The following is a 144,179-nucleotide window of genomic DNA, read 5'->3' as shown; positions in this document are numbered from 1 at the left end:
AGTAACACCCCCGGGATACCTAACAGCCGCCCGAATACTGAAGAAGCAGCTATTACCCTGCTCCTTTACAAGGAGGGGCTATGAAAATAACTAAACTGTGGCAAATGAATGCCTGTTTAATCGGCACTTCTATCCCTCTTTATGTGTGGTGGTTATGTGTTATTATTTATTAGGGTATTTAAGTATTCCACGCTGTATAATAGACACAGACACGCACACATACATAACCTTATACCTTCTTTACCTTACATGGTGTAATATCAAGTGGAGCTTATTGCTATTCAACTTAATTTGCAATAGTTTCCAGAATAATTTATTATGGGAGAAAGCGATCATAATCCCGGCACATATAAATGTAATTCACATGACAGATACTTATACCGAACCACTTGTCTTCCTGCTTCATTGAGCTATAAAAATGACTGCAGATAAAGTGCTGCATAATAGCGCTGCCTGTCTGTTATCAGTGATAAAGTCAAGGATTATGAGTGAATAGCGGACATCATAACCTACACAACTGACTGCCACATTCATGGATGGAACAGTGAAGGATCATTGCTTTAGGTTTCAGCATCTCCGGAATGATTCCCGTAGAACAACCGTTGTCTCCTATAATTTCCAGGGTTTTCTTTTATCTTTGCATTCATTATGTAAGTGAATACATTCTTTAAATGGACTAAGGGTTTTATTAAACAGCCTGACCCTGTCCAACATGAGCACTATGTTACTAGATTAATAATGAACTTCTTCAGGGGAGAATTAAATGTAGCTTGGGCCCCAGGCTATGCCCCCTCCCCCCATAGAGTGATGAGAAGATAGCCCTCTGTGCAGACCCCTATAGAAGATGGTCCCTGTGTAGTCCCATATATACCTGTGCAGACAACTATAGAAGATGGTTCCCTGTGATACTGCCCCCCTAGTCCTAATATAATAGAGGGCTCCCTGTGAGTAGTCCCTTATAGTTAATAGGCCCCTGTGCAGCCCCCTATAGTAGATGGCCTCTTGTGTAGTCCCATATAAACCTTTTCAGCCCCCTTAAAAAAAATGGTCTCCTGTGCTGTAGCCCCCTATAATAGATGGCCCCCTAGTCCTAATATAATAGAGGGGTCCCTGTGAGTAATCACCCTATAGAAGATGCCCCCCCAATGTACACCCATATAAACCTGTGCAGGCCCTTGTGCTGCTGCCCCCTACAGTGGATAGCACCCTAGCTCTAATATAATAGAGGGCTCCCTGTGAGTGGTTCCCTTATAGTAAATGGCCCCCTTGGAGTAGTTTGCCTATAGTAGATGTCCCCCCCCCCGTGACTAGTCCCCCTACAGTCGATGGCCCCCTGTGAGTGGTTCCTCTATAGTAAATGGCCCCCCTGAGAGTAGTCTCCTATAGTAAATAGCCCTATGATGACTAGATAAAAATAAAGTAAATAAAAAATAACCCAAATAACTTCTCTCCCTCTCCTCCTGTGGGCCCTTGAGTGATGTGCCACTTCACAGTGTATGATGATATGGGCGGTTTGGGCCCCCCAAGGAGCCTCAGGTGGCCCCTTAAACCACCAACATTGTATTCCCCCTGAGCTTCTTACATGGGCGGTTATTAGGCGGGTATGATCACACAAACAACCGATGGATCATTCGTGCAATGATTTGTTTCTATCATTCAAATGAGGATTTTTTGACCCATGCAAATTCAATAATGGAATTGTTGGAGATAACGACAACGTTGACGGATTGTAAGGTGAATAATTTAAAATTAAAACAATGGTGGAACACGTGGAATAAAGTTAAACGGATAGTGCACATACAGACTACTCAAATTTACTCCACTGTGGGGCAATGATAAGTTTGGGGAAGGGAAACACTTGGACTGTACCCCATGGGTGCGTAAGGGCTTGAAACTAGTTACACACTTATTCCAAGAGGGACAGCTTATTCCACTGGATCAACTACGAAGGGATTATGAATTAGGTAGAAACTTAGATTTTTTCTATTATCAGCTTAGCCAAGCTGTGAGGCACACTAGTAATAACAAAATATTTAAGGTACAAAGTTATGAAATTATGGATATGTTGGATAAGAGAAAGGTGTGGGGGGGGGTGGAATAAGAAAAAGGTGGAGGGTTGGGGAGGGAAAATTTTTATTTTGTTGTATAGTGATTTGTTGAGAAATGAAAGCTAAAATCACATTGTTGGAAATTGATGTATTTTCAATGAGTCCTTACTTGTTTGGAAAAAAAGATAAAAATAAAGATGTAAAAAAAAAAAGTAAATAAATGTACATCGCAACAGGTACAGCAAAGTAGGAAGTATTTTGGCAAAATACGTGACAGTGAGATTTCACATGGCAAGAGGCATTGTGGTAGCCAGGATAACGCTGATAGCTCGCGTGTAAGGTAGAAATGTAGCAGCACAGAAAGGCACAGTTCACTCTTTAGCTTAGCAATGTAGGGGAAGAACTAGAAAGAGGTATGGAGATCTAGTTCTTCAAAGCGCACGTGTGTACTCATGGACGTGACTTTGTTATTACAAGGTTATATAATATTGTGAAAAAGTATTACTTAGGCTAAGCAGCGTTTAAAGACCTGTTTGAGGGCTGGGGGTAGTGTAAAAATAACTCTATACTCACCTCCCCTGGTCTTCTGCAGCCGCAGCGTCAGTGCTTCCAGTCTTCTACTGGGCTCTGTGTTGTTCCAACTCCAGAGGACCTGCCTGCTCCACCAATCATTAGATTCAGCAGTCCTGCTTCAGCTAGTTATTGGCTAAGCAGGCAGGCCCTGTGGGAACAGGACAATACAGAACCCTGAAAAAGAAGAAACCAGAGGGAGACTTTGGAGCGACAGCTGGGGGCTAGGGGAGAAAGGAGGTGGTAAGTATAGTATGTTTATAAGTTTTACTATTTTATTACCGGTCTTGAATAATTCCACCCCCCCTCCTGAACAACCCCTTTAAGCGTAGAACTTATGGATACTGTTACATATAAAACATTTGAGCAGTACCATTGTCTGTGCTAGTAAAGCATACCATTAATTTTAGCCCATCTAGTATTAATATGGATATAATGCATTGCTTCCTTTATTTTTTTTATGATTATTATCTTTATACTTTAATAGATAATGTTTTATCATGTTATTATTGAGGAAGGGAAAAAAGGAATCTCATATTGTGTAATGCAAACTGCCAGGGAAACATAAAAAAAAATTGTGGTGACACCCAAGTCCTCAGCATAAGGGAGGTCAAAAGGTCTTTTTGCCACACAGAAAGACAACTGCACTATATGGATTTTGCCCCCCATGGTATTAAAGTTCCTATACAGGAGCATAACTATAATGAGTACACCAGTAGTAGGATCACTGGGGCCCTGTTGCCTGAGGGAGGGGGGGGGGGGGGGGGGTATGGCAATGGTTTAGTCTAGCCCAGCACTCTCTAGGAGGAAGTTAGTGGGACTGAATTGGCACACAGAAGCCATTTTAATATGAAACCATTATAAAAACAGTCACATATTTAGGCTAAGTTAACACAACATTTTGTTGTGTTAACAGATTTGCAACAACGGCCATGGTTAATTGAAAATTTATGTTGCACTGCAGTCAATGAAATCCCATCCGGGGTGTATACACATAGTATACACTCTGGCCGAGATCCCAAGCGGTCGCAGGAAAAGCTGACATGTCAGTTTTGTGCGGCCGCTTTTCATCGAACAACGGCCGTGCAGAACTGTCAGTTTACACATGACAGTTATGGTGAGTTGGGATGCGGGTGCACACGGATGCGCCTGCATCCCAATTCAGCACAAATGTTCATCCAGCTGGTACTGCAGTAACGGCCGGGATGCTCTTTACTGACACCAGCCAGTGTTTTACAGTGTGTGAATCCGGCTTAAGGCTACATTCACACTACGTAAGTTTCCGGCCATAGCGCGTTCCGCGAATAAGCGGCCGGAAACTTACGTAGTTTGCGTACAATGGAAAGTATACGATCTACGGGCGCACAGTTCACACTACGTACGAACTTACGCCAGGATCGTATGCGGCGCCGTAAAAAATGAACCAGACCATTGTTTCCGGACGGAAATGCCGTAACTTACGCCCGTAGCGTAACATGCGGTCCCGTACGTAGTGGTGATTTCTTCATTTTGCCAGCTTTTTGTTCCGATCCAAAAGGTTCTGTGGGGTGTCCGGGGCTAGGGGAAAATTTCCAAGTAAAAGACCGCTGTTAGATCGCTACGAAGAGCGCTCGGGAAGCGTAAGTACGCTACGGGCGTAAGTTCGCGGTCCGTACGTATCCAGCCGCAACTTGCATAAAGTCCCGGCCGGAGTTTCATACGTATATGTCCGGCCGCGAAAAAATATGCGGCCGGACATATACGTAGTGTGAACCTAGCCTAAACATGTACATATTAAACCAAACCTAATCCATTACATAAATAACCCCTTTAGAACCATGACAGCAAAACCAGGCTGATTCGCCATGGCTCAGAGGCACCTTAAATAGACACCTGTGTTCCAGATTATTCCAGCTGCTGAGTGATGGAGGTCATGCCCCCCACACCCAAAAACCTGGTTACTTTTTAAAACCGCCATGCAAACCATGCTCAACTTGTTAAGGAAGCCCAGAACCTACCATTGGTTACCTCCGTCCATTGTCTGTACCAGTATACCAGTCCAACTGTGAGCAAACTAAAACAAGCACTGCGACAAAAGTTTGCCAATTATTCAAGAATATTAAAAATCTAATTTAATTTACATAGTAATTAATTTAGTATATATAGTAGTACAGTGGTACCTTGGTTTAAGAGTAACTAGGATTAAAAGCATTTTGCAAGAAGAGCTCACAGTTTTTCAAAATTGTAACTTGGTTTAAGAGCATTGCTTTGGTTTAAGAGCTCCCTGTACTGGGTGGGAGGCGGAGTAGTGTCGGATCATGGTCTGCATAGTGGGGTCTACAGCACTGCACTCTGACCCAGTAAGTCTCCCTCACCTTCCAAATCATAGCAGATCCACTTCAGGCTGGGGCTTACATCAGGGGACAGGACTCTCTTCATAGCTGTAACCCCTTTTTCTCTGGACAGTGCTGCATGTATGTGCCCACATATGTCCTGCTCATTGCTTCAATCAGGCATTCACACTGCTTTATAGAGACGTTTCTGTCGCTGTCCTCCTGCACAGCTGTGATTGCCACTTCCTGATTGGTCCATGCTAAACATACCTCTTCCCTATTGCATGACCACACAGACCTCTGACTGCAGCCCTGCTTCTCTATTCTAGCCTGTTGTACTACGCTACTACATTATAGGAATCTGAAGTTCCATCCTGTATCTACAAACTGCTGCTGTTCTTCCAGGTTTATGCACTTTCTATACATTATACTCCACATGCTGATTGCTATACTGTACAGTCACTTATAATATGACATATTCAGTTTCTCATTGTTTGTTTCATCTGTTCTACAGAATAAAAAAAAAAATCAATATTTTTTTTAGGTGTGGAACCAATTGTCTGCGAAATTTTGCTTTGGTTTAAGAGTGGATTTGGATTACAAATGAATAAATTATGCTCATAATCGAAGGCATCACTGTATTTAGTATATACAGCATAAAGTTCTATGAAATGATAAGCTCAATATCATCTTGATATCAACAAGGAAAAGAAAATGCATTTCAGGAACCCCGGCAGTTGTTAGGGAACTGAAATAATGGACTGGATTATGTATTATAGCTGCAACTGACAGAGGCCGCACTGCTCGAGTCCATTCAGTTTACATCACCCCCAGCCACCTTCCCATTTACTTTCTGCAACTATAATTGCAAAACAACATTAACCGTGTAAACCCAAGGAGTGATATACAGTCAATAGAATAGACAAAGGTTGCACCATACGGATTTAGGCTGCGTTCACACTACGTATATTTCAGTCAGTATATTTCAGTCAGTATTGCAACCAAAACCAGGAGTGGATTAAAAACACAGAAAGGATCTGTTAACACAATGTTGAAATTGAGTGGATGGCCGCCATATAACAGTAAATAACTGCCATTATTTCAATATAACAGCCGTTGTTCTAAAATAACAGCAAATATTTGCCATTATATGGCAGCCATCCACTCAATTTCAACATTGTGTGACCAGATCCTTTCTGTGTTTTTAATCCACTCCTGGTTTTGGTTGCAATACTGACTGAAATATACTGACTGAAATATACATATACTGACTGAAATATACGTAGTGTGAACGCAGCCTTACAGTACAAGCTTTTTCGTACTGGCACTCAACGTACTGGGACCAAACTGCTGCCATGTCCCTTCCCCCATCAATAACATAAATGATCACCTAACAGTTTTTATAGTGGGATTTGGGGAGTTATGGCTGTCTGTACATGAATGCACACGACCTCAAGATGTAATGTAAAATCTGTACTGATGTTATTACCCTCTACAGAAATTAAAGGAAACTACCCATGACCCAAGCAACTGTTGGGCTGTCCCATGTAAAATACTATTTGTGTTTAAATAGTATGTATGGAAATACAGTTTCTGTTGTGAGATATCTTACATTGATGCAAGTGATAGCGCCCCCTGCTGTTCCCTGTTCTGCTGATTTCTGCTTGCCTTCTCTATACAGATCATTGGTCAGATCACACATGGTTTTGCCATTACTGTCCTGATTTTAAAGGAACTGTCCCCTAGCTGTCCCAGGAAGTCCCGCCCCCATAAGCACTCCTAATGAGTGCATACAGTTAAATATAGTAGTACACTGACAGAGGGAGGAACCATTGGCTCCCTCCTCTGACAGTACCTCTTGTGGCTGTGGCTTCTGGCTCCCAGCGCATAAGTTACATGCAAAGCAGGGAGATGAGTGGCTGGAGGAGCGCTGCAGGCATGTGAGTATGGCTTTATATTATTTTATTACACATAGATGGGATGCCTACATGGTCAGGTGGTGGTGGCAAAAAGGTTTAACTAACAGGGGAGTTGCTCAACATGATGGGAGGGGGACTTACAGGGGGATGTCTACAGTTGAGTTTCAACTACATTACATAGGCTGTGCCAAGAGCTTTACCTTCAGGGATGCCCACTGGGGAGGAGGGCTAACTACCGGGGGATTACCCTAAGGGGATGCCTAGAAGGGTAAAACTACATACCGGGGGAATACCTACAGAGGCATGACTACCCACCATGGAGGCTGCCTACAGGGGAAGAAAGGGGTCTATAATATGCTGGGGACCTCATACTGGGGTCTGTAATATTCGGGGGACCTCATACTGGGGTGTGTGATTTTTTTTTTTAAACAGGACAAATAAGGTACCATCATTTAGTGACATGCTTTACAGCAAGCCCCATAGACAAAGAAACAATGATAATTTCCTGTTGTCACCTTTCTCTGTAATGCAGATCACTTTCTGGCAACAGACAGAACACAAAGGGGGAGATTTATCAAAGGGTGTAAAATTTAGACTGGTGCAAACTGGCCACAGCAACCAATCACAGCTCAGATTTAGGCAGTGCTGAAAGGAAAGCTAAGCTGTGATTGGTTGCTGTGGGCAGTTTGCACCAGTCTAAATTTTACACCCTTTGATAAATCTCCCCCAAAGTCTTAGCTTAGTTTTAAGCCTAGTGGCAAAAATTAAAACTGCAAAATTTCAGTTTTTTTTTTTCTTATAACAGGATAGACAAAAAAAATGTGAACAGATCCTACTTAGAAACTGTATACAATAAACACATGAAACATCACTCCATATGGTGGCTCTAAACCACTGAGATCCTAGTAGGTTTCTAGGTGCATAAAGGTCCAGAGATCTGCACTAAAGGCCCTATTACACAAAGCGATAATCGTTTGTATTGGTTACAGACGATAATTTCTTGTGTAATAGAAGACGACAATTAGCCGTCATGCCCGATGTCGGCTGATCGTTCTCTTTTAACATGTTGAAAGCTCAACAATGAGGATAGCAGAGATCTGCTGCCGCCGCTTCGTGTAATAGGAGCAGCGGCAGTAGACCGCCGCTATCTTCTACGGGCTACCCAGACGATCTAGCAATCACCCGCAAGGCCCCACCATAGGTCTCCGTCGCCTCCCACTCGCTCACTGCTAAGACATGTAATAGCACCGGCTGCTATTACAAGTAGGAAGTGAGCGCTCATTTGCTCCTCTGAATCGCCCTGAGTAATAGGGGCTTTACAAATTAGAACACAAAGATAAAGTATATTGATAAAGAATGATAGCAAACACATACTGTAGTCACATTAATTAACATGAATACGAGAAACAGGTGTGGTAGACAATCAGCAGGATAAACAGTAAATACAAAGAATTCTAAAAATATTAATAAACAAATGATATGGAGCCCTGTGTTATATCCATTAAACATTCAAATATTCAAAGAAACAGTTGGAGAATGTGTGTGTGTGACTATCTGTGTGTGTGTGTGTGTGTGTGTGTGTGTGTATTTGTTTGTGTGCACACAAATGCATCTATGTGTAAGCAAAACAATAAATCAAACGGGCCTATAAATAATTGCAATTTTAACTGCTGTGATCCCAGCGCCGTATATCTGATACCAGATTCCATGACTAATGTTGATATTATGGGGCCCCCTACTGGTAGCATTTACAATAACATCATCTAAATGAGAAGCTGGCTGTTGCCTGGATGGATTTCTTTGCCTTACAGAATAGACAGAAGTGTGTTCCTCTGTAATACACACCATTCTAGGTCACAGGGTTAGGCACAATATGACATCTAAAGCTTTGAACATCTGTCGGATACATTATGCATTCAGAGAGATAGAGGAATGTCACCTGGAGAGCGATGTATACTTATATATGTGCAGTACAACTTATCTCTGCCGTGATTTATGATTATTGCCAAGATTCTTAAGTGGCCAATAGTATGACATGGATGGGTAAGAAATGCATTCATGGTAAACAGCTATTCATGCATGTATCATCTCCGTCTTTGATTTTAAGGACTTTTTGCAACATGTGCAACGTGTGCAATGTTTTAGCATATATATATATATATATATATATATATATATATATATATATATGTTTTAGCATATATATATATATATATATATATATATATATATATATATAATGGTTGTGGGAGATTTATCAAACATGGTGTAAAGTGAAACTGGCTCAGTTGCCCCTAGCAACCAATCAGATTCCACTTTTTATTCCTCACAGACTTTTTGGAAAATGACAGGTGGAATCTGATTGGTTGCTAGGGGCAACTGAGCCAGCTTCACTTTACACCATGTTTAAAATCAATGGCATGTTGCTTGTGTACATGTATTTTGCTCCAAAATAAACATTAAAAAAGCCTTGTGATCCGGCCTTGTGATGTTATTTGTTGAGGGCATATGCTGGTTAATGACATCACCTGCTAGGGATATATGTGACCTCTGGTCAATTATGATGTCACTTCCCTTGGGCTGTAGAAATAATAAGTACAGTTATTTGCTAAATAATAAAACACTGGGTAACACTGCTTCTGAAAAGGACCTGGGGGTATTGGTGGAAAGTAAACTCAACTTTAGTGATCAGTGCCAGGCAGCAGCTGCCAAGGCTAATAAAATAATGGGAGGCATCAAAAGAGGCCGAGATGCTAAAGATGAAAACATAGTTTTGCCTCTTTATAAATCACTGGTCATACCACACATGGAACATACTGTGTACCAGCACCGTTATATAAAAAGGACACAGCTGAACTGGAGCGGGTGCAGAGGAGGGCAACAAGGTCATTAAGGGAATGGGTGAGTTACAGGACCAGGACAGGTTATCAAGCTTAGGGGCGATCTGATCACAATGTACAAATATATGATTGGACAGTACAGAGATCTACGTAGTGGTCTTTTTACTCCTAGGTCTGTAACCATGACAAGGGGGCATCCTCTACGTCTAGAGGAAAGAAGGTTTCACCACCAGCACAGATGCGGATTCTTTACTGTAAGAGCAGTGAGACTGTGGAACTCTCTGCCACATACATGATGTTGTCATGGCTGATTCATTAAAGAAGTTCAAGGGAGGCCTGGATGCTTTTCTTAAAATATATAACATTACAAGTTATGGGCATTAGATAACATAAGATAGGACACTGATCCAGGGATTATTCTGATTGCCATATTGAAGTCAGGAAGGAGTTTTCCCCCTGTGACGGGGCAATTGGTATCTGCCTCATAAGGGTTTTTGCCTTCCTCTGGATCAATACAGTAGGTTATAGGCTGGATTTGATAGACTCTTGTCCTTTTTCAACCTTATAAACTACAGTATGTAACTATATGAAACTATGTAACATGCTGGGGGCATGTACTAATGAGTGATATCACCTTCCGGAACATATGCTGATGATGTACAAAGTAGTTTGGTAATAGCACCACAGTATTAACCTTCTAGGGGTCTTTATTCACTAATGCAATGTTTTAGCTAAACAATTATACCTTTGTTAAAGGGGTAGTTCACAAAAGAAAATTCTGTCAAATTTATTGGTGCAAGAAAGAGTCAGAGATTTTTTTAAAAAAAATCTAAAGTCTTCCAGCACTTATCTGCTGCCACCACTTTCCATGTCAGGAACTGCCCAGAACAGCAGCAAATCCTCACAGAAAACTTCTCTTACTCTCCAGACTGAAAAGAATACTAAGTACTGGAAGACTTCAGACAAATCTCTGGCACTTTCTGGCACCAGTTGATTTGATTTTTTTTTTTTTTTTTGTGATCCACCCCTTTTAAAGGAGAAGTCCGGCCAAAACTATTTTTTAATATGTTATTACTTATGGAAAGTTAGACAACTTTCTAATGTACATTAATTATGGGAAATGCACATATAGGGCTATTTCCCTTAATTTAGTAGATCAGGGAGACTTCAGATTCTCTGAAATACCGTGACGTCACGAACCAGGGGTGTAATTCCAATGGAGTGTCCAGCAGGGGCGCACTATATATAGAAGTCAATGAGTACTAGCTAGACACTTCATTGGAATTACAATGGATGTGTGTGTAAATGGAATATACAGTGTTTTTGATTGAATACATTTATGGAATACTTTGGGGAGCAAGCCTGCCGAACCGCCGCCGCCCACCCGCCGAACTGCCACTGCCGCTGAGATCGCCGCCACCGCCGCTAATGCTGATGCCGTGCAGGGATAGCCGCTCATCACTGTGCAGCAGCTAACATTCCCCTCTGCTCCCCCCTCCTGCTTCTTCCTGGATCTGGCCAAACTGTACACTATGTGATGGCTGACTCCCCACCCGGCCACCGCTCTCCGATCGGAGAGCGGGGGTCGGGCCATCACCTGCTCATGCTATGAGCAGGTGATGAGAGTAGTAGTTGAGTGTAGTCCAGAGCGGCGGGTCGGTGGGCGGCGGCGGTTTGGAGGGCTTACTGTGAAGTACTGATTGATTACATTTATGGAATACTTTGGGGAGCAAGGAAACTTGCTCCCCAAAGTATTCCATAAATGTATTCATTAAAAAACACTGTATATTCCATTTACAAACTCATCCATTGTAATTCCAATGGAGTGTCCAGCAGGGGCGCACTATATATAGAAGTCAATGGTACTCATTGACTTCTAAATATAGTGCGCCCCTGCTGGACATTCCATTGTAATGACACCTCGTTCGTGGCGTCACTTTTTTTGAGAGAATCTGAAGTCTCCCTGATCTACTAAATTAAGGAAAATAGCCCTATATGTGCATTTCCCATAATTAATGTACATTATAAATTTGTCTAACTTTCCATAAGTAATAACATATTAAAAAATAGTTTTGGCCGGAGTTGTCCTTTAAGCATCAGCATCCCCCCTGCTCTCTAGACTGGGAAGATTACCACTTCCTGCAGGACATAAAGCAGCTGCTGAGTACTGGAAGACTTGAGACAAATCTCTGGCACCAGTTGATTTGATTTTTTTTTTTTTGTGATCCACCCCTTTAAGCATCATCTCCCCCCCCCCCCGCCATGTCACCTGCTCTATTTACCTGTCCCAATCACTTCCCTTGCTTTTCCAGGTAACCTAGCCACAGGTGTCAGCATACTATAGGGAATTTCAGCTTCCCCCATATTATCCCTTTAACTGAAAGCAGTTCTCCGAAGTCACGCCAACATTTGTTAACATGACTCCCGGTATGATGATGTCGGCATATGGATTAATTCACGTATACTTATGTAGCCCTAGAAAACCCTTCCCTTATAGCCGACCTTGAAAGTCTTTCCATTTAGAGACCCCTATGGGTGATGATAATTCTGATACTCATCCATAATGCAATAACAGGACTATAGGGCCGGTCATTTTAACCCCTGCTTAACCCTAACGTCTCCATACTACAGTCCTGTGATAATTTTTTTTTTTTTTATACTATAGCAATGGGAATGAATAAGCGCCCTGTGTTTTCTGTGCAGGCAGAGGATTAATTTGGGCTGATTATTACTAATATGTATTCCGCCAGACACCTCTGTTCCTGAGCGCCCAAAGTGGGGTCTGTTTAAAGTCAGAATCAGTATGTGCAGCGAGTGCGGAGCGCAGGCTTCCCTGCAGTGTGCAATGTCATTGTAGCCAAAGTGATGGATCTTTACTAGGAAATATTTCTCTGCAGTGTTTTACTCTGTTCTAGCAAGCCATGCATACTGGGACTTGTAGTCCCCTTGAAGTACCACTTCCTATCCAGTCCATTATATGATTTGTCTAAGTAATAATCCGAGTCATCAATGCATTTAACCATTATATGATGAAAGCTCCTGACTGCATTAGTTTTCGCTGACAGGTTCATACACCATAGGAAAATTGCAATTCTCTTGACATTTACTGGGGCTGTTTATGCGCCATAAAGCAGCAGTATGCAGCTAGAATACATTCACATCAATGGTAATAGAAAAACACACCATTGTCTGATCCAGTCTGCAAGATAAAGAGCAGCGGATCTGTCTAGTCTGTCCGTCCGGGTTACTTCTGCTCATTGCTTTATAATTGCATAGAAAGTATTTACCCCGAGTGTATGGAAATTGCTTTACAGTGTATCATTTTCTAATATTTAATGTTGGCCCATTATTCCGAGCATGTGCGCTCTCCGCTGTCAGACAGGGCTGTGATTATGCAGGTGCGCTCGCCTTATACATTAAATGAATATATTAGTGTGGCGGCTATTCATGAGACCTCCGCTGCCAAAGCCATGATGACCCTTCACAACTTAAAAAGCAGCTCGGCACCTCAGGTATTTAGTATGGAGCGCCTGAGTGGTCGTAATTGAATGTAAGGTCATTTGGTCCTGAATAGTGAGGAACCTCGGCTGTGATTGGAGCCATTAGCATTGCATTCTATTCAGGTGGATCCGGGATGTCATGGTACGTGTTGATTGTGTAGAAAATTTCTTTGATTTGGCATTTTTATTAAAAAAAAATAATAATAATAAATTACTGGCTTAGGTTAACCTCCATGACTGCCTGATAGTCAGGCACATATGTCTGAATGTAAGAACATGATGGAAGAGTTCAGATCCATGTGCACTATGCTGAAGATTTACTAGTGAAAAGGTTATTAGCTGCATTGTGGTTCTTACACACGTAATCTCCTATTGTTGAAGCACTTTGCAGTCTGTCTCCCATTTACATTGCTTCTAGATAATTCAAGTACTGTACTCTGTATTCTGCTGCCACCTAGTGGTCATGGTGAAGTCCCTCAATCTGTCAACTCACTTGTAGTGTTTCTTCTGCTGCCACCTAGTGGTCATGGTTAGAGCGCTGATCATCTCACTCACCATTGACTGTAATCAATATAGTGTATATTCCGCTGCCAAAAAAACGTTCTTTCTTTATCGTATGAAATTCACGTAAATAACAAAACATTCAAAAAAGATAAATGAAAAGTCACCACAGTGTTGAGGACATATAGACGTTGGTCTTCACACCAAGGCGGCAGTGCTCTTCGTGTCTAAGTCCTCGGAGGCTCTCACCCTCCGGGACGTGACACGTACGCTACGTTTCGTGGGAAGTGCCCCTTTGTCAAGCACTTGACAAAGGGGCATCTCCACCGAAACGTAGCGTTTGTGTCAAGGGGCGGGAGAGGGGGAGGTGTGCATGCTGAAACCAGATGATTTAAAAGAAAAAGATGTTTGCCGGAGTACCTCTTTAATGGTGTGTTCACACCTACAGGATCTGCAGCTGATTTTCTGCAGCAGATTTCATTTAAATAACTGAACACAGCATCAAATCTGCTGCAGATCCTGTAGGTGTGAACGCACCCTAAATGTGGTGCTCAGTGTTGACAGAGTGACGAGCCATTGGCTTATCGCTCTGTCAATCACTTTTGTAACCACAGGCAGCATTATCCTAACACTTACACACAAAAGCCTGCACATCTCTTCCTCTGTAGCATGCACAATGATTCCATCATTCTCCTGCAGAGCGAGGAGGAAGAGGAGAAGCCAGAGGACTGCGAGGGAAACAGGAGCCAGAAAGGTGGGTTTGGGGGAGGGGTTCAGCTACCTACGGGGGCAATGTATAAGGGCTCATGCACACTGAGCAAAGGAGGTGGATTTTCAAGCGGATTCCGCGTGGAATTCCACTCGGAAATTTGCCCGCTTAATTTGAGCAAAGCACTTTTGCATTGTTTTTAATTGGCTTTGCGCTGTGCTTTTCACACAGCGGAATTTCCGTCTGTAAATTTCCGTCACTGATCCGCTTTCCGCCCAAAGAAGTGACATGTTACTTCTTTGGGTGGATTCCGCTAGAGGAATCCTATAGAAGTCAATGGGGCTTGAATTCTGCTTTAACCCCTTAAAGACAGAGCCAATTTCGATTTTTGCGTTTTCGTTTTTTCCTCCTTGTGCTTAAAAGGCCATTGCACTTGCATTTTTCCACCTAGAAACCCGCATGAGCCCTTATTTTTTGTGTCACTAATTGTACTTTGCAATGACAGGCTGAATTTTTGCATAAAGTACACTGCAAAACCAGAAAAAAATTGTGGTAAAATTTAAAAAAAAAAAAAAAACGCATTTTGTTTATTTGGGGGGAATGTGTTTTTACGCCATTCGCCCTGGGGTACAACTGGCTTGTTATGCATGTTCCTCAAGTCATTACGATTACAACGATATATAACATGTATAACTTATATTGTATCGGATGGCCTGTAAAAAATTCAAACCATTGTCAACAAATATATGTCATTTAAAATTGCTCCATTCCCAGGCTTATAGCGCTTTTATCCTTTGGTCTATGGGGCTGTGTCAGGTGTCATTTTTTGCGCCATGATGTGTTCTTTCTATCGGTACCTTGATTGCACATATACGACTTTTTAAACGCTTTTTATTACAATTTTTCTGGATTTGATGCGACCAAAAATGTGTAATTTTGCACTTTGGGATTTTTTTGCGCTGACACCGTTTACCGTGCGAGATCAGGAATGTGATTAATTAATAGTTCGGACGATTACGCACGCGGCGATAGCAAACATGTTTATTTATTTATTTATTTACTTTTTATAATAACCTGGGAAAAGGGGGGTGATTCAGACTTTTATTAGGGGAGGGGGCTTTTTACTATTACCAACACTTTTTTTTTTATACACATATACTAGAAGCCCCGCTGGGGGACTTCTAGTATAAGTGCTCTGATCTTTCATAGAGATCTCTGCAGCATAGATATGCTGCAGAGATCCATGAGATAGGCACTCGTTTGCTTTCGGCTGCTGCAGCCAGAAGTAAACGAGTGCCGAGCCGGGGACAGCGCCATCTTGGAGCGGTCCCCGGCCGGCTTCAGTTATGGAGATCGCTCCTCTGGGATAACATCCCGGAGGAGCGATCTCCCCACTAGACACCAGGGATGACGCTGCGTCTGGTAATCGGATGCAGCTGTCAATTTTGACAGCTGCATCTGATTACTGTATCTGATCGCCGTGCCCGCTAATACCTGCGGTTCCGGGCTACAAGCGGCACCCGGGACCGCCGCGGTTCAGAGCGGGGTCGCCGCGCGGCTGGCTAACATGTTAGTTCATTGAGCGGAGAGCGGCGGCGGCAGACAAGCGCACGTCCTCTCATTCACTCAAAGCAGCACACTGAGTGCGGCAGGATTCCACGGCGGAGAGCTCTGCTGCGGAATTACGACGTGTTTACGCCGTGTGAACTGGCCCTAAGGGAGAACTAATAGCAGGTAGGCCTAGAAGAAACATACAGGGGCAAATACTTAGAAGGGAGAAACTAAATACAAGGAGATCTACTTATAGGGCAAACTTACCTTTAGGAAGACCTACCTAGGGGAGCCTGCTTAACAGGGTAAACTACATACTGAAGGATTGGACCTACTGAGGAAACTACATATAGGGAAGACCTTCCTATCTAATGAGGGGGGAGCCTTGATCTTTATCAAGGGGGGTGCTAGGAGTAATGCTGCGTTTACACGGAGCGATAATTCGCCCAATGGAATGATTAACGATTTAGAAGTAACAATGTGTTTTTTATAACGATCAGCGTTTAGACGGAACCATATATCGTTTTAAGATTGCTTAAGCTTATCTCACACATAGGGTGAATCTATGAAAGACTGTTTAGACTAAGCCATCTGTGAATTTTCAGTGAACGACCAACGACGATTTGAGAACTTGAAAGATCACGATGAACGATTTATCGCTTGTCGCTTGATCGTTCGCTGTTTACACGAGACGATAATCTCTGAAATGTGATCGTTATCACGAAAATTGGAACGATAATTGTTCCGTGTAAACGCAACTTTGGACTTGATCTGATCTGATATTGATGCCCTATCTCCAGAATACTAAAAGTGCTACTTCCTACCGATCCCTTTAGCCACATTAATTTACATATAATCCCAACACCTCTCATCTACAACCATGTCAGTATCCACTGTAGTTTTGCTGTTCTATTCATGAGCAATGGTATAAGCCAGGGGTACGAAACCTTCGGCCCTCCAGCTGTTGCACAACTACAACTCCCATCATGCCTGGACAGCCCAAGCTAAAGCTTTGGAATTGTAGTTTCGCAACAGCTGGAGAGCCAAGGTTCCCTACCCCTGATATAAGCCCAATATGCATGGATGCCGTATACCCTACAACATCTCTGCGCTATGAACCTATGGGAACCTATATGCGGTGCCTATATTGCGGATGGTCCACACTCTCACGAGTGCACAATAGGTTTAACAGTCATTAAAAGCAGAGATCTAGGCTGTGACTATCCATCAGCGGCTTCAGGCTTATACTGTAGATTTCTGCAGTTACACAAATCTGATGCAATCTAGTCCCTGCTCGCCAAGTCTGGATTAGCGCTGTAAATCCAACGTCTTTTCTTCTTTATCATAAAATGAGATTTCCTATTAAGATGTAGCACGTGTCAAGTTGTCTCTTCACACATCAGGATTCTGTCATATTCAGTGTTCTTGATAACAGGCTTCATAACATTCTGAGTATTATTTATGTTTCATATATTTAAAGTGGTTGGAAAGTCTTCCCTGTAGTGATGTCTGTAACCACAAGGAGCTTGTACAGCAGCGGCAGCTTCATCTCACACGAGGTCACTGCTCAAGACACCGACACCTAGTGGTCAAAAGATTTATAAGTTTTCTGCTGCTGAAATAAATGTTTATACTGGATAAGAATGATTAAGTTTTTACTTATTTCTCTCTTTTGAGTTTTTTTGAGGAAAACACAAGTATCACATCCAAAATAGAAAATGATTGGTAAATTGTGGTTTATTGGAGATGCCTCCTCATCTGCAGTATGCTCGTTGGTTCTGGGCACCAATTCATAGAAAAGACGTCTTTGAACTAGAAAAGGTGCAAAGGTTCCATTAAAATTAATAGGAGGCATGGGGCATCTTAGTCCTGAGAAAATATGTATGATTAAAGGGATATTAGGCTTAAATATAACTTTTCATATGTTGCTACCCAAGGTGAGACTAACAATTCACTACATTCTTGTTATTATCTTTTCAGTCTCCTTCCCCCAGTTCTGAGCTGCTTCTTTCTGCTGAAGACACAAAAAACTGTGGGTGAGCTTTTCTCTGTCTACCTATCCTCTCCCCTTCTTTCTGAGATGGGTGATGTAAACAAGTCCCTGGTAGGCTTTATCTGAAACTTTGTAATGTCAGGAGGCATAATCACTGTGAGTTTATGAGCAACTTGACCTCAGATTATCCCTTCAGCATTAAAAAAAAGCTACAATGTTGAAGATGAAGCCTGCCAGAGACTAGTTTACGTCAACCAAGAGGCGGAAGAAGGGGAAAATGGAGAGAAAAGCTTACACAGTTTTTACTAGTTTTTCATGTCTTCAGTAGAAACCAGCAGCTCAGAACTGGAGGAAGGAGACTGAATAGACAATGACAAGTATGCAATGAATTGTTTGTCTCACCATGGGCAGCAAAGAGATGTTCCAGGTAAAACCCCTTTAAAAGACAAGGGGGCACTCTCTCCGCCTGGGGAAAAAAAACTTCAGTCTCCAGAGATGACAAGTTTTCTTTCCCATGAGAACACTGAAAGGGTGGAGCAGTCTCCTCAGGAACAAAAAACAATCCGTCACAATTAAATAACATTAGTGTGTAGAAATTTAAAATTTATCTGTCATCCATCCCCCTCAATCCACTTCTTCTAACCTTCTATGGCTAAACTTAATATGTCCCCGTCATTATAACTTTAAAAATCTAAACCAAAAGTAGATGCTACAGTATATAAAGCAAGTTTAAAATTTACATTCATTATTGTTTGTTTTTTGTTATCATGGAGAACACGGCACTTCCTGTTTTCTGACATTTTTTCCCCAAATAGTCAGAAAACAGGAAGTCCTCTGTATCCCAGGCCATCTGAGCGGTAACATAGAGAAGGCAGTCATGTGATTGATGGACACATTGAGCCAAAGCTCTCTGTTCTGGCTGGAATTCTTGTGTTTAGTTTGTTTTTTTCAACCAGCACAAGTCAGAAAATCTGCCTTCATAAGACTGGACCTGGATTTCTGGTAAGTACAGCTTTGTTTTACAGCATGATAACAACAAAAAAAAATATCTTCATCATATCTAGGGATGAGCGAACCGAACTCGTTACCAACTTTGCAAAAGTTCGGTACCTAACCGAACTTTGAGAAATCTGGAAAAAACAACAACGGTGACGCAAAATTGTACTTTTTTCACAGAATAGACCAGGATACAAAGGATTATTACTCCTATAATCCCTTGTATCCTAGTTTTCTGTGAATATCAAGATGTGTGACGTCACCCCTGTTAGGGTGAGACCTTAAATTAGTCTCCTCAGATATACCTGGGTGCTGCCTAATCAAAATTGTAATGTGACAGCTGTCTGTGAGTATCAACCAAGACACGTGAAAGCAACTTTAAGTTTCAAGCTTATCGAATTTATTAAGGGAAAATCAGTTCATAGCTTTAAAATCAGGTTAAAAAAATAGAAGAACCCCATTTAGCTGCAACAATAAAAAGTAAAAAAAAAAAAAAAAAAGTAAAAAAAAAAGTTCCATCACTTTCCCAGAAACTAAAAAAAAGTCCATAAAAAAGTCCCATCACTCTCCCAGAAACAAAAAAAGTCAATAAAAATTCCCATCACAGTCCGAGAAAAAAAAAAGTTCCATCGGCTCTCCCATCCACTGCACAGTTGTGTAGAAAAATGTTGGCGACTCATTGGGATTCTTGGTGTCCAAGACCGTGCACCCCAGTGCTGATGTCTGGTCCTTTAATTATGGTAAGGGCTGTGCATGTCTGTTACTGCCCAGTGGGTCAACATTCCCCCAGAAGACCACCATAAAGTTAGCCCATTCTTTCCACTGTCACCTCCCCGGTGCTTTAGGGGGCCAGTTCTGCACACGTTCTGCCTCCATCCAGCTTGCAACCATCCACCGCTTTGACTACAGTCCAACCTGCCCCGGAGTCTTACCAACGATGTCAGGCCCGGCGCTCTCAGGCTGTCCTCCATCTTGTAAGGCTGGGTGAACGGAGCCACAATGGGCAGGAGCTCCTCCGGGCCATCAGGTAGGAAATATATGAATGGCTGAGCCAAGGTCAACTAACGGTGGGAAGTGTTGTAGCCCACAAAGGGAGGAACCTTTTCTCTGCAGTGCAGCAGGGAGGGCTGAGTCATACACCCTGTATGGCACATGTGATAAACCTCATAGTGCACAGGTTTCTTCGAACATGTCCTGCCAATTGTTGATCCCTTTTGAAGACACGATTCTGTGAGCAGGCATCAAGGACATCGTCCCACTCATCCGTGTTCTGGAAAGTGCGGTAACCAACATCAACAGTGAGGAATCCCAGGCCACCACTTCAAGGCTGACCATCCTCCTGCTCCATGACTAGTCTGTTCTCAATAATACTGCCTCCTCCTCCTCAAATAGTCTCTTTTCAATCATACTGGGCTGTTTGCAATCCAGTGCTACTGCTTCCTCCTTCCCCTCCTCCACACTGGGTCCAATACAGTGCTATTACTGCTGCTGGTTCCACTGTCAAATGTCTGTTTTCCACCCTACTGGGTCCAAGAAACTTTGTGTCCTATGTGCCGTGTAATCACTTACACCTTTGCTGTCACTGAATGAAAAACACTCAGTGTCCTTGTTTGCTGTCACTGAATGGAAACACACAGTAACCTTGTTTGCTGTCACTGAATGGAAACACCCAGTGTCCTTGTTTGCTGTCACTGAATGGAAACACACAGTAACCTTGTTTGCTATCACTGAATGGCAATACACAGTAACCTTGCTTGCTGTCACCAATTTTGGGATGGTTCATATGCTACCTCTATTTCACTATTCACTCATCACTAGTGCAGTATTATTGCTGGCAATTTTTTTTTCACTATTTTTGCACTTAGATTTTTTAAACTTTTTTCATTGTAATAGCAACTGCAACTAAAAGAAACGATACCCTATCAGACACCCACTATTGTAGCTGCAATTATACAGCTGTTAGAGCAAGGTTCGTTTTTTGGTTCGGTTCGGACGAAGCCAAACTTCACGAAAGTTCGCCGGATCGAACCGAACCAAACTTTTCAAAAGTTCGCTCATCCTTAATGATATCACATTTACTGTTGATTGAGATTTGGAAAGTTATAACGACAGTGACACTTTAATAGACATGTACATTTTTCAACTGTACTATGGAATAATGCATTGGAGCCTATTTTCCCATCATAGAGACTAGAAGTCTGACTACTGTCGGTGGGGCAGTGCTGGTCTCACACTGTTCAGAGGGGGGCCGCAATGTTAAACAATCACTGCACAAGCACTGGCAGGGGTCATCAAGGTTAGGCAGAATTTGAATAGAATATTTTAGCTGTACATTGGGGAGTACAGGAGCAAGTCTGGGGTGGCTTAGGGCACAAGCCCTCCATTAGAGCTAGGGCAAAAACCTGAATCATTTTGTGGTACTCGATCGGTCATGTACTAAGGTGTTACTGGTGACGTCACTTCTGTGGTGGTTGGTTGGTTTTGTAGTACAACTCAGCCAGTGATGTTAGTGTTGTGACGCCAGTGCTAGTCCAGCACACAGGTGTGATGTTGTAACCTGCTTTTTTGTTGACCCGTATCGAGCCGCTCCCTGTCTGTGCTGCCCGGCCGCTTCCTGGTTTAAAGTCCACTCAGCCAGTCAGTAGCAGAGGCGGGATCCCACCCTTGCTACTGACTGGCTGAGTGGACTTGAAACGTCGCGTCTCAAGCCTGCGTCAGTGACAAGGAAGAGGCTGGGCAGCACGGACCGGGAGTGGTGCAATACGGGATTTGCCGCTGGAATCCCTAGACAAAAAGCCCCCAAACCCGGAGTACCCCTTTAATTTGGTTTAAGCTGTGGAGATACTTGGACATGTAGAATATAGTAGAGCTAGTTGTAGCGGTGCTTGTAGATCTTAGAGTAGAGTGGAGCAGGATAGAGTAGAGGAGTTTTTCAAGGGAGTCCCAACCCAAAGAAGTATTGTGCTCTGCTGGAACTTTAGGAGAATACTTGAGAGTGAAAGTGATACTTGTACCCGTGTTTAGACTATAGTTTGACCACCTTCTGCCGTACAGTGTCGAGCTTCCCATCATAATAGGGTGATACAAGCCCCAGCCTTGGTTACCTGGGATAAACTAAGTGTCCGAGGGTGTCCCGGTGTCACCTGCACTGTGAGATAGAATACGTAGACCTTCTGGTATCTTTGTTCTATCCAGGATAGTTCTTCTTGCGTTGTAGGACACTGCCCTGCACTTTGTAGAATGGTTCTCGCCGTAGGATGGGTTTATCTCCGAACTTCTCCCTCTTGCATTTTCTAGCATCATAGATATAATAGGAATACTGGAGAAACTGAGTGTCTCTAGTTGCTTCATACACATATGTCTTAACCAATTCACTAACTAAACCCCACTGAACTTGTCCCGAACAAGGGTCCGGGCACAGTCAGGCCCTTGCTTGGCTACAACAAAGACGTTTGCTCTGTGTGTTCTCTTCCCATGAGAATCGGGGTAGGACTGAAATAATTCCACCTCCTTCCACCAGTGAAAAACTCCTTCTACAGGGGCTTTCTAGTGTGCCCCCCTGGGATTGGTGGAGAGGTGTGTGTGTGTGAGATAGATTAAGAAAGAGAGCACCTGTGATAAGCCAGAAACACAGAAAACCTTAACCCATTATAAACTACAGCTGCGCAATACCTACACATATACAACACTGACATCTAGTGGTGAAACAACAAAAGTACTTTATCACCACTTAACCTGGATACAAAGCTTTTGCTAACAGTGCGAATAAGACAAAAGAACCCCAGTTGTGTGTGTGTGTGTGTGTGTGGGGGGGGGGGGGGTCGTTTGGAGAGAAAGATAAGTCATCCCCATCCCCTTGAAAATAAGACATAGTGCCCCTTTGGGAGCAAAAATTGATATAAGGCGTTGTCTTATTTTGGGGGGAAACACGGTATGTACTGGCATGTAAGCTGGTACCAACTGGAACATGTCTCTGCAGTTAAGGCCATTTCAACCACTTCCCCCATCCATTCTCTCTGAGGTACAGTTCAGCTTTAAGAGTCAGGTGGGAGAGGTAAGCTCTCTATTCTCTCTGGGGTGGTTTTTCCCCTAGTACAGAGACATCCTGTCCTCCAGACCTCAACCAGCAGCATATCCTGTATCTTAACAAGCTGGTCTTCTGACTGCCCAACTCCAATGCACCTATTCCCAATATCAGATCATTCTATGATGCCAGACATCTAGCTTCTGGCATGCTGTTTTCTCACTTGTAGCCGCACATGATTATGGTCTCATAAGCCTTTTAGCTATTTACAGACCTCACCCCAGGGAAATGTCCTAACACCTGCCACCAAAGACTATGGGACCTCTTTGACCAAGTGCCAGATTTCCACCTCTTTCAGAGATGAGTGTCATAGGAACCCAGACCAGCCTGTGTATACAGCAAAACAGCATATAAAAAGTCATGAAGGCACAGCTGAACTTAAAACTTGTAAAACAGCACCTAAATACCTATAGAAAACACGTAAATACCTAATAAATCCTGACATAAAGTGCAGTTCCCCTTCTCTATACCCTCGGCTGCTTAGTAAGCCTTCAGTGTTTTCTCTACTGTTTGCATACTTCTAATCCTCTATTGCCACCAAGCTGATTTACATTGATGAATCTTGTTTCTTGGCGATCGGCGATAAAAGCAATTAAAGCGCGGTGTGATCACTGCTCCTATTAATTCCCGTCCCTGCCTCATTGTCATGTGTGCGGTTTAATTAAAAAAGCGGCAGTGGCGGAAATTGCATGGGAGAGGATAAAATACCGACTCAATGGACCAGTGTTTTACTAATAGAATAGCACGGTCAGAACCCAGAGAAGGATAGAAGAAAGGTCTCGTCTGCCTCTTAGTTCTCCTCTGTTGTCTGTTTTCTGCAGTGTGCATCGCTTCATTATTTGTTAGGATTACTATAATATTTGTTGTATTCCTGTCATATAATAGATTATTGGGAAAGGTATTGATGACACAGAGTCACGTTCTGCTACAGAAAATTCTATATTTTTTCTGTTGTTTTTTTTTTTTTTTTTACGTCACTCGGTACACTTAGGGGGAGATTTATCAAACATGGTGTAAAAACTGGCTCAGTTGCCCCTAGCAACCAATCAGATTCCACCTTTCATTTTCCATAGAATCTGTGAGGAATGAAAGGTGGAATCTGATTGGTTGCTAGGGGCAACTGAACCAGTTTCACTTTACACCATGTTTGATAAATCTCCCCCATGTTTGATAAATCTCCCCCTCAGTGTCCAGTGGGCCCCCAGCTTTAGAATCTGCACTAATACTGACATGTTGTTTCTCACTGGTTCTTCATTGGTGGGCACCCAGGATCATTTCCTCTAGTGGACCCCAGATACCTCAGTCCGACACTGAGTACACTTTTGTATGCAACCCCAAAAGGAAACTCTTTTAGCATACATCGGGCCTTTAAAAGTTTACTTAAACACTCACGCTGCGAGTTCACAGCGAAATTCACAGCGAATCCATGTAGTGGGAAGTTTAATTGGGTTACATACCCGCAGTGGAATTTTCATGCCGCTGCGAGTATGTAACCCGGCCCCTTTAACCCCCCGCAGCCCGTGACCAGAGCATACTTTACCTGCTCAACGCCGCAGCTGCGTGTGAGGCTCCCGGCTCCCGTCAGTCCTCATCGGCCAATTAGTGAACAGCACAGCACTGATTGGCTGATGGTGACCGACGCTACGGGTATGTAACCCTATTAAACTTCACAGTACATGGATTCGCACCGAATTCGCAGTCAGCTGCGAATCAGGTACGTGTGCAGCTACCCTGAAGTCATATTGTCTTAGTTGCCCCTAGCAACCAATTAGATTCCACCTTTCATTTTCCAAAGAGTCTGTGAGGAATGAAATGTGGAATCTGATTGGTTGCTAGGGGCAACTAAGACAATTTGACTTTACTCCAGTTTGATAAATCTCCCCCATAGTGGAATGTCTAGAACATTTTCTAACTTTTATACCAAACAGGCAGCAGTAATACACTGTGTTGGTTATATAACCACCCTGTTCTCAATATAATGTTCTGCATCTAGTAACATGTTAGCACACCCAGGTTAATGTTCCTGATGTCAAATACTAAGGGGTATATGTATCATTCTTTTTTTCGCCATTATTTTGACGTATATTCTTTGCAGCATTTAGCAAGTTGTTTGAGCAACTTTTGAGCAGTTTACACCAGCCACACTTTTTTTTTTTCAAGCTTGGAGTGGGTGTGGTGGATATTAGCTACTTTTTTTAGCCAGATTTATCATATGGGATTTTTTATTTTCCACAAAATATATTGGGTAACAGTACTCCAGTCAGTCCCTAGGGTAGTTTGTTAGTCTTTGCCCCCTCCCCCCCCCCCAAAAAAAAGCAAAAATTGCACAATAATCTGCATACTGTGTGTTCTGCTGCCACCTAGTGGTCTTTTTGTGTCATGGTAGAAGCAAGTGAATACATGTACACATTAACTCAGGCTTATACACTTGGAAGGAAGGCCATAGAAAAAAGCTACATGCTCAGTCCAATACCCTCTAAAGGCTGAGAGAGGATACTTGTGTGTTTAGGAGAGTAGTGTAGAGGATCAAGGCTGCTCAACCCCCCTGGGTCAATTGGACTTATACCAAACAGAGATTAAGGGCACAAATTCACACCAAAAAGTTTTCTAGAGTATCAGTGTCAGAGCCATAATTGTCAACAGGCCAGAAGGGAAAAGTTGTACCAGTACCTAACTGCATTTGCATCTGAATCTTCTACAAACAGTTTCCTGCACCCCACAGCCAGGCATTGCAGAACATCAAGTGGTGCTACAAGTCTGCCAGGAATGAGTCAGTGTGTTCCCTTGCTCAGTCCACATATCCTTTGAAATATGGACCAACTATTGCCTACAAACTATCTGGAGGTGCTGCCAGACAGTTTGTGATGCTGTTCCGGGGGCCAGGGGGTTGGTATTGGAGGTGCTGTGAGGCACTGACACGCAGTAATACAGCCCTTCTTTGTTCAGCCTCTGTATCATAGCCCTCCACTTTGCCCGGCCTCTATAATATAGACCGCCAATACTTAAAAAAAAAAAACTCTCCTCTCACCAACTCCCAACAGCTCTTCTCAAGGCTAGTCCACAGCCGACCCTCTCCCATTGCCCGGAAGCATGCTGTGCTTGTGTCTTAAGGACAACTCCGGCGATTTTCTTTTTTAGCTTATTTAATTAAATTATACAACTTTGTAATGTGTGTCAATAAGCGGTCTGGCCCCCTTCCCCCACTTTCAGATTGCAGAGCATGCCTAGAACACTCTCCCACAGAAGTGAATAGAGTCAGCTCTAGTCTATTGCTTCCTATGTCTATGGGGCTTTCTATTGAGCTGCTGTGCATTTTTATAATTCACTTGGAACAAAGGACAAAGTCCGGGCTGAATGTACAATCTTTTTTTATTTATTTATTTTTAATTAAAGGTTATGGTACATAATGCAGAGGGACACTTTGTTCTTTCCTAAAGGATTTATCTAATGGCTGGCACCATCTGGATGGCACTTGGACGCTTGAATAAACATTGTTAATATTAAAGGAGCTTGTACAGCATCATTGTGCAAAGGCTGACAGGCTGCTGAGGCCTGAAAAGACATGAAGTATCGGATACTTCATGTTGTGTCAGTATGTACAGCAATATATTATTCACCCAATTTTTATAAAATAATTGATATTAAAAAAAAAAACAAACACAAAAAATCAACATAGCATGCGGTCACGCAATCCTGCTGCGGAGAGAAACTATATATTTTTTTTTTTTTTTGTGCTTGACAGAATTATTGCCCTTGTAACATATCTATATACACAGTACAAAAACATTGATTTTTTAAAAAATCTAGTAACATTTTTATATACTTGATCTGGATATCCTACTAAACACCAAGGTCATTTTTATTTTTTATCGTCAATAGTCTATAGCAGTGATGTGAACCCTTGGCACTTAAGCTGGTGCAAAACTGCAATTCCCATCATACCTAGGCAGCCAAAGCCATATCTTTGGATGTCCAGGCCTGATGCAAATCATAGTTTTGCAACAACTGGAGTGCTGAAAGTTTGCCATCACCGGTCAAGAGTAAAATGAGACGCAATATCCGAGTTACAGGAAACTGTGAAGAAAACTTTACAATTATTTTAAATATTTGGACATGGGTAAGGCATGACTAATGGAGGACTTGAAAAGGTTCATGGCCATTAAAAATCAATAAAATATGGATGGACAATATTATTATAACATAGCATGATCAACACATATAGGCAAAATCCCAATCCCAAAATCCCAAATCATATACTATGTTACTTTCTATCATTAAATAGGCATTGCCACTTAAAAAAAAAAAGAGAAAAAAGTTTGACATGTTTTGGCCCTGACCAAATGCTAGAACAAGACAGAAAAAGATCAGGTTCTCTTCCTGTATCACTTTAGGTGGAATGCTAATGGAGGTCAATGGGACGTCGTGTTTGCAGGTACAGAGAGTAAGGCAAGAGACACTCACTTGTAGCTGATTACCCAGACTCTGTCTGATCAAAACTTTTTGCATCTCTCTTCAATGTGACAGGTACACTTTGGATCTCCATACTTGTCTTATGTTATAGCTGGCCATTGTAGGGTATGATGTTAAATAAATTTTGTCTGTTAAACACAATTCTTTAATTTTCCCAAAGAATGTTTGCATTACATAAGAGGTGTGAGGTAGTTGGTATCTCACCAATTTCTGGTGAGGTATCTTCCCATATCTAGTAGCCCTGAATTACTTATCCCTGAATATTGTGTAAGGATGGATATTGTAACATATTATTTGATGTTGGAAATCCCACTGATATTTTAAAGCGACTCTGTACCCGCAATCTGCCATCTGCCCCCCCCCCCCTAAACTGCTTGTACTGTCAGATAGCCGCTTTTAATCCAAGATTTAAAAAGAGTCTTTAGACGGCACTTCTGTGTCTATGGGTGGTGTATGAAGTAAGAAAAAATTCCAGCAATACTGTAGAAATTCAGTCGCAGCACTCACCATAAATGGTTTATAGTTTTATTGTAGAAAATTCCTATCCATCATAAATGCAACAGGACGTTTTGGGGTTAGTTAGCCTTTCTCAGCTGTCCATACTTTAATCCAAGATCTGCCCTAGGGTCAGTTCGGCAGGTGATGCAGTTATTGTCCTAAGAAACAACTTTTAAACTTGTAGCGTTGTGTCAAATTGGCATGGCCTAGATTGTCTGTGCCCTAGGCTTGCAGCACCCCTCCGTTTCTCCTCCCCGCCCTCTTGACCATTAGTAAGGCCTCAGACAGGATTTCTCCTATTCATCACTTGTCTGAACACTGCACATGTGCTGAATCAGTAGGGCACCTGTGCAGTGTTTAAACAAGTGATGAATAGAAGAAATCCTGCCTAAGGCATTCCTAATCATGAGGAGGGCGTGGAGGAGAGACGGAGGGGTATGGCAGGCCTAGGGCACAGGTACTCTAGGCCACACCAATATGACACAGTTTAAAAGTAGTTTTTTAGGACAATAACTGCATCACCTGCTGAATGGACCCCAGGACAGATCTTAGATTAAAAACAGCTATCCGATGGTACAAGCGGTTTGGTGGGGAGGGAGGGGGCCGAATGTGGGTACAGAGTCGCTTACACTGGATCCAGATAAGTATGTTTGGTTAGACTCTCATCCATCCTGTAATGGTTAATCAAAATGAGAACTAAACTGTAAATTTAAAGGGGTTGTCTAAGAATTTGAAAAATAATCTATTTTTTTTCTAGAAATATTGGAATTTTTCTGTATGAGTTGGGTATGGCATTGCATAAAGAATTGGCCTGAGCTACGACAGCAGACAAGTGGTCCCAATTCTGGGAAAATGCAATCCTTTCTTTGTGAATCTTGCACAATCCTTTTAATATATTATAATTGAATTGAACTCTTTTTTATTCAATGTCCTTTGTTTTCCAAAAATAGTTATTAAAATCCGATGGCTGACAAGACGTGAGCAGCTGGACAGAGTTTACTTTCAACTTCTGAAAAACTGACGTATTAACTTTGAAAAAAAAAATTGTCATCTTAAATTCTATACAATATTGCAGATGACAGCACGTTTACCCTGATAGTTTTTCTTAGAATTGTTCGACTTTTCTGTTTTGTACTGTATGTACAGTCCATGACTGACAAAGCAGATCTGCCAATGTAGCAGGAATGACAGTAAATCCCACTTTAATACATTCTTCGTCATTGGAACATTAGGCAGTAAGGCAAAAGCTTGTGGTTTTTTTATGTAAGCATTTAGGTTCGAAAATTTGAAGGAAAAGTGAAGGCAAAAAAAAACCTTACGGCTTATTTCTTCTGGTGTTTATTTGAGCCCCATTTGTGCCCATTTTGTACTAATATATTGAGCCTAATTGTGTTTTGGGGGATGTTTTGTATGAAATTTTGAATTTTTTTTGGATCTTTCTAATTAGGGTAGGCTCACATTTATGCAACATTTTACACTTTATGCATACTATACATTGTATTATATTGATGCTTTGTTCAAATGTGCAGTGGGTTATGGCCCTTATGCTGTAGTACTCTATTGTAGGTCAAGGCAAAAGGGGCTCTACACATATGTACGATGTTAGCCAACCCTACTGGTTTTGGATCCTTCAAGAAAAAGAAGGGGCGAGCATTTTTCTCATGTTAGGTAAGTAGAGATGAGCGAACATCAAGCACGCTTAGGTTTGTCTGAACTCAAGCATATGGAATTTGATGGCTGAAGAAGTCGGACGCAACCCTAGGGAGTCCTGAAAAGTGCTGAAAAACAACCTTTGCAGCCTTAGAGCTGCATCCAACTTACACAGCCACCGGTAATCAAATACCATATGCCGTATTCAGAAGAACTTGAAGAGTGTACTTGAGATTCGCTCATCTCTCTAGGTTCGCTTATCTCCATAGGTAAGTTGTTGCCAGAAGTTATCTGGCAGCGGCTGCCTCCCCTTTCCTCACTGAGAATACGTGCACCCTTGAGCATGAATGCCTGAAAAAGCATTGGGACAATAGTTCTTGTGGTCCCCAACAAAAGTTGGCTGAACCTAATAATTTTAGAAGTTTTCGTCTGACTGTCTAAATAGTGATGGATGATGTTGGTGGCAAGAAAGGTCAAGTATCCAGCTCCTTGATATTAAATACAACATACTGTACCAAGCATGGTGCAGAGGACATCTATAGCCTGGCGCTCAAGGAGAAACAAAGTCACTAGTATTATAAATGACACATAATAGCTGCTGACCCGGCTACTGAGGTATCACGGTCACTTAAAAAACGCTAAACATGTACAGAGACGTATCAGAAGCTTTTATTGATTGGGGTCTGTGTGTTCAGACCCTTACTCCTTTTCTCTGACCCTTTCTGTACAGTAGGTGATGGGCTCTATTATAAGTCTATGGAGCTCATCTACTGCAGAAAGATGGAAAAGCAGCAAGCCGGGGTGAGAAGCGCATAGCCACAAAGCGCGTAGCCTGGTTCTAGCTCACCATGAGTGGGGATGACAGTATATATAATGTAATATGATGTACAACCGTGAAGCCGTACCACAAACCATTGGTTCATTGGTTGGACTTTTACCTAATATCCTCAACCACTACATTGAGTTAGGCTGGGTTGAAAAAATGGATGAAAACGGATGAAAAAATGGATGGGAAAACTGATGCATTTGGGTGCATCTGTTTTGATCCCTTTTCCATTGAGTTTCATAATAATAATAAAAAAAAAAACGATTAAAGCGCATCCGTTTTTTTAACATACACAAAAACGTTAAAGAAACAGCTGCATTTTGATCCGCGTTTTGGAAGTCAATGGAAGAACAGATCAAAACGGATGCACACAAATGCATCTGTATTTTCATCTGTTTTTTGTTTTTTTTGCAAAAACAGATGAAAGAAAAACGGATTGCAAAAGCCTTACTGTCATTTTTTTTTCCATTTATATGATTGTTTTTGAGCATATAAATGTGTTGTCTTTTTACATATCAATATCAATGATTTTTTGTAGAATAAGGAAAAAAATGGCCACTTTATTCTATGCCTGATATTGCAATTTATCTCCATTCAAGTGAATAATACTGATTGCAATACCATACACAACCAGAGGATGGAAGGGGGGGGGGATGTGGTGGGGGGGTTGTGGTAGCATTTTTTTATTTATTTTTTTTTAAGAAAGGTGTCCTGTTTTTCCTATTCTGTACAATCACTTGGAAATACCATTGGGTAGGGATGGGGGGGGGGGGGGGGGGGGACACGTCAAGTTTATCAACAAAATTTATGAAAGGACTTTATTTTGTTTCACCCAAAAATATTATAAAATTTCCAACCCTCACACAAATGTTCTGTTTTGATACGTTTTCCAATGTCATTTATTTTTCATTATAAAAGCCGCCCGACCCGTCAAATAAAACAATTTACTTATGACAAAATATTAAACAATAGCTTTGTTCAAAGAATGACAATTTCTAACTCTACCACTGTACACTTCATTTTTGTTTCCATTGTTCCTGTCAATGTTCAATCCCTCTTTTTCCCTTTCTGTATCATTCGAGGGGGATGCTATAAGCATGCTTAGTTGCATCAGAAAAGTCTTTGGTGTTGTTTGGGCCACAAAACACCTTTAAGCAATGACATACTTAAGACACTGCGGTACTTCTGTAAGACACTTCTTTTTTGGGGTTGAGTTGTATAGCAGGGGGGTATAGACTGGCTGGTGTAATTCGATATTGACGTCAGTCTCCCCACCTTTCCTTCGATTTCTTTTTATGATAATATATTAGTCTTTATGATCTCTTTCGTCTTCCTTCAAGATTTCTGAAACTGGCTGGTCTTATTTTCATTTCTGCAAAGTCAAGGGAGTGTTCATGACCCTTCCAATGGAACCAGTTGACTCCCTACGAGAAATAAAGGAAATACAACCATAGGTCAGTATAGGTAATACGTACAGTACTTGTCATATAGTTAAATACTTTAGAGTACTTTGTGTCAAGTGGTGATCATTACCACCAATGGGTATAAAAAGGGTAAAATGGGATTTTTTTTGTGTGTGTGGCATCTCATCCAATCCTGAAAAATAAACCAGTTAATTTAAAAGAATTTTTTTTTGCCAGATTAAGGATTATCAAAAAGATGGATGACAACTTTATTCTGGCAATTTTAGGGGTTTAACATTGATTTAGAAGGACCCTTAGGTGGTCCTAAAGTGAGTCTCCTCTATTCCGTTCTGAGGAGAACTATTTTTGGGAGCTGTAGCAGTGAGTGCATTGAAAATCATACATTAAAATGGTCGGCACTCACCTGACTGTGACTGTTGTCTTTATATCTGCCCATGATGTTTACTCTGTGACAATTCTTGTACCAGAAAGCTCCTTTATAAGACAGAGCACAGTTGGTAATGGCGGAATCGTTGTCCTTGTCAAACGTGGAAAATGGACGTCCGTTGTGGTAAGTCATTGAATCACCTAGAATGGCAGAAGACCTCAGTGTTAATATCATGTGTGTCCCTTTAATTACAATCTACGTACAACCAGACACTCATTTACTTCTAGTTAACATTTACATAGAAGGAGACCTACATTGTTACATTGGTTTAACAAATTTACGATTCCCTTCACATCCCTGTATTACTATATCATCTTAATGATAATTTAGGAGGTAATTATGGATCTAATTACAGAAGGTAACAAATGAGTGTATAAGTGTACGTTATACCAGGAATAAGCAATACATATGATTAATGTCCTCGCTGTGCTGAACATGTATGATCATGTATACGGCAGAGGTACCGGAACACAAATTATAGAGATAATGAATGCAGAACTGTTCCATCTATGACAACCTGTTATCATAGAACGAGGCAGGTATAAATGCACGTAGCTTATACAGCGTTGTCTTGCATGAGTTTAAAGGGGAAGAATGTCTACTGGTTACTAGATGAACCGGTGTTCAACTTTGGACAGATATATCTAGGTCCACCTAAGCTGAATGCATTGCATTCTGGGAGAGTTAAGCTCTGTTTCCCACAGGTGTTTGTTTTTTTTTATTCCCCCCCCCCCCTACCTTTGTCAAGCATTCCCATTAACTACAAAATAATTTTTGACAGGTATCTTCCAGTCCATCTGGTTCCCTTAACCTTTGACCAGGGGTGTGAAGAGGAATTATACAAGCTTTTAGCAAAGCCGTCAATGGGATAAATGCACATTTTTCAAGCGGACCTGTCAAGCAGTCAGATCTGCCAACATTAGGTTAAAGAAGGTCGTATAGACACTATTCTCTTGTACAGATATTCAGTATAACTAGGAATTTATTCCTGCTGACTCTGGACCTAAGAGTCCAGTGGGTGGTCCACTGCTAAGTGATGATTGACAGCTATACATGACGATGCATGTTTATATAAGGAATATTGTCGGTCATTGATGAAGATCGATTCTTAGTTAAATTGAATCTTTATATACAAAAGTAATAATAGTGATATGTTTTAGAGCTCCTCCTGCTCTGAAACATGGTGTCGGTATATTAAAAGGGTTGTCCAGCGAAAATCTTTTTCTTCCAAAACTTTTCAGAAAGTTATATAGATTTGTAATATACTTCTATTTAAAAAATATCAAGTTTTCCCATACTTATCAGCTGCTGTATGTCCTGCAGGAAGTGTTTTTTTTCCAGTCTGACACAGTGCTCTCTGCTGCCTCCTCTGTCCGAGACAGGAACTGTGCAGAGCCGGAGAGGTTTTTTTTTATGGGGAATTGCTGAATTGCTGCTGCTGTGGACAGTTCCTGTTTCGGACAGAGGAGGCAGCAGAGAGCACTGTGTCAGACTGAAAAGAAAACATTTCCTGCAGGACATACAGCAGCTGATAAGTATGGGTAGACTTGAGATATTTAAATAAAATAAAATTACATATCTATATTACTTTCTGAAACCAGTTGATTTGAAAGACAAAGATTTCGGCTGGAGTACCCCTTTAAACAGCATTTTGGGCATCTGGTTCACACATATACAATTAGACCTCTTTACTGCTGTGTCTGAACTAGGCGCTAATGTGAACGAATCATGAATGGTAAATAAGAGAAACACCTACCAGCTGTTCCAGCTGAGTAACCATCAACCTTCAGTCTGTATCGACTCCTGGAATCGCCAACTCCAAATTTGTCATAGACAGCATAAGCAGTTTCACCTTGGTCTCTAAGGTCAACACGCAGCTCATATTGTCCCTGGGATGTAATTTTGTGCAAATTGTCCAGACCTATAAAAGATAATATTTTACTTTTTATGTATTGTACAAGGAAACACTTGTACTCTAAAGATGTCACCTCAATTTACTGTACCTGCCATTGAAATGGAAACACTCCCTCTACAGATAAACGCGAGTGTGCAGCATTTGATTACCGGTGGCTGGGGAAGATGGATGCAGCCTTAGGAAGTCCCGGAAAGCATGGTCTATGGTTGCATCCACGGTTTCTAGGCAGCCTATTGGCTGCAATCAACTTTTTCAACCACTGGCAATTAAATCAATGAACCCAAACATGCTCGATGTTTGGTCATCGCTAACTCCCACCATTTATGATTATTACTTATTTGTAGAGTGCCCTTGGTTCCAGGGCATTGTACAAAAATGGGTTGTAGACTTTTAGGCTTCTAGGTTTTGAAGGTTGTAATGGTGGACAAGAGGCATGTCAGGGTAGTGAGCTCCAGAGTATGGAAGAAGCTCGGTGCTGCGACCTGTACTGTGATCTGTGCCGTGAAAAAATAGGACATGTCCTAGCATGGAGGTGGATCGCAACGCAGTCTTCTTAATAGAAGTCTATGAGGTCCGTGCCATTACCTGTTTGGCCAATAACTGGCCCATATTTATGGGGTTTTCCAAGATTGGACTGCACAGTCTCCAAGAACAGGGATTCCTTTCTTTGACAAGAGTCCCTGCTCCTGCATGTGCTTTCCATGGTGCCCTATGTTGTCGGTGTTATCGGCACGGATGATTTGCACCAAAATGAATCCCAAAAGTTTTATTTTTAGACGGATCAAATTTATTTATTTTTAGTTTGGAGCAAATTTGAATTGTTCAGAACCATTTGGCTCCCAGTAAGCAGCACAGTTATTCCTTAGAAACACATCTTTTCCAATTAAGGAATATACAGGGACCATAGGGAGACAAAGAAATGTGAAATTAATTTGTCAATAAGATATTTTTTCTGTCCGCCTGTTAAAGAGTTACTGGTATTGGAAATTATTCATAACCCATGAGCTTTGCTAATGATTTCTTAACTGTGTGTTAGCGCATGTAATTCGTGTTTTTAGATAGTAAATTGGCTGCCTTTTAATACTTTAAAGAGAATGAGGCCATTTAACTGGATAATCTGGTATTATTATTGTTCTGTGCGATAATGGCAGTAAAATAATGACTGGGTTTTTTTCCCAGTTTTATAATTTTTTTCAACAATACATAATTTGTTGTTGTTAAATTTGATTGCTTGTCTGATACCATTCAACAAAATAACACATTTCAAGTAAAAAAAAAAAATCCATAGCATGCCAAGCTGTTATTTTGTATTCAGTACTATTATATAAAGCCAGAACTCCAGGAACCAAATGTAATGTCTTTCTATCCTAAACTACTCTGCGCTGTAGATTTGAGCAGTAGTAAATAAGGACTAGTGTTGAGCAAGCACTTAATTGCTTGAGTGCTTGTTACTCAAGTCGAACAGTTTTCAATCCTCAAGAGCTCGACTTGAGAAACAAACCCCATTAAAATTAATGGAAGACAAGAGGGTGCTTGGTTAAAGAGGTAAATTTATTTCCCCCTATCTGTGCTTCCTGCTCGGCAGAACAGAGTGTGCTTGGTTAAAGGGGTATTGCAGGAAAAATGTATTTTCCCCTATTCACAGGCTAGGGGAAAAGTAGGAGATCGTGGGGGGGTCTGATCCCTGAATTCCGGCATACTTGTATCTTACCATCGCTCCATAGGAATGAATAGAGCTGCGGTTTGCGTGCCGACCCCGGGCTCTATCCATAACAGAGCCAGCTGGGCCCGATACAGAGATGTCCAGGGGGTTTAGGGGTCAGACCCCCTGGGATCTCCTACTTTTCCCCTGTCCTGTGGATAAGGAAAAAATTTATTTTTCCAGGAATACACCTTTGGGGTGCCTTCACACGTACCGTATCACTGCGTATTTAACGCTGCGTTTTTATCGCTGCGTTTTTGGTGCGATTTTTACATGCGCATTTTGATTTTCACATGATTTTCATGTGAAAATCAAAAGTCGATTGTAAAAATCGCACCAAAAATGCAGCGATACGGTACGTGTGAAGCTACCCTTAAAAGGAAACTATCAGCAGGTTCTTGCATATATGTCATGGTTTTCAAACTGTTATCCCTTAAATGAACATCTACAGGGTTCCTATGGGAAATCATTTACTTTGGATACACTATTTGGTTTTCTTACCTAGGAAAAATTCATTTTTGGGATCTCCAAATCCAGTGCTGTAGGCTCTCCAATTTCTGTAAAAATCTTCAGAGCCATCAGTTCTTCTCACAAACACCTATAAGTAGACGATAGTTAATTGTTAGGATTATGACATACATGCAGATGGCCCATTGAAAAGAGCGACAGGTAGCAGACCATCCCTATCTCGATTGGGAATATTCAACCTGTTTGAAGACCATGATCAGCCGATTGTGCATGTTGGCTGATGGCGGTCTTTTCACAGGTGCCATTACACCAAATGATTATCTTCCAGAACAGCTGGTAATCAGCCAAGTGTAGACAATAATCGCTTGATGTAACAGGGCCCTAATGCTATTCCTCTGGCTCATCGGGTACATACGTTTACTCTCTTTTTACTCTTTCTTTCCCTGCTGCTCCTGCTGTACAACCTTTTAGTTCTGGGTGTGTTTCCATTTTACTTTCTTGATGCCCCCAACTCAAAGAGCTAAATGGGGTAGTGGGGCGTAAGACAGCCAGGATCGGAAGCTCACACAGCCACAGGGAGGCAGTATACATAGTTTAATCGTTCACTGGAAAAACTCTTTGTTGAATGTCCATCACTTTGTTTTTCTAGAGGCAGCACTGCAGTGGAATTCAACAGTTACTACAGGGCTCCTCCACAGATCACAACTGATCGCTGGAGGTCCCAGCAGTAGGAAACCATATGATTAACTGATCGTCGGGGGAGTCTTTTAACAAACAGACATTGTTCGAAGTAGCCAACCTACCCTAATTTATTTCTTTTTCCATTCAAACTCAAAAATTTGTGGTGCCCTGACGTAATAAAAAGTCACCTGGAATGAGTTAAGGTTCTATTCGCCCTGGGATGTGTCAGAGATAAACATTAATCTGCTTGGGTTAGTTATGGTTTTTCATTCTTTGAAGCTTTTTCTTACTTTTTTTTTTTTTTACTCTTCCAGCTGCTCACCACATTCTGGATATACATAAGCTTTTCAGAATCACAATAATGTAAATGTGTATATAATATAGCTTGAATATAGAGAATATTTTTCATTATTGTTCAGAAACCTTAATTTTTTGCAGACACTATTTCATTTCACTTGAGTGAAATTTTACACGCTGGTTTTACTACCTTTCAGGACAGGCATGCATAATATGCATCCTATAGGCTTAGTTTTACATGTGATCTGGGCACTTTAGTGCTTTAGAAATTTTCTGCATTTTTCTAATGTTCCCAATACCTTTTGTATCTATAACAGGTGTTACAAAAAGCTATAGACTAAATTGGCGTGCATATGTGTATATTTGTTATATACTGTATGTTGTAGTTATTTGTTAGTTTGTTAGTTAATTTTATATATATATATATATATATATATATATATATATATATATATAATTCTTATTAATATTTTAGCACACAGGGGGACAATTTTTCTATTTTTCTACGAAGTATTCATCTGTTTTTTACCTAGCCAAATAGGACTCCTTTAACAAAATAGGCTGGGCATGGCATGGGGGGAAACAATAAATGGCACTAACTTACCTTTCCATGTGCCTACAATCCGCCATTTGCCCGGCCACGGGACCCTTGACGGAAGGTATTTTCCCCCAAGTTGCGATGACGTCACGACTCAGAGGAGAATGCCCATCTCTGATGAACAGTCCGTTCAGCCAATCAATTCCTGGAGCAGCGTCCTGCCCGAGTCCCTCATTGGCTGAGTGGCCAGTCCATCAGCCAGGTCATAATGTTGGCAGCCCAGGTGATCCTGGGCTGATCAGATAGTAGATCGTGGGGTAGGAAGAGGTAAGTTAGTGCTGTTTGTTGTTTTCCCCTTGTGCCCTTACATAAAAAAAAAAACCCTGAGGCTGGACTTCTCCTTTAATTTCCCCTATTGTGTGAAAAAATTTAAAATATAATAAAATCTGGCACCAAGATATTGATGGTTTATTCTAGGCCAGGATCAGTAGGAGTCCAACTGCAGGATTTACTGATAACTTTGTTCCTCCAGCTAGTGCCTCACAGAAAAACCCTCAATGATATGTTATTGTCATTATTATTCTCGATTCTATGCTATGGCTTCAGCTTCCAGTTTTATTTTTCATAAATATGTTTAATTGCCATTTACTTGGAAACTATATTGAATAATTTGCTTTATATTATTCATAGATATTATTATTGCTTTATTTATATATGTGTTTGAGGTTTTTGCACTTCTGCCATTTATGATTGTTAGATGAGATCTGCAGATGTATCTGTCCAAGCCAAATGTTAGGCAAGAATTGGCCTCCAGAATGAAGAATATAGACAGGTTGTGTACCGATCAACAAGAATTCATTATGTATTAAATGATCTGTGTGCTGATGAGGGATCGCTAGTCATCTGTAATTTATATTCCTGTTATATATAAAAAAAAGAAAGTGGCAGGGAGGGGAAAACAAATGAAAGAGAGTGGCAGGCAGGGAGGAAAGAAGTAAGGAGGGTGTCAGTGTCAGGAAGGAAAGAAAGAAGGAAGGATGTTAGGAAAGGGAAGGGGAGGGGGGAGAAAGAAGGAATGGAGGGTAAGGAAGGAAAGGAGGAAGGGAGAAGAAAAAAAGAAGGAGGAAGGGGTGGAAGGAGGATGAAGAAGGAAGGAAGGAGGGAAGGGAGGAAGGGATGGGTACCCAGTTTCTGTAACTAAAATTATCTTCTATTGGAGGTAGGGAAATAGTGTCAAAGCTGTGATACTAGCTGTCATGGCACCAGGCAGAGACACTTGGAAATGTATGGGTCTCTACCTTGTAAACATTAAAGAAGACACAGCAATCCTCTTTCAATAAGGAAAACATGTTCACAACGGCCGTAATTTGCACGTTGTGGAAATAGTTCTATGGGATCCCATCCGGAGTGTATACACATCGTATACGCTCCATCTGGGATCCTGTGCGGCGCCGCAAAGAACTGACATGTCAGTTTTCTGCGGCCGCAATTCAGTGAATTGCGGCCGTAGTAAACCCTGTCAGTTCACACAATAAAGTGAGCGGCTGCGGCCGCTTGCTTCATTGTGCACTATGGGAAGTTCTGATACGGGCGCGCGGTGATGCGCCCGCATCAGAACACTACGGCCAGAAAGATCATCCGGAATGATCTTAGCAAAGGCCTCCTTTGTAGTGTGAACATAGCCTTATACTAAAACTGCATGTCAATTTTATATCTTTTAATACACCCTTGTCGAAGATTTTACCATTTCCAATTCGATAGAGAGGTTTGTAAGATTGTTATTATTCTTTAAATAATCTTTATACTTTGCCATTATGGCAGTAAAAAAATGATCAAAATCTATATGGATCAGTTTCAATAATTTTGTTCAGAGTTGTTCAGAGCATGTAGCATACATGGCTTTATACATCAGTCTACATTAGATTTCAGTGATATTTGATACTTACAATCCATCCGCCTCCATCCGCCTCCATGTCACAGAATACTTCCATAGGTTGTGACTGGTCACCGTTTACATAAATTGTGTACATTCCTGATTCTGTCTCTCCGTTTAGAATGGCTTGAGAACAGTCTCTAGGGAATGGATAGAGGAGTCCAGCTAAATAGAAACAATAAAAAAAAACTGATTAGTAACTTTGGTTGGTCCATACATTGGATGATCCAACAGTTTGTTATAACAAAGTGTTGAACAGACTTGCTGACCTGTTCGGGCTCTGCAACTTTCTCCTAATCCGAACGTTCGGCAGCTGAAGAAGGTGAATGTCGCCCTAGGGCGTCCGGGAAAAAATGGATACACGGTGGTATCCATATTTCCCTGGCAGTCCTACGGAGGAATTCAACACCTTCAGCCACCAGAAGTCAAATGTGGAGCTTTCAGGTTCGGCATCGTTCTCCAAACCTGAACTCTTCTAACTGTTAGGTAAGTCCACTCAACACTAATCATGGGCTGACATGCCATGTCTGACACCTTTGTTGGTTAGACATGGCAGTGAGTTTACAGTGATAACCCAACATAATAGTTAAAAAAATATTTCATATCTATGATGTGACTTTCCGCAGGGGAATTGCATCTCTATTAAAGTAAACGTGGCCATGTGCAGTTCCCTGCAAAGTCAGCAGGACAGGAGCAGCCCTGTGTAGGAATGACAGTGATAGGTTGTGGGGCCAGTGGGCATCTAAGGGGTTGATTACCGCTGATCATAGTAATATGCCCCTACTTAAACAGAAACATTTAGGCTAGGTTCACATCTGCATCAGATGCTGTGTTCAGGTCCTCAGTTGCAGAATCTGTTCAAAATGAAGTCAATAATATTGTTTTTGTCCTTTGTTAAAATCTAGAAAAATAGTTGACCCCAGCCGGAAAACCAGTGGACAATTCGACTCTGTTGGTGTCCATTGTGCACCACATCCAATGCTGAATCTGCCTTACTGGAATGTTCTAAACTCCCTGACCTTTCTACTCTAACCCCTGACCACCTACTCAAAGAATTGTACACAGAAATCATGGGTCTTCGAAGCAAAAATGGTCCCATTCTAAGCTGGGACCCCCTACCAAGTTACTTCCTGTCAATATTTTTTTTTAACATATCTTGACAGATAAATCTGTTACAGATGTATAGGCGAATAATATGGTTGTGTTGAGAGGCAGGGGAAACAGTCCATTGGTTTGGCTTTCCCACTATAGGCCCCATAGGACTTACAAGGTCTATCCCTATGGCAAGTTAGGCCATTTGTTAGGCTATTTATTGATACGTATATTTTATAACATCTTTAAAATTTTCAATTTAAATAGCCTCATGTATAAAAACATATACTGATAAAAAGTGTAGCATTTGCCCCTAGCACCCATCCCAATCCCAGGAAAGCATGACAGCTAAAACCTCGGCTATGAGAATCCGCTACGCTCCATCAGTTTCCATCCATGAAGCCCAATATATTTCTATTACTGTCACAACTGACCCGCTGAAAAAAATCCATATTCAGTGACTTCTATGCCATGTATATATCCAATAAAAATACATTTCTCCCCAAGGACTGGTATTAGTAAGGATTAGGCATTCTGATCATAATATATCCTATAAATCCTCTCTGTTCTCTGGCACAGACATCTCATTCAGAGTCTAAGAAAATCTAATATGAATGCGATGGAAAACCAGAAAATGGATTCCAGTTCTAACATGACAGATATGATGTTTCTATAAATACGATGACTGTAAAGCCCTGGGTTTAAGAACAGGAAGAATAAAGAGTCTGCGGCTTCTGTGTATAACCGCAAACACAAAGGAAGCCAATAATAATAATAATGTGCTATAGGGAATAAAACATTATTCCAATGCCTGCTGCTTGCATAACATCTCTATGTGTTAGTCCCGTCCTCTGCCTTTAGCCAATACTTTTTTTTTCTTTTTTTTTTTTTCTATCAGAATGGCTTGAAAACTTAGGTTGTTCCCATTCGGGATTAGAAACGCGTCTGCTTTAGATTTCACCCCAGCACTGGGAGCACATCCTGTTCATTTGAAAGCCAGCCAAGGCGAGGTAAGTAGCCCAAAACAAATTCTTTGTCTAGTCTTCAAGTCTTTGTAGTGCGTCCCTCGCTCCCAGCACTTACTAGTCTGGCTTCGCTCTCTATACTCGAGTCCTTCCAAGCACATGTTTCTCTTCAAATATGAATGACTTTCCATTCAATATCTCGAGACCCTTAGGTCACGTTTAGGTCAGGCCGTACAAAGTTCTAGAACATTGTATATATTTTAGCCAGTTGTGTATGTAACCATTTACAAGAGCAAGACCTGATGCGCCAAAAAGCATTTCATTTTCCCGATACGATAAGCAAATAGCTCAGGACGTCTTAAATATGCATTTATAAAATAGAGTCTACCTGCAAATGATTGGTAAATCACAACTGTCATTGAAGTGCACATTTTCCCCTAGAAATAACATTTAATTTTCTGCTTGGAGGGGACGTGGAAAGCTTTTAATGCAGCCTTGACATTTAAAGAACTGGAAGCTGGAAAAAAAACACTTGTAGCAGGTTTCTGTCAGCACAACTTTTTTTTTTTTTAATGCTTTTAAAGTGTTACTGCAAATAATTCAGCTCTGCTTATTATATTGATCGGCTTTGTCTACCTTTATGATGGAAATGCATTATCGGTCTCCTTCTGATATCTCAGAATCAAACACATTGTCAGAAGACTTATCTCATGCATTGCTATACCAACAAGAAGGTAGACATACGGCTAAATCATAAGGAACCACTATGGGAGGGTGGGAAAAATTATTTATTTTGTAAATATTATCCATCGGTAAGACTGTCGTAAAAGTGGGTAGGTATGGTAGTCACTTGGTTATGATATTGTCCATGCCAGTGTTGCCAGACACATTGGGGAGGGGGATGAATCAGTTCTGATACTAAGAAAAAGCAGGGTAGGTTAGTGCTTTCATTTTCCTAAGGGCTTCTGAAAAATTAAAGCTGGGATCTTGTTGGTGGCCTCAGGCAAGCGTTGTATGTAAGGTGAATAAAATAAATACAAAGAAGGTTCAATAGTTAAAATCTACAAGAATGGATGTTTCCATAATACATGAAAAGAACAACAAAAAAAGGAATCCGTAAGCAGTTTTGATTTAGACCCCCCTATACAGAAGGGGCATAACAATACCTCCTCTTTTGCAACTTTCATGACCAAGAAAATTGGTTAAAGTGTGGATGCCCAATCTAACTGATAGCAAGAGTTTCTTTAGACTTAGAATGGAGCCTGGCTCCTACTACTGGTCACATTGGGTGGCCAGCTGGGCAGTGAGGCACATGGCTGCATACTTCCTCTAGCTATAATTCACAGTTGCTATAACTGCACATTCTTAACAACATGTGAAAAGTTTATACTATCTAAGGACCCAGGTGCTGCCACAACAAGTGCCCATATGGCAAGCATTTCTGGTTAAAGAGACTCTGTCAGTAGGTTTATGCTGTCATCTATAAGGGTAGCATAAACTAGTGACAGAGAAGCTGAACAGAATGATGTATCACTTACACTGTTCTGGGCAGCTGATCCAGAGATATCCTCCTCAATAACATGGACAATAAGTAGTCCTCTCCATTATGTTCATGAGACCAGTAGTCCTGGATATTCATGAGAAGCAGAAAACTCCGCCCACCATTTGCTGATTGGCAGTTATCTATCCAGGCTGTGTATAGGCAGTCAGCTGTCAATCAGCAGCTGGAGGGCGGGGGAGGGGTGTGATAAGAATCCTACTCTCCTGCATATTAGAAGAACGGCTGAACAGAAAGATGTAAGTAATACACTAATCTGTTTAGCGTTTCTGTCACTAATTCATGCTGCCCTCATTTAAGGCAGAATAAACCTAGTGACAGATTCCCTTTTAGGGCATGCAGCTTCCTGTATTGTTGCCTTTTGCCCTTTCTTTAATCTATGATTGACAGCTCTAGCATTCAATCAGGGTACTGATAGAGGTGTCAAACATAGCTGAGGAGTTGCCAATACAGAGAGCTGCAACCATATGCCTGTGTTCCAGAAAGATACAGAGCTGATTTTAGTTTAATATATTTATCCAGTGTTATCCAGATGTTATATGTTATAGCATTGCACACAGGACTATACACATGGCAAAGCTTGTTGAGAATACATCATGAATACATCATGCAATGGAGCATGACACCATGTCTTTCTTGAATCTAAGAGTACAACTGGACTTATATTATGGGTGATATTACACAGACTCCTACCATATGAAAACAGTCATATACAGTACGTGAACTATGACATTGCATCAATGTAAAAGAATGAAAGGAATATCAAACACTAATATCCTTACTTGTTGTAAATATAGTTTGGATGAATTTGCTCTTGATGTTTCCATTCAATGCCTGAAGTCTTACTGTATACTGAGAAGAGGGGCTGAGGTCGAGCAATCTGTAAGAGGTGGCATCTGGTCCCAAAGCTACTTCCTATTACAAGAGAAAAAAAAGTATAATAGAAAATAGACTAAGCAGGGCCAACATGCTTCTTACTAGACCCATGGTATTATGAGTACAAAAACCATGATTAGTTCTTTCTTATCAAAGCATAGGTAGGAAAACAGCAGCCCACCATGATTCATCGGCCCACCATCACCCATTCATTCTAATACAACAGCCATGTAACTACCATGTTATCAAGTCACACAAAACACTGTGCTGACATAATATATTTTTAGACCGGGGATGATTTCTGGGCCTTGATGACCGAGTACTTTTTTTTCTTTTTCCCATCATCATAGACCAAGAATAGTAACTTTCCCATTGACTTATATCTACATTTATTATAATTTTATAGTAAATAAGGTTACAAAAAATAAGAGTTCATTAAGCTCCTATAAATAACCAATAAATAACCTATAATCCCACTATGTTTATCCAGAAGAGGGCAAGAAAACCTCTATAAGGCATAAGCCAATCACCCCATACCAAGGGGAAAAATTCCTAAGAGCTTGTTTTTTGTAGGACAAGTTGTACTGCAGCTATTTTAGATTTCATATAGTTCATTGACTAACTTGTATTCACTCTGTATAGGGTGTTTTATTTATTTATTTTGGGGGGGGGGGGTGTTAATGAAAATAAATGAGATTTGGACTGGTGAGCTTTGACCTTTTTATCTGTTTATAGTATTTCATATTTTTACTCTTGTAGTTGATCACACCATTCAGATACTCCTGCATAAGGTCCAGTATTTCCTGGCTGCCTTTCAGCATTGCCGACTAATTTTTTTCTATTCTGTTTCTTTTATAGGAGAACATCACATTCAATCTCCAGGTCTCTGATATATTACAATACACTACAGTTACATAGTCACATAGTTAATATGGTTGAAAAAAGACACATGTCCATCAAGTTCAACCAAGGAGGGGATGGATACAGGGAAGGGGGAGGGGTGATAGGTTTTATACATATGCATTTATATTATTTTGCTCTAAGAACTTGTCTAGCCCTGTTTTGAAGCCCTCTACTGTTTTTGCTGTGACCAGATGCTGTGGTAGACTGTTCCACAGATTCACAGTTCTCATGGTAAAGAAGGCTTGTCGCCTCCGGAGATTGAACCTTTTTTTCTCCAGGCGGAGGCAGTGCCCTCTTGTCCTTTGAGGGGGTTTTACCTGGAACATCTTTTCCCCATATTTCTTGTAGGGGCCATTTATATATTTAAATAAGTTAATCATATCTCCCCTTAAATGTCTCTTCTCCAGACTAAACAAATTTAATTCTTTTAATCTCTCCTCATAACTAAGATGCTCCATTCCCCTTATTAGTTTAGTTGCCCGTCTTTGTACCCTCTCCAGCTCTAGAACATCCTTTTTATGAGTCGGGTTCCAAAACTGGAAGGCATACTCCAGATGAGGCCGCACCAAAGCTTTATAAAGCGGTAATATTATATCCGTATTGTTATGCATTGTATTATGCCTGTCAGTTTAAGGCTGACAGGTAATCTACTTGGCCATGCCTTCTTAAAGGCCAAGTAAGTACACTGACATGGCAGACCTAGGGATCTTAACAGTGCCCTGGCTGCTATGGAAATCCATTGGCACCTGGTGAGAGGGCAACTCAAGAGAAACTTCTAACATGTTGCATCTAAGAGGTTAGACTACTACCATTCTTGCTTGGTAGGATAAGGGAGCCTGGCTGTGAAGTGATAGACAAGATACCCAACACTAGACACCCATGCCAAGCTATTCCAGCCCTGCTATGTAAAGGCGTATCGGTGATCATTGAGGGATTAAGGCGTCATTAACGCTGACTATAAACTATAAATTGCAAATGTAACAAATATAATTTTCAGCCGGGAATGCTCAGATGTTAATTCATGTAATACGCCATTTATGTGGTTAGCCCTGATATGGTTTCTTTTCTTTGGAAGGTTGTCAGAAGTAATTTGTAAACCCATTAAGCCCACACAGCTAGGTTAACTGGTTTAATTGTTGCACATGTTTACCATATGTCATCTCCCATTAATAGGAAGCAAAGTAAAATATCAACTTTCATGCTGTTAGTAATAGGAGACTTGTAATATCTGGTAAGGCACTTTCGAGACGCCACCAGTGGCTTGTATGGAAATCATTAACACATAAATCTTTGCAAAGGGCGCTCATTTTTTCCCCCTCTAACTTTGAATAGATGTGGATTTCTCTCAATGGTTATTTGCAATGGAACTTGCTGTTAAATTCATTCCAGGAGTTAGTAGAAAATCATGGCCGCCCTTTAATTCGGTGGTAAAAAGCACACATAGAATTTCAATCATTCTTCTTAAGGCTGAGGGGGTAGGTATATCAGGTGAGTATCACTAAATAGAAAGTGAGGCCTTCCTCTACATTGATTAGAAAATATGACTATTTCCAAAAGTAAATGGGGTGTATGCCACTGGTACATTGATAAGATGATACTTGGTTTAGACAGAAAGCCAATATATCTATGCCTCAGATGGCACAATTGTGGTGTGAATGCACCCTGACAATGAGTTCTACTATTAGATACAGCTTATGGTCAGAGGTGGTAATGCTTCTTGAAGAGGGGTGCTTAGTTTTTATTTAGTCTTATACAAGCCGACCCATTTGAGGGTCACCTAAACAACTAAGAAGGATTTGAGGAAGGAAGTGTTGACCAGCTATTTGCTCAAGAGAGATTATTTTTTTTCTTAGGGAGAATTGCCAGTCCTGTAGGACTTCTTATACTAGCACTAGTCTTCCCAAGGAGAAACATTACCCCCTCAAACCCATGTCAAAGACCTCTCGCCCAGGCAACCAGTACCCTGCATACTGACAAGGAGCAAGAACCACTGAAATATCTCTCTACAGATGGGTCCTCCTACTTTTGGTGCATGTTCTGGTTTGGCTGATGACACCTGATTAATTTTTAAGGCTTTTTTATGGGTTTTAGCTACTTCCAGTTTTCCCAGGGAACATTTCAGGCCTTTACAACTTCCTATGCTAGTTGGTGATCTCTAGAGATGAGTGCAACTCGAGCATGCTCAAATCCGATCATTTGGCAATTGAATACCAGTGGCTGAAGAAATTGGAGGCAACCCTAGAAAGTCCTAGAAAACATGGGTACAGGTATGTAGGCTGTATCTATGTTTCCCCAAACTCCCTAGGGCTGCATCCAACTTCTTCAGACACCAGTATTCAAATGCCAACCAATCAGACTTAAGCAAGCTCCAGTTGCTCTCATGTCTAGTGGTCTCCACAAGGAGAAACCTTACACACATACCCAGGTATGATACATATCTATTGATAGCGCTCAATCTATCTTCTTTATAATGTGTCTAACATTTATAGTCAATTTACAGCTTGAACTTCCCATGATACACAGTATATTTTGTATCCGTGGGTTATGAAACCCTGTAAAGCTAGAAGATCATTTCTAATGAAAAAGGAAGGGCAAAAGGCGAATAACTTTCCGAGCTCTGACTCATAATGATAGCCAAATTACTTTGTAATTAAAATGTTTTGCATATTAACCTTCCAAATTATGGTTCTAATATAGTTGAAGTGCTGTGTTATGATACTTGTGTAAGAAGTGCAAACGCATTTCATCTAGCTTTCCAGAGACGACACTTTAGTACAATTTTAGTTTGCTAATCACAGTATCTATCTATCTATCTATCTATCTATCTATCTATCTATCTATCTATCTATCTATTATTTTTCAGGAATTATCTGCCCATATGTTTATCACCCTTTACCATTTATCATCTGGTAAAAGTTTTAGGCTTGTGAGAATAAACAAGATGTAATAATATCCGCGGATTATTTAAATAATTTGGACAGTCAACGAAACTTCCGCAACAAAATTGAGGACTAGTAAATATATTCAGCAAACCTGTCCGATATTTTTCCCGATGTGTAATGGATCCTGATTCAGATTTGGAAGTGACCTAATAGCCCTATGATTGACCACACATGGTATTTAAAGGAGCAGGGACTTCTGCCTTTGATTGGTGTCCCTGCTTCTATACAGTACACTGGCCAGATGGGTCGAGGCAAAACAAATACAAAAGTGATCACAAAAGATTTGGTTTTGAACTAATCCATTTTAAAGGAATTTCGGACAGTCAGGTTTCATCTCTTTTATAGAATATTGAATCCCTCTGTTATCACTGTAGACATCAGCATGTTAACACTTGGAAATTAGCATATTCAAAGAATTTTACTTGTCCTTTCTTGTTAAACATAGTTATATTTATTTCTGGTTTTGTGGCCTCAAGCACATTGCTATACAACTAGCTGCATTTTTATTTTATTTTTTTTGCCTTCGCCTTGTATTAGACTTTATTCTATAGTTATATGTTTACTTATTATATTTGCTATATTCACATCCTAAGATGTCATAAATACAATATGCAAATAGAAAACCAAGCATTGAAGGGATGAAAACACAAAATGACTATATATTAATATGACGGTAGAGAAATATACTAAGGGAAGGACCAAGAGTCAAGGGGCCATTATACAAAGGGGCCCAGGTCAGGTTGGTTGTATTAGATATTTTAGTATAAAGCAAAAACCAAAGAGGGAATTCCACTCCATACATCCTAGCATGTGCACAAACAATACTGTGCCAAGCTGCCCCAAAGGTCATAGTAAAATCTGTGGTTGTTAGGCAAGTAAATAGTCATTTAACCCATTTTGATGTTTGCATTGGGACTCTATGTCCTTTCCTTAGAAGGACCCATTGACTTTCACTACTTGAACAGATGCCATTTCATTGGTTAGGGTCACAAGAGCCTAAGATATCTTCTTAATGCTGCAAAACAAGAAAAATTCTACTAGAGCTAATTATTAGTGTCGGGCAAACCTGCCAAACTTTTTGGGTTCAGCCAAATCCAAACACATGTCATTTGGCTTCTCGTGGCTGGAGAAGTTGGATGCAGCCCTAGGAAGTCCGAGAAAACATGGATATAGCCTATGGCTTATGGTTTTCCACCTTATCCAGCCACCGGGGACAAATGCCGAGGGTTCGGATTTGACTGAACTCGATCGTTCAGCAAGTTTGAGGTCAAAACCTACATTGACTCTAAAACCAATTTACTCCACTTTATTGTTTATGTACAAATATAAACTACTTTAAAATGTTTTGTTTATTACATTACATTACCTATCAAGGAGAATTATAGTTTCTACTAGAACTGCTTTATAAACTTTAAATTCTTGATGATTGATCGACCCGTAGACATTAAATAGCTGTCAGCCAAATGCCTATTGCCAAACAGTTATCTCTACTGACCCTCTCATACATACACACATGCCTTGGGTAAGCCACTGGCCGGCAGCTCTGACCAAGGCTTAGCTCTCCTAAGAGCCAAAAAGATGGGACATTTCCTCCAACAGCTGCTTTCAGGAGCATTGGGTGGTCGACCCGTACTGCCGAAAACAATGGATTCAGCCAACATAAATTGTTAGCATTAACATTAATTAACATGAACATTAATGTGTATGGCAAGCATTATTGGAGACAGTCATCAGTTAACAACTTTATCTCACAGAGCTTGCCTGCACCCTGGTAATTTAGTTGTATAGTTCTGTACATAGGATAAAGAATAAGATAGACCACTTGTATGTCCAGTGCTTTGTTCTTTATGCAGCCACCAAACATTTCCAAGAGCTTAACTTGGAAGTGTTCATCAACTCCTCCTTGGTTGAACTTGATGGACATGTGTCTTTTTTCAACCGTATTAACTATGTAACTCTGTAACTCCATAAGGAGAGCTGGCTGCTTACGTGTGGTTCGCTATTCATTCCGGAGACAATCTTGCCAATTTGGGATACCAATTTGAGCTGGGACTACTTTTTTAAGCTCCCCAAACAAAGAAGTACCTTTGTAGAAGACTAATTCTATATACAGTATAAATGGTAGAATGATTCACATAATTGATTTCTTTGTTCTGAAAACAATATATAAAGGCTATAGAATTTATGTGAAGCTCTTTGGGCTTTGTGATCTTAAGTGATTTATCAGGTAAACTGCTGTCAGAAGACGCCTCCTCAGATAACAGATTAACCTTCTTACTCCAAAAGCTATTTACGGATTAGTGTAAACTCCTATTGTCCTGCTTACTATGTACACCTCCATAGGCACCATAAAATAAAAACATCGGAGGGGTATACCTTTGGAGAGTAGAAAATAATTCAGTGTTATTATATCAAGTACAATATATTATTTTATAAAGGGTTATAGCTAGAGGTGAAGGAATCATTTAAAAATTTGGTTCATGATGTTCGCAAAAACTTTGCTAACCAAACTTAACAAATCTATTCATACCTGTCCATGTTCCCCTGGTGTCCTCTTCCATGTCTTCAGCCACCTCCAGCCCGCTGAGACAATCACTGACTGTAGGACAGAGCTGCGGTCAGAGATTGGCTCAGCATGCTGTCACTCTTGAGTTACAAGACATTCAGTTAAGCCAATCACTGGCAGCTGTGCTGTCCCTTCTCAGTCAGTAATTGGCTGAGTGAACTGTCACTCTCTGTTCAGCCAATGACTGACTGAGAATGGACAGCATGGCGATCAGTGATTGGCTGAGCAGGCTGTCACTCTTGTCTTGAGATTGACAGCCCACTCAGCCAGTCACTGGCCACAGTGGCTGTCCCTCAGGCAGGGATTGCCTGAGCGGGCTGGAGGCAGATGAAGACATGGGAGCGCAGACAGGTAAATAAACCTTTTTTACTTTTTTTTGTGTGTGTGAATTTTAACAAAGGTAGCAAAAATTCACTTTGTCAACACATCAAGTTTTTGATATTTTTTTTATGTGAATTTAGCTTCACCCATCTCTAGCTATAGCCATAAGATATGGTAACCACATGGTCTAAAAACCTCATGAGAAAACCCTTTTAAGAGTCTGAGGGGCTAACAAAAAATGTGCATCACCATGGTGAACCTGACCCCGGAGTCCCAGGAGCTTACCTATAATAAATATAATGGTAATAGTGTATACAGAAAATTGTTATTACCTTGACTGTTCCATCCACAGACTCATAGATGAGCAAGAAACCTGTGATGATGGATCTTGGTGGCCTCCATGTAATCAGAGCAGATTCGGACTGAATTTCACTAGCTGCCAAATCTCTAGGACCATCTAAACCTGTAACAAATAAAGATACCAGTAATAAAAATTCCCTGTACTAAATATACTGAGCAGTAAAAAAAAACCAAAAAAAAACAAATCTAAATTTACTTTTTACTATTTTTTTTTATTATTTTGTTTTATTAATATTACCATTATTATAATTTAATAAATGAATATAGAAAGTCATCACATTTTTTTGTTCTCCACTTCCAAAACGCTCATCTCAATTCACATTTTAAAGGGAATCTGTCATTGCATTCCTACTGCCCAAACCACACGTCATCAAGGCAGTCTCCAACACTTTTCTCCTCATCCTACCAGTCTTGATTGAAAGATCATTCCCTATTTATCAATCAGTTCCAGCGGGGCCACCCCCATGTCATGTAGTTCATAGATGGCGCTCCCTTTGGGTGCAATCCTCCTGTTCTCCAATTCTTTGGACAGTCAACATTAGCCTTATTTGGCAAATCTTACAATCACATCCACAATTGCAAAGTACGTACAGGAGCAGGGACTCCGGTCAAAGGCAGATGTCCCTGCTCCTGTATAGTACCCTAAGTAGCTGGGCCAGGTACAGAACGCCCAATCCAGCCAATGTTATAAGTAGAAGCTGTGATACATACAGCATTACAGCTTATCTCTAGACTACTCAGGAACTAAACAAATCCAAAACGAATCATAAAAAGTTAATATTCTAATAGATCCAATTTTTTGCAATATTAATACGAAATCCCACTAGTTTCAAACCAATTTGCTTGTCTCTAGTCACCACCCACACAGAGCAGCTATTTACCTGTTGTTTTAGGGGAAGAAAAAAAAAATATTTTTCCGTTCATTCAATAAACTTTTCCGGCTACATTATGTATCTTTTCCATTTTTAAATGGCTTTTCATCTGACAGCTCCTAATAATTATATATATCTCAGCAAACATCATAGATCACCAAGCTAAACATTTTACTCCGAAAGAAAAGAATTGTAGGTTTCCCCACTTCCATCTGTCAAACTGTGATAATATTATTTTTTACCTTCGCGTCTTCAGACCTTTGTTCCTGACACCTGGTTTCATACATCAAAATTTTTACGTGAAAACGGCTCTTGAGCTCAGCCGTGGTGTCAAGAGCTACATGACAAGTATAAGCCCGCATCTGCTTTTAGACAATAGATAATCCTTTTCATCTACAAGGAACATTGATGGCGGGCAGAGACCATTGGAACACCTAGCATTAGCATTTATATTATTACTTGCTGATTCTCAGGACAGATGCATTCAATACCGAAATTAACGTGGGAGAGATTTGCTGTAAACATAGACATTACGGCTTGTGGAGAGAACATTCATATGCAAGTAATTGCAACTTTACTCTACCTGTAGTGAATATAGTGGAGATTTCCCGACTTCTAAGTGGTCCTCTAACAGCATAGATTTTTAATATATATTCAGTAGCTGGCTGAAGCCCAATGATATCATTCTCTACAGTGTTGCCTGAGACTGTAACCTCTACGGCTGGAGCTAAGGCAAAAAAGGAGACATTTCAAGACATATCACAATTTTAGTATAATGGAATAATAATTAGGCAAAAACTGGAACTTTAGCAAGGAAATGAAGGGTCCTTACCATTCTTTGCGGAGTAGGAGATAACATAATTATCTACAGATGCCAAAGATGGTTTCCACAGTGCCAGAGCTTCAGAATCGGTGACATTAATGGCTCTTAGACCTGATGGACTGTCGAGAGCTGGAACGTAAAGAGAGTTGGTCTTAGAACTCCTTCACGCAATCTTTTTTAATAGTATGAAATTTAAAATTCACATTTAAGTGACATTTTTAGTCAGTTTTTTTTTTTTTTTATTAGGTATGTCATTTTGTATTATGTATGCATTTTCAAGCAAAGATACGGCCGTATTATGTATACAGCTGTATTTTCGCTTCATAATGACGGCCGTCCAAAAAGACGGTTGGAATATAGCCAAATAATTACGTTGTGCTACTAAGGAACAATGGAATTTGGGCAAACTTAAGACAGCACTCCCTATATCTTCGCGACTCTATATTATTAAAATGATATCAAAACATTTCATGCAGCTTACGAGGACGCCAGGATTATAGAAACTTGGTTTATTATGTTTTACAACAGGGCAGCAATATATATATATATATATATATATATATATATATATATATATATAAAGATTCTGACGCCGTCTTGTCCCTTTAAAGCATTACTGTCATTTGTAGTAACTTCTAACACGTCATTAGACATGTCAAAAATTACGGATTGGATTGGATCTCACTCCTGAGACTCTCTGCATTCCCAAGATACAACTGGGGGGGGGGGGGGGGTGGCAATGCACATCTTTCCTTCATTATAGTCTATGAAGTGGAGTACACTGCCAACCACAACCTTCAGATATATCTTGGGATCACAGGGGGTCTCAGAATTGACACATGGTGGGCTCAGTAGCTTTTGACATGTCTGATGATATGTGAAAAGTTATTCTAAATGACAGTAACACTCCAAATGCACCAAGTTTTCCAGGACTCCCTGGGGCAGCATCGAACTTCTCCAGATGACAGCATTCAGATGCTGAGCCTTTGGGTTCGAAAAGCATTGTCAAACTTATAAAGTTTGGCAAGTCCGCTCAACACTAACAGGCCCATTTCTAATTATTAAAAATTAACAGAACCTGCTGAGTGTCATATGGCTGCCTTTTTGAGGGTTCAAAAGTATAAGTACCATTTAAATAATTATAAATACAGTTTATGAGCACTATACAGCAGCATACATACCTGTTGTCAGGGTATCGGAGGCGGGTGCGCTTTCTTCGCTGCCTCTCACAGATACGAGAATTACGCGGTACTGAACACCCGGCAGGAGGTTAACTAGTGTAGTCTGGGTTCTAGAACCGTCCACATCCACTGTGTTACTGGCACCTGGAAAATGAATGAATATTTAGGAAAATAGATACATTAACATTAGAAGTAACTGGAAATGCATCACAGATAGGAGAAAAAGCAGAGATACTTGACCTATAATAACTCGAGACTGAATTGTAAAGGTGTTTATCAAATGTGAGCGGCAATTTCAGGTTTCATTCTTTTAAAGGGGTCTTTATGTGTTAATGTGGCCAGTCAGGGTTAATACAAATGTGCACTCACGTCCTGCTTCCCAATGGTGCTTGGTCCCCACTGCTTACCACTTCCTGGTGACATCTTGGTAGAAGGAATGAGCAGAGTGAGCACATCCTCGTGTCAAAGCAAAAACCAAGAAGTGATAAGGAGTGGGACCAGGTACCATCCGAAGAAGAGATAGTGACAGGGGAGTACAAATTATTTGTTTTTATTTTTTTGAGCCCAAACTAGCCAGATCTACACATTCAAAATTGGTCTGACAGCCTTTTAATAGGGAGAACTAGACCAATTCCATAGATGACATGAGGTCAGTACAGATAATTGAATTACAAGCTATGGATTAAGCAATAATGGGGAAGATTTACTATTACTGCCTTTAATTTAGACAGTATTAAACTAGACCAGGCAGACCAAAAAGGGCAACAACTTTATCAACATGGCACAAGCTATATAATAGAGTTATGTGTTGAGGTTCTGATGGCATCTGTTAAAGATTCCATCAATTGGAGGTCAAACTAATGTAGCATGCAATACTCTATTGTCTAGAAAGGTAACAGGCACCTTGATGGAAATCCAATGGATGTCATTAATCAATAGATTGCATTGGGCACCATTGGTGTCACTCATTGATCTAATGAAAATTGTATTTTCAAAGTTTTGACAGTGGAGAACAACAAAAATGCTAACACATATTGCCCAACTAATATCTGATCTCTTAGAAACATATCTTCTCTATGCACTGCCTCTTCGTTGTCTTAATTTAGGAAAGTATGTTGTGCTAAATTGTGATGCATTCCTTTAAAGTGACTGTACCACCAGGCCCAGGCTGAAGCACTGGAGGCAGGCCGACCCACCCTTAGTGGGAAGAAACTCCAGCCCCTCCATGACGTGACTCCATTAGAATCAATGGAACCCTATCATAGAGGGGCTAGGGTTTCCTCCCACTAAGGGTGGGTCAGCCCGCCTCTAGTGCTTCAGCCTGGGCCTGGTGGTACAGTCACTTTAATAACTCTAGTGCATTCCAGAGCTCTAACTAGCTTGCATAAAAAAATGTCAAGAACACATATTACATGGCACCTGACATAATTTTTTTGAAAAATTTCCACCAGAATTTTGGCACATGTAAAGTGGAAGCCTACATTTGTCAAAATTATTGGGAAAGTAGTAAATGCTTGGACTGTTCTAGGTCTTAGATAGGTTGATGTGTCTTGACACATGCTTTTTTAACCTCAATAACTATGGAAGTTATACTTAAAAACTGGTGTCTTCTAGCGATGACCGCAACCATTTTTCCTGGATTCATCAGCTGCATCCAACTTCTTCAGCCACAGGTATTCAAATGCCAAACAATCGGACTTGAGCATGCTCAAGTTGTGATCATCTCTAGTGTCTACTGTACAGTTATGGGTTAAAGACCATACACAGTATAATAGCCAGTGTTATAGCTACCATAGAGGCAGAGTAGGCAGTTTCTATGGGGCACTTGCAGAAGGGGGCCCCGGAAGAAAAGGTAAGAGCGTGTGTCCTGCTTAACCCCTTCTGTACTGCAGTGTGTAAGTGACCCAAAGTTTACTTGCATGCTGCAACACAAAAAAGGGTTAACAAGCAGAAGACAGAGATTTCTGCTTCACTGCTCTGATAACCTCTGACCTCTGTTCTCCAGCTGCTAAGTAGGAAAGGAAAATGTGCAGAGGTTCAGCGGTTATCAGTGGACAAGCAGTAAAGCAGATATTTCTTTGTCTTCTGAACTTTGGGTCACTTATACACTGCAGTACATAAGCGGTTAAGCAGAAGGTAGTCTACTCTTGCACCTAGAGTATGTATTTATGTATGTAACCATAAAGGCTTCTAATGGACTGTCATAGCCAGGAGTCATTGGCTCTCTGCTCTGCCAGTCACTCTTGCAGCCAGGAACATCACAGAGCATATAGTTTGTGTGTGTGTAGTTTGTGTGTGTGTGTGTAATATATATACATATATATATATATATATATATATATATATATATATATACATATATATATATATATGTGTGTGTGTGTGCAGTGCCTTGTGTTGTGCGTACGGGAGGGGGTCCCTTAAAATAAGTTGCTATGGGGCCCCCGTGAATCCTAACTGCGCCCCTGATAACAGTAACAAATACACTCTATCACATTTACAGCTGGAAATCAAATATTAAAGAATTGCATTTGTAACTTTAAGTGTATTATATTTACAGCTATCCCAGTGTATTATACTTCGTTTTTTTAAATTATATTACTTTTCCTTTTACAACACAATTTTACCTCCAGCCACTGGAACATAAGTGATGCGGAATTTGTTAACACGGATCTTCGGTGCTAGCCAGATGACTTTAGCAGAGTTCTCGGTAATGTCAGAGAATGAAAGTCCTTGTGGAGACCCCAGGGCTGCAGAAACATAAGAAGAGCTTCTTAGCAATAATAGTTAAGCCTCTCTTGGGCATTTTTGGAATGCTCTAAAATATCCTGCTCACCACCTACCAGTAATGACTAATAATGACATGACATATGGTACTGTGCTTTGCATAATATTTGACAAAATTGGCATAATCATGTTTACTAGGCCGGAGTGTCTGGGTTGGCTTTTGTCCCATAAATAGTTCAGAAGATTTTACCATTTAATACATCTATATTTTCAGACTGTGATAAATGTATCAGTGCTGTGCTGTCTGTTAGACAAAATATTTATCTGGGTTTAAAATGTGCACTGTGGTTCCATACAACTTAATGGTGTCAGCTGTAGTTCCTTGCACAACTTAGTGTCAAGGTGCATGGGTCAAAAGTTGATATAGTGCTACACCGCCTCTCTTGATCGGTGGATGATCGGTGGAGTCCCAAAGGTCAAGATGGCAACTGCTAATGTAAAGTAGGATATGATGTTGGCACATTATGAGATGGGAATACCCCCTTCAAGTGATTAAAATGACTGATTTCAGCCATTAATAAAAAAAAACCTTTGGGACTTCAGTTGATTAAATTCATTCAAGGTAGGTTCCAAAAAGGTTCTAATGTCAACCTGCCTGTTGCCGGTCAGATTGATACACAGATTTATTCTTTTTGGAAAAGTTTATGATAACTAACATCTTATTGGTTGAAATGGTCCATAGACATATCTGTTTCTTTCAGTTTGAATTCCACAACAAATTTGAATTCTGTACTGTACAGGAACAGAGACATTTCCCTTTTAGAGAAGTCCCTGCTCATATATACTGAAGATAAGGGGCTATGTTGCATGCGTATTAGCCAACACTCAATCCATTTTCTGGACCAGGTGCTTTGCACTCTACAACATAATGTGTACTGCTGCTCAATGTATTGTACTGGAGCAGGGACACCTGTCTTTGAGAGAAGTCCCTGCTCCTATACACTGTAGGAATGTAGCGATGTTGTATGCATATTAGCCAACACTTACTACATCTCCTGGGCCAAATGTTTTGCACTCTACCACATAATGTGTACTGCTGCTCAATGTATTGTACTGGAGCAGGAACACCTGTCTTTGAGAGAAGTCCCTGCTCCTATACACTGTAGGTAAGTGGCAATGTTGTATGCATATTAGTCAACACTCACTACATCTCCTGGGCCAAGTGTTTTGCACTCTGCCACATAAATGTGGACTGTTGCTCAGTGTTCTGTACAGGAATCTGGACATCTGCCTTTGAGAGTCCCTGATACTCTACTTTGCTTGGGAAATTGCCAGGAAATTTGGGCCCTCGAATCCGAATCTCAAACAAGTCTGATAGCCTCGCCAAATCGGATCCTTAATGAATCTCTGTAGATTCTGTCTTCTTTGGTTGTGACTTCAGAGTGGGAGTTGGTGAGTCATTTTATAACTTGCTTTAACAAAATACATATAAAATACATCTACGTCATTACGATTATTTTCCTCTCCACAAATGCATGTTAGAAAATGACTATTACTAAAACCTCTATTCTCCCACATTCAAGAGGATTTTAGTAATCTTTCTAGAATAGGTTTCTTATAATCGCCTTAATAAAGGGCTTATTAGGACTTAATGGTCATGTTATAGTGTTTTTCCTCATAGATATCAGCATGTGAAAATAACAAACCTGAAAAAAACTCAAGACTATTATTCATTAATACAGAAAACGGAATATAATTTATATTTTATATTTGCGCGCAATACTGAAATGTTTTTAATAGCTTATTTTAGTATGTTGCACCATTGATCTTTCAACCCTTTGGAAAGGTGTTTTTTTTTAAAAGAATTATTATTTTAATTATTATTTTTAATGTTTTTATTTATTATTATTATCATTATATACTTTTTTTTAATTACTATGCTCTATGCAGCCACTACTCTTTGTTATTGCAGCTCAGCAGAATAAAAAGTTCATAACCTACAGCAATAGGATTTTCATTCTATACCACTGACTGTTCTCATAGAAGGTTTTAGAAATAATTTGCATTTTACTAAATCTTTTTTTATTTTTACATATTCAACCAACTGCAGCAGTTTATGGAAAGCACAAAAGAAAGTCCTGACCATCTTTATCTGTTCAGTAGTTAGTATGCAGCATCTAAAACCCTCGGCCCTAACAGCAGCCTAAGCTAGAATATATTTGTTTAATATCTGTCTACAGCAATTTGTTCTCGGTTCCACCAGATATTTTTCAGCTTTCTTTTAATCTGCCTTTTGATGAGTCTTTTGCAAAAGAGAGAAGACAGATTTTTTTTTTTTTTTTTTTTTTTTTAATCTGGATAAATAGCCCACACAAGAAAAGTCCATTAGTAATGGCCGACAAACCCAAACAAGCCACATTAAAAGGTTTGATGGAGAACTGCCAATATTACAGAAGAGCAAGGGGTAAAATTGATTTGGAAAGAAGTAGTCAACAGTGAAACATACAAAAGATATTTGAAAGCTCCAAATCTTTCAGGTTAGTGCCAGGAGCGGGAGAGAGAAAGGAGCCGAGCAAAAGAGGGACACATATTCAAAGAAGACAATGACGCTCAACTATTCCCAGTGTACGGAGGGAGGTGTAAATTGTTAATGTTCCACAGTAAATAAATTTAGAAGAAATATCTAGTTATTTATTTTCTGCTGAAGCATCAAAGCCAGAAGGCACCAGAATAGGGCACTCTTCATGTAATTTATTACGTAATGCCAAGCGTCTCGGTGGGAGGGTACACTGGCATGAGAAGACGGAGGAGTAAATTAACTGGGAGACTAAGGTCTAGATCAGTTAAAGCCTCTTGCTAACTTTGTTGTCTGTAGCCATCAATAACCTCAAGGCTCAGACCAGATGGCACAAAGATGTTTGAGTGACTTTGACAGTTATAGAACTAAGGCAAACCCAATTGATTTTGCTCACTTGTAATTTATGGTAAAGTGAAGCATTACCAAAAATTATTCTCAATATTTTCCAAAAGGGAACAAGGTTGAAGGCAAAAATCCCAAAAGGTGTAATTCAAAAAGAAACAGGAAAAAAGCAAGAGACAAGAACAGATGTATTAATCAACCCGAAAGCAAAAACTGTTTTTCCTATAGTAACCAATCACAGCTCAGTTTCATGTTACCAGCAATTGTTAACATTTGAGCTATAATTTGTTGTTATGGGCAAATTTTTGAGACCTTTTTGGTTTACGTGAAAAACATTTGTCTTTTAGTAAAGATGGATGCTTTTAATGATGGTGATCAAAAATGACATTTTTTATGTAAAAAAGACACTGTGGGAACATAGCCTTAGAATGACAGGAGGCCACATGGTATTCATACAGCTAATATACCATGGAAAGTCAGTGTGTTGCCCTAGAAAAAAAATATTTTTAATAGAATCTGTCACATTGAAAGTTAAGGCTGTTCTGCAGGCATCGTGTTATAGAGTAAGAGGAGCTGAGCTGATATATAATTTTGTGAGGAAATAATAATTTGTCCCTTTTCATATAAATCTCCGCATATTCTGGACTAAGTAGTTAAGTAGGAGGTCCTATCAGAGTAAGACCTCCTACTTGACTACTTAGCTGAGAATAAGTGGAGATTTATATGAATAAACTACAAGTTATCCTGGAACTTATCAATAGAGATGATTGAACAGGGCCAAGGTTCAGGTTCGTACGAACCCGAACCATCGGCATTTGACTCCCGCTGCCTTCCTATTCCTTGGGGAAGGTGGAGACAGCCCGAGAACTGCCTGGAAAACAGGGATACAGCCTAGGTAACAGTTTGATAATCTCTACACAACTATATATCAATCTACTCAGCTCCTCCTGCTCTTTAACATGATGCCTGTACATTTCACCCTATTTTAATATTAAATTGCCCCTTTAAGCCCTATCTAGTACAGAAAATTTTACATATATATATATATATATATATATATATATATATATATATATATATATTTATTTATATTCATTTTACTATTTAGTTTTCCTTTTTGGCAACCTATGAACCATGGAGCTGCATCAGTCATGTGAAGAAGACTGTTCAGAGTGTTGTACTACAAGGTAGTTGCAAGGTAGTTCCTGTTCCTCTGTAGGAACAATGCTTTGTAATATGGCATCAAGTCGAGCACAGTACAATTTTTTTTTAGATGCAGTCATATAGAATCTAAAAGGTTTTGCATGTATGTTTCTATGCAATCGCAGGTATTTTGATTTACTTCGTTCTGCATTGATTTGTTTACTTGGTTTAATTTTAGACATTTTTAGTGATTGCTTTATAATTGTACCAGGTGGTTTGCCCTTTCTCCCTAGTATTTGTTATTCCGAAACAGTTAGTTACCTCTTAGTTCTCTTAGACCTAACTTTTGTGGTATCAACTATAGGACTGCACATCTAATATTGTGATGGTGTATATTTCCTCTACGGTTTTCTTTATATTGTTTTTATGTTATTTAATTTGGTTGTTGGAAACAGCTTATAATTTCTGTTCCCCAATGCTAGCTTTTGGTAGTATATGTTCCAAGATGAGAGGGGGCAGTTGTAAGACCAGCCTATAGTGTGCTGGTGAAACACATGCATGCAATGTCCAATAGCTGTCCAATGCCACCACATCAGTGACATCATGCAGCTATTAAACTTCACACCTGTACATGGTAATCAGGGGTTACATCTTGCCCCTCTTATCTCAGAAGGTATGTTTCCAAGATATGGTAAGCACCAGGGAGGAGAAGGCTCCCCAAACAACCCCTTTAAGCAATGGATCTATTTTCTCTGTTTTGAATTATACTTTGTATAATAAAAAGAGGTACAGTATTTGGAAATATTTTAGCATCCTTTAGAAATTAAGGACTTTTGAGTGCCCTAGTGTGACTAGTAGATTTCAATGCAGTTGTTTCACAAGCTGATATATGGTTTTCTTTTCTTTTTTTTTTTTTTTTTTTGCTGTATGTGAATATACTTAGTGCAATAAACTTTAAAGTAGTTAAAAATAACTTTATTGAGGCACCTATTTAACATATTAAATATACTGGCGGTTTCACACATAATGTGAACACCATGTTTTTCTTAATGCCTTTTTCCAATTTTTTTTTTTTTTTTTAAATACTCGTCCAGATGTTTTCTAAGGGCAAATAAGGAATAAAACACTGCATACAATTTGTTTCCCCTTTTAGGTATATATGTTTTGGGTATAGAAAGATTTCTCTAGACAACTTAAAAAATGTTGGCATAAAATGAATAAATATATACAAAACTACAAAAACTGTGTGCAACTTTTTCTTTGCATTTTGAGCCGTATTACTGATCTGGCTTCACTAATCTGCAATTTAAAACCTTTATCTAAAATCAAAGAAAACAAAGGCAAAAAAAAAAATGTTATTCAAGCAAACGTGTAGCGTCAGCGGCCTGGCACTAATAGACAGAATGAAATAATCTTTTGTTTTCACAATTCCTGTTATTACAGTGCAGTGCGGGTATAGAACCGTCAGGCTGTGCAGAGATGATTTTCAGCACAGAGAGAAGCAAGAAAGGAAATAAAAAAGAAAAAAAGGGGAAAAAAAGCATTTAATTATATGAGACTGGTATCCAGCTGCTGGAGAGTGATAGTTATACAGCCACCTGTGGAGGAAAATTGTATGTTACTAGCGCCTAAGACTTGAGAACAAAGCGATGAAGAGCTCGGGAATGTTTCCATAGTGGTGCTGCAACAAACAAAGTGACACTTATGTATATACAGGTAGGGGTATATACAGTCATATTTGTAGTCAACCTACAAATAAAAAAGCCGTGCTAAGAGATGAGTAGTAGTGTAGTGCTTTAGAGCTTAACACAACATGCGTTCTCCGAAGCTTCCTGAAGGATGAAAAATTGCAAACCAACACAAGATGAGATATAAGCATATGAGATACATGAGCACATATAAGCATGCTTGGCATGAATCAGGTAAGAAGGTAGAGCTGTCAGTCATTTCATTCTTAAGTTCACATTTGTGACTTCTGTCTACGTAATTTATGTTAGTCGTTTAAATGCCTGAATTCTTACTTTTTGTCCCCTACTCTAAATGGATGAATGATCACTATGATATTACTGCAGTAAAGTATAACCTGGAGTGAAGAGACACGGGTCTATGCTAAGCGGTACAGTTACTGATCAGTGATTAGCGAACATCCGATGCTCGGTTCGGATCTCAAAGGTGAAGATAAAAAAAAAATTATCTTGATCGGTTCGTTTTCGCTGAACATTCATGAACAAGTAATGAACATACAGTAGAAGCGTATGTTTTGGTCTACGCACATGCTTACAGATTATCAGGTGCAAAGCGTAAATTACGCAGTTGCGTACATTCGCAAGTTTGAATATGTTCTAAAGTGAACATTTTAACCATTCTGATCATCGAGCAAACATACCGACATTTACGAACATGTTCACTCATCACTATTACTGACCAATATTATACCTACCTTCTGGTTAATTTATTGAGGATAATGTCTCATGACAGATGCTGCCCTATGAAAGATAGCTCCGAAGATGGCCACCTGGCAAATAGCAGAATTTAGCGCAACACCCTAGAGAACAACTAATCCTTCTTTGACTTCCATAATCTCTAATAGGCCATATATTGAGCTCTTTCTGTAAGATGGGATTCTTCCAAAAGTATCTCCTATCTAAAGGATAGGGAGTAAGAAGCTGATCACTGGGGGTCCAATCCCTTGTCAATGTTCTGAAGTCCTATATAGAATGCATAGAGTACTGAATCACACATGTGTAGTTTTTTATTCAGGGTAACAATTGCCTCGTATTTTGATGATTGTTGGGGGTCCCCTCCATGGATCAACTTAGTACCTCTTATCTTGTGCACAGGAGATAACTTTGGAAGATGATATTACCCCTTTAACTAATCTCTAAATTTAACAAATCCTGAGATTAGCAGCTTTTCACAACAACATGATTTGGTGACACTCTGTAACTATAGATTTAGACTATAATTGTATGTGGACACCCAGTTACGTAAAGTGTTTTTAGTGCTCTCATAGCATTACTGATTTAGTGTTGAATTGGTTTTATGACAAATTGGAATCCATAACTAAATTAAAGGAAAGTAAGGGTGCATACATCTGTATGGACAGAGGTTTTTCTGATGTGACAAATGATTTCATTTAGAATACATTCATCGTACTCCAATACCAACCGCTGACATAGAGACCAAAGAGGACAACTGTGCCATGGGCCATCAGGGATAGAGTGGTTGAGGAGTCAGTGGTTAAATGACTCTATTATTATCATCAATTCGTTTTCATGGTCGTCATATCCGTTTAATGTTGTAATAAATTATAAACTTAGTTTGTAGAAAAAAAAAGTGTCCTTTGTAATTGTGTCTTTTAATGTCTTTCCATATCTATGGGATCCTCTTTGAGCGTTCATTTGGCATGTCCTAATATATAATTTAGTGAAGACCACATACATATATATATTTTTTACTTACAAGTAGAAAAAAAAAATTGCTAACCACCGAGTAGACATTTGAGTAGACATTTTGACCACATGGTCCTTGTTCCCCAGGGTGGCCCATAACTCATTTGAATTTCCTTTGCCTTTACTGCCCAGTCTGCACTTTTTTCCCCTAGCTGAAAATTTATGGGCTGAACACAATTCAATTATCTTCACATTCCTCTTGAAGAATACCATTAGCATCTTTAGTTGCTAAGTTGGAAGAAACGTAATGCTTTTCAAGCCCCTCGCTACAATGGGCCTTTGTGTTGACAAGAGCCACCAGTAAGACTCTGGCCGGCTCCATTAGTAAGTAATAGCAAAGCTGTCACATTAAGTTTTTTCCCATCAGGTTACAAATAACCAAATGTGATAGCTAAGTAACATTCTTGTTATAAAAAATAAATAAACTGTTTCAGCCTAATAGAGTCCACTTTTAAAGCAACTGCAGCTTATATGCCTAATAGGAAAGTAACACCGTAGAGCGGTAATTCCTTATGGGTCAGTCGTTATGACTGTTTAAGAAGTATAGATTGCAAACTCCGCTCTTGTTAGGCAGTGCCCTGATATGTTTGGCAGCGGCCTCTGGCAGTGGATAAAACTGCTGGATCCCCATGTTCTTGTGGTAAACCGGTTGTGCTATAGTGTTTAAGGGTTTGTATTGTGCATCAATATATGCCATCACAATAGTATTGATATGATGGTCTTCTTAGTCCTTGGCACTAGATTGTAATTGCCTTCATTTATTGGTAAGGTTCCTTTCAGACTCGATCTTTACCCGTCCATGACAGCAAACAAACACCATTCAGCAAGATTGGTGCTCGTTTGCTGTGCTTTCCCATGACACAACTAATCGAGCGATCCTTGTCATTCATGTGGCCATTTAAATTAATTGTGCAGCCAGTAAAGACATCTCAGATGTGATCAGATGTGATCAGCTGAGGAGTGGGCATTTTCCAGACCGCTGTCACTTTTACATGGGTTAACTATTGGCTAAAGGAGCATTTATAGCAAGGCTTCTTGACATCAATTGGACCGTGTAAAAGGGGCTTAACTTGGTAGAAATTAAATAGGTCAATCACAAAATGACAAATGAGTGTGTAAATGGGATTAACTTAATGCTAAAGACTTGTTGGGTGGTCTAAGCCATTCACATAGTGGGCAACTCGCTTTGGTGGTGTAGGGACTCGACACCATCACTTGACATGCAATGCCAGACAAAGGGTATCCCAAGTTAGAACACTTATGCCCCAACCACAGGATAAGCATAAAGTGTCAGGTAGGCCAACTGCTGGAACCCCCATAATCTCAAAAACAGGGACTCAAGTCTTTTTTTGACATGTTGTTTAAGTTGTACATGTGAATCATCCCTCCACTCATTGCCTATGGAACTGTCGTTAGCCTTGTACTTGGCTACCATTGGAAGCTCGGTAGACAATAAATGTTGTGATGATGGTTCAATTAAAAAAAAAAAACATTGCAAGGGAGTCACATCAGTCACTATTCACTACTGGAAGATCTAGACACTTTCTGAATCAGAGTAAGGATCTCTTAAGTGAGAGCTACTCCCTTGGACCCCTTTTACCATTGCGTTATATGGGCCACCATTCATTCGCAACAATCTACATACAATGGCAGCTTTAGGGGAAATAAATTTATGGCCAGAGTCTCCCTAGAGTTTGTCTTTGGGGGTCCTAAAAACCAGACATCTTCAAAGATGGTATTGTCTTCATGGGGAGTAATATTTGCGAAAGCATTAAACCATTTACGCCACAATTAAATTGTGTAAACCAATGATGGATAAGATTATAATTCTGAATAGTAGGCTAAAATGGAAAATGTTTGGACTATGGTTTATATAGTTGCTTCCAGCAGATTACATACAGCTTATATATGGCGCTGATAGAGCCCCCCGGTATGTCTTTTGGCTGCATATTATAAGAGGTTACTTCTATTCTTATTCTTTCCAGCCGCTAGAAGGCATATGTTTATATCTAGGTAATTGACTGTGTTTACTTCTTATTGCATCTAACTCACTTTTGCCATTTATAGCAAAGAAGTGAAGGGCCCGCTAACATCTGTAGCTTCTCTTGGTGAGAAATTATTTGGCTTTTGTTCTACCAATGATATAAACATAAAGCACTCGCTAATATAATTCCACGTACAGCGCGTTCATCATTTAATATGACGTTCGCTCGGTGCTTTTCTGCTTAGTGTAACTTCAGTCTGTCAAGCAGCAACTAACTAGTGACATCTTCAAGGGGCTTTCTGCTCAAGTATTCTAGAACTTCACTAAAGTATTTCTGACATACGTAGCTCATTGGATTTGGTATGCAAGCCTGGAAATCTAGGATAGGATTTGTTTATTTTATCCCACCAAGCTTAAATGCATTTTAAGGGATGAATGAATAATTTAAAGGGTTATCCATAGTCAAAAAATCATAGCTACTTTCATCTGAAACAGCGCCACTCTTGTCCTCAGTTTGTGTGTGGCATTGCGGATCATGAAATACCAATTACAACCTGAGGACGGGTATGGTGCTGTTCTTGGAAGAAATGGGCTTTTTCCCCCTAATGTTCTTACAAAGACCACACCTTTTGGAAGTAGCTACAGTGACACGTTAATCTTCTGGCACCTACAACAGCTGAATTGGCCAGACCATCTTCGTCATCTCTATATTTTCGCAGCCTTTAAGCTTTAAAGGGATTGACTGGGCAGGGGAATTTTAAGATATATGCCTGAGGTGGAGGATGACAGCTTTTGGAACCTGGGGTCCTATCTCAGCCATTCAGTGGCCAAGGCAGGACACTGTTGCAATCGTTAATTGGCTAGGTGGAACTGCAGAGTCTCCCCCCCACCCCGGGCAAATAAATCCCTTTAATCGAGAAGTCTGGTGAAAATTTTTATTAGAGTATTGTATTGCTCCCCAAAAGTTATATAAATTACCAATATAAACTTATCACTGGAAATGCACATAAAGTGCTTTTTCACCTGTACTTACTACTGCATCAAGGCTTCACTTCCTGGATAAAATGGTGATGTCACGACCCGACTCCCAGAGCTGTGCGGGCTGTGGCTGCTGTAGAGGATGATGGCAGAGGGATGCTCAGTGTTCTCCAGGTGCCCAGTGTCCCCTTCCATCATCCTCTCCAGCAGCCACAGCCCGCACAGGTCTGGGAGTCGGGTCGTGACATCACCATGTTATCCAGGAAGTGAAGCCTTGATGCAGTAGTAAGTGCAGGGAAAAAAGCACTTTATAAGCATTTCCCGTAATACGTGTATATTGGTGATTTGTATAACTTTTGGGGGGCAATACAATACTTTAATAAAAATTTTCGCCAGACTTCTCCATTCAGATGTTTCCAATTTCCCACCAATCTGTAATAAGTCTGTAATAAGTCTCTGTTGCACCCAGTGATTGGTTAAAGCAGTCATTTGTCTATGTCAAGAGGGAGCAGGAAGTGCAGAGACTTGGGGAGAATCAGAATGGGGGCAGCAGAAAATTGGTCAGGTAAATATAACTTATCTTATTATTCCAATGAGAACTATTGTTAAAAGAGAGGTCTGGCCATTTGTAAAATCTCACAGCCTGCAGAGTCAATGAAGAACATAACAATCAATCATTTCTTTCCTCTCCCCATGCCCTTGACGTGCCAGGTGACCCGGCTCCAGAACCCATTTTCCTCCAAGTTATGATGACGTCACGACTAGGGGGGGGGGGGCATGTACAACCCTGCTGATGGATTTCCTGCTCAGCAAATCAGTCCATCAACTGGGCTCTGCAGGAGATCCTAGAACCTGGCGGTGGTCCCGGAGTGGCCACCCAGCACTGGAGAGGCACAGGGAGAGGTGAGATAGAGATCTAGATACATCTATTGCTTTGCATTGAAAAAGAATATCAATAACATTGTTTTTTGCTTCCCGTTCACATTACTATAACTTACTATAAAGTTATGACCACTATGTTTCTACATTAAAATACCTGTTGTTGCCTCTCCTTCAATTGATGGAGAGTGCTGACCACTAGAAACGCCATGCAGCTCAATTTCATATTCAGTGCCATCCCTTAGTCCTGTCACAACTGTTGAACGCTCGCTGCCTGGCACTGATAGCGTAATTGGCTCATACTGCTTATTGGCATCTTGCATTTTAATGATAAAGTTGTCAAAACCACTTTCGTCAGCTGTCCAGGACAGATAGAAACTGTTTGGAGTAATTTGGGAAACCTTGAGGTTTCCGACTTCAGGTTCAGTCTCTGAAAAAAAATGCCATGGAAGGAAGAAGCAAATTAAAAAGTAATGTTAGTAATGTATTCCCATTTCAAACTTAGAAGGTGCTAGGCTAAAAAGGAAGCAGCGAAGATAGACACTGTATACTGAAGACGTAAGGAGAAGACACATTGTCATGTTCTCTGCCTGAAAAAACAAAAACAACAAACAAAAAAAACAAAACAATAACATATAGACATAGTAAACGGAAACTGTGGAGTATGAAATCATCTCAGGATTTGTTCACATTTGGCAGGGACGGGGAAACTTTGACTCTCTAGCTGTTGCAAAACTACAATTTCCATCATGCCTGGACAGCCAAAGCTGTAGCTTTGACTTTGGCCGTCCATGCATGATGGGGATTGTAGTTTTAAAACACCTGGAAGGCTAAAGGCTCTTCATCCCTGATATAGGAGATACAGTGCCACGTATGTATTGCACCAATTATCCCCTAAAGGCTAAAATAGTGCATTTAATTGGTCTATGGGCATCTGACAACTCGTTGTATGCAGCCTTCTCTTATAAGATATCACAAGTATGGGTTGACTTTAGGACCTCATGCACACAGCAGAGTCATACTACAAAACTATAGCTCTATGGTGTTACGCAAAGCCTGGTGTTATGGTATTCAATATGAATAGAGGTCTGAGGACATGCTTGTAGAGTAATATACAAGTCTAGGGGATGCATGAGGATTTCTGTGTGATGCGACTTCAAAGTATTTAGCAAATATTCTCATACTCCTAGTTCCTCATTTACAGGTAGATACAAAACATACACTTAACATTCACAGAACGGAAAAGACAAACAAAAAGCCCTAGTACTATCGGGACAAGTTAAAAAGAAGAGATGGACTGGAAACAATAGTTTACCACATCAAATTTTGATTGATCTGTGCCTGATCCCCAACGATCAGTTGAACAGACCAGGAGAAGCGGTCAGCTAAGCGCTTCTCCTGCCATCTCTCTACAGGGAACAGAATCTGTAGTGTTTATTGAGCCGATCTCCTGCAACAAAAGAGGAAGATAGAGACAGAAGCACTCAGCCGAGTGCTCCTTTCAGCTCCGCGGCATGTGTTTTTGGATATCTAGTATAGAAGATGTGTTTTACGTCTAGGGCGCTGTGGTTTGCAGGTGACAATTGTCATAAATTGCCCAGAATTAGCATATAACGAAGGCTACATCTATATAAGCACAGAGGACAACATATATAGCCAACAGACAGGACAAACAAGGCTTCCGTAAAACTGAAAGTGAGACTCTCTGCAACAAAGAAAAAGTATATCCGATGTCGGCTGGAATATCCAATACCTGTAGAGGCTGAAGTGCTAATAGGTTGTGTAGGCTGACCACGGACAATGCCATAGAGGTAGATGGTGTAATCAGTGTTGGGTAATAACCCTGAGATAGGAGTATTCCTGAGATGGCCAGAGACATTTAATTTCACTGGCTCCAATAACTTTTCTGTATCAACGATTTCTATAACAAATCCATCAAATGCATCTTGTGTTGCTGTCCAGGACAGATCAAAGCTCTTGGGTGTTACGTTGGTGATGGACAAGTTGTCTACTTCTGGCTTGTTTTCTGAGCGGGGAAAAATGTAATTCAATTAATCAATGACTAATCCTGCAATCCCCAAAAGGACGCTTACTCAGCAGCCCGCAAACCCTGCCAGAAGAAGAAAGCAGATGCCTGTAGCGTGTTTCAATTCTTAGCCAGAAGCCATGATCAAGTGGAGGGATCGTCTCAAGCCTCAATGACCCACCGAAGTGATTTTATGGTGCAACTTTTTGCATGCTTACAGATATTGTGGAATTATGCATCCTAAAGCAGTAAGCGTGAATAAGCAGAGCTGATGAAAGAAGAAAAGGCAGACATATTGGTATAAAGCTACTTTTTATATGATAGGTTGTGGATGAGCCATGTTATGCTGATTAAAACCTTATGTTACTTTATGTTATTTAAAATTTAATTATCATTAAAAAAAAAAATTAGATAGTCAGTCGAAAGTATTGATTGGTGGGGTCTGGGTGCTCCCTGACATTTTAGGTAAGAAATTTGAATTCCACGTTGCAGGTCACATTCTGATTTGATTCTGTACTGATTTTTCTTTCATTGAGGTTTTCCTGAAATAACAACTAGGGATGAGTAAATTTACAGTACTAGTGCACCGCTATGCGCAGTGGTCAACTTTTTAGCCTGCTGCCTTTGAGCTCTATGCTGTTCCGCAAAAAGTGTCGGGAAAAGCTGGATCCAGTCCTGGGAAACTGGGGGAAGTTTCCAAGGTCTGGATCCAGCTTTTCTAGGAATTTGGAGCAGAGCGGCACGAGGTGGCACATAGTTCAAAGTCAGCAGGTTTTATATTGCCCTGATTTCAGCAATGTTTTTAATTTAACTAAAAAAAAAAATTGCAGAATGAATAACTGCCAGGCTAGCGGGGTGGGATTTGGGCTGAGTGGGTGAGAATCATGTGAATCAGTGGGTGAAGCTTCTAATCATATCCCTCTTTCCCTGGCATTCATTCCCCTGCTGTAATAAAGTTCCTGCCCACCTGACTATTTAAATAAACGATTGAAATGAATTGACTGTTGTAATCAGGCATCCAAGGCTATAAAGTATCTATCTTCGAGGCTATGTTCTCACACTCTTAAAGCGATGGCCGGTTTTATTGAATGGCCATCATGTAACGACAAACAATGTCCGCTATTTGTCATTAAGGGTACAAACACACACACCGTATACGCAGCAGATATGCAGCAAATACGCAGCATATCTGCAGCAGATTTGGTGGTGCAGATTTGATGCTGTGTTTAGATCTAATCTGCTGCGTATTTGCTGCGTATTTGTTGCGTATTTGCTGCGTATCGCAGCAGTAAATAGTCTGCGTATACGGTGTGTGTGTTTGTACCCTAAATGACGGCCGTCTAATATAAAGGGTCATCATTTTGACGGTGTGTGACATAGCCTCTATTTTACTTTATAGCCTTGGGGGCCTGACTACTACATTAACACTAACGTTATCACAGTTGGGGAATGAAAGCCAGGCAAAGGGGGGGAGGGTCTTACTGTATCGCCTCGGGTGTCTGAGCCAAAAACTGTAGCCCTCTTTAAGCCTACTTAATATAGGTTATGCATATAGAATAGTTTTTGTCCAACTTTTTTTTAGTTAATGGTATATTTTTAGCATTATAACTGGGAAAAACTATATATGGAAATAGACAGATTAGAGCAAGATAGATTTACTGTGACCATTCTACTGTGTAATGATTATAATAAAATAAAAAATGCAGACCTGCCAAAGACTTTTTATAATGCTTTTTGTCTTTTTTATATAAACTAATTTCTACTAATTTAAGTTTTATTACATAAAATTTTCTCTAGTATTTTCTCCCAGTATTTTTCTCTATTACAGATCTAAACTAATTTCATAGAAGAGATGAACCGCTGGAATGTATGAGGCGATCTTTCCTATAGGTCATGCCCATGATTATATTTTTCTGTTTCCTTTTATTGGTTCCATTGGTTTTCTACTAGGTTGTTAAATAACTGATTAGAGCTAATTGTATTATTACAATTATTATTCTTTTAAGATATACTAATGGAAGATTGTAGCATGGCCAAGGCGGCCTTTCGAGATGAAAACATGGAGAAGGCAAAGCGGATGATGCGGAAGAAGCAGGTGCAAATCTTGTGATATTGCAACATGGATTGTGGGCAGCTGACGGGCAGTGATGGCAAGACTGTACTGAAGCATTCCCAGGTACCTGTAACAGCTTCACCAATGAGAGGCTTAGTATTAGATCCCTGAATCACACCATAGAGAGTGATAATATATTTTGAAGCCGGTTTCAAATCCGGCACTTCCAAAGAGCGAAGTTCTCCAGGAACCACAATGGTTGTTGCATCTTCATCCTTTTCAGCATCCTTAACCTGAATCACAAATTTCTCATAGTCCTTGTCTGGAGCTGCCCACGTAAGTTTGAAGGAGTCCCAGTCTACATGGGACACCAATAGGTTGCCCAGCTCCAGAGGCACTTCTGGATATGAAAATAGGCTATTGTTAGTCAAGAGGGATTGTGAAGAAAACAAAAGATTCAAGTAGATGAAAAGAAGAAAACAAGATTACATCAAGGTGGTGCACGTCATAGTGCATGTGGGTACAACACTTCAAAGAGGCACTGATATAAAATAAAGGAAGTTAAAATATAGTTGGAGTTAACCTGAAAAATTAAGATTGGGTTAAGAAAATGTTAACTTTTAGAAAGCTTTTGAGACAAGGCCTCATTCAGATGGGAGTATTGTAATGTGTTAAAAATGCATATTCCTAAAGTGACAGCTAGATGCCCTGTGGTTCTAATGATCCAATTTTAGATCCTTGTAGTGTAAGGGCTGTATTGAACCTGCTGAGCAGGACTTGCTAACAAGGTCTGATGGTGTCGATCGGAGCTCGTATAATGAGCCTTTACACGGCTTAACCATCATGCATGTACAATAGCTGGAGATTTGTGTGGCTCTTTCCTTCCAACATTTATTAGTCACAAATCTTCTATTATAGTACGGTAAAATGATTTGATCAACTGATGGTGAGCCTTTTATACTGGGATATTTAGGCCTTTTTGGCTCATATCCACCTAGTGTAGTAGGACCTTTAAAGTGCTCATACACCTTACACTCAAGTCAACCAGACTCGCCACCTTTACACAGATGGCTTAAGGGCCCCTTCACCCTATGGAACTCCCCCGCACGGTGCTGAATCCTGCCAGCCATCCCTCAAATGGGAGGGCTTGCGCGCCACTGCTCTCCATGCCTCTCTGTTCAAAGAATTGACATGTCTATGCAGAATTTCCTGTAGTGTGAACAGGCCCAAGGGTGTATGGTGGCCTTCTGACACTGTGACAGATGATGTATATAAAGTGAAGAGTTGGCGTGTTGGATTTTTACCACCCGACTCCATTGTTCTGGGGGCTGAGGCTTACTCAACCTTTTTTGCCATAGATTACACATGAATGTTTGCCCAAGCAAAATAAATAAATAAAAACGTTTTAGGGTGTGTTCACACGTACAGAATCCACAGCAGATTTGATGACGCACATTTAATGCTGTGTTCAGTTATTTAGTCAAAGTTGCTGCGGATTCTTAAGGGAAGTCTAGAGAGATAACTGTCAGCCCAAAAAAAAATTGGCTGCCATTTTTTGAAAGCATATGTCTAGTATTGGGTCAGGAGAACTACAAGGCATCCAGGTGTTGTACCTACAATGCAAATGGTTAAAAACATGTACATTACGCCAATTTGAACCCAGTCTTATACTACATATACAAACACCTCTATTCTTGTTTTTCTTTTTTTTTTTAACTAATACCACTCTTAAAGGGCTTGTCCAGGGAGTAGAATACGTTCAACCTTCTGCTCCCTGACGTTCACGTCCTCTCTTTTCCGGTGTTGCGCCAACATTGTGCTGCTATTGGGCATCACATGCAGAGATGGTTCCACTTGCACATGATGATCAGGTTATACACTTGCCCCTTCTGAGACTTAGGAAAAGAGGAGGTGAGTATTAGGAATCAAAAGGCATTAGCCATATTCTGCTCCCCGCACAACTCCTTTAAAGCAGTTCATTGATACTTGTAGATTTTATTTTTAGAATTGCTTAGTAACATGGAAGAGAAAGAAAAAAAAAACTAATAAAAAATGTAAGGGGAATGGTAATTCCATTCTGCCTTGTGGTTTTTCCTATTGCTAGCTCACATACGGAAGAATTATATGATCTCATGAATAAATAAACCTACACGTTTCTGAACACATTCGGTGGTATCATGAATACCGGTATTGTATTAAACAACTCAGCTGGGATTCCCATGCCAGAATAGAATTTAAGATCGTCTTCCCCAAACACAAAGAATTGCTTCATACTTAAACATGTTAAGACCGTCTTTAAATCTTAATCACTTTTTTCCACTTTGCTGCACAGAGCCGGGACTCTCTTAGGACTAGAACCCCAGGGCATGTTCCTGGAACAAGGATGGATGGACGATCAGCTCTGTTTGATTTGGATAGTCAGTATTTGTCTCACAGGATGAATGCATCAAAACCAGATGAAAGAGATGAAATCACTAAACCGCTCGTTGCCTTCATAGTATTTCCTTATGTTCAATTGTTGTTAAAATCGAATAACTCTGCTGTGGGTGAGATTGGTTTCATTGATACTGACACTTGGCTTTTAAAAGGATTAAATATACCGGGGAAAATGTATCTGAAAAGTCATGGTATGATTTTATTATAAAATTACTGGCATGGAAAAAGTTATGCGCCAACCAAGTGATTGTATCGCGTTTCTTCTCTATTACTTAGGATTCGTATGCAACTATTCAAGCAAGTCTTAAAAGCCAAAGAGTACCCAGCACTACAATGACTGTAGAAAGTTTATACTAAGGCATCCCCACCTGGCAGAGTGGGTAGGCACCTGGTATGGCAAAAGTATTGTGCCTTTTGTATAAAGATATAACCTTTACTAAAAGCAATGTTTCCTGTGGAATATGATGGTACAGTAGGAACCTATGGAATTATATAGGTAAATATTATAGTTCTGTAAAACTTAGATATTGCATGGCGCTATAATATGGGCATGCAGCTCAACCAGTAGGCACGCTAACAGGAAACTGACACAAATCACATATGCCACCACTGACAAGGTAATACAGCTCTGTAAGGACTATTAGTACCTTTATTTAAAGGGGTTGGCCACTTTATAGCAAAATAGTTTAGTGTACAGTATTAGTAAGTGTAATCACTGTATATACTGGCAGCATCTCCCTGTGTACCTTATAGAGCTAAAAATCAGACTCCCCTCCTCCAGGCTGTGCTGTCCTGCTCTGTAGTGAGTCCGTCAATAAGATGGCCGACATTGAGGAGCATGTGACCATGCCCCACTTAGTACTTTCCAGATTGCTATAACTTGGATCTATGGTGATCTATTTTTGACTTAGTCTGTCCAAGACCCTGCGGTCTTAGATCTGTAATGGGGGTCGTACTATGACCATTTAAAAACACTCTCCTTCACCACTACGGCTGTTGGTAACAATGAGTTAATCCACTTTACGAAAAGCAAGTAAAAAAACACACAGAAGGACAATTGAAAGAACTGCGGCATTTGTAATATCATCTGCAAAACAAAACTGAGATTAAAAGATAAAAAAGCGGCAGAGGTTTATTATCCTTTGTCTGTAGAAGTAAAGATGACACATTTACGCTCCGCAGAAAAAAAAAAAAAAGAAAAAGCTTAAAAAGAAAATCTGTGAGTTGAAAAATCAAGTAAAAGGAATATATTTACTGGCTGTATAAATGAAAGGACACAATTTGTTTAGTTATAAGGATAGAAGAGACAAGGGTAATGAGAAAAGATATTGTCGTCTTCCGTTCCCGATCTTATCCTGGAAACAAAAATTGTGACGAGTTTTTCACCTTCTGGAAAAAAACTATTTTATATACTTTCTCCACTAATCATTGACCTTAAGACCCTTTATTAGATGAATTCCACAAGAAAAGTCAGTAATGTACAAAGTAAACGGCTAGCTACTTACCAGTACGGCCAATTGCAGTTGCTGGTTTGCTCTTGTATCGGCCTTTCTCTGCCACCAGTGAAATAGTGTACTCTTTACCGGATTCAAGGCCAGTCAGTACGTGGGAACTGGCGTCCACTGGAACCTGGACTTCACTCTCAGAATCACCGGTGCTGATGTAAGTCATTCGGTATCGGTCAAACTTGGCGACTGGTATTACCCATCGTACATTTAAGGTGGTCTCAGTGGCACCAGTGACCTCCAAGTTCTTGGGGGCATCCAAGTCTAAAAAAGAAAATTGACTTTAATAGTAACCACTTCTATTTCCAATGCCAGTGCCATATCATTATAAGCTTATATCTTACCGGTTGCTGCATTGATAGTAGCAGGAGCACTTTCTTTGTCTTGTTTCACTGCTGTTAGTCCTATGCCATATTCAGTTCCTGGTCTCAGTCCTAGGAAGTAATTTAAACAACGTAAATAAATTAACTAATCTGGGCAGCCACATCAGAAATTGTTGGTTGTACACAACTTTGGCAGGACCAGCTGACCATCTAATGTGTAGGTGCCCTCCCGCCTTTCCATCACTGCCAGTTATTATGGGAGAGACCAATCAGGCAATTGGATTTTAATATGTCTGATGCTTTTCATTTTTAAAGGGAGCCAAGCTACTACAGGAAGCTACTTCCTTTACATGTTTGGCTGAGCCAAGCATGCACGTCTATGAGATTGGGGATTGGCAAAAAATAACTTTTGGTCATGTTCTTTTATTTTACAAAATAGCACAAGTTATGGGAGAACTAACTGACCTGTAAGTGTAGCCTTGGTGGTAGCCTGCTTGCTTCTAGGTACAGTTATTTCTTCATGGTCTCCTCCTGAGAGTGGGGCAAATTTGATCCTGTAGAAGTCAATGTTGGCCAACGTGTTCTTCCATTCCAGAGTAATAGTGCTGTCGGTCTGTGACACTTTCTTCAAATTTCTTGGTGTATCTAAATCTACATAAAATAAAAGTAAAAGAAATACTTAAACTTCACAGATATTTAAATATAAGAGCTAAGACATCGGAAGAGATAAAAACATGTGTCCCCAATATCTGATCACACACTTTTTGTTTAACACCCCCCTCCTCCTTCATTTCCCTTGTAGTCAGACAGTCAAAACAGATTACAGACGAACTATCACCAGGATTTTACATTTTTTTTACACTTATTAACAAAAACAACTGATTTTTTTTTTTTTTTTTTTCAAAAACAGCACCACCCCGTCCTCAGGTATTGTGTGGTATTACAATTCAGCTCCATTCTCTTCAATGAAACTGAGCTAAAAAAAAACCACACCCACCCTAAGGACAAGAGTTGTGCTGTTTCTGGAAGAAATTGGCCATTTTATTCTAAGCCTGGAAAACTGGATTTAACTTTTTAAAAGTCTTTTATACCTGTTGTGAAGGTTTCTGAAACTGGAGAACTTGTCATTTCTCCACGTCGAGATACTAAGATAACCTCGTATTCTGTGTCTGGTCTTAGATTGTTCATAGCATATTGGGTTTCATCTTCAGATAGCTCCACTGTGGTCCTGGGCTCATTTCCTGTTCCATAGGTCAAAGAAACTCCATCGATCTCAGCCAGAGGTTTCACCCATGTTATTAAGGCAGATGTGTCCGTGACATCCTTCACATCAACGTCACTGGGGGCATCAAGTCCTAAGAAGCAATGTAAATATAGTTAAGATATGCTACAATTTTCACAAATTCACCAGTACCGGTCGAAATCTACTGGTCTGAATGTTTTTGGATATATATCCTACTCCTGTCAATGAGTTAATATACCAACTTTCCGAATCAAAGAGAATTTCGACATGATGTCATTTGGCTGAACAATGCATTGTCTATAGTTCATTTCAGAAAACTGATTTGTCATTAGATTGTCTGGAGTTGTCTGGATAATGTAATGTGTAGCTCAGGAATGGTGTGGGAGAAAAGCCACATCTCTCATTGATCTTTTTGCTGGTATCTTCCTAAATGTCAGATCGGGATTGACGCGGCAAATTACAAGATGTTGTTTCCTATGAGACTAGTGTTCGTTCAGAAAGGTCACTTGGAGAATCTCATAAAGAAGTTTGGCAAAAATTTCATGAAGCATATTCATAAGCATAATATAAAAAGACGATATAAGATATAACAGGATGCAAACAACGTCATTAGGAGTAAATGTGAACATGCATGTGTAAAATGATTGATCTCTGCCCCGTAAAGAGAAGGATTTTAATGTCAAACTTTTATAGTAAGCCTCTGTTTGTGTTTATGTACTTTCATCCTACAGGGATTCCATGAACTATGCATTGGGAGCTAAGGCAAAGAGTTTTGCAATACGGTGCCATAAAACATGATGGATATTCCATGTTCCATTTATGTGTTCCCCCCCCTCCACGGCTCTCACTAGTCCTACAGGCTTATTGATTTATAGCATTCACTTTCATTCACTAGTCTCTGCAACTATAGGGGAGCGGGCATGTTCGTGTTTAGTGTGATTATATGGAATGTTTCTAACACGGGAGAGAAGCGGGTCGTGATTGATTTTTTTTTTACGTTGTGTGACAAAGCAGCTGGCTTGACTTAAGTATTCACCATCCTCTCTGTTGGTGTTTATAATCATGTGTTTTCAATTGCATTGCGGCCTACAGTGCGAACACTGAGGTCTTTGTCGCCCGGACCACTGGTCAGACATGGTGTGGGAAGTAAGATTTCTTGGGTGGTATCATAGAATTTTCTATTCATTCTTGTGGGTTTATGACCTAACGTTGATTCAGTGAGAAAACTCATTTTGCTGCGTTCACAGATACAGGTTCCCATAGTCTAGTTGTGGAGATGTAGAACTGTATGCATTATTGTTAGGTCATTGGGAGGCATATAGTTGTATACATGTACCCATGAGGTTGATAAGTTGAGTTACTTTGAGGTAGATCCCCTCAACAAAATTATTGTGTTAGCATAAAGTTTTATAATTTGTATTAGTTGGGAGATGGCTCTCCTACACTTATCTTCTACATTACTTTAACCCCTTAACGACATCGGGCGTAAATTTACGCCCTGATGCCGGTAAGGGAGTTCAGAGCGGGGCCGCGCGGCGGCCCCGCTCTGAACCGCGCCGGTCCCGGGTGCCGCGTGTAGCCCGGGACCGTAGGTATTAGCGGGCACGGTCCGATCGCCGTGCCCGCTAATACAGTAATCGGATGCAGCTGTCAAAGTTGACAGCTGCATCCGATTACCGGACGCAGCGTCATCCCTGGTGTCTAGTGGGGAGATCGCTCCTCCGGGATGTTGTCCCGGAGGAGCGATCTCCGCAAATGAAGCCGGCCGGGGACCGCTCCAAGATGGCGCCGTCCCCGGCTCGGCACTCGTTTACTTCCGGCTGCAGCAGCCGGAAGTAAACGAGTGCCTATCTCATGGATCTCTGCAGCATATCTATGCTGCAGAGATCTCAATGAGAGATCAAAGCACTTATACTAGAAGTCCCCCAGGGGGGCTTCTAGTATAAGTGTAAAAGTAAAAAAAAAAGTGTTGTTAATAGTAAAAATCCCCCTCCCCTAATAAAAGTCTGAATCACCCCCCTTTTCCCAGGTTATAAATAAAAGTAAATAAATAAATACATAAACAAACATGTTTGCTATCGCCGCGTGCGTAATCGCCCGAACTATTAATTAATCACATTCCTGATCTCGCACGGTAAATGGCGTCAGCGCAAAAAAATCCCAAAGTGCAAAATTGCGCATTTTTGGTCGCATCAAATCCAGAAAAATTGTAATAAAAAGCGATCAAAAAGTCGTATATGCGCAATCAAGGTACCGATAGAAAGAACACATCATGGCGCAAAAAATGACACCTCGCACAGCCCCATAGACCAAAGGATAAAAGCGCTATAAGCCTGGGAATGGAGCGATTTTAAGTGTTGTATATTTGTTGACAATGGTTTAAATTTTTTACAGGCCATCAGATACAATATAAGTTATACATGTTACATATCGTTTTAATCGTAACGACTTGAGGAACATATATAACAAGTCAGTTTTACCCCAGGGCGAATGGCGTAAAAACACATTTCCCCCAAATAAACAAAATGCGTTTTTTTTTTCAATTTCACCACACTTTAAATTTTTTTCTGGTTTCGCAGTGTACTTTATGGAAAAATTCAGCCTGTCATTGCAAAGTACAATTAGTGATGCAAAAAATAAGGGCTCATGTGGGTCTCTAGGTGGAAAAATGCAAGTGCTATGGCCTTTTATGCACAAGGAGGAAAAACCGAAAACGCAAAAATCTAAATTTGCTCTGTCCTTAAAGGGTTAATTATGACTATAACTCCATCAATGGCTTAAAGTGTTATTGTCTCTTTAAAAACTTTTCCCATGTCACACAGACATGTAAAAGGTTTTGATCGTATGGGATCTGGGTGTTCAGTCCCCCACCGATTGCTAGAACAATCGGGGAGCAGTGCACATCTGTGTGTAAAAGACCCTTGCCAGAAACTCTCCTTTGGCTGATCAATGGCCCATGTTAAAGTAGTGGTAATCAGCTGAGGAGCTAAAAAAAACACCCAACCCTTGACTTATCGGTTCCTTTGCAAAATCCATCAATATCGGTTTAACATCCCCAGTAAACGGTGGATGTGGTCCCAAAGCATACATTTAAATGGACGCACAAATGATACAAGGATCCTTTGTGTGGCCTGGTCATTTAATTAGTTGTACTTTTTAAAATTAATACAAATGAGCGCCAATCAGCGAAATTCTGTCAAAGATTGATCAATTTAAAAGGTCCCTAAGACTGATTAAAACTTTTGACAACTTTTTTTTTTAAAGATAGAAACACTTGAAAGGGGTTTTCCCAAGCAAAATGGACTGATGAGCTACCCACAGGATAGCTAGTCATTGATTTATTAATATGATTCTGACACCCTATACCCGTGCCAACCAGCTGTTTGGTGGCACTATGCTGTGAACAGAGTTTGTCTCCGTTCACTCAGTAGTGAACAGAGTGGCAGCACAGCCCCTGTTTACTTGATCGAGATCTAAGATGCAGTTAAACATTGATGGCCCATCAATTATTTTCCCTGGAAAAATCATAATTATGGGACTTTACTGGTCTGGTCTCATTAAAAGCGTGCTGGCTTAAGTTAAAGCTCACCAGATTTATTAAGCAGTACATGTTTCTCACACTATTATTTGATTGTTTGTACTCCAGAGAAGAAAATCTATGCCATTGAAGAACATACTGTACATTCATCTACAGCATAATTAATGCCTAGAGTGAAACAATCTGTGAGTCCCACCCCTTCACTTTTCTTGTCACTTTTATAAAGTGTTAATGAATAAAACAAAAAAAAGTTGCACATTTTTAAACAAACGTGACCAATTCTCCTGACTGTATTTGTTTAACTTCAGTAAAGCAAATTATGTTTGAAAACTTGTAACTAACGATGCTTAAAGGAGAAGTCCGGTGAAAATTTTTATTAAAGTATTGTGTTGCCCCCCAAAAGTTATACAAATCACTAATATACACTTGTTACGGGAAATGCACATAAAGTGTTTTTTTTCCCTGCACTTACTACTGCATCAAGGCTTCACTGCCTGGATAAAATGGTGATGTCACTTCCTGGATAACATGGTGATGTCACTTCCTGGATAACATGGTGATGTTACGACCCGACTCCCAGAGCTGTGCGGGCTGTGGCTGCTGGAGAGGATGATGGCAGAGGGATGCTCACTGTCCCTCCAGTGCCCTGTGTTCCTCAGTGTCCCTCTGCCATCATCCTCTCCAGCAGCCACAGCCTGAACAGCTCTGGGAGTTGGGCTGTGACATCACCATGTTATGCAGGAAATGAAGCCTTGATGCAGTAGTAAGTACAGGGAAAAAAGCAATGTATGTGCATTTCCCATAATAAGTGTATATTGGTGATTTGTATAACTTTTGGGAGGGGCAACACAATACTTTAATAAAAATTTTCACCAGACTTCTCCTTTAAACATATTCTGCCTCTATATCATGTTGCTATTCTGTAGTTACCCATTGTAATAATTGTCTATTAGATACTGCATTGTCATGAACCACCCACTTCCATCGTCAGCCATTTCCAACATGTCCTGTCTTTGACTTTACGAAATTTTCTAAATACTTTTCACTCAAGAGGACATAGTAAAATATGTCTACATTACTTGTAGTAGTAAGCTTGCTCAAAGCGGGTCCAAGGGTATTGTTTTTCACGACCTGTATGGATACTTCATATGTTTCTCCTGGTGCAAGTCCCTGCTGCTCAAAAGATGTTACAGAACTTTCCAAGCTAGTGGTTATCTCTCCATTTTGTTTTTTCTGCAAAAAAAGAAAAAAGAAAAGGAAATGTTGTAAAATATAGTAATACAGTAGGTTTGTCAGCAACTCAAAATAATATGAAGTCAACTTAAAAAGTTGGAAAAACTTTTCTAAACAGTTTAGTTTCGGGGGTACTTTTAGGGGTTTTCTGTTGACAGATGTTTAATTCGTTCTGCAAATAGCCATCAAATATTTGTGTAGTTATTAAAAACTAAAATGCACCACTCAGTGCCGGATGTCTGTGACACCCTATGGGGCAAAACTATCTCTAAAGAACACATTTCATATGGAATGAATACTTTATCCTTCGTGATTGATGTGGAAGTAGAACAGACTGACAAAAGTGCAGAGCAATCATGGCAAAATGACAGATATTGTAACGTTGGTTTCCAACAATCTGGGACTTTTCACAAGATAGACTTTTCTTTTAGAAATAACGTTTTTGCATTTGAAACATTTCTTATCTACCGGGAGCCATAAACCCTTGGACAATATATTCACATATATTAAGGTATGCAATGGAAAATGATTTTGTAACGGGGCAGTTTAGTGACTTTTGAAATACAATGGATGTAAGAACTTCTTTTCAGATAAATTGTCCTGTTTGAAATATTTCATGTTTTACACTGAAATCTGCCTGAATAACTTTTGCTGAGACCTTTTTGACCTTAATATTAATAAGTCCCACTAGACTACTAGCTACGCCGATATTTTTACATATAGAGTAGCTCCTCAGATGACTGGAAAATGCAGTATATGGGAGCATCACTGTGTGCATTCTTACAGGCTAGGTTCATACTACGTAAAAATCATAGCCGTCTTTGTGCAAATAACATTCCTTATTTTATTTTATTTAAATACCGGGCATAATTTGCACAATGATGGCCATTTTTTTGAAAGATGGCCATTATTTTCCAATACTGTGAGCCTAGCCACACACTGACATTACTGTGCACACTATTCTATTCACAATTCTCGATTATCCCTGTACTGTAATATCACCATAACAATTACCACTGCATGCTCTATATATATTGTTTGATATCACTGTGTTTATTGTAACTATACTATGACAACATTGTGTACTTTGTCCCTTATGAAGACAATTTACAAGCTTTTCTTAACATAGTGTTGAAAATGGTCATGGTGGATGGAGGATCATTCCAAGCTTTTCTATTGGCCCCTATGATTTATTGTATAGACTCATCTACTATATCACTGCACTCCTGGTCCCTTACATAGAGCAGAAATATATCTACAGAACTCTAGGTATAGATGGTATCTAAGAGCTGTCAGGATACATTTATAGATGCTAATGTAATCGTAGAGTTCACAGGAACCTCTCCACACAGGGAGGACTAAATTCTGATTTACACAAGAAAGAGTTGGACCCAGGTGGCAATAAGGGTTCAAATTGTATATATACAACTGAGCTGGGATTAAGCAAAATTGAATATCACTAATCAGTTAGGATTATATGTGCAAAAATAACATTTGCTGCAGTGCTTCTATAAGTAAGCCCTCACATATAAGTAAGTCTACATAGAGTGTGTTAGCTTTTAGATGTACACGTTTGCATTTATGTACATTTCTCAGGTCTTCATGGCATTTATAGCGTCTTAACATATTTCACAACAGTCCTCTTTGAACAAGGACTTCTATTACATGCCCTATGGTGCCTGTAAGTGTCACACTGAATAGACTCCTGCTTTCCTGTTCTGAAGTTCAAAGCCATCTATACAGCTTGTACCAATAGGGTGATTGACCTTGAGCCATCATACAATTTGCACTCTTTATATAACTACACGATCCCCCTTGTCGATCAACACGACATCTCATACATCCTAAAGGTACTATTTCAGCATGATGTGTAATAAAGGTCCGAAGTGGATATCTGCGATTACTATGGGCTAACTAGAGTTATAGAAAAAAAAGGAAAAAAGTAAATCTCTTACAATATTCTGGAAGATGAGTTTCCAAGTATCAAAGGAAATATCTAGAGGTTCCCACTCCACATCAACAGAAGTTTCCTTTATTGTTTTAAATCTGAGGTCATCGGTGGTAGGCAGGTCTAAAAGAGAACACATCGATAAGTTATTATGAGGCTAAGGTCCCCCAACGTCTTGTTTTGGTTGTTTCACGGCTGCCTTTTTGGATGACTGTCATTCAGGGCACTTCAATAAGCCATTGTCAAAAAGAAAAAGGAAAGAAGAATTGTACTTACGTGTAGCAACCCTGGCGCTTACTGGGATACTCTTCTGGTCCCTGAGGATGGCATATACACGGACAAAGTATTCTACTCCAGGTTCAAGTTCTCTTAAAGTGGCCATTGTTTGGTCTCCGGGGACTCTAAAGTCAAACTCTAAGCCGCCAGGGCTTGTGGGAACGTAAGTAACAAGATATTCAGTAACTTTGATTTTGTTGACCCATTCAAGGTTCATGGTTTTAGTGGTTACATCTGTCACAACCAAGTCTTCTGGGGGTGATACTGTTGCGTGAAAAAAAAAGAGCATTGAGTTATTAACAATTGGAAACTTTCTAGTTCTCTCCAACCTAAAACAGAACTATAAAAGTAACTAATTTATATAGTCTCATCATATTGGAGGGCATGTATAACAAAGGTTGAAGTGCTGCTAAAACTAGTTTAAAATAGTGGATTTGTGTTGCTCAGTGCTATATAAAAGAACCAGCTCTATGAAGGCATATCTAGATGTTGCTAGTGCAGCCTATAGAATGTACTCTGCATTAATGTAAAAATAAATGAGCCATCAAAGTAGTAAAGTGCTGGCTCTAAAAGCATTGGCACATGAAAAAAAATGTATGTAATGTGTGCTTCTTATTGTGTTTTTTTTTCCATTTATTATCTTACCATATACATAGTGATGAAAAATAATGCATAACATTGTGCACCAACATTCTGCTCCCAATGATCTCTGACCCAGAGAAATGTGTAATCTCATTTCGTAATGCTACATAGATACATAAACCGGAAACTGGAAACCAAAGTGGCCAAAGGAATTTTAGGAGACTACACTATCTCCACTGACCTACTGAAAGGGAAGCCCTGGTGCTGGAAGGCAAAAATTATAATAAAATTACTTAGCTACTATCTGTAGATACCATTTATCAACCAGAGCAAACTGCATGGGTTTTCTAAAGACCGTTTGATATACTCCCATCCTTCAAAAACATAATAAGGGTCTAATGGGTTTTCTATGTTACCGAACTCTATGTCACCATGCCCATACACCTCAGATTAAAGTTGAACAAAAGGTAGCTCATGAACAAAAGAGCTTTCATTGATGAAAGAATATTCACAGCATGCTCCTACAATTTTCCACGAAAGAGCCAATTTGTTCATTAGTTCATTGGACAATCATCAGATCGTCCAGACAGCCCATAAAAGACAGTGACGGTCTGCTTCCACCACTTCTATTACATGGAGCAACGGCAGCAGATAGTTGCCAGGCTGATCGTAAGCATTTCAGCCTGTTGAAAAACAACGATCAGCTGACATTGTGCATGTCGGCTGACCGTTTTCTTCTATCACATGAAGTGATTATCGGCCAATACAGCCAATAATCGCTTCGTTTAATAGGGCCGTTAGTGTGACCTTAGGTTAATACATGTAAAAGGAATCTGTTAGAATTTGGGACATGTTCTATTACATTACCTGTTAAGGTTCTGTCCTTTAGAACAATTGCCTTTAAAAAGTTTATGGTCCATGCACATGGCTTTGTTGTTTTCATTTGGACAAGATTTATTTTATTTGTATGGTCAGCGTTAGGTAAAGTAGTGGTGGTATGTTTCTACATACAAGCTATATACAAATTATATCACCCACTATATCTTAATTTTTCCAGTATTTGTTCTACAGTAAAACCCGCATCGGCCCTTTCCCAAGAAAACACTCTGCATTTATACAGTATAAAACTCAACATGCCATAGGAAAATGAAAACAGATGTGTTACACGCCATAGCTCGATATCAAATGTGTAAATTGCTTAGACCCCACCGACTCTAGTTCCAGGTGTGCAAGCTATGGTTCAGAGATTTTTATCATCTCTGTTTAAATGGAAATGAGGCAAAAGCATAATACGATCTACTCAACAAGCTCTAACAGCTTGGTGTGAAATTTCTGCTTTTCATTTTAGCATGAAACATGCATATTAATGAAAAGAAAAAAAAAAGATCTAATTTATAAAACTTCTAAAGAATCTAAGCCTGTTGAAATTGAAAGATTATTTTACATAAATGAATTTGACAGATATACTATACCTTCAGAGCAGAACTCTCCAATGAAACCTTCATCGCATACGCACTGTCCATTGACACAACGGCCTTGATTGTTACAGTTGTTAAAGCAGGTAAGTTCACCGCAGTTGTCCCCAGTGAATCCTTCATTACATACGCATTGCCCATCGATACATTGTCCTCTGTCATTGCAATCATCAGGGCAGCGAAGTTCACCGCAGTCATCACCCATGAATAGATTGTCGCATATGCACTGTCCGTTGACACAGCGACCCCTGTGGTTGCAGTCATTGGGACATCTCAGCTCTGAGCAATCTTCTCCCATGAAGCCATCATCGCATATGCATTGACCATTGACGCATCGGCCTTTGTCGCTACAGTCATTGGGGCATCTTAGTTCACTGCAGTCCAGTCCCATGAATCCTTCATCGCAGACACATTGACCGTTTACGCATCGCCCTTTGTCGCTACAGTCATTGGGACATCTCAGTTCGCTACAGTCGAAGCCCATGAATCCTTCATCGCACACACATTGGCCATTTACACAGCGACCTCTATTGTTACAGTCATCGGGGCATCGGAGTTCACTGCAGTCCTCGCCCATAAATCCTTCATCGCAGACACATTGTCCATTTACACAGCGACCTTTGTTACTGCAATCATTTGGACATCTCAACTCACTACAGTCCTCTCCCATGAAGCCTTCACTGCATATGCACACTCCATTTACGCAACGCCCTTTGTTGTTGCAGTTGTTTGGACAGCTCAGCTCACTGCAGTCATCCCCAGTAAATCCTTCATCACACACGCAGAGTCCATTGACGCATTTACCCTTATTGTTGCAGTTGTTTGGACAGGCCAGTTCCCCACAGTCCTCACCGGTGAACCCTTCTTCGCAAAAGCACACACCGTTTACACAACGACCGCGGTCGAAGCAGTCATTGGGGCAAATCAACTCGCTGCAGTCCTCTCCTGTGTATGGGTGATCGCATACACACTCATTGTCCACACACCGTCCACGGTTGTTGCAATTGTTTGGACACATGGGTTCACTACAGTCCTCCCCCATAAAGTTTTCCTCGCACACACATCGGCCATTTATACACTTTCCGTGCTCACTGCAAGGCACGGGACAAACCTCTTCGCTACAGTCTTCCCCAGCAAAGCCATCAAAGCAAACGCAGACTCCATTAACACATCTTCCTTGGTCATTACAATCATCCAAGCAGGTTAATTCGCCACAGTCCTCTCCGGTGTATTCTGGAAAGCAAACACATTTGCCATCCACACATGTTCCTCTGTTGTTGCAGTTTCCTGGACATTCTGCTTCTGTACAGTTGGGTCCCTTCCAACCAGGCTCACAAATACAGCTGCAAGTCTCAGTGCTGTAGTTGCCACGTCCGTTGCAGTAAGGCTTGGTTTCCAATTTACCTGTATGGGTAAACACATTGATATCATGAAGGAAAATCTATTTTACATATTACTATATCAAGAACCTAAATTAAATACTGGGGCTCATTTTGTTTAGTCATAACAATAGGACTGTGTGTAAACCTACCTATTCACCCTAAAGGGGCATTCCAATCACAGACTTTAATTTTGTTTGTGTATTTGGTATATGACCTTGAGTAGTCAGCCTTGTATGGCACCATGGGGATGGAGGGGTGCAATATGTTTATGTTACATGCACAATAGTGCTCATTGAAACCCTTGTTTAGGCACAAATGGAGTTTTTCCTCTCTCTGGTCCTAAATGTCTAAAATATGGGGCACCAACCTCTGAGAGGGAACCTATCAGCAGAATGTACATGCCATAATTATCTACGGTCAAAATACCTGTTTAACATATGTGCATATATTTATATAGAAATATGTGAGTGCCACTAGAACAAAAAAAAAAATTTAACCCTGGGTTCCCATCATGCACTGCACTTCCTGGTCTCTTCTACCATAAGTATATGACTCCAGGTTACCATTGTAGCCAATTATAGGCTGCAATGGTCAAATGTTCTTTTCAAGAAGGACCAAGAAAATCAGAAACTGGAGGCACCAGGAAGTGTTGGATTGGGAGCAATGAGAGAAGTGAATATAATTTTTTTATTACCTAGCATTACATTGGCTGAAAACCTCCCTTAGAGTCTGGATAACACCCTTATTATACTGTGTAGCACTTGAATAAAACACATATAAATAACTATATAAATTTTCATCTAAACTCAATAAAATACAATTACTTGTTGTAAATAAACCTTTACCAGGAATGACTAAAAGCTTAAAGCGACTCTGTACCCACAATCTTCCCAGCTCTCCCAAAACCGCTTATACAGTCAGATTTCTGCTTTAAATCCAAGATCTGTCCTGGGGTCTGTTTGGCAGGTGATGCAGTTATTGTCCTAAAAAAACTATTTTTAAAGAGCCTGCACCGCCTCTCTGTCCCTTCTTCTCGCCCTTCTCATCATTCTGAATGCTCCTCGGCCGGATTTCTCATATTCATCACTTGTCTGAACACTGTACACGCGCTTTAACCATCCAGTACATGTGCGGTGTTCACACAAGTGATGAATTGGAGAAATCCTCCAGAGGGGCATTCCTAAGGGCACAGCCACTCTAGGTCACACCAATTTAACACAGGGCTAAAAGTTTAAAAGTAGTTTTTTTGGTAAAAGCTGTTTTGGGGGGAGCAGATTGTGGGGTACAGAGTTGCTTTAAATGCTTGTCTTGGAGTAAAAATGTATCTAAATGCCTAAGGGTGGTTTATTTATTAAAAAATTGATACTTACCTATCCTGACCGCTCAGCTGCTTAGCCTATGCTCCCAGCCCTCACTCCTTTCAGCTACTTTTTGTGACTATCTTGTAACATCCCTGCGGAAACCTTCCTACTCAGCCAATCACAAACTGAGGTGGCACTCCTCCACAGTCAGTGATTGGCTGAGAAGGGCAATTCCTGCAGGTATGTTTGATGGTCAGGAACCAGGTAGAAAGGACTAAGGATTGAGAGAGTCATCATGGCAGCTGCAGGTGATCAGGGGTAGGTGAGTATAGGTTAACTTTTATTTTTACACCTACCCCAGACATTTTGTTACCCCTGGACAATCCCCGTAACAAGAGGTTATCCAAAACCAGATAAAGCTTTGAAGCTGGTGCCAGTGAAATAATAGTATTGATCATATTTTTTTTTTTATGTATGCCCCTCCCATTCCTCCTCCTTTCACATATTTTATTAATATATCATTATGCAACTGATTGTTAGTTACCCAAAAAATTTACAAGATCAATAAAGCTGTGTCTGATCTCTTAAAAGACTGTTTAATTAAGAACAAAACATTAAGAAACTAATAATTCTCCTTATGTGTGCCATGCCACATTTTGCAATACTTGGACTGTAGACAAGTGCCACCTCATGAAAACTTCAGTCTCAATTATTGTTTCAGTTCCCTTTACTTTAAGGAACATTATTACTAGCTGATACATTTTTTCCGCTCTTTGTGGTTACTGCTAATGGCTCAAGTCTAGTGAGAAGTTAAAAAAAAACTCATTTGTAGACATATAATTATAAGATTTTACAAGAAGGGCTAACCCCCTCTTTCCTTATTACAAAACAACCAATATGCCTGGGAGTAATATGAGATGTTCAGCATTGGTTTAATTATAGAGTAGTCTATAGGGATGCATGCAATATTTTAATGGGACAACTGGGCAAATAGTTTTTTTTTACCACTTAAAAGGGAAGCTACCAGAGATGAGACAAGGCTGTGTGGTTAAGTTACATATCCAAAAACATAAAAGGGGAAATAGCTGCCTTGGCTTTGATGAAGATGTGTAAATTAAAGATCCTGGACCTTGAAGCAAAATCTCTAATAGAGTCCCTACTCTATAATTTATAACACTGGTGTCTTCTTATGTGGCAAATATACCTTTGTGCCCTCTGGGTCCTGGGAGTCATTGCTACTTCTGCACCCTTATAGCTACATCATGCCTTAGTAAAGACTTACTAAACCCTAATACTTTATGAATAGATCTGCTTGTACAATACACTGAACTGAGAGAGTTACTGTATATTGAGTGGCACTCACTATAGTTTTACATTTTTTTGGCCATTTTATGATGTTTTGTTCTAGGCTATGGATCCTTTTTACACAATTTACCTTAATTTGCTGACATCCACATTGCCTCCATCCTATCATCAAAGAAACCTTATTAAAGAAAAGTCTGGCAGCCTGCAAGGGGAATCTGATTTCACATAATAACTTACCTCTCCTTATGCCCACGGTGAGCGACGGGAGCAGCCTTGGGACCCCGCAAGGCCCTGCCAAGGTGTCCACGTAATAACCAAACTGATGGACTGGCCGCTCAGCCAGTCAGTGAATGGGGAAGGAATGCAGCTCCAGTCACTGATTGGTTGAGCGTCCAGTCATCAAAATTCTGGGGAAAATTACTTCTGGTGAGGGTCCTGCAGCCGTTCCAGCTACTCAGTGCGAGCACAGGAAAAGGTAAATTGTTACTTGAAATAAATTCTCCTCCCTTCACCTGCAAGCTGCCGGCTTTTAGAACATGCCGGACTTCTCCTTTAAGGCGACCACCCAAAATCACATTAAAAAGTGACCTTTTAGGGAAATGTTTTTCTCAAAAGATGACATCGTCTTTTGTACTAAAAGTTTATATATCATTAGTAGAGTGGAGTATTCTCACCTTCAGCAGGCTGTGTATTGGAACAGCACCCAGGCCCTGTGGTACATTGTTCTCGAAGAGATGACACAATGCCTTCCAACTCCTCGAGTCTGCTTAGAAGATCCTTGAGATCTGGAGAGGCTGTACACCCGCAAGCTCTTTTAGGAATGTTAATCCGATGTGTAAAAACTATCTGGTTTTCCCCATTTAAAGTGGTTTCTTGGTAATTTTTATCAACCTCCGTCTGTGGCTTTACCTCATTTTCGGCCGTTCCTATAGGGTCCAGGTCAACTCCGCATAGGGACCCCATTGGAACCTTAATATTGTACACATGGTTGAACACTACTGGCTGGTTGCTGTCAGGCAAGGTGATGTTTAAACCAGCATCTCTTCTGTGTCGGATAACTTTTCTTATAAGTCCACTGTCGACCTGAGAACCCAGCATTAAAAGAAGACAGGCAAAGGCCTGTATAGGATACCCCATGGCTGTAACCTTCCTTAATGCTGATTTTTGTGCTTTTCCTTTGAAGTGTTAGTGGTATGTAGCTTTGTCTTTTTTCTCTTTCACGTTATTCTAAAGAAATGAATACAAAGACAAGGATGATATATAAAGGGATGACATAAAAAATGACAATTACAAAAAATTTTTACATCGAAGAAGTTAATAAAAAAAAAGCTCATCTTGTAATGTTTCAGTAAATTTGGTTTAGCCCATTGGGTTTCATGACTTCACAATGGCTTCATTCATTGCGGAGTATGAGAATTAATGACAATAATGTGCCCAGCTCATATTTCTAATACTTATTTCTAACAACATACCTCGGTGAGATTATTCTTGGCTCCCACATACCATGCATACATTTACATTGAAGGCAATCTACTGAAAACCTTTAATATAAACACCTATACAGGAGAACCTGACTCCCTATTTTCTAGTACAGTATCCAGCTTAGATGTGATGCTGTCTCACCTTTGTATTTAGTTACACTTAAGCAGATTTTTTTTCATATAAAGAATATTTGGAGCCAGAAAATAGCATACTGCTATTCTGGTCACTCGCTTAACCTTTTGTAGATTATATATAAAATTGAATACAAACCACACAAAGGAAGTATGAAACTAGACCGTCTCTTCATAAGTGAAACAGTATGAAGTCAGTATGTATGGCGCTACTGCTTATCTATTGCTTAGCAACTGTCTCCATTAACCTAATGCTTAGATTTGCAAACATTCTATTAAGGAGTAGCTCCACTTATAAAGAAGTACTCTCCTGCCCGAAACTTGAAAGAGACGATTGCTAAGGCAACATGGCAAAGTGGAAGCTTCTCTGGAGGTTAGGATTTGGCATTCAATGGTTGTCCACATTACCCTCCATGCAGCAAACAAACACTGATGTAGGAAACCCATTTAAAGTACTCTTTTAGGCTACTTTTGGATTAAGGGCCTAGCAAGCATATTCTTCTACCCAATCTAACATTGGGTGAAAAGAAATTGGGTGGGGGTTTGGAATAATCCAACTGTCCATCTTTCCATGCAAGGTTAGATTGGAAAGGAGAGAAAAGATACCCGTACACCTTATATCAAAGTTGGTATACGTGTATAGGGCACTCCTGAATCTCCACTGCCAGATGATATTGGTAAAGGGAAGGGTCAGGTGTGATGGAATTTTAACTTCTGATCATATTGTTCTGGGAGGAAAAAGCCTGCACCAGAGCAGTCTGTCTCTGGCTTACTCCTCTCCCCCATAGAAAACTTATGAACATTTGGCCAAGTGGAGAATTCATTTGTATGGAGAACCCAGTAGAGATAACTTTTGCCCAACGATTGTTCAGTCAACAGTTATTGAAAATGAATGGGCACCTTATGACTCACTTGGGATCTTCATCAATTTGCTAAACCAGGGAGATAGAAAAGAACTGTCTCCCTTCTTCTTGAGGTTCTGGCCTGTCCATGCAAGCTTAGTCTACCAATGTCTTGACACCATGTAATTCTTTATTTATCCTGTTGGGGTGCTATTGGGAGAATGAACACTTATTAAACGTTTCTTTTACAGATAATACCTGAACTCTCCCCCTGAGGAACTTTGGAACTTTCCACTAAATTAAGATCACTACTTTTTTGTGGAATTTTTTTTTAAAGCATATATTTAATGTTTGACCTGTATGATGGGAATATGTTTACAGACATTGATAAAAAGGTCTCCATTGTATTGTGAGGTTGTTCCGTCTGAAGAATTCATTTTACACCTGAGTATACTAACTTCCATCTGTTATCACAGCAATCCTCACCATACACAAAGAAGTGGTATTCCTGTCTGGTATTTCTTTTCATGGAGCAGAAGAATGAAACATGAGACAGATCCTTGAACCCTTTGTATGCATAATAAATAAGTAGACAATCCAAGCAGGTGAAAGGTATTTTTCCCTAATGATCGGTCAACTCTTTAACCCGCTCTAGTGTTTAGTTAACAATGAAACCCTCTGACCGTCCTTAATTGGATGAAATTTTAGGAATTTTTTGTTTTCTCCTATGTACCTCACTATCATTTGAAACATATGGTATTGTCTAGATAAATGGCTTCTGTGTTTTTGCACATCCAGATTTTTTTGTAGTATGTTTTTGGTTAGTTTAGATAGCCATGAAATAGCCACATTGTATTGCCATTGAGTTAACCAGTTAAAGTGACACTGTCACCTCCTTTTTGCATTCTGACATCTCTACACAGGTGTAATGGGTAAATTTAGCAGTTTTCATACCTTATTTTATATCATACGTCATGGTGCTTGTTAAAGTAAAAAGTCGTCTTTTATCAACTGCAGATTGTGTTAAGTGGGCGTGACCTTGCGGCATTACCGCCACTTATCCCCGCCCAGAACTCCACAGTTGGCCCCGCCCCTCTCCGGTCATTGGAACAGTCTGGCCGAAAAGGTCTAGACCCACCCCCTTTACATCGGTCAACCAATAAGCATCAAGGGGGCGGGACCAACGGTGCCCACTTAATACAATCTGCAGTTGATAAAAGGACACTTTTTACTTGAACAAGCACCATAATGTATGATATGAAATAAGGTATGAAAAACACTAAATTTACCCTTTACACCTGTGTAGAGATGTCAGAATGTACAAAGTGGGTGACAGTTTCACTTTAAGAATATCCAGGAGGGATTATATACTATGGTCATGGACATGGTCATGGACCTTCAAAAGCTGCCACCTAGCCAAAGAAGGGTTCATTGAGCTGGACTCCTGAGGGTTCACCAAAAACCATTATGTTTAAAGGTCCTATCAGACTAAGCAATTTTTAGCGATTTTTAACAAATAACGATGAATGATCACGAACAAGATTGTTTATCGTTAACTTGTTGAAGTTGTTCACCATTTTACGTAGAACAATAGTCGTTAGGTACGATCGTTACATGATCATTACTATAATCTTTAACATCACATGATCCCAACAAAAGAATAACTGAAGTGCAATTACACTGAATGATTAGTTAACGAATGCGGAACTACAGCGAACAAATGTAGTGTGAGGGCCCTATTCCATGGGACGATTATCGTTAAAACATTCGCAATTGAACCATAATCATTTCGTGTAATGGTGCGTTTACACAGACAGATTTATCTGACAGATTTTTTAAGCCAAAGCCAGGAACAGACTATAAACAAGGAATGGGTCATAAAGAAAAGACTGAGATTTCTCTTCTTTTCAAATCCATTCCTGGCTTTGGATTCCAAAATCTGTCAGATAAATCTGCCTGTGTAAACGCACCATAATAGCAGGCAATGATTAGACCACCAACAAGAAATCGTTGGTCACTTAATAGAATCTGGACCTATTTTTATTGTTGATCGTTTGAAAATTGTTCGCACATCGTTCGGTGTAATAGGATGTTGAGGTATGAAATTAAGGCAGTAGTGACGACAGGACGACCACAGGAACGATCATAAGTAATGATCATCGTTCCGTGTATTTGGGTTTCAGGTTGTTCTCTACAGTAGTTGTTTGAGATCGTTAATCGTCGAAAAATCGATTTGTGGATTAGGAACCTACAATGAACGATAAGCGAACGATTAACAATGATATTAGGGTCAGATCAACGGCACATGAACGATTTTTCGATCGAAGCCTGCAATTACACAGGACGATTATCGCTTAAATTAGAACGATATAACAATTTTCTGCATGATAATCGTCCTGTGTAAAAAAGGCCCTTAGATTTGGAAAAAAAGTAATAATCAATTTGGCACAAATCATCCTCTGTTTAAATTTCACCAAAGAAACATAGATTGGTTGCAATTTTTGGTGATTTGTTTTGGACTCGTTTAGTTCCTGCTTCTGGGCAGCCCAAATGGAAGCAGTGATGCTGTATGTATTGCTGCTTTCCCTTACTTGTCTTATCAGTTTTTCATGTGACATAAATGGAAACCAAAGGACACTAGTTTGCATCAGTCTCCACCACAAGTTAATAGGTAACAGACCGAACAACTAAGAAAACAGACATATATTTGTGTTTAGTTTTTCAGTCAGTTGCAGAACATTGAGAAAGGCGCAAGGAGACACGAAGGATAGAGGTGGGAACCGCAAATCATTGAGTGCCAGTCTATATGTCACATATCCACTGTGCTCAACATCAAGAAAGACAACACAAGAGAAAGCCAGGCACCATAAATCATTGAGTGCCAGTCTATATGTCACATATCCACTGTGCTCAACATCAAGAAAGACAACACAAGAGAAAGGTGGGAACCACAAATAATAGGCGTGCCAGTCCATGTCACCATGCTCCATATCAAGTTAGACAACACAACAGGAAGCGGGTGTCACAAATTATAGGACTAGGCCACACATCTTAATCAGTTGAGGAGCATCTAAGCCAAACCTTGCAAAAGAGCCACCCGTTGCAACTTCATGTCTATTCCAAAACATTTCAAAACAAAGTCTAAGAGTACGTAGAGAGATTTTTTTCTTCAATGCAACCAGGAGAATTAAATTGCAATAACAGGTTCCCTTTAATATCATAGTAGTGTGTTATATATTTCTTCATGATTACAAAAAGGCCTATGGACACATTTGTAGCGTGTACCAGAAGGTTTCGGAACATACATGCCGAACGTGGAAAAAAAAACTAGATGCAAAAAGAGTCTTACGTTTATGTATCAAAGGAAGATATACCCTTTAAAAGCCACTTATCCAGAAGTTCCGCTGATACTTTATATCCTAGACTATTGGAAGTTGACTATGTAATTAACAAAAAGACAGTGTATGCTTCTCGGAAAGATGTTGACTTCTCTAAAGAGGAGCTATAATTTTCTTATTTCTAAATTTCGTTTTGGAGCAATGGGATCCCCAACTATGGGATGTGGTGCTTCTCATTCACTAAAAGGATTAAAAAAAAAAGGATGAAAAGGAGCTTTTCTTCCAGGAAATTACATCTGTGGTTATAATCAGTAAATACCATAACTTAGGTGATTGATCCAGGGAATTAACTCAATTGCCATATACAGAATCAGAAGAATCCCGTCCCTCCCGGGAGCTGGTTGGCAGCTGGTCTGCTTCATATTTCTCTTATTTTCCTCTAGATTGCTACAGCCAAATTTATGAAGCTGATGGATTTTAAGTATGAAATAGACATTTGATAGTTAGTCTCATTCTCAAGATCATCTTTTACATAAAGATAACGGGGTAATTTATCAATCATCTTATTATACCTCCAGAGCATAAAGTGGATCCTACAAATTAGATATTTATTTCTAACAGGTATTGAGGCCTTCCAATGTCAGGAAAAAGAAGGATTGGTCTTGTTGGACTTTAATTGACTGATCTCTTTGTTCTCAGGGAGATAAGCTGCCACAAAAGTCTATCATGCCCTATTCCACCAACAGATCTGATGACAGATTATCTGCCAAAGATTTGAAGCCAAACCCAGGAACAGACTATAAACAGAGATCAGGTCATAAAGGAAAGACTGGATTTCTCCTCTTTTCAAATCCACTCCTGGGTTTGGCTTCAAATCTTTGGCAGATAATCTGTCGTCAGATCTGTTGGTGGAATAGGGTCCATTTACACAGAAAGATAAACTGACAGATTATATCTGCCAAAGATTTGAAGCCAAAGCCAGAAACAGACTATAAACAGAGATCAGGTCATAAAGGAAAGCCTGAGATTTCTCCTCTTTTCAGATCCATTCCTGGCTTTGGCTTCAAATCTTTGGCAGATAATCTTTCTGTGTAAATGGACCCTTAACAGAGGCTTATCCACTCTTCTTAATGAGAACACATGCCGTGCTGAGGGTGGACATGTGGGGGGATCAGGAGAAATAGCTGTTTGGCCAGTGGTTCCCATATGTGTAGACCAGCTTTATACAGACCACCTAGAAGGTGGCTTACAAATTACTTACAACAGGATAAATGGATAGCCTATCCACAGGACGGGCACTGAACAGCTGATTGACAGGAGCCATGAGTGTCAGAACCCTGCTGATCAGCTGTTCGGTGCTTATGCTACAGGGAGAATGGAGCCGGATGCAGTTGGCTGTGTTCCTTGTGTGGTGGTGGCACCAGTCTACTGCAACCTCAGCTGCTTTTCAATTAAATAAGAGCTGAAGCTGCAGTACCCTGATGCCACCACTACACAGAGAACAGAAGCAACGGCTTTCAGCTCTGCTCTTACTGTAGTGTGGGCACCGAACAGCTGATCGGCAGGGAAGCTGGGTGTCAACACACCACCAATCAACTACTAAAAAGCCTATCCTGTGGATAGGCTATCCTTTGTTTTATCCTGAACAACCCTTTTAACCCACATTACTCTACTTATGGAACATTCTCTAACTGCTACTCTGACAACTGACAACCATATAGTGATGATCTCTTTAGTAAACATGTAGCTTACTAATCTTATAGTCTTCTCCATGCGACTGCAAAGTCTACCATCTCCATTTATTCCTTGCGTCGATCCTGGGCAACCACAGTCCTCTAATAATTTTTATTGTTGCACTGACCTTATGGGAACCAGGGGAAGGAGAAGAGGAAATCTATAGAATTGTATTTTCACACAATGTTGTCAAGGAGAGTTTGCTACATGACCAAAATGCTAAAAGGATCCTTTGCCGGAGTGATATTGTACTGTACCCAGTCATTACTTGATCTATTTCTTCCCCAATCTAATAATGAGATGCTCCTTAAAACATCTCTGTTAGTGAGAACCATTTCCCCCTTAGAAGCTTTACGTAAATGATGAGCTGAACACCCGGCAATATAATGATATTTCAGCAAACAATCAGCTTCAGCAATAATTGATGCAGTAGGGGGTTGATGAAATTAGGATCTAGCACTTCCTGGAATGGCCTGCGGGCCCCGGGATGTTTCACTACATGCTAATTGCTTCTAATATCACCAAATAGATTTATGCCAGCAATAGGCATTTGTATGGAATAAAGACTGGGGAGGTAAAAACTAAGTATGTTCCCAATTTACCTAACCTCCTGCGGGACTTCCCCTCCAGAGTAATGACATTTCAAGCTGCTTTTTTTCACTGCAGTCTTTTTCAACAAGGAAGATAGATTTCCTAACAAACATCTGACCATCTGGCTTCCATAGTCAATGCTGAAATGGATGAGGTTGGCTGAGAGCTCACCTTTGTTCTATTGAGTATGCATGCATCATGACATGTAGAGGATCTATCTATCGTTTGTTTTATCGACTAATAACTAATATCAATCATCGTTATATCAATATTATCTATCTATCTATCTATCTATCTATCTATCTATCTATCTATCTTTCTCTCTCCAGTCTATCATCTATCTCCTATCTATCTATCTATCTATCTATCTATCTATCTATCTATCTATCTATCTTCTATCTATCTATCTATCTATCTATCTATCTATCTATCTATCTATCTATCTCCTATCTATCTCTATCTATCTATCTATCTATCTATCTATCTATCTATCTATCTCCTATCTATCTATCTATCTATCTATCTTCTATCTATCTATCTATCTATCTATCTATCTATCTATCTATCTATCTATCTATCTATGTGTGTTATTTCAGCAGCACTGCCAGTAGTGTGAACGGGTGCCTGTTGTAGTCCCAACCACGGACTTCCTAATATATCTGAAGTAGATTCAATGGCACTCCCAAATAGATGCAAAAATCAGTGTTTATTCCAGTGTTCAAAAATAAGTTGTCACAGCACAGCAATAGGCAACGTTTCTGTGGCCTCACGCCACCATTTTCAAGCCACCATTATCTATCTATCTATCTATCTATCTATCTATCTATCTATCTATCTATCTATCTACAAAACGAAAGTCCCAAGCACTCCAGCATAAGTGAAAGAAAGTAGTGGTTTATTGCAAAGTGCAAAAAAATACAAAGATGCAACGTTTCAGTTCCCTCTCAGAACCGTTCTCAAGCATGCTACATTGATCATCAGTTGATCTAATATTGGGCATGCATAAAATGAGCCTGGATCTGCAAGATCTATCTATCTATCTATCTATCTATCTATCTATCTATCTATCTATCTATCCATCATTGAACCTAGCTTCTTTGTACCCCAGTATCAGGTACACAGAAAAGAAATGGATTCATTGGTAAAATGCATTGTATATTTATTCCCTTTTATCACTCCAATATATCCTATGTATGCTGTACAATAATTTAGGCATCACAAGCTTTTTCATAGTTGTAGGGTATTGTTCAACATAAAAAATTACCCAAAAAAATAGACACCAAAAAAAGAAAAACACACATACAAAAAAAAAAAAAAAAAAAAAAAAAAAAAAAGACACAACATTACTGTACAGTGGAACCATGGCTGAGGCTTTGGTAATGTAAGTTTGAAGTTTATATAGCATCTGTGTCAGGTTAATTTCCCCCCTCGCACTCAATATTCCTTAAATATACTAATAAATGGTGTGGGTGTACATGGTAGGAAACACAGTAAGCTTTTTCCATGAGTAACTTTCTATATAAATATCTGTGTGGTACAGACATAGCATTCCTCATCGTAACTACATGTCCACCTACACAACACACTAGAGTTTTATTTCAGCAAGTGGCATGGCTTTTTACACAAGAGAGTGCCAAAGATAGTTAGCAAGTGACAGAAATTCTAAGTATATTAAGTCAACATGGTAGCACTGGAAACCTCTGCACTAGATGGAAAGCAGCTGCTGCCTGACATTGATCTCTAAGAATTCATCAAATTTTAATATTCAGCCTTGTATTTCCCGGCAGGCGTGACGTCCAATATTCTTAATTCACTGCAGACATAACTAGTCTCTGAGAAGGTGCGAATGATGTGTAAAAAAAGTTACTGAAGAATGCGTGCAGACTCCCAAAACCAAAGGGTAGGGAAGCATCATTTCCTTTTTTCCGAACCATTTTCCATCTGTGCAGTGCGTTAGCATTAACTGTGGTTTACCAAGAAATCTGCCTTTTAAAGCAGAAAGGAATTGGATAAAAAGTGACCACATCAGCAGTAAAAGGAGAACATTTTTTTTTAACTTTTTAAATTATGTTAACAAATTAGTAGAAACGTCCCCATCCTAATCTGTTAAGGATCTAGACGTTTAAAGCATAATGATAAGCGCTAACTACTTTATGTGTATGGAACTGTCACAGCGCCGGGGAAGGTCGTAAATAAACTTTTATGGTTGGTTCTTTGGCTCCTCGGTACAAAGTAATGAAACAGTCACTGTAGGGTAATAAATAAAACCCATCAAAGTTCAGAAACAGTACATGTTGTAAATGGATAGAACATCCATTAATACAAGTGTTAGGAAAGGCTAACAATATTAGGGGAAATACAACATGTGACAGTCACAGTTAGGGGCCACTTCTGTTATCTATTCTATGAACTAATGAGCCACAATCATTTACAATGTTGTAAACATATCATAGCACATAGAGGGTATTACCAAGCTAGAAAGCCAATGATAAATGAATAGAGATGAGCGTACCTGGAGCATGCTCGAGTCGATCCGAACCCGAACTTTTGGCATTTGATTAGCGGGGGCTGCTGAAATTGGATAAAGCCCTAAGGCTATGTGGAAAACATGGATATAGTCATTGGCTGTATCCATGTTTTCCAGACAGCCTTAGAGCTTTATCCGAGTTCAGCAGCCCCAGCTAATCAAATACCGAACGTTCGGGTTTGAATCGACTCGAACCCAAACCCGGTTCGCTCATCTCTATTAATGAAATGTGCATGTTTTAAAGAAGTACTCCAGAGAAAAAAAAGTTTTAACTTAACTGATGTCAAAAAGTTTACAAATGGCAAATTCTTTCTTTCTCCTTTTTTTTTTTTTTTATTTTCAAGTATATCCTGCATGAAGTGGTGTATTCTTTCCAGTCTCATATGCTGCTCTTTTCTGCCACTTCTGTCCATGTCAGGAACTGTCCAGAGCAGTAGCAAATTCCCATAGAAAACCGCTCCTGCTTTGGACATTTCATGTCACGGTCAGGGGTGGCAGCAGGGAGCACTGTGTCAGACTGGAACCACTTCATGCAGGACCTACAACAGCTGATAAAGTCTCAAAAACTTTCTGACACCTATTGATTTGGGAGGGAAAAAAAAAAATCTCTAAAATGCTCCTTTAAGTTTTTATTGGTGGAGTTAAGCCACAGAGACAGCAGCACTCTACTTGGCGCCATGCACCTTTGTTTCTACTGAGTTTAGTTGACTCACAAAGTCAACTAAACAGTGAATAGATACATTTTCTGCTTTCCGTAGCGAGATGAACAGAAAGAAATGGGCACTTGGGGTCAGCTAGGCATCCATAGACTATAATTTAGTGTGACTTTTATGATCAGTTGGCCGAGGAGTGTAGCATGTGGCTGCCTCACCCGGCCATAACTTATGATCCCAGCAGGACTCAGAACTGAAACCCGATGTGATCTAAACTTTTGACGTGTTTAAACTATGTTCTCACAATGGTAGGGGAGCTGTCTCAGAGCTATGTTTGCTGCATCTGGGAGCTGATTGGTTCCCTTTCCCTATAAGCTATATGCTGAAAGTTTATATCAATGACAAAACCACCTTAAGATATTCAAAATTTTGTAAATTGAAGGATGTAGTCAGGATAAACTCTCAATAGGTCCTATAAGTCATATATTTGGGGGTAGAAGGTTAGTCTATTGGATCACTGGCCCATTGGATACATTTTTAATATTTTTTAATATTTCAATTGGATATAATTTTTTTTATATATATTGAGATATGTACTGGATATTATATTTTCATTAAAGCATTAAAGAGGTTGCTCAGGAAAAAATGACTTTCCTCTATCCACAGGATAAAGGAAAATTAGGAGGTCACGAGGGGTCTGATCTTTGTAGACCCCACTGATCTCCGTATCGGGGCCTGCCAGCTCTATTATGAATAGAGCGACAGGTCTGGCACTCGACCCGCAGCTCTATTTATTTCTATGAAACAATGGAAAGAGTACACTGGAAGAGCGCTCTTTCCATCGGCCCCTTAGCAATAAATAGAGCCACGAGTCGCGTGCCGGACCCTCGGCTTTATTCAAAAACAGGGGGGCCTGATGCAGAGATTGCTGAGGGGTACAGAGGTCGGACTCCCCGTGACCTCCTACTTTTTCACTATCCTATGGATAGGGGGAAAGTATTTTTTTTCCTGGACAATCTCTTTAAGGTCACATGTCTGGTTGTGATGAGTATACCGAAAACATTGATTTCAGAAGGTACATAAAATAGCATTGTACAAAAAGCCATATCCATGTTGTATTAGTCTTTGTTGGATAGAGTTTAAAGGCATTGTAATATGGAAGGATTATGAAGGCTTATATACCTTAAATGTTTGTGACAATTGTGCCCTTAGTGGCTAAAAACTACATCTGTAACCCATTACAACCAGTGTAACAAGTACGAGAGGGGGGGGTACTTCATGAATACAATGCCCAGTAACGTAAGACAGACAGGTTTGCTGCCAGAGTTGTTTAACCTTGTGTATTCTACCTCCCAACCCTCAGGCAGTACACTCTCTAACAAGAGCGTGTGTCTTTATATTGCTGTGCGCTATGAGTATTGTGTAGCACCTCTTGGCAGAAGCAGACAAAATATGTTGTTATTCTTAGAAATTTGAGCGTGTGCTGGGAATACCAGACCCTGGCTCCTTGCTTCTGTCTTACTGAATGTCTTGAATAGGATTACCAGTTCTTTTTGATGATAAATATTCTCTTTGCGGATTGCATTGGAAGATATAGTGCTGAACCTAAAGTTTTATAGTGAAGATCCCGTAAACTTGATACCGCTTAGTGGAATGTGAATGTCCACTTTGAGTATTTCGATATTTTGAGTATTAACATTTTCTAGTTAGATCTACTTTTTTTTTTTATTTCTATTTATTTCATTTAGATGGCAACTATCTTGTTTTTGAGACCCTTGACAATAATCTTATTGGGTTGAAATGTTATGTACTTGGCCGCACAATAAATTTTTGAAGACTTTTAAGCTTTTTGGAGTCTTTCTTGGTCTTAGCACTTGGACCCATACCAATCATTAAACAAATGCTTGCCCCATATCTTATCGACTCTCATTGGATTACCTCATGCTGTGTAGGGATTTACCAAAAGCCTATGTGATTTTCTTTAAAGGGAACCTATCCCCCCCCCCCCCCCCCCGTGCCGGGGAAGGCCTATGGCTTTATTCATATTTATTCCAGGCGGCTTTAGGGCTTCATCCAACTACTTCAACCTTCGGTCTTCAAATGCCTAACGATTGGATTGAGCATGTGAAAGTAGCAAAAAAGTTAACTAACCTGTCCCCCATAGTGCCATTGCCAGGGTCCCATATGCCACCGCTGGACGTCAATTTCTGCAGGAAACCGGGTACATCACATACCCGGCTTCTTCAGTAGCAATGTCCCAACGCGGCTGACTGATTATCCACTCAGCCAATCAGTGACTTGGGTGGTGTTGCGCCCCAGTCACTGATTGGCTGAGCGGTCAATCACCCAGCCGAGGTCATGACGTTGCAGCTTGTTGGAAGCCCGGTGCACGCTGCAGAGATGAGTCCGATGCCCATAGAAAATAACGGCTCCATTTATTCTCTATGGGCAGCGGACTCATCTATGCAGTGAGCGTGCCGGGCTCGGGACCAGCTCCAGGAGCGGGACTTGGCGAGATGGGGTAAATATCTGGGGTTCTAGCGGGGGGTCAGGTGGCCTTCACCCCGGCATGGGGGGTGACAGGTTCCCTATAAAGCTGTAGACCCAGTGCCTGGCTTTACAATGAGAACCAATTGCAACCAAAGGACACAGTGCTCAGCTGAGTGCTAGCCCCTTTTGCTTAAACAGGAACTTTTTTTAAACAAATTGTGACATGCCATAAGACATATCAAAAATTTTGATTAGTCGGGGTTTGAGTGCTCAGACCCCATTCAATGGTTAGAACGAGTTGGGAGTGTGTTCACTTAGGGCCCATTTACACAGACGGATTATCGGCAACTTTTATTCTGCCAATAGTTGGTCCGTTTAAAAGTGACCGCGATCTGTGCCTCCCGCTTGTGGGTTGATCACATGTTTTGTGGTGTAAAGAAACTGTTAATGAGCACTGATCTCGCTGATCGGTGTTCATTTGCGGCTGTGGACGGCTGACAATTGCCCAGTGTATAAAGACCCTAAGGCTTGTTCACACACCAAGTGATGCCTGTTTTTATTTGCTACAAAATGAAGTCCATCTAATAAAAAGGGCCATCATTTCAATGGTGAGTGAACATAGTCTAAAGGCCCTACTACACGAAATGATTATATTGTGTAATAGAAGACAACCATCATCTGACATGCATGATGTCGGCTGATAGTTGCCTTTCAGTGTTTTTCAACTTGTTGAAAGACCAACGATCTAGATAGCAGACTGCCACTATCATCTATGGGATGCCAGGACGATCCATAGATCACCCGGGCAGCCCCCTTACAGCTCCCTGCGGTCCCCCAGCTCTTACCTGCTTACTGTCGGCGCATGTAATAGCACCAGCAGCAAGCAGGGAAAGAGGAGCAAGCGAGCGCTGACCTGACAGGCCGGCGCTGGCTTGCTCCTCTGAATTGTCCCCTGTAATAGGGGCTTAAGTGTGTTCTCTCCCAGTTCTGTGTAACCTGACCAAAATGGACTAATTTAAGTCTGAGTGAGGTTAGAGTGAGGTTAGAAGCACTCATCCAAGTACTTGTACCCCACTTGTTTTAGTGATTGGTCAGGATCCGAATACTCAGATTGACTGAAAGTTTTGTAGGTAGGAAGGTCGGTGGTGCATGAGGAGGGGAGATCAAGAGAAATGTGTAGATGAAAAGCTCATTTGCATCAATATACAGCAAGTTGGCTAGCTGATGAAGGCCATGTTTGGCCGAAACGTTTACTTGCTGTATATCGATACATACTTAGCTCATGATTACGACAGAATGAAAGTTATGATAGGTTCCTTTTAAATATATACTAGGAAATGAATTAAGTCCTGAAAAGGCCATGATGATCAACAGTAAATTTTTTTACAATATTTTCTTAGAATTACAAATTCACAATTCTAAACACAGCCCGGATGTAATGTTGAGTATTTAGCTTAGAATTAATAATAGATGTATATTTAGCTGACTTTCTACCATATGTAGCTTAACAGATATCTATGCAAATTTGTACTCGCTCATGTGGCAGATGTATCCCACCCTCGCTATTTGATTATCCATATTTCGAAGTAAATGAGATTTGGCATAGTTTTGCTTTGAAATGGTTCTAAAAACATATCTGGAGAAATTACGCCCTAGCTTGGAATGCAATGATAATTTATGTAACTAAGAATTTCAATTAAATTTGACTGCGCATTGACAATTTATTCACCATAGGCAGCAAAACAGCTTGTTACTACTAATAATTTTCATGAAACAGATAAGTCTTTACTGTGGGGATTGATGGTCTAAATCTTCCTCTTAAAGTCAAGGTTAGAACTTTCCAATGTTCGATAAGGAGAGGATTTTCTGACAGTTACTATTGTTCACCATTATTTATTAGGATGGTCATTTATTTCCTTTCTATGAAAACTGGACCCACCTCTGGCTGTGAAAATAACAAGCAAGTTAACTCTACCGTCCCCCGTGCCTGGTAGTGCCGCTGCCATGTTCCGTTCGCCACAGCCAGGGTCCGGCAGCTCTGCTAGCTGCAACGTTATGACCACGGCTGGGTGATTGCCCGCTAGGTCAATAGGTGACTGGGGCGGGACATCACCCAAGTCACTAATTGGCTGAGTGGACAATCGCTCAGCCGCGCTGTGACATTGCTGCTGAAGGAGCCGGGTACGTGATGTACCCGGTTTCCTGCAGAAATTGATGTCCAGCGGTAGCAAATGGGACCCTGGCAGTGGCACTATGAGGGACAGGTTAATGAACTTGTTTGCTACTTTCACATGCTCAAGTCCAATCGTTTGAATACCGGTGGTTGAAGTACAGTAGTTGGAGGAAGCCCTAAAGCCGCCTGGAATGAATATGAATAAAGCCATAGGCCATAGGCTGTATCAGTGTTTTCCCAGACTCCTTAGTGCTTCATCCAATGTCTTCAGCCACCGGTATTCAAAAGACGAATGATCAGCATAGTAAAGTTGCGCTCATTTCTAGCCATCAATCGCTGACAACCAAGGTGCCAACACTTTGCACACCCACTGCTAGCCCGCACTACACAGAGAATGGGGCTGAACACAGTTGGCCAGGTGTCAGCTTCTCCCCGATTAGCAATTGATGGCCTATGCTAAGAACAGGCCATCAATCATATTAAGTTGGAAAACCCCTTTAATAAATGTAGACATTTCTTAGTTATATTTGTTAACAGCCCTTCTTTTATGGCCAATATAGACCCCCGCATGTTAGCTGAGAGACAACCACTGTAGGAACTGTTATGGAAGCCCTACTGTTTGACCTACATCTTTTCCCAAAACAAATCTCAGGAGTTGGTGACTGTAAACCTAGTTCTATGGGATAAACTTTTGCAAATACTCATCTAGAAGGGAGAAAAATATATCATGGCAACCAAAACTAAAGTCTCCTCCAAAAGGAAGAGTCACCTATCTGTGGACAGCTAATTTGAAGGGTTCTTGCCCACCACCAGTACCATGTTTCGTATTGTTGAGGGTCAAGAACCCCAATATGGCTGTCTAATGATGGGTGACTTTTCATTTTGAGAGAGAGCCACCTTTAGCCTAATGCCAACATTTTTATTGTGGCATGGGCCGGTATATGCACAAAACAGAAAACCCAGACTTTATATTTAGAATGTTTTACAGTGACAGATCTGTGTAAAGAACCTTACACTCATTTTTCTTTTTAAGTACCACCTTTCAAGGGCATGTAATTTTTCCTTGCACTTTGAACATGATAAGTATGATTGGTATGTGGAAGCAATGTAATATAAAATTGAAATACTATATTGGAGCTAGATATGTCTTCATGCACCCACCATACTGCAATACATTTAAGTATGGCAGACTTACAATGCTGGAACATTCACGCGGAGGAAAGCGTGGGATCACTCGACATGCTTTCACCATTTATTCCTGAACGCTGAACCTGTATTTGAGAGTATGTCAGGAATGTGGCTTTTGTTTGGTCAGTCCTTATCGGCATCTTGTCTGTCATCCTATTTACTCAAAAATTTTTATTTAATACATAGGGATTTTCTGTATAAAATGGATAGTACTGACTATGTATGAACATGAGGCGAGAGAGTATTTCTTTGTTATGTTGTATATAGTTACTATATTCCAAAACGCTTATTTCTATTATACGTGGAATCCATTTGCTTCACAAGTTAGGGCCTCCACTAAACAAGCTTATGGTATAAGACAAAGCTGGAACTACAAGGGTGTGTTCACATGATTAAAAGAAGTGTTTAATTTTATTTTTTTTTATTTCCATGGGAACAGGGAAAACACGCTGACGTCACTTTTTTTCAGGTTTAGCCATTGAAGTAAAAAAAAACAAAACATAGAAGATTGTGGGCAGACTTGGTCCGTCTAGTCCAACCTTTTAGTAGTTCCTTCCTTATTATCTTAGGATAAATATATGTTAATCCCAGGCAGGTTTAATCATAGGGAGCCCTGTCACAGACCGGAATCCGGGATCTTCAATCTTGTATACATAATACTGAATCCCTTAAAAATGTTCCTTTGTCTTGTACTAGGACTTGGGCCCTATAAATTTTCCCTATGACACCTAACAGAACTGCAATACTGCTGTACATAAGGAGCCATTAACAGATCTTATATTAGGACCAAGAAGCTTCTAGAGTCTTATAAATACAAAACACTTGGCTAACTTTGGCAGCTCCCATACAATAAATGGAGCTGCAGTATGTACGCGTGTGCACTGCTTTATTTAGATGGGAAGATGGGTAATCCTATTCTCAAGACTTCATCATGTCCAACTCATGGGATCCCCCCCCCCGATCATAGATATTTACCATATGTAATAACTTTTTATACGTCACAAGGCAGTGTTTGTTTGTTTTTTCTCCTTTTTTTTTTGTAGCTGTTCTTTTTCTCCTTTTCTGATCCTGGATAACCCCTTTTAGTCTTATAGTTTGTTTAGGCTACTACATATGCAGGGAGATACCAAACTCAAAATGGCCTAAGGAAATTTCGCTGTTGCGTTGGAAAATATCCAAATTTCTTATAGCAAAAAGAAATAGTGGACACACACTGCAGCAATGGGACTGCTGGCATGCAGATAAGGTCTCAGGATAGTAAGACGTCTTACTAACCACAGGTGGACTTCCCACCCTGTATAGAAAGACAAACACTGTCACTTTATTCATTGTTCTCGGCCACCCACTGAGCTGTCACTTGCAGACAGTATCAGTGAGAACCTGCTCCTTACAGTTGTCTAAACTCCTAATCTTCTGGCTTAGTATGTTTCTAAGTAGGGCCACAAATGAATGTTAAAATTGGAAGCATAATATCACCAAGCCATCATGGTATTATTCTGAGTTTTGGGTAGGTGTCTAAAACCTAGTTTTCATCTGTCGATTTACTCTCCACTATTCAGGCTATGTGAGGCATTTTTATTCTGGGACTTCTGCAACTTCAAAGTCAAATGTGAGCAATAGTTAGGGACATGGCTGCATACCAAGGACTGTCCTAGGCAGATAGACCATTCCATAAGGCACCACGTGTATAACATGTATAGGAAGACGTCCATAATTGTGTATCTAAACACTCTATTTATGGCTGATTGGACTTAACTTATTAACTCCAGAATCTAAAGTGTTGACAAATAACACTAAGGAATGGCTGTTGACCTTCAAAAAGTTATTTCAACTTTTTCTTTAAATAGTTCATCCACATTTGAGCACTGTTTCAGTGTATAAAGATATTTATCATAGGGAGCATTAAGAGTACAGTTCTGGACTATAACAGACCGACCATATTTAACTCTGGATCAGTATAAGAATATGGAAGGAACCAATAACCAGAGATCTTGCCTAGCATCTAGTTGAGGAACCTATTTGTGTACTCATTTGCAATGGAATGGAATGGAATTATTACAAATAATGTACTGGCAAGGGCCTTACTGACTTCAATGGCCTGAACTTATTCAGCTATTCACTATATTTTGGTCACAAAGAAATACATGTATTTCCTGGGACACAAAATTGTAGCAGACTAAACTTGAGTTTTGGAAATGACCCAAATATAGTTACTTGTTGACTTTGTTCAAGTAATTAAATCAATGGGCTCGTGCCAACTTGTACAAGTATGTATAGCAGGGATGTATTGTTAAAATTTTGATGTGAACTAAGTCTGCCTGTTGCAAGGGGATTGCCAAGAATCTACTCTTCCTTTGCCAGGATATTTAGATATAGGACTGGTGGACTAAATCTTTGTCCCAGGTACAGTAGGATACTTGTATACCCCTATCATACATTAGGAATGGAAAACCTTCTGCCTTCCAGCTGTTGTAAAACTACAATTCCCATCATGCTGTGCAGCCCAAACTGGACTGTCCATTAGGAATTGTAGTTTTACAACAGCTAGAGAGTAGAGGTGAAAGAACTGGGCCATGGTTCGGGTTCGTACGAACCGGAACCATCGGAATTTGAATCTCGCTGTCTTCCCATTCTGAATGTGGAGATAGCTTTAGTCTCACCTGGAAAACGGGGTTACAGCCTATGATCAAGGCTTTATTCCTGATTTCCAGGAGGGACTCGTCCCATCTCCACCTTCCCCATGGAATGGAAAGACAGAGGGATTCAAATGCTGATGGTTCAAACCTGAAACTTGGCCAGGTTTACTCATCTCTACTAGAGAACCACAGGTTCCCTGTCTCTGCGTCTGGTCATATCATACAAGTGCCCCCTATCCCTCAGCAATCTCAGATTTGCCCCTCTTTCTCTTATAAACACAATAGTACCCCCCCTGTAGTATTTTAATCCCAGTACTCCTCCTTGTAGTCACAGCAGTGCCTACACCACCTTGAAATTCTAGTAGTACTTCCACTTTCCTAACCAGTAATGGCAACAGTTTTTCTTTCCCTCTAAAAGTGTGATGCCCCCCATGTTTCCACAATGTTCCCCCTTAGAGTATTTCCCTTTTAGCAGAGCTTTTAAAATGTACAGTACATGCTCTACGTGTCTACTGGAAAATCCCTTCTTTTACATAAGATCTGTCTTGTTTCTCAGTCTAGAGAATAGTTTTCAGTGAAAGCAGGCGCATATTTTTTGGCATAGTAGACTAATAAAGTAAAAAAATAAAAAAATAAATAAAAATCTGTTAAATCAAGTAGTGATGCCCATCTGGCTTGTAACAATGTGGGCATCTCCATGTTGGGCATGCTTTCTGCTTACTGCATGGGAAATAAGGAACATTCCTGGAAGGTGCAGCTAGGCCAAAGACACCACACCCCCGGAGATCTGCGCTCCCTTCCAAGTCTCTAGGCTTCTTCTATGAAATGACTCTTTCCAATTTTCGCTGCTCCCAGTGGCAGATACATCTTTTATACAATTCCCATTCACAGTTTATTCCTTTTTTCCAGAAGTTCATTCTTCTTTCAAGTAGATGTCAGAAATGGTTATTTCAGGTTGTACAGAAATACATTATCCCGGCAAATGACTCTACAGAAACGTTTAATGTCATTCTCCTTGAATGCTGAACGTATACACACTTGTCCTCCGCGTCTAAGAGATTTCTGACAAATTTAGCGTAGAGAAATATGATATATAAAGGATCATTAGGCGTCTATAGCCGCCTGCTACTGTATTCTCTAGTCTTACAAAACAAGCTCTTAAAAGAAGGGCGGATCAGCTGTTCAAACAAAGTTAGTTCTGCTTTTCATGCCTTAGGGATACAACTTGCAGACACTTGCGGGACTAACCTAATTCTTATGCAATGTTCTCTAGGTTTGCAATAAAGTGGATGAGCATGTTGGGAGAGTGATGAAAGGAATAATACAAAGTGTTAATAGGTTGTTAAGATTTCTTTTTTTTATTTTTATTTTAGTGGCTACACCTTGCAAATAATCCTTTGCCTTAGGGCCAGTTCACACGGTATAAAACTGGCGGAATTCCACGGTGGGACTCTCCGCCACGGAATCCCGTCAACCATCATATCATACTGGCAGTCTATGGGAGAGATTGCGCGCCTCCTCTCTCCATGCGGAAGAATTGTCATGTTAATTCTTCCGAGCGGAGAGGAGGTGCGCGGGCCCTCCCATAGACTGCCAGTATGACACAGTAGGGATTCCGCGGAATTCCACCAGTTTAACTCTGTGTGAACTGGCCCTTATAGTAATCACATGCTGTGGCTGTACTTTGACTTAAAATGCAAACAAACAAAAAAACATGTCATAGTATTGATCGTTGGAGGTTCAGATGCTTAGACCTCCATCGGTTGTAAGAATAAGGATCCTATTACACGGAGTGATAATCGGTCGAATAATCGCTCCATAATAGAGAGAACGATCAGCCAATGGAACATTTATCGGCTGATCGTTTCTTAAGGCCTTGATCTTAAATGATTGGCCACCGACTGTGCATCGCTATTTGTAATAGCGATTTGCGGATATGGCTGCCGATTCAACAGTTTACCATACCTGTCCACATTCATGGTCTTCTCCTGCGCTCTGCTTCCTTCCCAGTCCCAAGCTTCAGAGCCGCCTGTTTGAGCTGACAGGCCACTCAGCCAATAACTGGCCATGGTGGACCTGGCGTGTGTTTGGCTGAGTAGTCTGCCAGCTCGGACAGGCCAATCTGAAGCTGCAGCACGTAGGATCGGGGAGAACAGGAGAATACCGTAAACATGGTCAGGTAATGTAAACTGTTTGGGCAAAGGCTGCACGGACATCACTAATGACATCTGTGCGGTCCTTGCTAAATGATTATTGGACTGTGTAATAGGTCCAGTAAACGAACTCCGATCTAGCAGATAAGCACTAGTTTACAGTATTGATAATGTAATAGGACCCTAAAGGGGGAAGGGGGGGACGGGACTGCTCAGCCAAGAACTTCTTTTTCTCTCTACTCTGTGCACATAAAAGGAGACAATTCAACAGTCTTTGTATAGAAATCCATCAGAACTAAAAAAAATTGTGTTGGTAATAATAAGAAACCAATATTGTAAACATTATAGACAATGGTCAATAGAAAGCTCAAGTAGTTTATTGCTTCAGATGCCAAAGTTTACTCTACTAAATCCTAATACATTTGTATTCATGTTACACCCCCTAGCAACCTCTGCTTGCACAGGTGAAATGGAAATAAACTATTTATGTAACACAGGAATTCCTTGTTTTTTCGTGTCATCAAAATAACCAGTTCAAGGAAAAAGCCCCTAAAACTTTTGAAACATAGACAAGAATTGCTCTTATGTTCCTGTATTGTATATCCAAGGAGAACACCTGGCACTAAACACAAACTATGATGTTCTTACTAAAAAAAAAAAAGTTCCTCTTGCATCAACATAAGATTCCAAAATCTTTGCAGTTATATTGATTTCTGTACTTTTCCCAATGCATGAGATGGATCATAATCCAAATAATGGCACCAAGGAATAGAGATGAGCGCAAGTCAAGCATGCTCGAGTCCGAAGGGTTGGTATTTGGTTGAAGAAGCTGGATGGAGCCCTAGGGAGTCTGGGAGTTTTGCTCATCTCTATAATCTAGATACTGTCTGGATAAGAGTTCTTTATTCTAAGGAAATCCATTGGGTCAATGTATAACACTTTGCTCAACGATTCATGAATCTTTATCAAATGTTGACAACCCGCTCTAACAAATCAGACTCGATTGACCCAAATGCTTACAGATACTTTCTCAAGGCTAAGAAATACATGGCCGCTGTCTTCCAGAAACAGTACCTCTTTTGTCCTCAGTTTGGGTTTGGGTTTTCAGCTCAGTTCCATTGAAGTGAATGGAGGTGAATTGTAATACCACACACAACCTGAGGACAGAAGTGGTGCTGTTTTTTTCCTGGATAACCCTTTTAATATTTACATTATTTCCAATACAAGATTTACACCCCATATTGGGACTATATTGCAGACAGATGACTATCTGTTACCATAATCACTATAGGAGCTGGACTCAGGCTGGAATTCGGATTGCCTTAGCCCTGTATCTATATATCTAGACCAAGTCGAAATGGCTTGCTGGTTCCCCCCTTTGCTGCTTCCCCTACCTACACCCCCAACTTATATGTGAACATTGATGTTGAACAAGTCCCCCTGATTGTACAATGTCTTTTAATTTATAGGGTACTTCTTTATGACTCTCCCTTGATGTCCTGGGGATAGTCACATTATCTGGACTACTGGGTATAGACTTTGAATAGTTGGATTAGTAACGGTATGATATAGAAACCAATTTGTCTTCTAGTCCCTCCTTTCCTAGGATGTATTGATACCTCATACTATAGGTGTTGAATAATATGGGTTATAGTAATCTCCTAGTAATCTCCCCCAATAGAAGCCATGATATATACTGTTCTTATTGAAATGTTTCCTTGTGTATTACTCTCAGGATTTGATATAGCTCTGAAATTTTTGAACTGAAAAAGTCAAAAGCTGACCAATTGGTTTGCCTTACAATAAAAAAACTTACAAAAAAAAACCTAATTGAAGTGCCATTGATTTTCTGTCAGTAGGTATAGACCATCATTGGTTTCAATATATTTCCCCATATGTGGCTCTCCAGTAAAACTATATTAAACACTAATGTTGCAACAGCTGGAGAGCCACAGGTCGAAGACCAATCCCATACCAATCCCACTATAAAACTCCTTCTAAAGAAGTTCTCTCAGCATTAACACCGATTCTGTTCATCCTTCATTTTATTCAAAGCAATAGATGATGTGACTACTCCCAAGTAACTTTGCCTTTTCTCCATTGTTGGGTTGGTGCTAGCCCGGCTTTGATCTGATCAGCCACATCTGACACTTTCTAATCACCACAATCAGTTCAATTGGGTTGTCAGGCAATACTTCCCTAGCAACCGGTCTGTTTCCCTTTACTTAGGTCTTTGTCTTCAGACAGTGATTTAAGGGCAGAGAAGGGGGGTTGGGGGTTTACAGGACCTATATGATAACTTTCTCTGTGTCTAATTGTCACATCAAGCAGGTTTTTGTAAAAAGATGAAGATGATGTCTTTACAATCGCTCAATTTGACAATCGCTCATTTTGCTATACCTTAAAGTGTCCTAGTCTCAAGTTTTTATCGGTCAAGATCTGGTGATTCAACTCCTATCGATAGTTAGATAGAGCCAAAAGTTATAGCTAAGCGCTTCTCTCCTCGATCTCCGCTAGCAACACTGAGCTGGGAGGTGAAGTGCTTAGCTTCTTATGGCTTTATCCAATGATCAGGGCGGATCCGAAAACCCAAACTCCGGCTGATCAAAACTTTTGACATGTGTGAGACTTATCAAAAGTTATAGGGACACCTTAATAGTCATTTCTAGGCTTTTCCTCACTTAAAGCAAAGAGTATGTCACCATTATCCTGTATCTGAACACCATGGGCATAATAGACTAAGGGTACGTTCACACTGAGCAAAATCGACGGAATTTCGCTGCAGAGCCCCCCGCTGTGGAATCCCCCCTGCCTCAGTGTCAAACAGTGTTTCTATGTGAGGGCTAGTGCGCCTCCACTCTCCACTTAAAGAATTGACATGTCAATTCTTTGAGTGGAGAGCTGAGGCGTGCGAGCCCTCCCATATACACACTGTTTGACGCTGAGGCAGGCGAGATTCCACAGTAGAGATCTCCGCTGCAAAATTCTATCGATTTTGCTCAGTGTGAACGTACCCTTACAGTTGCCTTCCAGAAACCTAGCACTTAAGTCCAGCGCTTTACACATACACATGCTGGATCATGCTATGACTAAAACTCGAAATATGTTGAGCTAAAACCCGAAATATGTTAGGATTCATTGTATATATGTGTTGTGTGTTTATGACATAATAAAAACAGGGTGATTGGAGACACCGGAGCTGATTTCTACTCTTTTATTTACCTGGTACACAGGACTCATCGCTTTAGCCTTGTGTCTAACTCCCCAGTCTAAGGCTAAGTGGAACCTATGACACCCAACAGGTCCCGCTAGCCTCCTTCTATCCACACCCCTGGCTTTCACATATTTCCAGATCAAATTTCTCTTAAAATCAATCATTCAGATTCAAGTTTAAAAGAACTTAACACCTGTTCAAAACTTTACAACAGGTCAACGTCTTTGTCATCCCCGGTAAGCAATAGAGCACAAGGCAGACAAAAGTTGCAACAAGATCCCCCCCCCCCCCTCATAACTCTAGTCACATGGCATGAAAGAAAGAGAAATGGTAAAGGATATTGAGTGGCATTCTAGCCCTGGAATGAGGGTCAGTGACCAGCCGGCTATTAACAGTAAGAGCAACACTGCAACTGTATAAGTCCGAGCGCTGGACCACAAGGAGAGCGTTCCAAAAATAAGTTTGAATGAGGGAAGTAGGAGTGATGTTCGGCGAGGTCTGCCCATTGTGCTCTGCTCCCTCCTGTCCTGCTGCTACAAGCACACTGCTGTATGTTTTCATTGAGCTTTATAGCTTCCACATGACACCCATGACTAAGTGACCCTATTCTGTACACTTTGTAGAAACTTTCTTTTGTGCAGTCATGAAGTTTATTCCAGGTCCTTAGCAGCGGGAGAGGAACACTGGTAACTAAGATAAGAGTTTCCCTCTTCTTTGAAACTACTTAATATACAGTAGCTGAACTTTTTTTTTTTTCTACCTGAGGAGATGTACCCTGGGGCTAGCTAGTAATTCTCACAGAACAAAGCATCAAACTACATTCTAAAGTGTCATATCAGTCAATGGAGATCAAGTACATGAGACAAGCAACCAGGGAAACATTCAAAGCATCAATCGACTTTCATGGGGTCGACATATTTGTTATTCGCAATAACGTGAAACACTTATTAGCCATATCCAGGAACCATTGAATCCTGGATTAAAAAGTACTGGGATGGAGTAAAGGGATTTTAGTTGGAAAATGTCATTCATGTAACACCCAATTATGCCAAAGCATTTAGCAACTTCTCTCCCCCAGTGAGAGTGATCTTTTTATCTAAATGCCAGCCTTGGAAGAGGCATTAGTGCCACCCTCCTGTTTCAGTCAAAGACTTTCTGCTGGGTATACAGCGAAGGAATAATGTTCTTCTCTCCAACCTTTAAGTCAAGCTGTTTTAATTAAACTTATTTCCCCCAGAATATAAGCGCACAGCGGACATGTCACAGGTAGGCATTATACAGCATCACAATAGAATAGAAAGTGTGAAAAAAAATTAAATAGAATATAATAAGATTGAATTTCCTATTGTTTATATATTTAAAAAAAAAAATCCTCTAATTGACCAAAAAAAAAAAAAAAAAGAACAAAATATACAATAAGGTATAAGATATAAGAAGTTTCAATTTCAAATAAAAAATATATATATTTTGGTTTAAATTGATTGATGTTTCAAAACGAAGGTAAGAGAAGAACAGTTTTCATTCAAACTCAAGCCGGTGGTGTGAATGATAGAAAGACTTACCTTATCCGCTGGAAGAGGTTAGGTCCTACAAGGAGTAGCCATTAGATGAACGCAGCGAGGGAGAAGCCCAGTTTATCTCCTACTGCTGTGATAAAAGTTTGGTACAGGAGTAAGGTGCTTGAATGAGTGAGATGCTTGGTAGGAAGAGGCTTGAGTGCTGAGCACATGCAGTCAGCTCAAGCTTTATATAGTTAGGCTGCCAGTCCTAGTGCGTCGTTCATTGCTTTGTAATGGGATGCCTTAAGGCAGGCTTTCCTTTCTTTATTAAAGGAACAGCTTCCAGTAGGAGCTGCTTAAGCCTTTCCAGTGTGGGACAGACATGCAAAAGGTATTTGCAGTTTACCATGTAAGGAGACAGCAAATGAAGTTTCATTTAAGAAATGCAAATGACTCAGCTGTGGAACGGTGACACGGGGGGAAGCGATACATTTCTTGATCAAATCTCTAAGGCATTCTGCATCTGTTAGAGTTTTAAGTGTGTTTTCTACAACACCCCCCCCCCCCCCTTTCCTTCCTTTGTTCCTATGATCATTGAGATATTCTATATGCTATAATTCTACCATGAAATTTATCTCCGGAAAAAAAGTTAAAGTCTTGGAACGTTTGGGGGTCATCGCTATGTTCTGTCTTTGTACCCATAATATAAAAAATTTGGGTATTATTAGGTAAAGTATATAGAAAGTTTGCTATAGGTATACTAGGAAAAATGATGTATACTAGTGAGAGAATGGTTAGATATAGTCCTGCTCCTCATATACATAGACAGGACAACGCATCCTGAGGCCAGGTTCACATTATGTAAAAAAAAACGGCCGTATTTTTTAACAACGGACGTCATTTGTGAAATAACGGCCATTGTTTGCACAACTGCGCACGTTGTTATGAAATATGGCCGTTGTTTTTATATAGTGTGAGGCCATGTTCACATGGCAGAAAAAGACCTGGCGTTCCGTGACCCGGCCGGGTCACGGAACGGCCAGTCTCTGAAAAGATCATCCCGGCCGGTACTGCAGTACCGGCCAGGATGATCTTTTCAGAGACCAGCCGCTCCGTGATGATCTTTATGGCCCGCATCAGAACTTCCCATAGCACACTGTGAAGCGTGCGGCCGGAGCTGCTCGCTCCTCAGTGTGCACTGACATGGTTTTCTATGGCCGCTATTCAATGAATAGCAGCCGCAGAAAACTGACATGTCAGTTCTCTGCTGCGCTGCTTGGGATCCCGGCCAGAGCATACACTATGTGTATACGCTCTGGCCGGGATCCCATAGAAGAACATGCAGCGTAGCAACGGCAGTACTTTTACTTTTACGCTGTGTGAACATAGCCTGAACCTGGCCTGAAGTCACCTGAAATGATAGCTACATGCACTTTATGTATAGTCAATGATTGTAGTGTAACACCAGAACAGATGGGCTCTTACTACTCTCTGTCTTGAAGATTACAGAGTCAATGGTGTGCAGTCGTGTAATGTCTGTCTATTTGTTACCACTTTTACTCATGTCATTGTTTTACAATCTGGAGCGGATGGATGCGGTGGGAGTGTCGGAGCTACAATTCATCCCTTTGTCTGGCATTGGGAATACCTAGCGTACAGAAGAGTATGGTTACATTGTTTTCTTTGGAGTAGTTGAAGCTCAGAACTCAACCTAGATGAACCATTACAGTGCGGATCAGTTTACAGAGTATCTCTTGTGTGAAATGTTTTATGTGACTACTCATTTGGATTAGGTTGATGTATCTAGGCTATAGCCAATGAAAACTGCAGCCATCTGGCTTTCATAGAACGAACAGCAGGACAGGCTGAGACACGGAGCCCACAAAGAGCTGCCCCTGCAATGATGTGATTTCCTATTCGCCTCTCTAATCACATATCAGGTCATTAACCATATAGAATGTCCTGAACCAACATGGAGTCATTTATCACAAACCAATGGAATAGCATCAGCTTTTAGAATTTGGAAAGTTTTATGGTATACATTCTAGCGGCAGGAAGTTTACAGAAAGGATATAAGCTGAATATAAGTTTATGAATTGAAGTCTTAGGTGGTATAAAGTGAAACTGGTTCAGTTGCCCCTAGCAACCAATCAGATTCCACCTTTCATTTTCCAAAGAGTCTGTGAAGAATGAAAGGTGGAATCTGATTGGTTGCTAGGGGCAACTGAGCCAGTTTCACTTTACACCATGTTTGATAAATCTCCCCCATTGTGTCAAGATTAATAAATGTGTCTCGCCCCCCCCAAAAAAAAAACAAAAAAAAAAACAGTGCCATACCTGTCCACAGGATGTATCCAGCACTGCAGCTCAGCTGTGTTTACTTCAATGGAACAGACAGATACTGTACTTATAGAGCTGTTTCTGTTTGTCTAATCCTGTACAAACCCTTTAAGAAAAATATTCAATTTATGTAAAAAATTATAAGCATCTGGAAGACGAAGAAATAGTTTATTAATTAAAATTTCTACTTTTTTCAGCAATTTGATTTTCTAAAGTCAGATTTTTATGGCAACAATGAGATCCTTCCCATACATTTCACATAATTTATTTCCTACATTACATTTTATTTCTCATTGGTAATACAATGTCAATATACACGTACAGCCATGGCCAACCATATGGTGGTGAAGCAATATGGAAGGACCACAGTAAGGGCCAGCTCCAGGTTTTTGCTGGCCCTTGGGCTACAGAGTCTCAGCGTTCCCTTATCCATCCATCCCTCCCTCCATCCCTCCACTATGCTGACACACACATTACTGAAGCAGACACTTAATGACATACACATTAATGAGTGACATACTGACACTTACTGTCTGACCTGGACTTACTGAGTGGCACACACCTACTGACTGAAACACACTTACTGACTGACACACACTGACAAACATTACTGACTGAAAAGCACTTACTGGGTGACGCTGACTGACTGACACACACACATGCACACAGCACTTACAGCTCAGTCTTCTCCCTCTTCCTCTGTGCCTGTTCGATCTTCACACTTTAGTATTAAGGACCTGCGGGTCATGTGATCAGGGCCTTCACCCACCCCTCTCTCTCACAGGTCCTGCTCTTTCTTTGTCTTCTAATGTTCAGCCAGCTCACCCTGCACTACAGTGAGAAGGCTGAACACCAGAACATTAGGCCCCTCTACCTCTCTGGGCCCCTGGAGGCACTGGGAAAGCCCTGTTCTGATGCCAGCCATGGCTACAGTGGACTGGAGAGCTCCAGCCATCACACTGCTCACCACCAAGTGGGCACAGAACAGGCTTATGCATGTATTGCCACTCAAGATATACATGCTGTTGTGTCCTGTACCTATAGAGTACAGTACATAGGAAATACAGTATTAACAGGAGTAGGGACTCCTGTGAAAGAGAGGAGTCCCTGTTTCTGTGTACTGAGAAGCAAAGCAGACACTGTATGCCTCACTGCTCAGTTACCATTCACAGTGCTGGGTGCATGTCTGCATGTGTATGCATCATCGCTTACTACTCAATGTTATCTAAGTGGGAGGCATACAATCTATGTGCCATTGCTTACAGGAACAGGGATCCCTATGACAGGTATCCCTGCTTTTTTTATGTACTGTCTATGGTATCTGAAACTAATATTGAGGAGAAAAAGTTATATACAGGAGGCAGCAACTTCTTTAGTCTGTAGCACTGTGTTGAAATTGCCGCCATTCATATTGCTCTGTGTTCTCAATGGGCCTTACCATCTAATTTTAAAACCGGAGCCCATTGATCTATCAGTATATAGCAGGGATGGGGAACCTTGTCTCTCCAGCTTTTACAAAACTACAAATCCCATCATGCCTGGACAGCCAAAGCTTTAACTTTGGCTGTCCAGGCATGATGAGGTTGTAGTTTTGCAACAGCTGGAGAGCCAAGGTTCCCTACCCCTGCTATATACTCAGCAGCATGGTACTAAAATCGCCACATTTATATTGTTCTGTGTTTTCAATGGTCTTTACAATATATTGAAATATGAAAGCATGTAGGCAATATACAAACTCTATGCAGGTGTTGCTTGTGGTTGAATTTTAAGCTGCTAATAGACAGAATGTGCATCCATGTAAGTCTAGTATCTAATCCCATATTGCATATTATATTTCTGGCTCACTTCAGGTCTGGGCAGGCCCTGTACACTTCTGATGAAGAACACACAAAACAGGATTACAACAGATACCTATACATTAAGGATCTTGTCTGAGGCTAACAATCCCTTTTTTGTTAGACGGCTCCTTTGATGTTCTGCTGATCACAAGACCCTCATTGATCAGCTGGAATGTGTGGGGGAATCCAGCAGTCAGTCAATTCCCCTGCAGTACCACCACTGGACAAAGTAAGTATTACATCTGTGACATTGAAATCAAGGGTTGTGTAATGCAAAGACATGCTGGGTAACCCGGAGTGAAAGAGTCACTAAACAACCTGCAATCACTTTTATGCATCCTGAACCACAAGTCATCAGGGTGGTCCCAAGGGGCTTCTGAATGATCTCACATCTTTTTTTTTTTTTTCCAAATATTTTTATTAAATTTTTCCAAATTTTATCTATGACAATACAGTTACATATCAAAGGAAGACATAAATAGGATACAATATAGTTAGTTTGAAAACAATTTTGCTATAAAGAACAATAGAATCTAAAGAACAAAAATGAATGCTCTACAGCAGTGATTTTCAACCTTTTTTGAGCACACTTTTTATACTTAAAAAAATCCCGGGGGCACACCACCAACCAAAATGGCACAAAATGACACTAAAACAGTACATATTATACATACAGTTAATAATATAGATTCTAAATGTATTTATACTCACTCAGTGTGAAACCTGGGCCTGTTTTCTTCTCCCCCCTGTGCTTCTCTCCTGTGCTTCTCTCCACCATACTTCTCCCCCCTACTTCTCTCCTGTGCTTCTGTCCACCATACTTCTCTCCCCCCTGCTTCTCTCCACCATACTTCTCCCCCCTGCTTCTCTCCTGTGCTTCTCTCCACCATACTTCTCCCCCCTACTTCTCTCCTGTGCTTCTGTCCACATACTTCTCTCCCCCTGCTTCTCTCCACCATACTTCTCCCCCCTGCTTCTCTCCCCTGTGCTTCTCTCCACCATACTTCTCCCCCCTACTTCTCTCCCCTGTGCTTCTCTCCACCAAACTTCTCTCCTGTGCTTCTCTCCACCATACTTCTCTCCTGTGCTTCTCTCCACCATACTTCTCTCCCCCCTGCTTCTCTCCACCAAACTTCTCTCCCCCCTGCTTCTCTCCGCTGTTTCTCTCCCCCATCCCCATGTTTCTCTCCCCCCTGCTTCTCTCCCCTGTTTCTCTCCCATCCCCAGGTTTCTCTCCCCCATTGTTTTCTCCTGTTTCACAGGGGCACCATAGTTTGGGGAACTTTCCCCGCGGCACACCCGACCATGTGTCGCGGCACACTGGTTGAAAATCACTGCTCTACAGGATAGAAAGAAATGTAGATAAAGAATCTCTATCTTTAATATAATTAAGGAACTCTGAGTACTCCTAGGGTGCCCTTTGCCTCCGCCGTCTGATACCAAACAGTATTACAAAAGTGTTTCATAACAGCTTCCCTCTCCTCCTGCAACATAACCTTTATGAGAAAAAATGTCAATTTTTTAATAAAATTTTTTGTGGAAACATCTTTGTTGCGGATTGCATCCAGCATTTCCCAATGAAGAGTTTCTTTAAGCGAGGTTATTAGCTCAGAAATAGTGGGATGATCTCACATCTTGATTGATAAATATTTCTATTTATTCCTGTAATCACACAGGGGTTGCATGAATGCAGTAACAGGTGTTCTTTAAAGAGAAACGAAACTTATTAGTATTTCACCTGCTGATATCTCCCTAGAGCGCACGGGGTACTGAGGATAAGGGAAGTTTCTTGCCTTCATCCTTGGTACCATCTTCATGTTATTAGCAGTATAATCCTTATGCTAATACGTTGTTATGGTACTCTGGGGAGGGGGGTACTAGCGCCCCCTAGAGCACCAGTCCACCACTCCTAATGAATATTAGGAGAGTGGGCTGGCCGGGGCGTACCGGTGCTCTGGGGGGCGGTAGGACCCCCCTCCCCAGAGTACCATAACAACCTATTAGCATAATAAGTAGCATAAACTGCTAATAACATGAAAATGGCCCCAAGGATGAAGGTAAGAAACTTCTTCCTATAGTGAGATATAAGCAGGTCAGATACTTCTAACCTGCTATTAGTTTCTCTTTGAAGGGGTTGTCCAGCGAAAATCTTTTTCTTTCAAATCAACTGGTTTCAGAGAGTTATATAGATTTGTAATTTACTTCAATTTAAAGGGGTAATCCAACGAAAATCTTTTTCTATCAAATCAACTGATATAAGATATAAGTTATATAAATTTGTAATTTACTTATTTACTTATATTTACTTATTTACTTAAAAAATGTCAAGTCTTCCCATACTTATTAGCTGCTGTATGTCCTGCAGGAAATGTTGTTTTATTTTTAGTCTGACACAGTGCTCTCTGCTGACATCTCTGGCTGAGACAGGAACTGTCCAGAGCAGAAGAGGTTTTCTATGGGGATTCATATAAAACCGAGATAGAGTTCCTCGGCCAGAGATGTCAGTAGAGAGCGCTGTGTCAGATTGAAAATAAAACAATACAGCAGCTAATAAGTATGGGGAGACTTGAGATTTTTAATACAAGTAAATTCCAAATCTATATAACTTTCTGATATCAGTTGATTTGAAAGAAAAAGATTTTCGCTGGATAACCCCTAAAAATCTAGTCTTCCTATACTTGTCAGCTGCTGTATGTCCTGCAGGAAATGTTGCTTACTTTGCACAGTGCTTTTTGTCCGAGACAGGAACTTTCCAGAGCTGTAGCAAATCCTCATAGAAAACCTCTCTCCTAGTCTCTCATAGCAGCCTTGTTCTTACCACTACTTCATTCTTCCAGCAGTGGAGAGATCCCCCTCCCCCCGGAATTTCGCCGCTTTGCTCTGTGTGAACATAGCCTAATCTGTTGTGTGCCTCCGCTTAAAGAATTGACATGTCAGTTATTTGAGTGAAAAGAGGCGGAGAGGCGCAATAGATCACGTTTGAGACACTGAGGCAGACGGGACTCCAAGCCTCAGCCTCGAGTCCCCAACCTCAATGTGACACTGCTTCTCTAGGGGAGAGCGAGAGTGTTAATATACCCTAAGGGTACTTTCACATGTACCGGATCCGCAGCGGATTTCTCGCTGCGCATCCCTGCCCAGTAAACTCTATGGGCAGACAAACTCGCAGCTGGATGCACATCCCGCTGCGAGTTTGTCAGCAGCCCACCCCATTAACCCCCCCGCCGCCTACATCACCTAGTCCCCGCTCCGGCTTGCTTCGGGGCTCCCGTCACGCTGCTTGGCCAAGCGGGACGTGAAGACACCGGAAGCCCCGAAGCAAACCGGAGTGAGGACCAGGTGAATAATAGGCTTCGGCGGCGGGGGGTTAACAGGACGGGCTGCTGACAAACTTACAGCAGGATGTGCATCCTGCTGCGAGTCTGTCTGCCCATAGAGTTTACTGGGCAGGTATCCGCAGCGGATCTCGCTGCGATTAGGCAGCGAGAAATCCGCTGCTGATCCGTTACGTGTGAACATACCCTAAATGAGGACGTATTTGCCAAGATAACAAGGAAAAAAGGAAGTAGTGGTAAAGACTTGGCACTGGGAGTATTAGCACGGCAACTACAGCCGAGTATAAGTTGTTTTTATGTGAAACCCATCCCCCCCCCCCCCCCTTCATATATTTCCTTACTCAACTAACCCTATTAGTGTGACATTTTACAAATTGTTTTTGTAGGCATCTTTTTTTTTATTTTTTATTTTATTTAAAACACGCTTTTGTATTCAGTTTTTAAGATCTATATGTAAGCCAAAGGAGAGAAAAACACTAGGCAAATTGCCAAGACTAGACATTGCTAAAGTAAAAAAGAAAATACAAATATAAAAACCCCACAAAAATAGCAGAAACAAAAAAGCTTCGACAACAACAACAACAAAAAAATACATGTTAAAAACACCACCAAAAATATAGCAAAATAAATACGACTCTGCAGAAAACTGTTATTTGCACCTAAACAGTAGACTAGAAAGTGGAGGAAGGTTTCCTGACCCTTCAGCGATTCTATTCTTCTATTAGCGCTGTACAAGTAAGTAAAAAATATAACACTTCTTCGTGGCTTAGCCTGACAAAGTCTTACAGTGTCTACAAATAATTGGGAACCAGTAAGTAACTCGTTGAAACCAATCTGTTACAAGACTTAGCTATTCAATCCCCGTACCCTGCTGTTGTTGGCATTGTTGTACATCTAATGTTTATACTCCACAAGATTTGCTTTTGACTCCAACAGTTCCATTGCAGTTAGCGGGATGTGTTTTTGTAGCTTTTTGTATTTCGCTTATGATGTACATTTTATACTCGCCCTCAGTTCAATATTTTCACTGCGTAGATTTAGTTCACAAGGCCTGACCGTGTATTGTGTCAGCAAAGCTTGGCCCGGATTATGACATCAATATCTTATACTCAGATCTACTTTCTCAGCTCCAGCAGTTATTCGGGCCATCGGACTGTCATCATTACTCCAAAAAGAAGAAATGTTTAGGAATAACATAAGCTACAATGATGCAGAGCAGTCTACTGTAAGGCTATGTTCACATAAAGCACTATTTTTGAAAAGAATGGCCATTGCTTTCCATTAAAACAACGGAAGTTCTTTTCCTACTGCAATGAAGTGAATGCAACAATGGCCGTTGTTTTCACACGATGTATTGAACATTGTGTTCCATTGTTCCCATGACATCAATGCATTTTTATTGCAGCATGATACATTGCAGTATAATGGAAAACAATGGCTGTTCTTTTCATAATAGTATGTTGTGTGAACATAGCCCAAAAGTGGAAGAGGTTCTGGTTCATATGATTTTTTTCATTTTACAGAAATAACGCCACTTGTGTTCATAGTTTACGTCTAGTATTGCAGCTCAGCATCATTCAAGTAAAAGAGCTAAGCTGCAATTTCTTACAGAGAATAAGGACAGGAGTGGCCCTGTTTATAGGGAGTCAGTGGGATGGTCTCTAGTGGTATCTTCCCTCCCCACCAGTGTTGATTGATAGATCTTCTTTGGAGAATAAGAAATGAATTATTAAAAAACAAACAAACAAACAAACAAACAAAAAATGTCATAAATAACATATCAGGTGCAACAGGGTTGTGATTCCACCATTCTTCATTATATACCTGAACATTTTGCCCATTTATTCCACATTCTCTCAAGAAAATTGTGTGCAAATACACGTTCAAATGTACTGAACATTGTCAAATTTAGATTCCTAGCTAGATTGGTTTGGTCGTCCTCAAACCAGCTAATCCAAACTTTTAAAGGGGAACTAATCTAACCTGCTGGTAGCCCCCTAGTGTACACGGGGCATCTAGGAGGAAGATATGTCTCTTACATTCCATCTTGGTGCTGTTCCCGTGCTGTTGATAATTGAATCCATGGCTGGGAGTACCGTTAGGAGCACTGCCCGTCTCCTCCTAATGATAATCAATAGAGCATGCGCGCCGATCCGGGCGATGGTCATGGGACAGTGCTCCTAACCGTGCTCCTGGCAAGGGATTCAATTACTAACTGCACGGAAACGGCAGACATACCTTCTTCCATTGCTACCCGTACACATTAGGGGGCTATTAGAAGGTTAGATTAGTTTCTCTTTTGCAGCCGCCTTATTTTCACAAATAGTATTGGCTGTGGCTCTTATTCAAAGTGGAATCCATCAGTGAAGTGGAGTTGATTGGTCTGTTTTCAGCCTTTATCCCTTCCCTCCTGAACAATATTTTTAGCCTATTTGTGAGTCAAAGTTGACCTTAGGTCTGGTCATAAATCAGTTAAAGGACCCTTATATCTCTCCTGAACGACAGTGATAGGGGTCAAGCATGATGAAAATTCACTGCTGGACACCTTTGTCAGGAAGAGAAATGCATATCTCCTTCCCATAGAGAATATTGGAACGCTTGGCCATGTCAAAGGTTCCTGTGTATGCCAAACGATCAATCTGCCATCAGTTATTGAAGGTGTATGGCCAGCTTCAAAAGTGAAAAGATAAGTCAAGGTGGCTTCTCTAATCAATTTTCTTCTAAATAATGCACAATAGCCAGAAAATTTGGTATTCTTTTGTACCAAGCAAGAATACAAAAAAATCATTTCAATGTGTCTTTAGACTCAATAGCTAGGGATTCTCTGAGGAAGAGTCTTTCTTCTTGGAATTCTCATTATTTTAGCATTTGTAGATCAAGGGACCTTTATTATATAGCTAGGATTTGTATCCAACCCTGCCGATAATAAAGCGTCTATCTAAGAGCAGCTGTGGCTAGTTGTAACGATGGATATTGAGTACAGCCCAAATGCCCAAATGGTGATGGTGGCATTTGAAATGTATCTGGCAGAGCAAAAAATTTTTTGATATGTCATGGAGACAAGTCTTATTGGTAGCCCTATAGGGGGGACTTTCATGAAAGGTACGCCAGGGAGAAGGTGTAGATTTGGTACGCTGGAGGCGCAGATTCTTAATATAAGACCTACGTACTGTACTTGTACGCCGGTCTTCATAATTCCCCCCCTGAGTGTTTAGACCAAGACTGATCAGGAGAACCAGCTTAATATGACATGCATTGCCGTTCACTCCTTTGTGTCATGGATGGTCCCATAGGCTCACATTATGACTCCGTCCAGTTCATTTCTCTAGGTTTGTTCTCCTAACCGGTTGAGGTCTGATCACTCAGGTCACGATCTACTTTTCTGGTCTTTTTTTATTAGTTTTTTTTACCACTTTGACTTTTGTCCACTATTACCTCGTCTCATCTTGTAGAACATCTTCCTTTTTCGGCTCCTCAGAAATGCTTATATAAACCTTCATATTCTAAATATACTCCGGCAAATTTGCTTCTAATTGATGTTTGTACAGTGGTTACCGCTTAAAACTTTTGCATTGCGTCTCACATTAACCTCAATTTGATTTTTTTTTTTTACTTTTTCCACCTCTCCAACCACCCAGGCACACTTGCACTTAAAACCCCTTTTTGTGACTCACCTAATCCTATTACACAGTATGCCCCTTCAGCTTTTATCTACATCAGCAGATATTCTGCTATTTGATGTGCGACTGTCAGACATCTGGAGCCACAGTCACAATATGTCGGTATCTTTGTGGTCGGCCTCAGGTGTGTCTGCTGAATGAGGATCTCTGTTCATGCATCATGGTCTGGTATAACGAAATGTTGTGGCTCTAGTATATGATAACTAAAATTCAACCTTATAATTCTACTCAACCTTAAAAAAATACTTATTCCTATTTTAAATAAAACCTAAGCATTAAATATTAATAGTGACATGACCACATGATAGAGACATAAGGCATCGGGTACTCTTTCTGTCCCCACCTGTTAGAGACATAAGGATTTTCCTCGGAAGAGAAGAAAAAAAGAAGAAAAAACTTCTGCCTGCTCTATAGGGATATGATGATAAAGTACATAGCATGTGTCTGGTTTCCACTCTAAACCACATGCAGTCAGGAAATCCAGGAATTTTCTTTCGAGCTGGCTGGTCTGCGGAGAAGGATCTCTAAGCAGAACTGTCAGCATCTCTTTATAACTGATTAGAAGGTAAGAAAAATATGGATTTCATAGAAGATCCAGACAAAGGAAACTTGTCAAGATGTCTAGGACTAAGCAGTTAAATATACAGGACTGATTGAATCTGTCAGAGTTTAGTCGTATAGAAGCCGGTTAGAAAACAAAGGATTCTCGACTTGTCATTTCTTGATGGAAGTATGAGAGGAGAAGGAGATGTTGATGAGAAAGCAAGAAGAGTAACCCCCCCCCCCCCTCCCAAAAAATAAAAACTTTCCAAGAGCAGATGTTTTATCAAGAACGTAGGTTTAGGGTCTTCTCATCTTGATGTAAACATAGCATTTTATTCAACGACAGAAACAAGAGCAACACTTTATCGGGTATTATTATGACATAAGGTACAGAGAATATATAGGTTCAAGGGGAATGATGCAGGATGCTGTCTGCTGCTGGTTGAGGTGTTTCCAAGAGTTATGGAGTTTGGAATAGCTGAGCTTGGCCCATTTTTTCGAAGACTTGGACAATGAAAGTTTGTTGTCATTGTTAAAGTTGATAGTTAAAGTACTCACTTTACTCATCCCCTGCCACACCTGCTCAGACGGTGCTAGGGTTCCTGATGATCTCATCTTACTGGTTCCAGTTGTGACACACAGAAAATACCAATTGATACAGTCTTTGGCTACGTTCCCACTCTGTAAGAGGCCGGCCGTTCCGTGACCCTGCCGGGGTCACGGAACGGCCGGTCTCTGCACAGATCATCTCATCTCTGCACGGATTATCTTTATTGCCGTACTGTTCTGATGCAGGCGGGCGCCTGCATCAGAACACTCCACAGCACACAATGAAGCAAGCGGCCGGCGCCACTAGCTTCATTGTGGGAACTGACATCAGTTATTTGCGGGTCCACATGGGATCCTGGCCGGAGCATATGCGATGTGTAGACGCTTTGGCTGGGATCCCATAGCAAATAGGGCAGTGTTCACAGGCGCATAAAGTACGGCCGTTGTTGTCGATGGCAACAACGGCCATACTTTTACGTAGTGTGAACATAGCCATTAGGTGTAGTGGTGAGCTGGGCAGTTATTGTTTGAGTTGAGATGGGGACAAGGAAGTGGGGATTAGTGGGAACCCTAGCACTATTGCTCTCACAAGGTGATTACTGCTTTTGTCATTTTTTAGCGTCCCTTACCACCTTTTTATTTTTATCCAGCCAAACAACCCCTTTAATAGTTTGGTGGTAAAATTGTCAAAGTTGAAGGAATATTCCAGGGAATACCTCAGCTATACTTAGCTCCTCCACTTTTGCTATTTTTATGAAGCCTGGGCCCTGCTATGTAGCAGTTCCAGGGTCAGTGCTGGGTACAAGTAATTGCCCACTGAGTCAATCAGTGGTTGAGGTGAAACATCATTAAGACCACTTAGACAATTCCTTGTGCTAATCTTGCCTTCAAAAGTGCCGCAGATCTGTGGCTCTGTAATTGTGTGTGGTGGTGCTTAGGAGGGAAAGTACATTTTTTTGATAGTTTTTTTTTTTCCACCTGCCCAAGCATGATTATACATAAAATTTACTCCCCAGAATAATTCTTTAAATTTCTAATCCTCTTCATAGCTAGAAATTCTCTCTCGATTTGATGGGTACAATGGTATCCAGTCTTGGCATGTACTATGAGATAGTAAACTAGCAGGCTTTTTACGTTCTAGTTAAGATGAATAAATCACCATGGAGTCCAGGCTGTTCCGTTCACAATGGAAAAATGGTTGACAACCAAAATGGCCACAGTTTTAGCTCCCTCAAGGGTCTCTCAATTATACATTATTATTCTTTGTATCGTTGCATCACTAGGCACATAAGGGTTTATAGTAATTTTTATGTGGATAATTTTAAGGCAAAATGAGCGCCTAGTTATGGCTTCACTGGTAAATAGGCTGACATAAATGGGTAATACTGCTTTCTGTGCCAAACTTGCGCTACCATTGTAAGTATATTATTCCAGGTTAAATCATTTAAAATGTAAAATACTAACTTAAAGTGTGAGTTTTACAGTTTGCGGTGAAATCGTATCACCTGGCTCACTTATTATTTCCACCTCTCCTGTTCCAGTCTGCACGGTCCATTACACTCAATACATAGTCTAAAATAGTGGAGTCTAGTTATAGAAGGCAAAATGGGTTTTTCTATTCTCTGATATCTCCAATAAGTCTCCTGTCATTAGAGTTTATGGACTGTCACCTGGGCTTAAGGTGTGAGAAGCGGGGGCATAGCTAGGGGTGGCTGGCAGGGCATAAGCCTCAGGTGCTGGGTGCTGTGGAGGGGTCGCCAATAGGATATTCTGCATTGTGGCAGAATATTCAATTATAGGGCCAGGAATGAAAACTCAACTTTTGCTCTAGGTAAAGGAAAATCTATCAACACCTATGGGAGAAGGAATGAGATGTAAGGGGGAGCATGTATGCAAACAAAGAGTGGCCAAAACATAAGCCGATAGGAGCTAATATGGAGGTCAGCAGGTTATTCTCATAGGGTCATTCTCAGAAACTCATGGCCAAGATGGAAATGCCTAATAGAATGTTGTGGCAAGAGGTGACCAGGATTGCAGAAACCGCCATGATGTGTCTTATTGGAACCAGATACTGCAATACTAGGATTCTCCATAGATAGCTCTTCCAGGTCTGATAGTTGGCCAAAAGGCCAGCCCCTATTAAATGTGCCCCATATGCCTGGCATACAAGAAAATTATTTTCAGTAGGATTTGCTCCAAATGGCCATGGGGGTTTGATTCATATTTAAATTTCTACAGGAACGGGAACTCTGAGAGGGAATTCAGAGAAAGGAAACAATACAAAGATGCTAAAGAATTATTTCACGAAAAAAACTAATATTTGCTAAAACTACTGAGATATCCTCTTTAAATGAAAAGTCTGGGGAAAATTAAACTTTTTCAGCAGGCAGGGGTGGGGGAACATAATAAACAAGCTCTACTTACGTGTTCCTGTGCCCCCCGAAGAGTTGCCAACAAAACACAACAATCACTAAACTCAGGGAGAACAGTGAAAAATTCCAATGGAGTACTCATTTACGAGTCTCCATTGATTGTCCCATACAAAATTTGAATATGCAAAAAAGGGGTCCGTGGAGCCTCAGTTACGAGTCTCAAAACACGGGAATAGCCAGATATCCCTCTCTCCAGAGAAGGAAGCCCATTGCCAAGGGGTGCCTCCTATTGGGGAGAGCACCAAACCACCCTGATACGTAGTCCCTCAGGTCCTCACTCTGTTGCGAGCTTTGGGACCTAAATAGGGAAACACCAGGGTGGCCCCTTTGAGTCAAAGTCTAACTCTGTGGTGAGTATAACGACATAAGACAAGGGTTACCAAGGCTAGGCATCCATCCACAGACTGCAGTTTCGGGGTATTTGCCTCTCGTCAGTGTGGAGCAGGATTCTGGCTACTGGGGCAATGATAAATAGACCAACAAAACACAACAATCACTGAACTCAGGGAGAACAGTGAAAAATTCCAATGGAGTACTCATTTACGAGTCTCCATTGATTGTCCTATACAAAATTTGAATATGCAAAAAAGGGGTCCGTGGAGCCTCAGTTACGAGTCTCAAAACACGGGAATAGCCAGATATCCCTCTCTCCAGAGAAGGAAGCCCATTGCCAAGGGGTGCCTCCTAGTGGGGAGAGCACCATACCACCCTGATACGTAGTCCCTCAGGTTTGGGTAACCCTTGTCTTATGTCGTTATACTCGCCACAGAGTTAGACTTTGACTCACAGGGGCCACCCTGGTGTTTCCCTATTTAGGTCCCAAAGCTCGCAACAGAGTGAGGACCTGAGGGACTACGTATCAGGGTGGTTTGGTGCTCTCCCCACTAGGAGACACACCTTGGCAATGGGCTTCCTTCTCTGGAGAGAGGGATATCTGGCTATTCCCGTGTTTTGAGACTCGTAACTGAGGCTCCACGGACCCCTTTTTTGCATATCCCCGAAGAGTTGCGTCACAGGTTCCCAGACCCCTGCCAGAACTGATTACCCTTAGTTCTGATGATGTCCTAACTCCGGGGAAAATACCCAAACCCAGCTGATCGATTGCCCACTTAGCCAATCAGTTTCTGCAGCGGTGTCCCACCACAATCACTGACTACCTGAGTAGAAAATCCATTGCTCACATGACTGGGGATCAACCTCTTGGATGACAGACAGTAAGAACAGAAGTATCCGATTGGAAAAATCCAATACAGTGCATTGTGCATTTTTCTTTATATGGAGAGCAATATTATATGTGGCCTGGTCTGATATTTGTGTCAGGGTTGAATTTTTTTTTTTTTTAGCTCTTGTAGAGAATATATAGTTTAGTAGTAAATTTTCCATAAAGTTTGTAGAAAGAAGCATAAAGGTTGGTAATGCCCTTACTAGGTCTATGGGGCACATTCCTTAAGTAATGGAAACTGACATAAATCCTTAAGATACAATCATTCCTGATCTGAGGGTGTCAAAGGTTGTCATGAGTTTGCTGCTCTCTTCGACTCTCCTGTTTCTCTTGGACTTGAACATTCCAATACTAATACATCTGTCTGTGGTTAAGGCTGCAGTAACACAAAGCTCTGGCCACTTTGTATTTTATTGTGTGATGCAAATTAGTTATTGCCCGAGATTCTTTCTCTACTGTTTCACCAACCATAGAGTCCCCAGCAGGACAGGGGTTGCATAGAATGGCCAAGAAGGAGTCAGTCTGAGAAGTTCATGGTTAATAATAAAATAACTACTATACAATAAACTACTGCACAAAACCTAGTAACCCAGAGCGTAGGTATAGGTGGTGTAGATAACACATGTAAAGAGACTAGCGACACTACAGGTATATACACCAGTGTGGTATCCAGTGGCAGCTCGCTGTCAAAAAAGGCAGGTGCCAAGTTCAAAAGTAGTGCTAAACCAATGCATATAAGAAGTACATCATCTTCTCAAAGAAAAAAGCATATGCACAATAAATGGTAGCACATCACGAAAATCTTTATTTATGACACTGACATAGATACAAAAATACCACATACATTAAATATATGAATGTACAGGAGTAGTAAAATGAGGGAGACAACACCCCAAATACTGCTCTACATTAAAGACACTAAAATGTCACCATAAGTCCTGCTGGCGTTCCAGCCGGGACTAATCTACCACTCTGACTCTGGACTGTATGTACAATAACAAAAATCCAACATCTCTACCTAGACAGAGACCCAGTAAAGCAAAATATAACCACAAATGATGGAGAATAGAAAAAATAAGAAAATATCACCATATGCAGTCCAACAGAATGACAGATGACAGATGGGACAAAAAAAATCACCCCACACGTTCCGCCGTCTAGCGGCTTCCTCAGGGAAGCAAAATGAAAAAGATGCGATCAGCCGATAAGTGGGCGTTTTCTCGCTCCCCTGCTGATCGCTGTCACTTTTACACTGTCCGTTTATTAGCTGAATGAGTGTTTCTAAGAATGCTCATTGGCAATAATTGGCCCATGTAAAAGGGCCATAAGAGAAGAGAACAACTGTATCAAAACAGAAGAAAACTGTGAACTGTAAAACAATTGTAAAACAGACAGATTTTGCATTGACGACCAGGAATTTCAGGTTAGTTGTTACTTGCTATGGTGCAGTTAAAGGTGCCCGTAATTTTGTAGTCTTTTAATCTAGGAGACCTCATTGACAGAAGCTTAGTATCCTCTCCATTGTAGACATGAACATTTCCTTGCAATAAAGTACTATGTAACTAGAGATAAGCGCAACTTCTAACTGTATCCATGTTTTCCAGGTGGACTCCCTAGGGCTGCATCTGTATTATGAGTAGAGCCATGGGTATGGCACATCTTTCATGCCTATGGAGTGATGGAAAGAGCAGAGTATGCCGGAAGAGCGATGTACTCTTTCCGTCGTTCCATAGGAATGAAGGAGCTGCGGGTCACGTGCCGTGCCCGCGGCTCTACTCATAATACAGGGGAGGTACAGGGGTGAGATAAGCCATGATTTCCTCCTTTCCCTCTATCCACAGGAAAAGTTAATTTTTCCTGGAATACCTCTTTAATGACCTGTTTATAAATTTACATCACAGTGCCACGGCGTATGGATCAGGCTCTGGACATATGAATGGTCTGTATGAGGAAGGAAGGATTAAGCCGCTGCCAGAGTACACTGGCTTATCATTTTTTTTTAATAGTATAATTACAAAATACAATTAATCTTGCAAAAAATTAATCTAACCCACATGCGGCTCTGTAGATGGAAAATTATAACAGTTATGGCTCCTAGAAGGCGAAGAGGAAAAAAAACAAGAACCCCCAAAAAAGGAAAATTTGGGGTCGTTAAGGGGTTAAATTCAATCCATTCTATCCTTCAAGGAAACTATATGGGGATAAAACAGGACGGACCATGAATGAATTCTCCTCATCACAAAAAGACATATACCAAAACATCACAGACATGTATGGATACTGAAAGGAAATCCCAGGTCCCAAAGAGACGGGAGAGTCTGGGAATCTAAACTCATGACAACCTTTGACCCCAGACCAGGAATGATTGTATCTGGGGGATTTATGTCATTTTCCATTACTTAAGGAATGCCTGGTGGGGGCATCACCACCATAACCACATCTCACCGAGAAGACAATAAGACTCTCACACCTCGAGTCCTTAAACGTTCTCTTACATCACCCCTGATGAGAAAACCAAACCGGTTCTGCCATATCAGCAGTTTTGTTCCATTCTAGTAAGTCCTTACGTATCCCCTATAGTGGATTTTCATATATTATCTCATAAGTAGAAGATAACACGACATCAATAATTATTTTTGTGAAGGAACATCACTATGTCATATAGTGGGAAAATGCTATACCATTACACCTGCAAATGAATGCTGCAGGCAGTATACAGTATGGCGTGAGTCATGTGATGGTATCTCAGACTGTCTGGATTTGTTCACTTTGACTTTAAGTTGAAACAAGGGATTTAACTTCTGTGCATGTCTGGGCATCGATTACTAATCTGCATCAATTACTAATAAAAGTTATATGTTCTGATTGTTATCAATGTCGCAATTATAGACAGACACTAAACTTATAACATGCAGCTAGTTGGACTATTTATTCCTATTATGCAAACATCCACCGTGCAGGGGGTAATCCGGAGAGAAAAAAAATGTTTTTAAATCAACTGATATCAGAAAGTTATACAGATTTGTAATTTACTTCTATTTAAAAATCTCAGATCTTCCAGCACTTATCAGCTGCTGCTTGTCCTGCAGGAAGTGGTGTATTGATTCCAGTCTGACACATTGCTCTCTGCTGCCACCTCTGTCCATGCCAGGAACAGTCCAGAACAGGAGTAAATCCCCATAAAAAAACCTCTCCTGCTCTGGACAGCTCCTGTGTTATATACTGGGATCTTACCTTATGTGGGCATATATACTGCAAAAAACTACCTAATGAGGAACATATTTTGAGGTAATCCCCTACTAGTGCCTTATATACTGGGATCTAACCTCTGTCCATGTCAGATATTGTTCAGAGCAGCAAAAAATTCACAAAGAAAACCCTCTCCTGCTCTGGACAGTTCTTGTCAGGGACAGAGATGGCAGAAGAGAGCACTGTGTCAAGAAAACATCACTTCCTGCAGGGCATACAGCAGCTAATAAGTACTGGAAGACTTTTTTTGTTTTATAAAAGTAATTTATAAATCACTATAACTTTCTGACACTAGCTGATTTAAAAACATTTTTTTCTTGGAGTACCCCTTTAAGGAAATTACTTTTTCAAAGTCACACATTTAAGTTCCCTTGTGGGACTCAAAAAGTAATCAATAAAAATAAATAACTAAATAAATAAATAAATAAATATTAAATTAAAATGTGGGAATGAAAATAAATACATTCTCTTTTTCCATTATTAATCTAAATTAAAAAGTAGATATAATTTCAGAGAGGTCACCATTGTCCTAGGGTCTTTATTGCTCAGACCTTCTCCGATCTTATTCCCCACCTCCGCTCGCATTCTCTAACCTCTCTTGTTTCTAGCTCTAAGCCCTGTTTAAATTCAAGTCCAGCGTGGGCCTCACTCACTAAGCGCGTGTTCTCCACAATACCCAACAATGGCCCATGTGTGGGATTTCAACAGGGCTTAGAAACTGGAAATCAAGTTGTGTCTGTTCATCACTCAGCGAGAGGGCGAAGAATAAAAATAGAGAGGAGGTTTGAGTTTGAGGTCCCTGCAGACCCTGGGCTCCGCCTAGTTGTCACATAAAACAGCTATTTTTCCCCCCCAGCAAATTAGACGCGGACAGTGGAATGATAGCGCATAGTGGATGTTGATCTTTTATTGAAGGCTATTATAGATTATGTGCCTCACTTAAGGGGTATTTATTTTATTTATTTCAAGTCAACTGGTGTCAGAAATTTATATATTTAAAAATCCCAGTCTTCCAGTACTTATAAGCTGCTGTATGTCCTGCAGGAAGTGGTGTATTCTTTCCAGTTTGACACTCTGCTCTCTGCTGCCCCCTCTGTCTGTGACAGGAACTGTCCAAAGCAGGAAAGGTTTTCTTTGGGGATTTGCTATTGTTCTGGACAGAGAGTGCAGCAGAGAGCACTGCGTTAGACTGGAAAGAATACATCACTTCCTGCAGGGCATACAGCAGCTGATAAGTACTGGAGGACTATTTTTTAAATAGAAGTAAATTGCACATCTATACAACTTTCCAACACCAGTTGAATTGAAAGAGAAAAAAATTGCCATTATGTACCCTATAGAAGGGAAAGAGGTGTGGCTTCACAGCAACCTATTGGAAAAGAGGTGTGGCTTCATAAGAAAGGGTGTGGCTTAAAGTGCTATGCTGTGCACAAGCAAAATTTTGCTCAAACTATGATAATTAAAGGGGTTATCCAGCGCTACAAAAACATGACCACTTTTACCCCTACTGTTGTCTCCAGTTCAGGTGCAGTTTGCAAATAAGCTCCATTTACTTCAATGGAACTGAGTTTCAAAACTCCACCCAAACTGGAGACAACAGTAGGGGGAAAGTGGCCATGTTTTTGTAGCGCTGGATAACCCCTTTAACAGTTGATCTAAACTTATGTAATGTAGACAATATGTGAGTAGTCTAAAGATGTGCCAGATACATCAGAGAAAGCCACTATAATCGATATGGCCCAGTATCTAGCTAGTCTAAGGTCTCTATTACACGAAGAGATAATGGGCCCAATTAAGCTGATTATCACTCCAGGTAATAGCGACAACGATCAGCCCATGAAACGCTCATCGGCTAATTGTTTCTTTAGGCCCAGATCTAAAATCATCGGCCATCGGTGTAATAGCTATGTGTGGCTGATGATTGCCCAAATACTTAATACTTCACCTCTCCATGATCCTGGTCTTCTCCTACGCCCTGCATGCTCCCGGCACCGTACTCTGTGGCTTCAGAGCGGCCTGTCTGGGCTGACAGGCCGCTCAGCCAATCACTGACTGGGACCGGGAGCATGCAGAGCGCAGGAGAAGACTGGGAACGCGTATAAGTAATGTATTAACGGTTTGGGCAAGGGCTGCAGGGACATCACTAATGATATCCGTGCAGCCCTTGTTAACCGATTATCAGGCCATGTAATAGGCCCAGTAAACAAGCGCAAATCTTGCAATATTGATCAGGCCTTCATCGGCCCTTATAATAGGACCCTTAGACACTAAGGGGGAGATTTATCAAACATGGCGAAACTGGCTCAGTTGCCCCTAGCAACCAATCAGATTCCACCTTTCATTCCTCACAGACTCTTTGGAAAATGAAAGGTGGAATCTGATTGGTTGCTAGGGGCAACTGAGCCGGATTCACTTTACACCATGTTTGATAAATCTCCCCCTTAGTTTTAGTATATTTTGGCCAAGTGTTAGATTAACTATTTTTTTTATCTTATTTGCTTTGCAGCTGCTCCTTGGCATTGAGTGCAACAAGTTAGCGCACCATAGTATTTCTTTAACTCCTTGTACACCTTCTACATCATATTGTGAGGCCTAAAATACGTCACAGGCGGCAGTAGTCTACAGTAGTGATGACTACAGCTGAGTTTATACAACACACAGTAAACCTATATACTGAAGCCAAGTGCTGGCCTCAGAACTTTCTGTATGAATTGACATTAGTTCATTCCTTCCCGGTTGTTACTCATCTCCTGCAGAGAGAGACACGACAGCTACATGTTGGTATGTCCAGATGCTGTTCTGGCTTTGCAGAGGGTCTGGGAGGTATACATTATCATGGTATTATAGTCCATCACTCCTCCATGCCTCTTTCTAAAGTTTTTGCAATTCTATATTCATTTGTCATAGAGGTTAAATGCCCCCTGTACAGTATAATTATACCGCTACCTAACATGCATCAAATATGCATCAATTAGCATAATATAGCATTACAGATCCCATTAGACATCTACAGCACACGTTGCACGCATAGGCAGTGGTGGTAATCAGGACCAGAGTAATACGGGGGGCTCACAGATGGACCCAATTTCGGAGCAGTATATTTCACGATTGGAACATGTTACAATGACATAAAAGTTTACACATCGTATAATATGTTTTAAGGATTTGGTGACCATATAAATGTTCATTGTTCCCCCCAACATGTCGGAGAACATTGAGCCGAGAGTTGAATGAATCCGAAATACCTCCCAAAGAGTTTTCTTCCACTGGGGTCACCGTCATCATGGCTTTCATTTTGGGGTCATCCAAATTGGTCACCAAGGGTAGCACAAAAACAAGGTTTTTGGTGTATGTCTACAAGGAAAAGTTGGAGAGAGTTATGGCTGTGGATCTTGGGAGGTCAATAGTTTAGCGTCAAGTCATCTGACTTTAGGGTACAAACCCACTTGCCGGATCTGCAGCGAGTCTCCTTGCTGCGTTTTTGCAGCGAGACTCGCTGCAGATCCCAGCCCTATACTTTCATTAGCAGAGAAACTTGCAGCAGGGATGTACATCCCTGCTGCGATTTTGTCTGCAGCCCTCCCCATTAACCCCCTAGCCGCCGGACATTATACATTACCGGGGGATGCGGGGGGCGATCATGCGGCCGGGGGGTGCGGGGGGCGATCCTGCGGCCGGGGGTGCGGGGGCGATCATGCGGCCGGAGGGTGCGGGGGGCGATCGGGGCTGCAGGGGGGCGGGCAGGATATACATTACCAGGTCCCCGCTCCTGCTTGCTTCGGCGGCTCCCGACACGTTCTGCCCGGCCAATCAGTGCGCTGCCCTGCCACAGCGCACTGATTGGCCGGGCGGGCCGTGAAGACACCGGGAGCCCCGAAGCAAGCAGGAGCGGGGACCCGGTAATGTATAATGTCCGGCGGCTAGGGGGTTAATGGGGAGGGCTGCAGACAAAATCGCAGCAGGGATGTACATCCCTGCTGCGAGTTTCTCTGCTAATGAAAGTATAGGGCCGGGATCTGCAGCGAGTCTCGCTGCAAAAACGCAGCAAGGAGACTCGCTGCAGATCCGGCAAGTGGGTTTGTACCCTTAAAGGGATTTTGTTTTTTGTTACTATTTCACTGCTTTAATAAAGTTGTATAACTTTACTCTAGAATGTCATTTGAATAATTTCATAGTTTTGAAGGGCAGTAGTAAGGGGTGAGACGAACCTGTCTGCTGCCACCAATTTTTTGTATCAGGTACTGCAGGGCTATTTAAAGGAGTAGTCCAGTGCCTCTCCATTGCTGGAGCGCTGCTTTGGGATTTCATCTCAGCCAATGTTACAAACTGGTTGATGGACTGGCCACTCAGCCATTCAGTGACTGGGGATGGATACTGCTGCAGTCACTGTTCTGAGCAGGAAATACATCAGCCGGGTCGATATTTTCGGCAGTTGTCCCGGAGCCTGGGGCGCCATGCTTTGCAGGCACATGTGGAGGTAACTAGTGCTTGGTTATTATGCTTAGCCCTGCCCCAGCCTGCTGTGAGTTATTTAAAATGGGCAGACTTCTCCTTTAAGCCTAAAGGCCCTATTCCACCGGACAATTATCGTTCAGATTATCGTTAAATCGTTCGAATCTAAACGATAATCGTTCGGTTGAAATGCAGTTAACGATTAACGACCAGACGAAAAATCGTTGATCGCTTCATAAGACCTGGACCTATTTTTATCGTTGCTCGTTCGCAAAACGTTTGCAAATCGTTCACATTGAATAAGACATTGTTCGGTCGTTCGCAGTAGATACAAACGCAATAGCGAAGAAATAGCGAAGAAAAAACGATTGCAAATACGATCATAAGTAACGATTATTGTTCCATGGAAATGAGTGGACGTTTTCAGGTCTTTCGCAATAGCGGTTGTTTGAGATTGTTAATCGTTAACGATTATGCGAACAATAATCGTCCGGTGGAATAGGGCCCTAAGTCCCTGCTCTGATCAAACCAGTCCCATTCCCTCCGTATATTGTTATATACCCGGGGAGGAGACGCTGTTTCAGGAAGAAAGCAGCTAATCCAGGAAAACTCCTTTAACTTCATATATTCTTTATCTATGTCTATTGCCAATGATTATATAACTGTTATAATGCTCAACAGGTGTGGACTAGGGATGACCACAACTCATGTATGCTCGAGTGCCATTGTTTGGCATTTGAATACTCGTATCTAAAAAAGTTAGATGTAGCCCTAGGAAGTCCTGGTATCCATGTTTTCCAGTAGGCCCTAGGGTTGCCTCCAACTTCTTCAGCCACCGGTAATCAAATACCAGAGCATGTTTGATTTGCGTCCATCTCCAGTGTGGACCTCCGGTGCTTTCTAACCAGTGATGAGCGCCAGGGCTGTCAGGTGACTGGTGTACTGTAGAGCAGCTTTAATAATAAGAAATGGTTGAAAAGATCTGGGATGGTGGATGAAACATTGCACACCATATATAAATGATATATGATTCCATTAGCTTATACTACTATGCATTACATAATATCCTGCAGAAGGCACTTAGTAATGTTTGGAAGCAAAGAACCTGTTAACATGTAGTTTAGCTAAAGAGACTATTTTATTTAAAAACACTGAAATATCTAACAAAGATACCAAGGAAATTCACAGCAAATAAAAGATCATTAATCCCCATCTTATATATAGAAAAACCTCTGGACATGTACAATGTAGCTTATATAACATATTCCTGGTTCTGACTTACACACAGAAAACTTTCTTTAAGGGGGTTGTCTAGGATTAGAAAAGCACAGCTAGAGTCTTGCAAGAACAGTGCCACCCCCTTCCTCAGGTTGTGTGTGGTATTACACTCGATTTACTTCACTGGAACTTAGCTGCAAAATCAATACCCAAACTGAGAACAAGAGATGTGCAGTTACAGGAAGAAAGCGGACGAGCCTGAATAGCCCCTTTAAGTCTATGTATTCACTAAACACATAAACAGCTTTATACAAAATACAGACACATAGCACTTACTCTAACCACGGCCTCCATTGCCTCCATTTAGCCCAATTCAAAGCTCCACATTTTAATGCATAATTTCTACCATCAAGCGTTCTCAAATAGTACTCACTATAGTAAATTGCATGATTTTATGACCACCTACTGTCTGAGCCATATTGTGCTATTACTTTATATCCTCTCCATAGTCCCATATTCTGATCCACATCAGGGATAATAATATTCTCCATGTATTGTATCTGAAAATGGCAAATAATAGGCTGTTAGGCAAATAGGAAGAGATTGCTGAATGTGCTAGGGCTGATAATAGGATTGGCACTCCGGCGGTAGCTAGATGCCAGCTACTGGCAGCGCCATCCAGCTCATGTATTGTTTGTGATACATCTCACTCCACATTACAGACATGAAAGTACTGTGTGCTGTAGTATGGGGCCTTCATGTGGCGACCCCTTATCCCTAGAGACTGTGCTTGATGTTTTTGGCTATCTTTTAAGATAGAATGTCCTCAGACCTTTTTCAGAAACATTGTTCAGCCTTCGTCCATTGTTATAGATTATGTACATCCAATGTGAAGAGCCAATATGGCCTTCAATATGGATGGCTCTGCATTAGAGAATGCAGCCAGTCGTTTGGTCAATTGTTGACCAGCCATTGACCTACTTGACCTACTATCGGATGTGTATGACCATTTAAGTCACAGAGTTTTCTTAGGTTCCACTTCTAAGATGACAGCATCCGAATAGTTTGCTGTCTCCATATCTGCAGCCGGTTAGAGTTCTGACATTCCGAGCCTGGAGCATCCCGATAATACAAACAAATGGAAAAAGATAGGGATCCTTCAGCACATCATGAGTCACACATCTCTTTACCCATGATGGTTGCTGTATGGAAAACCAATGGGACTGAACATGGACAGCTATTTTAGACTTAGCCATCCTTTGTGTTCCTATTGTCACCACTGTACAAAAAACGTTTTCTGCTTCATTGAACAGATGGACCTTGGTGTGATAGGGAAGAAACATCAAAAAACAAACACCCTACAACCATTTCTGGAAGAACAGGTGATGATAGTGCCATAGCTACATAGTTAATATAACAATTTAAAGGAGAAGTCCGGCGATTGCTAAAAGCTAGCAGCCTGCAGGGGGGAAATTGATGACAAGTAGGCACCTCCCTCTCCTTGTACTCATAGTGAGCATCGGGAGCAGCCAAAGGACCCCCGGTGGAAGTCATTTTCCCCCGAGTTGTGATTCGGGGAAAAATGCCTGTCCTGGCTGCTGAGCAGCATCCCGCCCCAGTTACTGACTGGCTGAGAGACCAGTCCATCAG

The 144,179-nt window shown here is 40.7% G+C and overlaps 1 protein-coding gene across 1 annotated transcript; it reads right to left on the bottom strand.

Moving 5' to 3' along the window:
- Nucleotides 1–31,271: 31,271 nt before the first annotated feature.
- On the bottom strand, nucleotides 31,272–117,966 carry TNC (tenascin C). Its single transcript, XM_069942969.1, has 24 exons — nucleotides 117,735–117,966; nucleotides 91,695–92,247; nucleotides 87,030–88,436; nucleotides 84,976–85,239; nucleotides 84,707–84,822; nucleotides 82,598–82,751; nucleotides 77,829–78,092; nucleotides 77,203–77,388; nucleotides 76,759–76,848; nucleotides 76,415–76,678; nucleotides 72,601–72,873; nucleotides 70,148–70,420; nucleotides 68,552–68,824; nucleotides 56,939–57,061; nucleotides 54,312–54,455; nucleotides 53,140–53,259; nucleotides 52,891–53,034; nucleotides 51,408–51,538; nucleotides 44,250–44,382; nucleotides 39,866–40,017; nucleotides 36,437–36,533; nucleotides 34,075–34,239; nucleotides 32,295–32,458; nucleotides 31,272–31,891 (listed from the first exon to the last, which is right to left on the bottom strand). The coding sequence occupies exons 2-24, from the start codon at nucleotides 92,155–92,157 to the stop codon at nucleotides 31,781–31,783; spliced, it is 5,511 nt and encodes a 1,836-aa protein (XP_069799070.1). The 5' UTR covers nucleotides 92,158–92,247; nucleotides 117,735–117,966; the 3' UTR covers nucleotides 31,272–31,780.
- Nucleotides 117,967–144,179: the final 26,213 nt, after the last annotated feature.

This window comes from Dendropsophus ebraccatus, chromosome 10, assembly GCF_027789765.1.
Source record: "Dendropsophus ebraccatus isolate aDenEbr1 chromosome 10, aDenEbr1.pat, whole genome shotgun sequence".
NCBI classification, from domain to species: domain Eukaryota; kingdom Metazoa; phylum Chordata; class Amphibia; order Anura; family Hylidae; genus Dendropsophus; species Dendropsophus ebraccatus.
Note: the sequence above shows the minus strand (reverse complement) of the source record. Positions and strands in the feature narration are given on the sequence as shown.

What these genes read in the sequence shown, in the direction of transcription:
- TNC (XM_069942969.1), bottom strand. Translation starts at nt 92,157, where the DNA reads ATGGGGTATCCTATACAGGCCTTTGCCTGTCTTCTTTTAATGCTGGGT. An exon ending in CTGTGGATGGAACAGTCAAG is followed by an intron (nt 44,383 to 51,407) that starts GTAATAACAATT and finishes CTCTTGTAATAG; the next exon opens with GAAGTAGCTTTGGGACCAGA. An exon ending in AAGACAACAGTCACAGTCAG is followed by an intron (nt 31,892 to 32,294) that starts GTGAGTGCCGAC and finishes TATTTCTCGTAG; the next exon opens with GGAGTCAACTGGTTCCATTG.